Source organism: Anser brachyrhynchus, assembly GCF_964034855.1.
Source record: "Anser brachyrhynchus genome assembly, chromosome: 6".
NCBI classification, from domain to species: Eukaryota; Metazoa; Chordata; class Aves; order Anseriformes; family Anatidae; genus Anser; species Anser brachyrhynchus.
In genome coordinates, this window is record NC_137700.1 from 40,927,065 (window position 1) to 41,054,787 (window position 127,723).

At 39.3% G+C, this 127,723-nt stretch overlaps 1 protein-coding gene across 1 annotated transcript; it reads right to left on the reverse strand.

Annotated features, from left to right (window-relative positions):
• Positions 1-8,571: 8,571 nt before the first annotated feature.
• On the reverse strand, positions 8,572-83,755 carry CPXM2 (carboxypeptidase X, M14 family member 2). Its single transcript, XM_080598681.1, has 13 exons — positions 83,037-83,755; positions 58,354-58,463; positions 53,538-53,677; positions 39,776-39,860; positions 39,084-39,234; positions 31,655-31,743; positions 26,260-26,383; positions 24,685-24,881; positions 23,647-23,826; positions 22,467-22,764; positions 18,923-19,062; positions 17,878-17,977; positions 8,572-12,361 (listed from the first exon to the last, which is right to left on the reverse strand). Exons 1-13 carry the CDS (start codon positions 83,362-83,364, stop codon positions 12,108-12,110), a joined length of 2,196 nt encoding a protein of 731 aa, XP_080454807.1. The 5' UTR covers positions 83,365-83,755; the 3' UTR covers positions 8,572-12,107.
• Positions 83,756-127,723: the final 43,968 nt, after the last annotated feature.

A 127,723-nucleotide genomic window follows, 5' to 3' on the forward strand; every position in this document is an offset into this window, starting at 1 on the left:
AATGTAAAAGGTTAAAGAGGCAGGGAAAATATGCCTATGCATTCTTTAATATTTATATACTTATATATTTATATCACATACAAATATGTACGTGTTTTATAAATGTATTTCTCCAGAAGGTTCTAAAAATGCAATAAAACCTATTATCTGATAAAAAAGTCTATTTTTATAAAAAAAATATAATATTTTAAAAGTATATTTATTTTCACTTTTCCTATGTCAACAGAACCTAACAAATATTGCTGCCAGCAAATATTGAATATATAGAGACAGCGAAACCATCATCTTGGAAGAAGTTGTGATTACTTTAGATTGTTTGCTCCTCTAGTGTCTGGCCAATTTGCCCAGACTTTCTCCAGGGACTGAGGCATATTGTTGTCCATGGTAGAAGCGAGCAGTTAGTCGATGAGATTTTGAAGATGTTGCCTGTGTCTTTCTAATTTTACTTTCTCTTCGTCTGTACCCCGAGTTGCATGCGTGTTCCAAAATCCCCAATTTTGAGGATTTTCCTGGAGAGAGTTAGGCGTTCAGCATGGCCCACATGACTCCCCAGTCTCACGCTCCTTGTGCTGATCATCCTCAGCACTCATGAGCCTGCACAGTAAACCTGCAACGTCCTTTTCAGTTCTGCTTTAAGATCAAGACTTTGAGTACATGGTCCCAGGCTGTCTTACAATGCGTTTTCTCCTCCTCCTTTCCATCTCAGCTCCAACTGGCCCATGCTACGACCTGCAGATGGGCTGATGAGATACTGCTTGTTATTCTGTATATTTTTCTTCTTTCAATAGATGCAGGTGCACACACTGCTGAAGCGGTTTCCCCAGGAGCCTGCAGCTCTTAATCATCCTATTAAAATGATTGTGTATTTGCCATAATCTTCACATTAAAATTATCTGCTTTGCATACACAGAGCTGTTCAAATTATTTGTTGTGAACAGCTGATTGAATTGAGTTCTGTTTGCTGTTTACAAATCATCCCCTGCTAGTTCTCAGTTTTATGGAGATGTTGAGTCACCAGAACTTAACATACTTCACGTATCTGTGGCTTGGGGGGCACAAGCACTGTTCCTCACAGTGAGTTGATCTTGGCACCCGGTTTCTGAAATGTGGTGGGGCACCTTCCACATTTCTTTGCATATATTTAGCATCTATCCTGGTGCCATTCCTGGGGTTCAGTAGGGTATCTGAGATTTCCTAATCCTGACTGCATGCTTGAGACAGGAAGAACTGAGTCTCCCTAAAGCAGCAACATAACAGAAGTAGCCTTGGTGACACCTTGGCAGCAGCAGCCTCCATGGATAGGGTTAAGCCATCAAAATAGATATATGTGCTGCCTTCTGCTTCTGTGGAACCTGCACATTTTTGTCTTTCCACACTGCTTTTCAGCCTTCTGTTCCAACCGGCTGATGTGCATAAAACAAGGGAGCTTCCAGGCAGCTGTTAATGTCAGTTGATGTAATTGCTAGCTTTAAATATCTTGCTTACCCAGACACAGTGGGTAGATGTGAAAGCGCAGCTCCTGCCTCAGAGCAAGAGGAAGAAGATGACAGCCTCAGATATCTTCTGGTACTTCTTCAGAATCCATGATTTAAAAAAAAAATAAAAATGCTAGCTACCACAGTGACCATGAAGACCTCTCCTGCTCTATTGTTTGTTTTTAAATTGTTTAACATGTTTTTATATTGAGGTTCAAGAACCCTGAGGTTTTTTTGCCTTGCAGAAAGAAATGTGCATGCATATGGGATATCTCAAGGGCTTTATAAAGTTTAGGAAGACTTCTCCTATTTAGGAATGGTGCAAGTGAACTTCTAATCAGGAAATACAATACTATTTTAGAGTTAGTTTCATAGCTTTTGCAAAATGCATTTGTTTATGACATGCAGATATGTGCTTTATTAAAGCAAATTTAGCTTTCATACATTTGAAGATTTTGATGTTGTTCCATAGACAAAGGCAGTGAGCAGAAAAACTACCAAACACTGCAGTGAATACTGCTGCAACCACCCCCTCCCCTTCCACTTTGTATTCACAAAAAAACACCTTGATAAAGACAAGCACTGGTGATGTTCCTTGGTTTGTTTGTACATGAAGTACTGTTTGCCTGAACACAGGAAGAATGAAAAAAACAAGGAAACATTCTCCTTGCTCCCAAATATCTTTTCTCTCACCTCCTCTCCCTTTGGGATGTTTTGCACAAGCATGCTGCCAGCGTGTTTCTTTCAGGCTTTTTCTTGGTTTATTTCTTGGCCCCTTACACTGTTTCTCTCCCAGTCATCCATACCACCCCAAATCAGTAACCAGATTTTGGGAGAGGGCTGGCTGATGGATGCAGGTACAGCTGAATTTTGAGGAGTTTCTGGAAAATCCATAATAAATGTACAGTGTTGGATGTGCCAGTTACCCACATCAGTCCCCACATTTCCTTACAGTGCCATCTACTTCTATTGGGACCCCATGGCTGGTCTCCATTTCTCCCTCTTGCAGCAGTACAGCATCACAAAACCTTCTTTCACCAAAACCTGGTGATTTTCAGCAGTGACTTGGACTATGGGTCTGTCTCTGGGAGGCTAATGCTTCTTGCTTAAAATATTGAGGTTACAGCTTAGAGAGGGCAGAAAAGAGAGACGGGGCAAAGGAGGAAAGGTACTGTCGGTTAATTAAAGAGATTATTAAAGTGATTTCCTGGGTCCAGAAAATGCACTTATAAGCTCAATGTTAATGGTGATCATAGAACTCCTATAAGAAAAGTAGTCTTAGGAAGCAGCAAGTGAAAAACAAAATATCTTCACAATAGTATCAAGTCACTGTCTTCAAATTTTTATTCTGGCTCGTGTGAAGTCATGAGTTTAGCTTAAAAATGATTAAATTAAGGAGAAAATATAACTGAGGACATTGCTATTTGGCTATGGCTTCTCCAGATGCTTGTAACCATCTGATATGGGGCTTTCCTTTACAACTCTGAAGGCTAGAAATTTCTTCTAACAAAAGAAAATCTGAGCTTCTTCATGGAGATCTCCAGCATAACTACAAGAGTTGGCAGCATTTTATCAGAACTCAAATTACAAGTTATTTTTTAGTAGTGTGTTTACAGCAGCACCCACGACGTGCTGGACCTTTTACAAACATTCAAGCAGCAATGGGTCACAAATTCTTGTGCAGAAAATCATCGTAGTTTCACAGCAGGAATCAGATAAAAAATAACTCTTGGTGAGCCATGACGCTGTTTTTAAATGATTGATAAGGAAGTCTACCAAATGCAGTGACAAAGTGTCTGGGCAATTTTATCCTGATGTCAGTAGATTTGGTTTGGCTTCAACAGCTAAGCATTTGTTCTTGTTACCTCCCTAAAACCTCTTTATAACCTGACTAAAATAAATATCTGGCAAAGATATTATATATTTCAAGATAGCATTTTCACGTGCAGAATTCACATGAGACATTGGGGTTTTCTTTAGCAGTTTTTTTTCCCTCACTTTTTTTGGAGGGTTGGAGGGATATTGAAACAGTTATATTCCTTTTCTAGTTCTTAGGCTACAGCTTGATCACTGAAACAAATTCAATGACATATAATCAGGAAAGCTGATAAATACTACAGACTCCTACACTCTGCTCTGATTGTTACTATAATAAGGCTACATCTGTACAGTTTGGTTTTCCTAACGTCAAACAATTGGCAGCTCCGTAGCACTGATGGCCCCTGAGGGCTGCCTGTTCTCGTAATTGCTTCTGTCTAGTAAGCATGGGAAGTGTACACTATATGCCCACACAGCAGCATATAAACACACACACACTTGTATTGTCATGGGTCATAACGACTCATTTCTACTCTATCGTCTTTAGCATCCTTATTTGCTCCTTCCTCCCCCTCCAGACTATATTTTATCCCTAATAATACACATTTATTTTATTTTAATTTGTGAATGGATCATTTCAGCATCATCAACAGTTCTATAACATCTTTCTAGAAACTCAGCACCTCTCCCCAGATTCTCTGATGTGGGACTGTGGTAATTCAGAGCTGTGCCTGTGCCTGGTATGGGCCAAAAACTCTGGAAAACAAGAGGTGAGTGGAGTCCCGGCTTGGCTTATTTCACATGTGCTCAACTGGCTGTCCATCTTCCCGCCATTATAAGAATATTACACCATTTTCTCTTTCACAACAAATAAGAATTTCATGTCAAATGATTAACTCATTGATAGAATGCTTCCTTGACCATCTGATTTTCTAGCCTGAGCTTTTACCAACTCTCTTCCAGTTCCCTTGGTGTGAAAAGCACCCCTACTTCCCCTCCTACCAGATCTGAAAATTCAGAGTCATTTTCTGTTATTTGAAAAATTGCAGTTATCAATGTTCAGGGAGAAATGATTTATGAACATCTGCTTCTGAACTCTCTGGTTTGGGCCAGAAATCTTGAAATGCCATCACTATGGCTGTTCTTTGTTGGACATCTCACTGAATGCTTCAAAAGAAAAAACTATTTGAAAAGTCAGGAAAAGGCAAGTTCAGGGAAGATTTTTTTCTGGACAAATAGGTGAAAAGAAGCTTTTGACTGTAATCTTCTTTCCCATGTTTTGGCTTTGCCCTGAAAATCTGTTCTCTCTCTCTCTCGTTTTTCTTTTTGCTGCTCTCATGCTTTTTCTGTTCTCATTACCCAAACATTAGACCTAAGAAGTTAACATGTTCCCTGCAGATTACAAAGATGAGAGTCTGTGAAGTTCTATTGATTTATACTTTGTGCAGATCTTGTCCACAGTATTTCTTTTCAACCAGTATTTTCAGAAGCGGGGAAAGGTTGCACTTCTTCATTGTCCCTGGAGTTTGTGCCAGTAAGCTACCAAACAAGTGGCCAGATGAAACTCCATTATTTTCAAGTGCTTATTACATTTGATTTTCAGTCCAACAGCAAATCATCCAGCAGTCAAAGAATTAATAATACATTTGAAGAGTGTGATAAGCTGAAAAGTACTCTCTGGAGACTCATACTGCTTTAAGAATAATAGATTTCTTCCGAAGCCAAGATGGAAATTCACTGATTAATTTTACAAACACTTTCATTAGTGAGAAACTGATTTTCTTATGTTGGATTTTCTCCAAATCATGTATGTTCTGCACATCACCTAATGCTGAAGGTGGCATAGCTATTGACAATACAGTGCCATCAGTATTTGAATTTAGAGTGGCTCAGACTCATTAAACTGGTCCCTGGTGACCTTTTTAGGGCAGGAGTGCTACAAACCATGCAATGAAACATAACTGCAAAAAGTCAATAAAACCATGTGCCAAATATCTCTCAAGAATACCTCAAGTTATAACATTTAAGCAACATAGTTTAGGATTTTAAAGTGGCATAGAAATAGAGGCAACAAATGATAGCAGAATATTTAGAATTAAACTAAATAAGTAGATTTAACAGTTTACACATAGTTTCTGGTGCAGCTGTTGACTTGATTGTCTTGGTCCTTCAACGCAACCAGAGGGGGGCTGAAATGTTGCTGGAAAGCATTATGTTATTAGAGCAACTCTAGATGTGATTCATTACCAAAAGTAGAAGAATAAACTTTTGCATTTGTGAAGATACAGGGTAGATTATAGACACAGAGCCTGTTTTCCCATTCACTTCCCCCTCCTTTCCACATTATACTATAAATCTCTCAGTTTTGTTTCTGAAGATCTGATCCAACCCTGAAGCCACCAGGTGCTGATCAGTGAGCTGGCTTAGAGCTATAGCATGCTTCTGGAAGACAACCAAAGTAATAACTAATGACTCAATTTGCCTTCAAATTAGAAGTCTCAGAAAACAGTAATAAGTAGGAATGTAGGAATGTGATTTTAAAGCCCTTACATTAAAAAAAATAAAAAAAAAATATCACAACAAACCACAAACAAAACACCTGAAGCCATGTAATCAGATTCAGGTCCTTGTGGTAAGAAATAGATCTCAAATTTAAATCCCTCTGGCCTATTCAAGTGAGATTATGCTGTCATTGATCCTTATTAACCTAGGTATTGAATTTCTGTCACATCTAAAACATGAAAAGTAATTCCATTTTTCATACCTTACTTGCTGACAATAAGGCTGGCTGAATTTTGTTAGATCTTTAAATGATGGTTTACCCTGAATGCTCTTTTCTGTTGCTCTTGGGAGAGTACTGAGTTAATAAGAATGACTGTGGTGTTGACATAAGTGGTGTATTGAATTCTAGACAGCAGCTGCTGCAAATTAAGTGAGAGTTAATGATTAGAATAATTAAAATATCAGGTGGTTGATGTAACTAAATATGATAATAGGTGGGAATTGTTGTTAACATTTTTCTCTAAACAACACCAGTATTTCAGAATACACCAAAGAGATTTGGAATGTAAATTAATTCGTTTTGGTATTAATATTGATAAATATTATTCAAAAATGCAGAGAAAAAATTTTGCTTGTTTATTTTGCTTGCAGAAAATAGTTTTTTTTTTCTTTTTTTTTTTTCTCATTCTCATGGAACAGCCCATTCTTTGTATATATTTTTAAATTGATGTTATCACAAGCCTAGCTGGGATCCTACTGTCTGGGCATTTAGCAAGCTGCCATGCTTGAAACTACATGCTGGCTCACTCCATTTATGTATTTCTTTAGATCTGGATATGTTCTCTTCCATATACCTTTTTCTGGCCTTGAAATTCACTCTGTGAACATTGAAGCTTTATCCTATGAGACACCATCTTTCAGATGCTATCAGCCTCAGTCTACATGGAACGTCACAGTTCCTCAGTGCAGAGCAAAGGGCAGGATGATTTGTTATTTAACCCACTGGAGACAAGTGATCATTTTGGTACAGAACTCAACTTTAAATACATCTATATTTTTTTCATAAAGTCTTACAGAAGTTATAAAACTCTGAATGAGCCTGGCTCATGAGGAGAGGTAAGTGCTTGAAAGGTCTCTGCAGACGAGTTTAGTAGGGAGAGTCAAGCCAAGAGGCCTGAGCAGAAAACTGCAGGGGATATTATTTAATCCAGCCTGTACAAACCACCAGACACAAAGGAGGTGAAGGTGGCTGTATAACCTCTTAGAGCCTGGCTCTCTGTATCTGATTATTAAAGGTGTTAGTATGAATGAAAAGGCAGATAGCATGGAAAAACACAGATATAAAGCACCTTTATATTCATTACCTGAGTTTTTGTTTTTTTTTCCCCCCACAGGCTTTCCAAAATCTTGTTCTTGGCATTTATTTTATTTTTTTTATTGATGTGTTATTTTCAGCTAGTAATGAGTTAAAATGGTGTACCAAAAATTATCCAATAAACACAGTCCCTCTGAAATTTATTAAAGGCATAAACCCATCCTTTTGCTGCCTAATGAGCAAGGAGCATATAATGAATGGAAGAACACTGTTTAAAATATTCAATATAGAGAAATAATCCAAATCTCCATTTAAAAAAAATAAAATAAAAAGGTAACTTGCCAGGGTAAGAAGACAGAGGAGCTACCTGTCTTGTAAATTGTCCTGCAAACCTGAATGTGGAGTTGGTGGATTTTTAAATCTTACCTAGACTTAATCTGGCAATATACACTGCACAATGATGACTACATCAGTGGAAGCTGGCAGACAATAGTTATTTACTGACTTACTGTTCCAGGCACAAGATTGCATTCACCATGATGGCTTCATTGACCATAAATTTTGCTGCTCAAAAATCTTATTAAAGTGTCACAGTGAAATACAAAAATGTCATCTCAAGCTAAATGACCTTTAAAAAGAAATTAAAGATTAGTAAGCACATCAGACTATGTATAAATGTGATTTAAGCTGGGAAAAATGAGGAAATACTAGAATAAAGATCTTAAACATCTACAAGTTAATCACCTGAAGCTTAAATACATTCATAGCCTTTTATTAAAGACTGGTTCGCCTATTATACCTATTTATGGAGAGGACTGAAAAAAGTGCTTGCCACTGTGATAGCACAGATAAGCACAGGCAAAATCGGTACTAAAATTACCCATGAAATCAACTGTAAAAAAGCACTGCCCCTCTCTCCATGTGTGCAACTACAGTAAGAAAGAGTAGTTGCTTATCCTGTGGTGTTCCCATGCCAGCCTAGCAGCATACCACAGCAGAAAGTGACATTGCCCCAATCTATACCATTGGCATAGGCTTGTACACTTCCTCATGCCAGGCTGGTGGCTGCAACCTGGCTGAACTCACATGGGTACACTACAAAGTTAAATGGTGAAGAGGGACTTCTGCCTCCAAACTTGGATATTTTACATACCAATGTTAAAGGTTAACTAATTAAAGGTGTTGGTGTGACACCACTTGTACCTCATTTCAAGTTAACCCATCTTTCTTCAGGTGTTTCTCAAAAAAGTCCAGCACCCACTATAGAATGATGAGAGGCAAGTAAATCTGGTTGTGTAACTGTCACTGATAGTTAAATCCACGCTTTGGGAAGATATCTTAAATTCGTTGAAAATAATGAGCTGAATTTGTAGGGAAAAAAACTCCACAACTATACATGGGTAAAGGAAGGGAAAGTATTTGGTAAGAGAAGTTGAAAATACACAACAGACTTAAAACATCCAATGAAACACTGTATTTCTTCATCAGCGTAGTCAATAACTTCATCTGCATTCAGTTTTATCAGTGTGTGTTACCCACACTGAGTTCAATGTCACAATACTCAGATAATCCTACCAGACTTCTGGTGCCAGCAGATTAAATTTGAGTTAGAGATTACCAAGATCCAGTACACTCATACTAACATGTGTAAGTAAATATTGTTTTAGTAGATACAGAAGTATTGGCTTCAGCATTCCCAAGCCGATTTGCAGATAATAAGATATGTCTTCTAGAGATTAGCATACTTGCAGTAACTAAAATTGATGAGAAAAACTGAGAGGTGGTTATAGAAATTATGGTAATTAAACAGATAAAAAGATGAATAACTAGATGGCATCACATGAGGACTCAAGGAGAAGCCAGCTCACTCTATATTTTGTGACTGTCAGCGCTCTGCATAGGAGCAGAAGACTGATGGCTGGTATTATCAAAGAGAGTGGAATACGTTCTGTTACAACCTTTTATTTGTTCAACCTTTACTGTGCGGGTGAGATTGTGGAGCTGAATTTCTTATTACTTGAAATAATTACATTTTTTTCCCTTTATATCAGGAATGATCAAAGCTCAGCAAAATCCTCATATATGTAACTGTTAAAATGAAACTGTAATTATAAAAGGAGCGTATGTATCCTTAAGATTTATTTCCTTTCTTTTCTTTAGGGTTGCAAATTTTTCTACAACAATAAAATGGAAGGAGATAAAAAGCACAGAATTTAGAATAAAATACTATTTTAAAGACGGGGAAAAAGTAAATAACCAGAAAATACTGGCATCTGAATTTATTGGTTTGTGGCATGGATATACATGGAGATTAAATAGCAGTACCATGTATTTAAAAAGAAAGAAAGAACATTTTAACTCCCAAGTGCATTACTATAGTAGCAAATAGGGCACACTTCATCTTGGTATTATTGCATTCAGGGCAGGCATAAGCATCTTATCTCAGCATGAGATATTCACATATCTGAAGTTACTAGTAAAATTCCTTTGAACTTGCGCGTTCAGTTTAAAGGTGCTGAACAATCACAAAATAATTGCAGTGATGACTATACTTGATGTCTATGAGGCCATTTATTTAGTAATGCCTGCACCAAAACAGAGTAAGGTCACCTGCATTAGTCATAGTTCTGCTACACTCAAGTACATGCAAGCACTAGTCACTGCCAGCAGTGAACACCAGGGCCACTGTCTTCAGCTTTTACGTTAGTGACATCTGCAGCTATCAGAATCCATTTAATTTTAGCTAACAGACATCAAATGCCTTCCCATGAAATCCACTTCTCACTACTGAATAAAAAATGTCTTGTTTGTTGAGATAACCTCATACCTGGGAACAGAGCATAGGGACGGTTAGGTTTGTAAAGCAAATCTCAGAACAGCCTGAAAAGTTATTACAAGGTAGAAAGAACTGACCTGCCAGGACTGACCGTCCAGCTAGTGGTTTCCACCTTCAATCTGAATATCAGTGAATTACATTTGCCTCCTCTTTTCCCTGTTTGTGTCTTTGTGCAAGCAACCCCCCAGCAAAATGATTGGGACTTCACAGGATTCAAGAAAGAAGCTACCTAAGGAACTTCATCAGTTCATAACAAAAAAATCAGGCATGCTGGCAAATTAGCAGGAAAATTTTTATGCTGTCACTACTCAAAAAAAAAAAACAAAAAAAAAAACCTGTTTCTCATCATTACCTGAAAATAGAATGATATCATTTGTCCTTTCTCAGATGCTAAAAAAAAAACTTCTTGACAACTTCGCTGTTAAGTTTGTAGCTCAAAATAAAAATATGGAACACAGAATGTTGTAAAGGTGGTAAATAGAGTGAAAAAAGTAAAATACAATTCAAAATGCTAATGTGATGATTGGATTATTTGTTTACCTCTATTATTTAATTTAAATGATGCTGACTGGGAGCTAGAGTTCGATAATTTCAATTATAGAAAATTGTGTGCACCCTGTTATTTTCTTTGTGCCTTTGCTGTCAAATACATTGCTGTAATTTAATGGAATTTGCAGAACAAACATAGGCTGGAATTGTCTATGAAATGTAATAATAGGACTATTTATTATGCAAGGGTTCATGATTATATTATTCATTCTGAAATCTTTTGCCTTTTGTGTTTACAAGATTCTTTGCTGACAAGAAAAAAGATTTAGTACAGATGGCAAGTAATATTTTTATAGTAAGTTTTCTATTTAGTTTATTTTTCCTGTTTTGAATGATAGCTGGGTGAATGTCTTTTCCAAGAATCATATCAAGATAGGCAAGAACTGTAATAGCAATTAAAAAGTTTTAAACAAACTCTATTTGGAAGTGTACATTGCAGCCTCACTACCATGCATATTAAAAATGTTTGTTTATCCACAGATTTTTGACTGGCTAAAAAGGTACAGCTGGCCCTTCTTTTGGGATAACTAAGGTCATGACATTGAAGCTAACAGAACAAAGTTGATTTTCACCAGCTGATGGTTTGATGAGTGTTTATTTAGTTCATTCTTTCCTAGATCTGATCTGCATCTTCACCAAACCTCGATCCTATCCTGCTGTACAACTTTGTTACTTAAAAGACAATAAAAAAGCACAAATCCAACTCTAAGAGTAGTGAGGCCAGAAAAGCAGCAGCTGTAATGGTAAGATGAGGAGACCATGTAGAGGAACATGAAATCTCTTGCCTGTTATGGAAGACAGGGACACAAGGCGTGCATGAGCACAAAAGGCACTTATAGGCAGGCCAGAATCAAGAAAAAAGATGCTGCCAGTGGATTTGTGAACTATATACATGCCCATGACCAAGCCTGCATCCATGACGAAAGCTTCATTTTGAGTCCTTCTCCTGGGTCAGAGGGGAGGTGCTATAGCACAGCGCTGCAGTGATCTTTATCAAGCAACCTTTTTGTTAGGTTTAGAAAACACACCCTTCTAAAGCAGAAGAGAAAACACTCTGGGCATTAAGTTCTGGAATCAGATTATGATGCTTGTCCAAAAGTCTCTTTCAGGGTAAGAGACTGAAATTTTAATGATGTTCAGCAGAAGCTGTGCCCTCTCAGCTTTCCTCCCATATGTGAATAAAATGTAAAGAGTGTCATAACTTTTTTTGAATTGCAAAAATATATCAATTTTATACTTTAGAAACACCATTTTTCATTTTTTTCATTCAAAACAACATTTCTCATTTACAAGTATCTCTCTTTTTTTTTTCCCTTTTCTATATTTAAAGAAAACAGATTTACAAGGGATTAAATAATCCACAGGCAAAAAAAAAAATCACTTCAGTTTAACTCAAAACATCTTTTTACATTCTTCCCGCCTCTCCCCCACACACTGGGGCTTATTTCTCTTCAACTCAAACTGAATTTTGTTTCCAATTTTTCTCCAAAACGACAAACCCACATCCAGCTCCCCTAACAGAAAGGCCTCGCGCAGGAAAATGCGTATGAAGAGATGGGCTACATAACTCTCACTACTGCTACAGCTGGGCTGATGGAGGCAGAGCCGAGGCCTATCTCCGCTGCCGCCACTGCCGAGCCCGCTGCCGGAGCCGCCGCAGGGACAGGCTGACCGGCTGCTTCCCAAACTTCCTCATAATTTCCTTGATCCTCGCCAGGTTGGTTTTGGAGATGGTGAAGTCGCACTGGGTGGCTCCCATGTCGTAGCCCACCTCGCAGGTCTTGGTGGCGCCGGTGTAGCCCTCCGCTTTCACGCTGACCACGTATTCCCCTGGGTTGAGAAGCCGCCAGTAATCCCCATCAGCTCCTGTTTGGTAAAGGGAAGGTTTTAGGACAAGGCTCCTTTCTTAAGCAGGGACCTACTTGCACCACACATGAGGTCCCGGCCAGACCACCTGTACACACATCGGTTAGTGCTGGGGCTATGTGAGAGTGTGTACCATATCGACTCTGAGATCTAAGCATCCCCTTCCATAAAATCTTACATTGAGCTTTATTATGCTAATTTTCCTACAAACTATAATTCATCAGGGTACTTCACCACTTGCTTACCTGTAAATGCATGAACAGAGTCACTGTAATCAACTAAATCACTTGTGCATAAAACATTGTATTTTAACACCTCATTGAATCAGGGCTTTCCTTTCAGTTCATCTTGGTTTACCCATATATACACTAGGATGGTTTTAGACTTTTTTTTAAATATTATTTTAACCAGAAAGTATACATCGCTGAGGACCAAAAACAATGAAACATCAATATCTGAAATTAATTTTTCAGCCAATCCTGGGAAAACCCACTGTGGACTGAAAGTGCATATTCAAATATGCAATTATATATATCTAAATAGAAATGCAACATCTTACATACAAAGAGTTTTTGTTTGTTTTTAGTACTAACATTTACTGACAGCCCTACTATCACTAGCCTTGGGTTGCTTGCAATGTAGTGTTGCAAAAACTAAAGACAATTTGTATGAAAATATTATATTTGGGAAAAAATCAGACTAGCTGGCTTCTGTTTGAAGAAAAATGATTTTAATTTAGGCCTTTGTAAAATAGAAAGTGTTTACAAGCAGCAAGCATTAGCAAAACAGCCATACCTACTATACCCTGATATTGCAGCCTTTGACTGCAAGCATGAAATTGTGTGCAAGCACACCTGATACTGTTAGTTCTTGCACACCACCTTGCTCAGGTGTTTCTTTCAGCCACTTCAGCCCTACTTGGTGATGGCCAAGGTCTAGATTTGCTCTTTCTCAAGACCTTAGGAATGGCACTCTTAGAAAGGATCCTTTGAGGAACACTTTATTTAGTTCTTCTCCTTTATTGTTGGGTCCGTTGACACCCTAACCAAAAGACAAAACTGAAAATTGCCCAATTTGTTCCTAGGGGCTCATTTTTAGCTGTAAATGCCCTTCAGCATGTGCCCTGGGTGTGCCTGGCCAGTGCTCACTGCCATGCTGCATTGGACCTTGCTGCAGCCCAGTAAAAGGAAGCACAATTTGGTTCCCACTGACGTTTGTTTCCATGGCCATGTCTCTATGGATGTTGCTACATGGCTAGTGAATGCTGCATGCCCCCAACTCGTGGCTGTGAATTCTTCCCTGCTCAGATGTTGGCTTTAGCCCCTGGGATTCAAAGCTGACCCATAATTTTTTGACACATTTAGCAGGCAGTTCATCACAACCCCGCACAAGGCCAAGAAAAAATCTGCAAGTTCACACGCCACAAGGAAACCATTACACATTCGGATATTAAGCTGTTAAGCACGATGTGTTTTACCTCCTTTTCATTCACAAGTAACTAGCCATTAGTGCCTCTGTCAGCTGTCATCACCCAGAATTTAATACCAGACTAAAAGGGTAGGGTTGTTTTTGTTTCATTTTTTTGAAAATTAGGTTAAATGATGCAGAAGGTAAAAAATAAATAAATACAAATCAGAGCAGATGGCAAGAGAAACAATTAAAAATACAGATACTTTTATCAAATACTAAGACTACTAAAATAACAGTCTCCAATGGGAGAAGGCTGAAGAAAGGCTATGTCCATATCCAATAGCTGGGTCTGGAATGAAATTTTCATGTCCATTCAGGTAAAATAAAAATGCAGCAAAAATATATATATATTAGAAATTAAATGTGTCAGACAACTCCAGAAACACTCTAGTTAAGAGGGGTACTCTTTGAGCCTGATAGGATCGATCAACCTTTTACAACTAAATGACTTTAACTAAATGTTATGAATTTAAATACATTATTAAAATTATCCTAATACTCTGTTATCTACAGAGGTCCCCAGGAAAACTAGTCATGGTGATGCATGCCCAATGCATACAATAACTAAAACTTAACTTTTCTCTACTGAACAGGCAGTCAGCAAGAAGAAAAAAAAATGGAGAATTATAACATTAGAAATATGCTTAGCTGAGACTAATGCTATTAAATATTAACTAAATGTTACTTCAAAATCTTTCAGTTTGGTTACATAATGTATGCTGAAAGCATATCAAGTTTACCAAAATATTCATAAATCTTTCTCTGAACACTGTGAAATTAAATTAATTATGCTTAATTGCAAAAATCATACAGAAATGTGCATCTGTCTTTGAATTCTGGTAAAGGCTCCAGTACAGAAATGCTTCACTAGAAGGGAACTGTACATTTCTTGATCAAGACATTAAATACTCCAGGTTTAGCATTGTCTTAATTGTTTGCTGCAAGCAGTCAGAGGCTGCCACAGGTTGGGTCGCTTCTCTTTCTGTGGGTGCATGCATGCGTACACACAGGCAGTGATGGGAGGTGTCACAAGAGAGACCCCCAGGCAATGGTGCTTTTGGAAGGTGGTCTTTTCTGTAATGACATTTGACTTGCTTGTTTCTCTCCTGGTAGTATATACAAACATTTAAAACACTAGAAACTCCACCTTCCAGTTACTTTTCATTGCAGCAATTATTGGAGCTGCCCAGTGGGTGCGGGAGGAGAGGCTCTGTACTATCATGAAAAGGTGCCACTGAGTTAATTTCTGTATCGAGAGGCTCTTTCCCTATCCTTGTACTTCCACCTGAGTGATCCAAACCTGAAATGCTGGCACAATTTTGAAAATGACAGAATATGCTCAAGTCTGCTTCCTACTCTGGTAACAGGGCACATTTGATCTACCCATCCAAAAAATGAATAAATTAAAAATGAGCTAAAGCACTGCAAAAACAAGCAGGTGATAGAAAACAAAATATAACCCTTTGCCAGGTACTTGGAAAAATACCACTGGAGTATGATCTGATACACCCAGAGGCCATAGTAAATCAGAAGCATTTTACAAATTCCTTTCCCTTTGTAATGGAAAGTCCACTGACCTCTGCTAGTGGGATCAAGAAGGCATCCCAAATAATTGCCTGCACTTGCAATGTGGGGAAAAAAGAGTGTCCAGTACATTTGTCCATCCAATCAAAGAACTCTTTTCTGAAGGTTATCTCATAGTGCATAGTCCACATCTAACTGTAACACCATGCAATCAGAGTGAAGCAATAATTGCATCTACATCAAAAGAAAATGGAATAATCTTCCATAAAGCTTACTCTCTAAATCAATAATTTCAATTAGCCTGTTAATATTATCAGTTTAGTGCCACCCGTATCCTTTTTCAATAAGATATATTGTACTTCCAAGAGAAAATAAAGGACTTTTTGTGCACTCTTTTTTTTTTGTCCACAGAAAAGAGCGGAGAAATTTTCTCAAACAAATATTATTAGGATACCTTTACATACAATTTTGTCTGCTGTACAGGGTAGCCAACCACATCAGTGTATCAAAGAAAAAGCAGGTACCTTACAGCCTAGATCACTTTAAACAACATTTAAATGAATAAAGATAGTGGCCACAATTCTTCTTCCATTTGGATTAATTTTTCATTTAAAACGTATAAATGAAAGACAAATGCTGACAATTTGCCTTCTTTCTCTAATGTTGTCATTTTAGCTTTTATTCTGCACCATAAATTCTGCAGTTTCAAGACCAACATATACATTGTTATCTGTGTAATATAAAAGAAGATAGAACTCCCTCTTTCCAATCTATAAAGTGATTCACAAACAGTGTCAAATTCAGTACTTCTCCTTAAGTAAACAAACAAAAATAATGAAACGATTACTTTTGCTTGTACCAAGAATTTCAGATTGACATTAGCCACAGAAGCTCAGCTCTACACCTCATCCAAACAGCTGTAAGCTTCCCAAGAGTTGCAAGCTGGGTTCTGGAACCTTGCACATTTATTACCATGCTACCAGGACTCATTTCCGTATGCTTGTCCATTGTTTTTAAACAGTTGATTTTTATTTAGTGTAACAATCCAGTATGCAGAGAGCTGGAGATTAATTTCCTCTTGCATTTGTTTGGTCTCAGGCAGAGTAATATGTTAATTCCATTACCAGAGCAATGCAACTTACCGTTTATGGCAGTTTTCCAAGATAGGGAAGACCAACTGATTACTTTCATTCCCACTATCATTTCCCACTGGTCCCATTTTGAAATATTTAAGGAAGAGTCATTATTGCCTAATTAAGTATCTGCCATCCAATGTTTTCTTTCACAACAGAGACATGGTAGCACTGAAGTAAAATTAATTCTAAACTAAGTTAGATATTCCAAGATTTATTATCTGCTCAGATAAAACATTGAAGAGTTGGAAGTCTCTTATCTAACGCTCGGTTATGCTCTATAACCTGGAATCAGCCAACATATCAATGTGGCATCCTGTACCTCGGCGGCAAGCAATCGGACAGACTCTTGCTAACAACAGGTCTTGCTTGGCCATCTCCTTTCTCATGCTCCTCTCCCTGCTCCAGACCCTCTGTGGTTTCTCTAACGACAGAGCTCACAAGCACAGTGATGACCATTTCATAAATGACTGTATAGGACCTACACAAACACAGCAGCCAATGGACACTATCCAGCCCCCAACCTGCCAACAACAGTTTTCGGGTATTACCATTAATCCTGTAGTTGCTGGTATCTATTTAAAGCAGTACTTTATTTAGAACCATGACTCCTTGCCAGGCCATTAAATAGGCCTGGAGTTTACTCTGAATATAAACATCTGTGTCTGGGTATAGACCAAGGCTGTACAAACAAGGCAACTATCCATTTGTCCATTTTTTTTTTTTTTTTAAATACATATAGAACAGTGATTCTCTGGGCTGCAATCCACCCATTCAAGTCCTTGTTTCAGCTGGGCCCCATCAGGTTATCTTTTATGACACTTTGCAGAAGGCTCTGCAACATGTAAAACTCCTCTTCCTGTAGCAGCTGTTCCTCCTCTGGACACAGCTCTGGACCACATCTCCAACACATTCCCACAACATAACAGCCAGAGAAGCACTCTGTGCAACGAGCTACTACTACAGCCTTGTTTAGCCGTGCTGCAATTACTCTGGGTTAGAGCTACATTACCTTTTCATGAGAAAAGGAAGAATGACTTCTCTTTTAACACAGCCTTACTCAGGCTATAGATTTTGGGCAGATACAAGGATATTTGCTCAATACTTCAAAAAAAGGTAGGAAGAAGAGGAACAAGTCCAAAAGGAAAGCCATAGTTCTGTTCTCGTCTATGCAGCTACGCCATGGAGAGAAAGAGCTCCCCAAATACCATCCCTTCTGCAATGCACTCCTTGGATTACATCTCTGCTGGTTTTACTCAGAAAAGACTTTAAGTTGTAATGAAGTTCTGTGTTTTTTTTTTTGTTTTGTTTTTGTTTTTAACCATAAAATCGTTCATTTCTACTGACTTTCTATTTTAAATCTATTTTTACTTTTATTATTATTATTACCTGTGCGAATATCATGGTTAACACCTTCTACTGAAATAATGGCATTTGGGATTCCCCTTCCATGTACATCTTTCACTATGCCTTTGATGCCCCGATGGACCTATTAGGAGAAATAAATAAATGAATATTACACAGCAATGAGCAGTACCATCATTAGGAAGATGCAGCAAATCATTAATTCCTCATGTGAATTACGTGCATCCTATTCTTGTTTTGGGGCTCATGCTTGTGAATCAATTTACAAATTCTTTTGGGATCCTAGAAACATCAAATTCAAGAAACAGATTAAAAAGCAGATAAAAAAGCAAAGGGTTTTTAGGTGCTCTTTCCTGGCAAGCTCTGCACACTTGCTAAATTTTAACGAGCTTTGTTATTTTGTCCTCTGAAATTAAGACAGTCTGTCTGAAATTATATGCCAGTGTTGCTTGCAGTTCAGCTTTCTTTCATAAATATCAATAATCATGCATTTTCTATCATTTGAAGTGTTAGTGAAACCTTAATTTGAAAAAGCCTATGAAGTTGAAGGGAAGATGTTATCCCAGTGAAATTGCAGGGGCTGTATGGCACAGACTTCACGTTATAGGGGCCATTTCTGTTTTTCACATAAGCATAGTTACAGCTGAAATATTTGCACAATGCAGACAGCTTCTCCTTCATGGGAATACAATGTGAGCGTGAAGCCTAAAAACTACATTTGACTTCCTAAAGCCACCTAGCAGCTTGAGTAGAAACTTCTGCCAGAGCAGGACAATAATTACAGCCAAGTGAGAAATACATCAGAAACCCCAGACTGCTTTGAAAACCTCATTGACAGCATTAGTACAGCATGAGGGGCAAGGGCTGGGAGATGCTGAAGGCAGCAGCAGGAGGCTCAGCTCCTGCTTTGCATCGCGGCAGCAGCACTGCTCCGCTGGGCCTCAGCCCCAACAAGGCTCAGCACAAATGGTCACAGCAACCTCAGGGAAAGCCAGAGCTGCTCCTTCAACTCTCTTTCAGTCGGAAAGGAGTCATCAAGTTACTCAGGAGTTCTTCTTCTATCAAATACCTGCTCCATAAAAACGATCAGGGATTCCCGGTTGTTCTCCCATTCTTCAGGCAACTCGCTCTCATGGGGATACTTGTCACAGCCCACGTAGATGGACAGCTCAAAGCAGTTTGTGTGCAGATAGCTGAAGTCATTTATGCCTGTCAGAAAGGGATAAAAAAGAAACAAAAAAAATTTTTTTTTTTAATCTATTAATCAGATCTGGTGATTTTATGCAAAGTAAACAACTTTTTCAAGCACAAACTGAGATTTTATCTAGCTGGCTTAGTCTGCAGATCTGGCAAGGAAAATCTTTTTTTCAGGAATGCCTTGTCTCCTGTAACAAAGCACCAGAGTAAGGGCAGAGTAAAGACAGCATCTCCTCTATATGCTTAAAACAGAGGACACGAGACCACAGTGTGACAGCTGGGGTCATTGGTCCACCCCAGCACTGCATCCCCAATTCCTTTGATGCAGAGAGCTGTGCCCTTCTGCCATCATAAAACTTAAAGGAATCAGATATTTAGCAGAAAACAGAATAAAATAAGATGTAAACTAATTCCAGATAAGGTTTCTAAGATACTGGTGAAGATTGGAGCACACCAGAAAGATGTTAGGAAAGTAGGTCTCTCCCTACAGTAAGAAGCTTGCATTTAATAATAAAAGATTATTCAAACAAATGTTTATTAATGACATTAGGTGTTGTTCTTTACAACACCAAAGATCAGCAGGAAATGCATTCATCAAGCGGTTTTGAGTGGAAAGAGTTAAAAAAAGAAGATAAAAAATCCTGTCCTGTCCAATTACCACAGAGCAGTAGCCAAGTATTTAACGAGCCCTCAGTGCCTTCTGGGTGCAGAGCAGGAGGATTATGTAATACAGATGTTACACTTTTCACATTTGTTGATGGAAAAAGCCTAAATATCAGACAGTGGCATATGCTACTCTGCATAACTGTGCTTCCCTTCCATTTGAGGAACAGTCACGGTTATTTTCCCCTCACATACTATATCGCACCCTGATTAGTCTATTGCGAGATGTTTTGCAACACACAGTAATTGATCAGTTTTAATACATTTATTTTAGAAAATGGCTTAATGTTGCCAAGAGCAATTTTCCATGTAGTGTCTGAACAGGCAAATCCAGCCTCAAAAACACTGGAAATAAAATATTCATATGTTCTGTGTCTTTGTGTAGTTCATCCACTGCAGAAATATTATAATGTCAAATTGCTGAAAAACTTGCATTCATTGCCGCCCAGAATACGTGCAGGAAATGGTATGGCTGGCTTTCAAAGGCACTGGGAGATGTGTGATATCTGTGGTGTACCAACTACTCTAGGGACTCTCTGGTGCTGAAAAGGAATCGGAAAAATCCCTTACAAATTTTTCCCATGGCATGAGCAGCGAAAGGTTTATGTGCATGGCCACTGCAAGGCCACGCAACACAGTGGGTGAGGAGAGAGAGGAAAGGCAGCTTCAAGGTCAGCAAAAGCACAGTGCAGCCCATTGCCAACAATATTCAGGTGTGTCACCTTGACATGAGACGTTAAGCAAGCAGCTCTTTGGAGAAGAAACTGTTATGCATTGAACTGAAGGGTAAATAAACAGAAAGTTGAGTGACCTACATAACTACATATATACAGTCATGGAAAAACAGAGGAAATGGAATGAAAAAGGTCCATGAGAAATTTGTGTACAAATCTGGGATCATATTTGAATAACCCTTTACATTGCAAGGTACTGTTGATTAACTGTCTGCTGTAAAATTTGTGTATATATATGTGTGCATGTGTAGGTATACGTGTAAACATTTATATATGCCATATTATATTTTGCCATACAAATCATTCTCTTCCATTTCTCTACGTAGAGAAGAGGTCTAAAACCATCCTTCAGGTTGAAGGGTGAGCTTGCATGGAAACATTGTGTGAGGTTTAGTCCAAGGTGTAAAGAACAAAGGTAAAAGCAATATCCAAGCATTTTTCTCAAAGACAGTCTTGGAAGTCTTATTATAATGGCATAAAGCAGGATGTACAATATAATGAGAAACATCCTAACTCAATAAAATAGAACAGATGAACCAAATCCAATATGCAATTGTTACTAAGAAATCAAGATACTACACACCATCTATATTGCACACCATTACCTAATGTAACTTAATGCAATATCTGTCAGTGACATGGCCAGTGCCATCTTTTCTGTATCGATTCACAATTATGTTTCTGTAGCACTTTGGAAAATTAAGCTCATAAATTAGATAATTAAGCAGTCAAGTTGGCATTAAGAATTTGGAGGGTTTTTTTGTTGTTCTTTTTAGAATTTGCAGAAATGCATAGAAATGTATCATTGGACACTGGCCTTATGATCCGAGCAGTTCAATCTTTCTTCCCCCCAAATTCACCCAGCACTTTTTAACCTCCTGAAAAAAATATTTGAAAAGTTAATTCTTGGCTCTAGTCCTCAATGGCTGGCCAGCATTAACTGTATGCAGGCCAATGTAAAAGATGTGTCCAAAACCTAGAAATGTTTGTGCAGTGAAACTACCTGCGAGTTACAAACGAGCCAGCTCCAACAAAAATGTGTCTGCACAGCTGCTTTCTTGCATCTGTTTGCCATTAGGGCTGCAGTGGCTCCTATTGTTATTCAAGTGGTGGCAGGTACACTGCTTACTTCTTAATTTCACAGAAAATGTTGTCACTTAGAAGCAGTTTTTGAGTAGAACTGTGATGATTCAGCAGAGTGCCTGTTCAGAGTCTGCTTGAGTGTACACCCATAGAGATAACTGTACCTGTCGGGGATAATAATGTGCCTTTAATTGGGCTTCCGTGGAAACTGATGCTCTGTCTGCATTACAGGACACAGCTTCCCCTTTGCACTCTTTGACAGGGAGACAGGCTTGGGCACACAGCAAATGAGGCAGTCTGTAATTTATTCTGTTAGCAAAAATGCCTGTGGAGCCCAGTCAAAGTTCAAGCACAAGTGGTCCAGGTCTTTTAAAAATAGGAGGGGTGCAAACAAGCAGTAGCTTTCTGTGGTATGTCTTTACAACTCAAATGAACGTCAATGGGGGCTGGTCTGCAAATGAATGCAGTTAGCAGAGGCTGAAATCACAGTTTTGCTGTCTGAGGGTTACCAAGGGGGCCCAGGCCCCTCTGGGAGTCTCTGCCTCGGCTCTGGCACTGGCTACCTCTGCTCTTTGGCAGCAGCTTTCTGATGACACCTTCTGAGAGGGCAAAAGGTTGACAGGTTCCCCCTGCTAAAGGGTTTGGGCTGCATTGTTGTTCCCCCAGCAAACCATATTGAATGTATGGAATCCATATATTGACATTTTGCACATGCACTTTTGGAAACCTGGGTAGTAAATGTAATGGCTATTGGGTATTAATGACATGGTCTCTGTCAATCCGCTGATACCTCATGACAGGCTTTCAGATGAGAAAATATTCCTCTTGGAGCACATTTCACCACCTTTACCTCTGCTACGTATAGCGGACAATGATGGAATTATCACGTTCAGCACGATAATGCCACAAGGGATAGCAGTTTCCACAGACACCTACTTCCAGCTACGGTATGCCATGACGCTCCATTAACTGTGCCGTCCTCCTTCTGGAAGTCCTCTGTGTGACACGCTCTCCTCCTCGCATCTGTCATCAGTCGGTGCGTGGAGGCGTAGGAGTACGCAAGCCAGCGAAAGACGTGGTCATCTGGGGTGGGTGTGTAGTCCTGGGTTTTCCACAGGGACCGCACCATGTCGTAGGGGTACGCCACCACCAGCTCTCCTCCCTGCAGATTGCCACCCAGCACAAAAGGAATTTTTTCCATCCATGCAATTATTGCTCGCGTCTCAACGGCCACCTGAGAGAAAGAGCTTTGTTTCAGCCTGTGAGTTTTGATAATCTTCTTTGAAAGGTAGACGGGGAGTTGCTTAACATGGAGTGAGTAGCCAGCACAAGACATGTGGCCAACAAGAAAAGCTTCTGTTAATTGTGGTGCCTGCCAGATTCATCTTCAATTCCAGTGACAATCTACAAAAACTAAAACAACCTTAATATTTTTAATTTGCACAGAAGGAACGATCTAGAGCAGCTACCCGGAAAGATGTCAGACCATGACACTGTGCCCACTGGCATCAGCTGAAACAAGTGTGCAAAACGAGGGATTTTAAGCATGGAAATAATTCTAAAGCCCTTAGAACTGTCACAGTTAAGTGCCTTCCTACAAAACAGGGGAAGCTCAGACACTATAAATAGTTGTTTAAAATGCCATGCAAAAATAAGTTAAATTTAAACATGGCTAGCATAAGCCACTGTGGTGCTTTTGCATTATGTTATTTTAAACAACAACAAGAAAAAAAAAGGGAGAAAACTTGATAGTGACTAAGAGCTCATCCATGCAGCAAAGACAGGGAGCAGTCTGGTTCACAGAGCTGGGCCCTGTTGTGCGTTTCCCTTTCTTTACTGCTTCATCCTCAAATTTGGCTGTCAAGTCCCCCAGGCTCTCAAAACAGCCCAGGGAAAAGATGATGCTCCAGGAAGCCCTTCCCTTCCCAAGCAGCCTCTGCATGGGACCTAATCATGCTTTTGAGGTGCAATTTTATTTCCACTGACTATCAAGAAAGCCTAGAGCAGGTATGCAACCTCACCTACAAGCTGCTCATGTCTTGAGAAGCATAAAGCTCAGTCTTTCAGCCTGCCCTGGGCTTTGTATTCCCCTCTCTCCAGAGCGAGCCTTACTTACAGTGGCATTTTCAGACAGGTACCAGTCAGGAATGGGAATGTGATGGTTTGGAACTTTTCTTTTGCTCTTCTTCTGATCTTCAGACTCCCAAAGCAAAGAGTTTAAATCAGGGAAATTATTGTTGATGTCAATGCCATCCTGAGTCCATCGTCCTAAAGACCAGCCCCCTAATTCTGAACCCTTAGGGGAAAAAAAAAAAAAAAAAAGGTCATTCAGAACATGACAACCTGTGGTCCCCCAGAAAAGAGTTTGGGGATGCAGCAAACATAATTCCATACAGAGAAATAGAAAGACAAATTAGTTCTTTAACCGATTTTTTCTTTTTCCTATTTCATGTGAAACCTTGAATGAGATAAAGCAGAAGCCAGGAAAAAATAAAAAATTATCAGGGATTAGACAAAATATTCTGTTTTGTTTTAAAGGTTTCTACTGAAGACTACTTTTCCCGAGTTGCACTAGAGATAACATATCCCTTCATGGCTGTGAGTGCAGCTTTTGTATTCTGGTCTGCAGCTATAGACTGCCCTGGAAGATTTTCCAGTGCATTTGAATAGAGCCCCTGAATTTTTTCCTTCTGCTGTCTGTCTTCTTCCAGACTGAATTATTACAACGCCTGACACACTGTGCACTTCTTAAAGGTGTACTATTAATTTTCAGCTGCAGAGAAACACAAATTTTCATAGGCTTAAGTTTGGTTTCCCATGAGAAACAGGCTGCATGAATTTTGTTTTCCATAATGGTGTTCCACTGATCTGTACACCTCAGAAATCTGTACACCTCAGCATGGTTTGTTCTGCCAGTCTTAGTGCCCCTCCTTTCCATATACTTCCTCATACTAGCCAACATCACATAAAAAAATTGTTTCATGCTTTTTCCCCAGGTAAGATGTTCCAGTGGTTTATTTTTGCTTGCATGATTTTGGTTTTATCTTTTAAGCTTATTTCTTCTGATTGCTTGTAAAATTTGATCCCTGGAACAAATAAGAATAAATTGCTTGTTTCATTAACCTAACTGAACTAAATAATTCCTCCATATTACCGCTTTGTATGCCTTGTCATATCCATCCGGGTTGACTGAGGGAAGAAGGTGAATTCTTGTATCCTCAATGAGGTGGACAATGCGTGGGTTCCCAGCAAGGTATTCCTGACACATGAACTGCATCAACAAAAGGATCAGCTCACGCCCAAGCACTTCGTTCCCATGAGCTCCTGCAATGTACCGAAATTCTGGTTCACCTGTCAAACACATAGGACAGAAGTGTAGTCAGAACAGCAAATCAAGGATCTACTTAAAACTCATTGATGTCAATCAGCAATTTTTCACTTAAGACAGGTTAGAGAAATGCCTTAACTGAACAAATGATAGGTGAAAATATATAAGAAAAAAATAATTACTTTCTGTACACTTTCTACAACAGGCTCATCAGTATCAGTAATGTCTAAAAGTCACTGTGTAAAAATCTCAACATCCATTTTCCACTAAAAACTAATTTTTAATTACCTGCAGAAAGCTGAAATTGCGAATGTAGATCTTAGACATTCTGATAGTGTAAAAATAACATGAAAAATACCTTGCTGGTAATTCATTTGGACAGATATTAAGGCTCTGAAAAGATAATCAGCCAGTAACATTATCTGATTGATCTCTGACTTCACACACTCCTTTTCCTTCACTAATCACAAAACAGGTTCACATGTATTTCTCAAGATTATACATTATATATTCTACAATACTTGCACTCAACTACAAAATGTCAGAAATTATTAGGAAAAGTACTAGCTATTCAAAAAAGCATAATTCAATTGTCCTTTGTAGGAATAATACTTGAAAACACCAAATACAACAGATCCAAAATGGACAACCTATGACTTGTGCCTGGGTCTACCCTCCCAGCTGCCTGGCCCAAGATGCAGTCTCTATCTCTACCCTCAGTAGCAGGGGGTGAGAGATTGAGGGACTAAGATCAGCCCCAAGTCTACTGACAGATGTCGTATGCTCAGCTCCGTACCCTACAGCAGAGAAGAGAGATGTCTTAGGAGCACGTTGCAGCACTCTTCCTCACATGGGGTGGGCACCTACTGAGGTATTCACAGGTATGGTAGAGCACAGTCACCTTTATACCAACAGCTGACCTAAACAGATCACAATGAGTTCTTTATTCATCTCCACAGAATGACTGAAGACTGAATGACTTTCTGTTCTGAAGGACTATATTACCGTAGGAAATTATACCCCACTACTCACCGGTGAAAGAACACTGTGAAAAATCTCACCTGTCTTTGCTTGCAATGCAAACACTCCCATATAAAAAGGCAAATTCCCATTCAAAACTAAATAAATCCCTAGCACTAAAATTCACTTTTTTTTTTTTAATTGTAAAGAATAAAAGTCATTATCATTAAAGAATTTGATCCCACATTCAAAATGCTTTCTATTTGTGCTCTACCTCCTCTTCCCAATTTAGAAATTCAGCACTGAAGTTCCTCCCACGTACATTTGAAGTTATTGCTGCCATGAATATAATTCCATCAGGGATAATTACTGCAGATACAGAGAATGAGGAAAAAAAAACCCTGACACCCTTCGACAGATTTAGTTTTACTAAATCCTAACCAACTTCGTGTTCTCCTGGGTTGTCAGAAATCTCAACAGCATACAGCTTTAGTCCTTGGTGGCTTTTTCCAATATTGTAAATTCTTGTGATATTCGGGCACATTTTATTCACCGTTTTCATCAACTGCCAAAAAAATGACATAGAGTTAGACAATGCATCATCAATAAATTGACTATTAATTATTTTATTCCAAATTGCTTTTTATCAGAAACTCTTCATTTTCTATTTTATTTCTTAGTTGTAAAAGCTTCATGTTTAATTTACAAATTATGGCTTTGCTATCACACAACACAATGTTTGTTCAGCTGGAACAAATTGAATACTGTCTGCTGAAACAGCAGAGTGTAGATGGGGTTCCAGATCTTTCTTACGCATTTCCAATATTATCACATAATTAACTAAAATGGGTAAGTCTAACAGGAGTAATAATAAAACAAAACAAAAATTCTCCTACATTACTCCTATACTATCAAGAGGTAATAAAACACATGTTCTCAAAACATTACATGCTGGGGGCTGATTAGACACCCCAACACTTCTTCCTAGATGCTCTGTGATCAATACAGCTAAATGACTCAAGATGACCCAGTGTGTTAATGGCATGGCAATGTGTATACATCACAGGTTCCCACAGACACACCGCTCAGTAAAGATTTCTCTCCCCTTCACCCTACATGGTGTTGACTTCATTCAAAATAAAGAATATCATCCATTTAAACAGCACTGTCCCAAAGAATTCTCATTACACCTTCCACCACCGAGACAGAAATCAAGCCCACCCCTGTATTACAATATGAAATTTCATAGGTGTAAAATCATTACTGTAGGCAGTGTTGTTGTGGCCAAAACAGCAAGATAGGTGTTATCTGAATGTCTCCTGTAAACACAGCACAATATACTCCAGGAAAAACTGTTATATCAGATTCCCCTGAATTGATATACCAGGTTTGAGCAAAAAATAATGGCAATACCGACAACCAGTCTGAAGGCATACCTATAGACAAAATCTATTCATCGTTTCTACAGATATTGCATGACATAATCAAAACATAATCAAATAGCTATACTGCTTAATAAAGTGCATAAGGAAGGTCATGGTAAGTGGTGTAGTTATGTTTAAATCAATGGAGGTACACAGATGTCATCCAGATAAGGATAACTGCTGTCTAAATCATCCCACAAACAAACAAAACCAATTTTCACTGTGACATTTCAAGTGAACATTAAAATTCACAAACAAGACTGAAAAGATGTGTTCTTACTAAGAAGTTATTGCAAGTAGCTTTAAATGACAAAATTTATCGGTTTTGATTTTTTTTTTTAATGGAAGGGATTAAAGAAAGAAATAAGGACTTTACCGTAAATTGGAACCCTAGGCACTATTAATTAGACAACGTTTCCGCAAACAAGGGTGAATATATTATTGAAGAAGGATTGCAGGAGGATAAAAAACCTCTGCTCAGTGTTAATATAGAGACAATACTGGATGATAACAAAGCAGATGATTTAAAAAATACATTAATTAGATGTGTCCAATTCCCATGCCACCATTTAGCAAATCAAACTGGAAACACAATTCACATTGGAAAGAACATCATTAGAATTCCTCTCATAAAAGACTTCACTTCTATTTATAATCATGCAAAGAGACCAAAGAGATTTTCAGGTTTGTTCATCTTGTACGTTAGTTTTATACATATGAGAAACAATTTCTTTTGTAAACTTAAGCTCAGCACTCATCTGAAAAATGTACCCAGATATTATCATCATCATTAATGTGCTGATATTATGAGTACCCGGCTATTTCCATGGATTTATTATTATTATTATTTGTTAATGTTTTGGGTGTCTGTAAATGGGTATACCTTCATTTGCTGTTCCAGCTAACACACATATAAGAATCAGAGGAAATTATTTTACATTTTCTAGCACAATGTTTAACAAGTCAAAACCCATTTTTTTGACAGACCACTTTAAATCTCCATGGTCAAGAGCTGCTGCACCTGAACCTGCTCACAATGAACCAAAAATACTATCAATGGATATGGAGCCATGGAGCTCTTAACAGGGCCTCACAGACCATCATTAATCTAAATGTTACTGTGTGTGAATTATTAGTAGTCATCCTGACAATAGGATGAAAAGGATCATTGTTGGACAAGATACCATCTTTTTCTCCACAGAGATAAATATATATATATATATATGTATTTTTTTTTTAATTTTGCCAATGAGTACAAATATTGAATTTAAAACTAGGTCTATTCCATAAGGCTAAAATCCTCTTCCTCTAATGTGTAAATAATGTAACTGTCTCAGCTCCGCGCACACCTCTCCTTACTCTTGAGACCAGGAAGCTTCCCTCCAGCTGATGCATTCCTGCATCCATGCAGCTCTCCAAGTTTGAAATAGGGAAGTTAAGCTTGTCCTTGCAGAGATCTCTGTGAAATCATTCCATAGTGCAGAAGCTTTTCTTATGTGCCTGGTACTACATAGGCATAGGATATCCACGGCATCGATTAAGGAAAGTGGTTAAGAATATGTTAAATTTCATTCCTAGCAAGAAAAATGCCTAGAACCAAGTTCAAAACACGTTATAATCAGTGAAAATATTTGTATTGGCCTCAGTAAACTCCTAACCATCTGTTTAATTTCAAACATGTGACTAATTTCCTAAGTTGAATGAAGAACTTTCCTGAATCAGGGCCTATGCAGTGGGCTTTATGTCAGCCCTTTTGTTGACAGTGCAGATATGGTAAGGTAGCTACGTGCTTATATACAAATACAAAATGGGAAACGAACATATTTTGTATTTGCTTTTCTCGTGCCCATTTCCTACAAGCAGCACAATAGGTCACCTAAAATGTCAGTGTTTTCACATATACAAACTGTCAAAGACAACTGAAGATAATAGTCCATCAGGGCTTTACTAACAACCAGCAGGATTGTAAAACATTTCCAGAGTTATGCTCACTGGTAGCTCTTATCGGACAGCTCCTGTTTGTTTGTCATTACCTATTATTTATCCTATTAGCACTTTGGAAAGACTGCAAGCATTCTTTGAAGCAGCCCTGCAAAACTGATGTCTGAAGGTCCAATCATTTAGTTTTGAATAAAAGATTTATTGATTGTAGGTCTGAGTGCTATCTAAACTTAGAGGAGGCAAAATGGCTCTCCTATCAATGACTTTCAGTTTAGGGCTATTTATCCTCTATGGAGATCTTTTGGCTATCTGAGTCCTGCAACAGAGCAAGTACAAAAAACTCTGCATTCTTTATTCTGCTTAGGGTCAAACCAGAAATTGCCTCCTCTTCGAGCTCAGAGTTAGAGACAGTCAATCTGGTCTTGCATGCAACCCAAGATGTTTCCTGGGTTTTGCCCTAGTCATCTAGATTTCATTGTTTCACCCTCAGATATGTTCATAAAGTAATATATAAAGCTCAAGTTAGAAGAACTTTCTGCATTATCATTGCATCACTTCCATAAAAAACTCTTGCCATGAAGACCAACATGACTTCAGGAGTGCTTGTAGTCTGACTTTTCCCAAAGGTAAGAATCATGTCCAGTTAACTAGATATAAAATAAGCGCTCTTATTTCCTAAGGCAGGTATGACAGGGGTTAGATATTTCATTCTGTTACAAAGACAAGGTTGAAGCTTCAGACCAGATTCAGATTCACCTTCTTCTGAAGTTCAAAGCTATTTTAGAATAGGTACTCCTAATACAGAAAAAATATATTAGTTTCAGATACTTTCACAGGATTCCCTCATACCTTCAATTTAATCAGGTGTTTCATTTTATTAGAAGGGATGGGTTTTCCATTCTTTCATACAACTGATTTGAGTATACACAGACAAAAGATGTACTCAAATGTCCATCTCAAACTATTTCCAGTGCTATTCATCAGCCATTTTAAAACCTTGCTATACAGTATAAGTACATGGTGTTTATACTTCTTGGACTACAAAATAATCCCTACTGCTGAGTATAGGATACAGTGAGTGTTCCTATTGACTGAAAGAAGATTCCTGAGGGCTCTTTTGAAAGAAAAATTTGGTACTATAAATTTCATCTTCCTAAACAGAGAGTTCTATTAAAATAACCTGACACTGAGAAAATTCCTCCCTCACACAAATACTTGACATATTGTAATGCAATGCTTCCAAAACATGGCCCAGGGAACACTCTCCTCCTCCTTCCTCAATATTTATGATAAATAACTTCAAAGAACAGTGCTTTTCTGAGATGATTGGCAGTGAAGCAGCTAATAAAACTGATAACAACACTGTGTTACCAAAAAAAAAAAATGGAGTTAACTCTGGAAATTGACAGTTACTGTTCTATTTTACACTCAGGAAAGAAATTATTAAGTTCTGCGGTTATCACTAAAAAGCAGTTTAGATGATATAAGACTTATTGCAACCCAGCCCACAATCTTCTGCCTACAAGCAGCAGAACCCGATTAGAATCCAATCAGTTCTAAATACACTGTTTCACCCACAGAAACACAGACTACAATGAGAACACGACAGGTCACAACTGACCAGCTCTTGACCACAGTTGAAAATTTTCTACTTATATGAAAAGTGGAAAAACATCCTGTTTTAAAGCTGCATTTTTTTCCAAAGATCTTTCTAACCTGACCAACCTGTCTTTCTGCAAAGAGAATCTAAAATACCCTTTACTTTATTGTTCTTGGCAGTAATTATGCCAATTGAGTTTCTACTTGTCTAATCTTTGTGCTAAGAAATATAGGCCATGAAATCTCTACTGAAATAAGTGTGTGACTCAGTACACAATTGCTCAATAAAAATGAACGGTGATTCATGCAGTATAAATATACTGAAAATTCAGCACACAGCAAATGATTCACACACTTCAAGTCCAAACACATTATCTTTATATTTGAAGAGAAAGCAGGCAGAAACATTTCCTTAGCGCAACCCACACCTATTTCTGTGGTGATATGAAGCAAGATTAAAAAAGCAACACCACCACAACAAAAACAAGAACAAAGATTGCTTATTTGAAGTTAAAGAAACAAGATTAACAGTGCTGGTAGATTTAAAATCATACCAACAGGATTTATTTTATTTTTTCCTCCTTAAGATTTCTGGTCAACAAAAGATTTCCAATGTAGAATTTCCAATTCCGGAAAAGAAAATTTTCCAATTTCCATTGGAGATTTTCACTATTCTGAACGCAGAATTTTACTCTTTATAATTTTTTGTAGTTATCCCAAACAGTTGAAAGATACAAGAATTCTGATGGCTAGGTCAAGGTCAAACTAGAAAGGAGAAATAACTAACATTCACCACTCAAATATACATTGAAGCAAAATAGTGGAACATATTTTGGAAATACCCTATTGTCAAGTAGGTAGACTCTACCTACCTGCCTCATTTCCTTGTAGTTGTGATGCTTGAAGTCAAGATTATCTGTGGTTGTCATTTCATTTCTTCTGTGGTAATAATTATTTGGGTCTAAGAAGAGAAATAAAAGAATTTTCATGTACTTTTTAGCCATTTCAGATATAAAGATTCTTAACAATAACATATGCATAGAACATGGAAATCTGAGTTCCACAGTTGTATACAGGATTTCAAAAGCAAAGCTCAAAGAAACAACACACTTGAAATAATTCTTGTTTCAGCACAAATCAATTCATATTGATTCAAACAGAAGCAAGGAGGCAACAGACATCAGCTTGCTAGACAGCTACTCTGCTAAACTTCAACAGAAAAGCAAAAGGGCATCCTCAGGCTACAGAGGAGGGCAAAAGACAGGCAAATCATGAGTCAGATGCAAGGTAAGAGTGGGAAAAAAAAATCACATCAGAGGAGAAAGCTCCATTAAATGTTTTGTGTCCACTTGATTAATTTTCTATTATGAAGAATGGGATTGCTTGATGAGTAGTTTCTGTCTACGCATCTCTTAGAGAGAGAAACTGCTGCACAAATTACATATTTCTAATTGTTTTCCTAAAAATGTTTATGGTAGTTTAAATTCCTTTTTACTTTACAATGAACACAATTGTTTCTGTATTGATATAATTTATAGTTCATATGTTTTGTAACATCAAAGGTGTATACATGGCTTGAACAAAAACAATTTTTTGTCCTTGACTTTTCAGGTGAGTGCTTTGGCCATTCACCTGGAAAAACAAAAACAAAATATAGGCTAAGACTGTCATTGCTTAGCTTTATATTTCCTGATATATGTTCCAGGTTAATTTATTATGATTTTAGAGATAAACAAAGCTTTTTGGAAAACAAAATAATTCCTTACTTTGTTCTATTCAGAATGTCTGGAAATCTGTGTAATTTTTTGTCAAATCAGTGGTTGTCAGGCTCGTATGATAAATCATTTTCCTTCCTACAGTCATCTTGATTTCATTTAAAATCATTGGAAAAGCCAAATATTAAAAGCTAAATATCATTCTATCTTGTTTCAAGATAGCCAAAAGACACCACCTCTAGAGAAAAGTATATTTTTCCTTTTTTTTTTTTTTAATAAAAATCAGTACCAACTAGCAGTTGTGATTTTGGGGAGGGGAAAGGGAGAGCATAAGTATTAGTAGGAGGAATAATGGTGTTTATTTCCTGCAACCACTAATGCTTCATGAAATTATGGAAAACTACCTAAAATACATTACAGCTTAACATATTTAAGTTTCATGTTTCTGATGTTAAAATGGCTAAACTCTCAAAACTCTTCTCCCCGTATAATTCTAAGTGGGTTTGTTCTGCATTTTTCTTATGTGTAAAGAAAGCAAAATTTGAAGTATTTTAGTTATTTATGAAATAAATAATATTAAGCTTTAACCTGGCCCATGTTGCCACATTTATTTTCCATTTCCATGAGTCTTTCCTTCTATTCAGAGTCTACAGCAGAAACACTAGAGGATCAATTGAATGCTGATCTACAAATAGGACTGAAAAAAGGCAAAAAAAAATCAACTTTTTTTTTCCATGTGCTCTGTCATTTCCAGTGAGAAAGTACTACATAGCAAACCAACAGGAAAATTATTTAAATTAGAGCCTAACCAGATGAGGAAACAAGATTCCTTTGCTTATGAAGACAAAGTTTTGAAGAATCAAGAGGGTGAAGTTTCAGGTAGTGCACCTGCACGTTTAAGTCTTCTTTCCAGCCTAACTGCATGCTAAATCATGCAAGTCCACCCACAACAACAATGCTGCTGTAACCCTGCAGATGACTCTTAAAGGTTAGCCCATGTTAATTCACAGAAATTATTTATTAACATATCCATGACTAAAAAACACAGCATTAAAACACCTCTTCTAGAAAGACACAATGTGTTTAATGCTGCATGGAATATCTTCTCTATTGTAAAAGTCTCTGTTGTAAAAATATAGAAAGAAACATCAAAAAATTGCCAGGACGTTGAAGGCTTTCTCTATCACCACAAGCCAAAGTATACAGCAGCTGATTTTTTCCTAATACTTTAATCCCATTCCTTCAAAGTCTGGCACTTTTTCCATACATCAAGAATTAATATCATGGGAATGACTGAATAGTGCAGAGTTGGTGAAAAGTCAAGAAATTGAAAAAAAACATACATTGAGAATGATTGCATCTCTAGACCTTCCTCAGAAAACTTGCACAATTTGACAGCTCCCTAGAGAGTTAACACTCATATTTTGCCAGGCTCTACTTTGAGTTGACTTGGATTACTGGATTTCTGCTGCAGCAGGAATACAGATCAGAAAGTTAGAGGCTAAAATGTAGAAATGCATAAAATCTCATGCACAGTTTCCTAGGCCCAACTTGGCAAAATTATATTTTGTAAAACAAAATAAAAGACCAAGAACCTCAAACCACAGAAGAATTTGAATTGAAATATGCTCATTTATTCATGACACCACCTCAGACAGCCTCTCTTTCTTCCAAGGAGGAAAGATTTTGCAAAACTGTGGCACTCCTGTTTATACAGAGGAATATATTAGTATTTTCTTCCACTAGTCTATCTTTCTATTACCAATAGAATTAATAAAGTTTACAGGTAAAGGTAGTTTGATTCTTTCACACCTTAATTCTTTGTAAATATGGGCAAGTAACTCAGAAGATTTCTCAATCTGCATTTCCATGAAAGCAAGAGGTCAGCTCAGAAATTCCCAACACCAAGTCCAGCATGTCAGCTCTGGGCCTTGCCCATAAATTTAACCCAGTACCAGAGCAGACTGACTCCTCAGCAGCTTGACACATAGATGGGATTTTCTGTTGTATTTTAGCTCTCCACAGCACCTCACAACTATATATTACATATAGTGTGAGGTATAGTCAAATACCTCAAAACTAATTCCAGTTAAACATATTGCATGATGACAATATGACAATATGCAAGGTAAAAAACAAACCCCTAACCTGTTGTAGATGTTTGTTAAAAGCTTTCTAGCATAATTTAATCTTTCTAATGAGATCCTACGTTTTTATTCTAATAATAAGGAAAACTGAGCACTGGCAATGCTCTAAAATAGTAAACATTTTAGAAATTAAATACAAAATATCCTTTTAAAGATGACCACTACAGACTGGGAGATATTACATACCTGTCATGATGAGTATGGAGAAACATAATACATTGGCCTTCCCCAGTAACATTATTTAATTTGGTCTCATTTTTATTCAGTCTTTGCTCAGAAAACTTAAAAGTTTTAAATTGTACAGGATTAAGTTTTATCTTTATAACTATAAAAGCAGAACACAAGGACAGACTGTCATTCTAAGCAAAACTTTACTCTCAAAAATAATGCACTAAGTTTAGCACTGCTAAATGAACAATCACTTATAACCAAAGAAAATTGAAGAGTATTACATAGTGAGCTCATGCCTAGACTTAACCAGGTAGCTTGGCAGAAAGAGGCAAGCAATGAAAATAGGACTGAATGATGCATCCACTGCAAAACACAGTACTCCGTTACAGAGTTAAAGTTGGTCTTTTATCTTGAGTTGAAAGTGATGGCATAATCATATCAGTGACAGTCTTCCATATAAGAATTATTAAAAATTAAATTTTATCACAAATTTATTCCATTAAAAGAATTGCCTATTGCCTTGAATACTCTACAGTATAAATAAATGCATGAAGAGTTCAGCTAATTTTCTCTCTCCTATCTTCTGGGTACTTTTGATAGTATGCATTTTCTTTTTGTTTTTTCTTAGGTTTGAAAAAGAGCAGGCAAGGAAAGTACATCCATCCCTCTGAGGCAATTCCAGTAGATTGTGTGTGTCAGTCTACATCTGCATAAACTCTACCGTCTTTGGAAACTGGAGAGAGAATTAAATGCGGGTGCTTTTGTCCACCTTTTTTCCCCAAGTAATGGCAGCACTGATCCTCCACTACAGGTAGGATTTGCTGGCATCTTTCCTCTGCAGCTAAATGCTTTTCCATTGGTGAAACAGCAAATCACTTCTGTTGCCTGAAAGATGGTACTGACAGAATTCAATAACACAGTTTTTGTTTTTGTACAGCTACTGTATTAGTCCAGAAAAGGCTGTTTGTCAAAACCAGCCTACAGTACAGCAAAAATGTATTATGAATAATATATAAGCTTTTCACTGATAAAAATGACAATCATTTCAGAAATACCGATTATCCAATCGGTAATATCTCTGTACAGATTGTATAAATAATGTTTTCTCACTTTTTGTCCAATGTTTGGGTTATGTAGCGCACACACCAGTTTTTATTAACACTGTCCTGCTACAGGAACAGGTCCTAGTTGGCTCTAACCACTTTCATGGCCTTCTGCCAATGCTAACAAGCTTTCCTAGAATATTAATATCTTATTCAGGTTTCTTTTTTGTCTGTTATTCCTTTCTTCCTTTCCCCCGTGAGCCTGATGGAAAGCTGATACACAGTACAGACTGAATGCAAACCATTTAATGTATTCAGGAATTAATAAAGACATAAAGCCTTACACTACAAGTTAAAAAGACATGAAGTGAGATTCAACCATGAAAGATTTCCAGAACTCTCTTTTCTTTACAACCCACTTTTTTTTTTTTCTTGATGTAGTCCCCTATGCAGTTTCTGCCCTTGCTGCCATTGCCCCAGGAGGGCACAGTGCACAGTAGCTCTAAAATCTGACCAAGCTGCTCTTCTTGACAACTTGTTTTCTTGCATGTCCACGTTCAGGTGCAGATCTGGTCACAAATATATCAGGTATTCAAGAAAACTAAGTATAGCATAACTTCTTTCATGGGTCATTGGGCTTTTGAAAGAATAGGGTTGTGAGAACTGATAAGAGTTCCACTCACTGGCTTTGTTGAATTTGATTTTGCCTAGTTTTGTGTGGGAAGCCTCTGTCAGAAAAGAAGATTTCTTCTGAAAACTGATTTCTAGTTGCACAATCAGTGCATGATCAAAGAAGGTGGACCCATGGCCAAACCTGCTGGTTATCTAACTGGAACCAAGTAAAGTGAGTCCTGTAAAGAGTGAGGAAGTTCAGTTATAGGGAACTGCAAAAAAATTACTCATGTCCTGCAGGAGGAAAGCATGCATGGAAAGGCCTCTGCAACCTGGGGAATTTTGTTTTGAGAGCTTTTAGTGTGATGAATAAAATGAGCTAGAAGAAAATATCCATCCTTTCTGAGCTAAAAAGATGGTTCAGCAGCTTATCAAAGCATATTATTTCTTTCAGTCCAATTACATTTTGAATAAACACACCCCCATTCCCGTTGTGTTTCTCAGTGAATGATTATGGTATTTTCTTTCAAGAATAAACTGAATCAGTCACTGCAGACAATTAACTCAATAAATGACTACCAGGAGGAAACACTGATGCTGTTTCCATGCTAATCCAAGATCGGTGATAAGCTGTAACAGTACTCATTTCAATGGTGAAGTGCAGATAAATCCAAATCTCAGTAACACCTCCACCACCAGTGGTGGCTGAAGGGTGACATGCTAATGCTGGAAAACAGAACTTGACCCTGTAAGATATATATCCAATAATAAAACTGCTGCATTTACAAAACAAACAACAACAACAAAAACTTAAAATATCTACATATTTTCTATTTCTTTAAGTACTGTTCTATGGAATTGAAAAGGATTATGAGAAATTCCCTACAAATTGCTCTTTACAATAGTTTGAGTGTCATCTCCATTATTCCCTGGAGACCCCAGTGCATGTTCTGCAGTAGAGTTATGGTGACAATGAAACTTTCTCTTTTCCTTCAGTCTTACGCCGTGTTATACAGAATAGAGCTGATTTACCCTCTGCAAACACACATGGAAATTTGGGGCAACTGGTTTCAGCTGTCCTACCAAAAGCTGAAAGAAAATGCTGGCTCTGGAATTGTTCCTCCAGGGTTAGAGGTATAAGTGGGAAACAAACAATGTGTGGAGGTAGAGTTTTCTAAACCCATGGTTAAAATAAGTCAGAATCCTACCAAAAAAGTGAATAGTCTCTTACACAAGATTCCACTGGTCATTGCCATTCAGGTCCAGGATGGATTTGTTACCCACAGAAAAGCAATTGCCTAATTGCTGCTAATTTGTCCTATTTCATTGTAAGAAACCAATTGATTTAGTTTTATGACAACAGTTGTTCCATACTTTTCTTCAGAGAATTACCCCTTCCATAACCCACACTGGTTTTGTTTTCCCATGAGTAATTAAACATCTAAAGGACAAAAATCAGGCTACCTCTGCTTGGTATGTGAAGACCCTACATCAACAGTGGAATTGGATGCAGCAAGTCTCTGAACAGCAGCAGGCACAGTTAAAGAAGTAATGATAGGATCTGGAAAGGGAGTTTTCTTTCTGGTTCTAGCATTTCTGAAAATATTATTCATAGCCCCCTGCAAAAAAAAGAGAGAGCTATCCCCAAGGTGCCAGAATTTAAGAGCAAAGAAAAAAGCAGACGAGATCTGGAACGAGTAGTGAACAACTTAAAAAAGGTTTGGACAAACAGTTCTACAAATATCTATGTACATACAGACACGTCAATGTGAATCCACCACGAGACTATTTATGACATGCTTAGCAGAAACATGGGTTCACCATAATTTGCTATACTGAATGCCTCTTTTTAAAGCGGCTTTGTATAAGTTTTTAATCTGTATACACTAACAAAGTCCTAATTGTCTTTTGCACTTATATAGTAAAAGAAACATGTAATGCTTAACATTTCTGCTAAACATCCTGTTGTGTTGTTTCAGCCTCTGTCAAGAACAAAACCATTTACCCTCATCTGAAACTTACCAGGAATCATGTTGGATTCAACAATACTTGAAATATGCTAGATTTTTTTTTTTTAATATATCCCCAATACCTCCCTCCCCTTCCCCCAAAATAAGCACTAGTTCAGTCATAGCTTTTGACTTCAAATTAATTCAAGGAAGTCCTATAGCTTTTGCAATGAAATTAAAAAAAGAAATAAAAAATAAAAGAAATCAGACGACATAATTATAATGGTTCTTTCTTGCCTTAAAAGCTTAAGACATCTGCAAGTGACTGTCTTGATATATAATTCTATTGCCTCTCTAGTACATGTGCACTCAGTAAGATTAATTGCACTGCACTTCAGCCCAAACAACAGAGAAAATCTTGTTAGATCATCCATGCCAACTTGTTCTTATTAATATAGCCACTTATATATACTATGCAGTTGCATTTGAAATGAGCTATCCTAATATTGCCCATGTGTCTGGACAGATATTTTTCATTTCTTTTTGCATAGTGCTGTCCATTAAAGAGAGATATTATACCAAGAGCAAAGACATCCAAAGGAAATAAAACTTCTGTGTCTTGGCACAGCCAGCCATGTCAACACCAACCGAGCGAGACTCTTACCTGGCAAAGGACACCCTAAGATTTCCAATCTCATACAGATGCTACCTTCTTCATACCAGGACCGAGGGTTTATACGGATGTAGCGTGCAACCAGTGGCACTGGCAGCATATTGAGAACTGGGATCTCCTTCTCACTATTTCCTTCAAAAATCTGTGTAGGCAACAAACATATGAAAACAGTTTGATTATTTCTTCAAAAAGGCTTTTTACACCTTTGGTAACAGAATCAGAAAAAGTCACCTGGTACAGCCCCAGGTCGATGGTGGCTCTGGCCAGAATTGCTCTTCAAAGAGCACAGTCCCTCTGTGCTCCTCAGAGAGGGGAAGAGGAGCCAGAGCTCTACACCCTCCCTCTAGTAATGGGCACCTCATGTACACGAGATGTCCCCAGGTAGCAAAGGACAGATGCTAACCCTTGTGCAGGACATGCAATTAGCGACATTTCTCATTCAGCTAAGACTACTACCAGGGTGCTATCCACGTCCATAGGCAGACTCATGCAGATTTGCCATACAGAATATTCTGAGTCCATCTTAGTATTATATGATGTGCTCTTAAAGTTACATCAGGCTGGTGGGACTACAGAGATATTGCCTTTTACCCTTTTACTTATTAATCTGGCAAGTCAAAATCCCAATAGGCAGCCCCCCTCCCCCCTCCCTTTTCACAAAACATCTGTTTTGTGGTACTCACCACATCTCCAGATTCATTTTTGACAGCAGTCCATGCATGACTGTCATTGCTCACCAGTACTCTGTAAGAAGTCACCCAGTTACTCCTTGAAAAAGACAAAGCAGCAAAGTTATTTTTTTCCATAGATAACAGTGACTGCAAATTGCATTGTAAAAAAGCTTGTAAGGTTGGAAACCCCACTTGGCACAGTCATACCCACACTTGGATTAAAAAAGTGACATGCAGATCTAGATTTAACAGATAATTAAGAAATGCTTAATTATTATTCTTAAAAAAAGAAAATAATATTCTAGGATTCCAGGATGTGAGGGAATACTGCTCTCCTTTCCTTTTCGGGATAAGCGGCTTATCTAGAACAGATATATTCACTCCAGCATTCAGAACTCTTATCCGTTCAGGCACAGAACACATTATTTCTGCTATTATCAGAGAAGACAGAAAAAAATAAAACCTCCCCAATGAGACGTCTGAATTTTAAGCAGCAATTTTTTCATTCACTTGTTTTCTATTTACAAGCTGGTTCCATTCCTTTGTACAAGCATTAGTCCTTCACCTGGCACCAATATTGAATAGTCCATAGCTTGTGAACCAGAGCCTGCAGCCATTCCCGGTTTTATTAGCAGTAGGTTGGAATGCAGACATAATTCTGCCTCTTCACAGCAGTCTAATTGATCACAGTACTTGTGCATTACTGCAATATAACAAGATCAGTCTTTAATAGTTTGATCTTTCTAGCGGTCTGTTTCTTGATTTACAGGAAAATCCCCTTTAATCTCAAAAGTAAAATCTTCATTCATACTAAGATAATACCTTGTCTGTATTCATCCAAAGAGGAGTTAGAGGAGAAATAAATGGCTGCTTCCCCTATTCTGAGTGGAGGTTAATCAATGTAGCTCATACATTGTCTAGGCATTTCCCATGGTAATGCGTATACTTCTATGGGGAAAGTAATAACCTGACTCTCCCACCATGAGTTTTTTTTCCTCCATAATAGCTAGTTTCAACAGGTAGTGGCTTGGAGGAGAGTCATGCCTCAGAGATATCTTTGTACTGTAAGGATAGTCCAGGATGTTTAAATCCAGTTTTCATGTATGCAGACTGGTCATCTGCAACCACCTGTCCTCTAGAGCATTCACTCTTGAAAGCAGGCTCTTAGCTAAGCTACATATTAAAGTTACTGAGAGTGAAACCTGAGTAAGGAAAGCTCTTGGGATTAGAAAGAACAGGGGCAATAGGAGAAGTTGTGAGAGAAACAACAGGTCGTATGGATCAGAGATACAGAAGGACCTGGAAGGACAAAACTTCTTGTTCTACCATACACATGCAACTATATGTACTTTTATTTCTTTTAAATAAGAAAAATATTAACAAGCTACTTATGAATGTTCACATATTGACTTAACTGTGCTTATGTTTAAGGGGGCAAATTAGCCTTCATGTGTTCTATAGAAAGTATGCAGACTTCCAGTGGATGTATAAGGGCGAATTCAGCAGCCACAGTATCAACACAACTTCACCCAGCTTTGTAAGAAAATACATTGATCCCCTAACTTCCTTTTGCAAAAAAAGAATGACCTTCAAATAACATTCAAGTCAAGGCATGGAAGCAGAAAATTTATAGCTTTAGATGTCCAACTCTTTCATTTTCTATCCCATTTGTATGAACAATTCATACTGAGGTCCAGACTTGAAATGACACAAAACTAAAGTGCTTAGTAGGATCTACTTCTGCATGCAATGTATTAGTACCCCGAAAAAGTGAAAAGGTAAATATGTGCTTTTGAAAGAACTGACTGAAATAATCCAACTGTTATACACTGGATCTGTACTTTGCAAACCTCTGACCATCCTTTTTAGATGAAAAGGTTTTGCACTTTACGTTATTTTAAATGGAAAATTATTGGCTACTGCTGTGCAGATTGAACTTTTATTGTACATAGCTTGTAATGAACACATTACTTCAATATTTGTTGAAAGACTTTAACAAGTTAGCAGCCCTTGAAAATACTTATTTTCTGCCTGTCAACAGAAGATCTCCTGGGGTAGAGGCTCCTCCTGAGGTAGCAGATCTGTGAAGTGCCATGCTGGCATCTCAAGTCTTTGTGGCTGTGAAAGAATATACAATAAGGCAGACAGTGATTCCAGTGCCCTACGCGAGTTCCCAGCAACTCTTGAAAAGAACTTTACTCTCTTCCCTCAACTTTGACAATAACATGGTAGTTGCACCAAAATATTTCACTTTCACTCACAAGCTGAAGGAAGGCAGATTTACATCTATCAAAGACAGAAAGGAAGAATTTCAGAAATGGCCAACATCAAACCTCCACGAAGAGAAAAAAAATTTTTCAATTGAAAAATAAAGCAAGCTTAAGAGCAAGACTAACAGGTTTAAACAGGTGAGGAGAAAGGGGTGTACATATTCAGTGCACAACAGAATTATGGACATTTTCAAAAATCAGGATAAACAAGCAAAGAGTCAATGTTACAAACCAGAAGACACCATTATTTCTGAATACAGAACAACAAAACAACCACACAACTAACTGCATAAGTAAAATCAGGACAAACAATGCATCCATATTCGTTACCTTACAGCTGAAAAAATATTCCAAGAGAATATCAAGACCACACAATAACAAGATAAAAATAGGCATTCTTTATAACTGAGAACTTTGTAAGAAAGTCACAGCACTTATACATTATTATTTTTTTTTTTTTAAAGAACCAGGTCAATTTACTGGCATAAGAAAATATGTTGTTGTTACACTAATGTTTCCCAGCTAGGACTTATTTACCATATTTTAATTTTCTCATTCCATACACTCACAAAAGTTCAAACTTCTCCTGAAGGAAAATGTATACTAATCAGTAGTACACATAATCCATCTTGAGTGATAACAAGTAACATGCTTTTCAGAGGCAGTCTGCCAATTAAAATACAAATGGGACTTCATCCAATCTTGTATGGCTGCATTATAGAACGACTACAGAGGGTCGTGGGAGGAGATAAATCAGTGTGATGTATTAGGTCACACACCACAGACTTAACTGGGCTTGCCTGTAAGGAATAAACATCCCTTTTGCATCTGTTGAGCTGTAGAATAAACAAGCCACAGGTGACCAGCTCCTTCTCCCACTGGCACTAAATAGCAAAAGTGCCTCTACAGGTTTAAGTTCCCCCTCCTTTTTTCCCCCTACATGTCATAAGGAAATAAAAAGCTTCTGCCACTTTTAAGGAGGTTGCTGTAAATTCGGTCTCCCCTCAAAAAAGGAGGTCTTCTGCCTTGAAATTGCATTCCTGGCTGAGTGTCTTTAAACCCCAGACACTTCTACAGATCCAGATCAGCAGAGCAATATTTACTTAAATCTTCCTGAAAGCTGCAGGTTTTCCATCCATGTGCAACAAGGGAGGGCTGATACTTCCAGGGAGCAGATCAATGCGTTGCACATGCTCGAATCAACAGCCAGCCTGTTTACAGCAAGCACAGTGCTTCCTGGAATTGAAGAGTTTAGTTCTTACAGGGTGTCTGGTTTGTTCACGTGTACACAGAAATGTAAAGCTTTCAGGGAAACCCATCACAAAGAAAAGCCTTGTGCCAGAAGTAGTACTGAGGAATGTCATCTGTGTTGTTTTGTTAGTGACAAAAAGATTCATCTCATTGGGTTCTGGAGTTGCAGACACCAATTTCTGCAGCACATCACACAGGAAACCCTTTTTGGGCCCCATCAACATTGAACAATAAAACCACCTAAGGAAACTTGAAAGATAAGTATAAAGTTTTACAATACTTAGGATGTCCCTACAGTTGTTATAGAGAAGCTCTTCTGAATTCAGTCTATAAAACTTCCCTGGACCTTACTATTATATTCCTGAGACAAAATACGCAGACTCTTGTTACGCAGTCAAGGAGACAGAACTCAGGGAAGAGACCTACACCAGCATTCAGAAAGGAAAAAATTAATTATCAAGGTTTTCTTGGTAGGAGGCTAGGCAATACAGAAGGTATAGGTTAACAGCATCTTTTCAAGCACCAAAAGTTACATCTAGTTCATCGCACTCTAGCACAAAGATGAGCTTAAGTGCTACCTACGTGATTTCCTCAGAATTTCATTTATGCTATAAAAAGATCACAAGATACAGATTTGACAGGAATCATTTGGATCCAGGTGTTTCCCATTAATAATCCTTTTTAAAAATTACGCCAGCCTCATCTCTCATAAGAGAAATTTAATTGAAAAATCTCTTTATCTTTAGCCAAGATTAATCAACTTGTTTCAAAGAAAGTAAATACAAAAATCAAAACAATTCCAATTCACTTACTGTAATGAAATTCTTAAAGTTATTTTCTATAATTAGTTGATTTTCATCTGTGATGCATTGTCATTAGATTATGCTCATTTAAACATTTTCAGTTCAGTTTCCCGTGATGTATGGAAGTGTCCAGCTTATCCATTTCCATCCAAAAAACGCAAGCTGAGGGAAGCTTAAGCAACTGGCCTATGGACAGAGGTGAAACCTGAATCAAAGCAGAGGCTTGAGAGCAGATCTCCTACAGCCTTTGCAGGTACTGAACTTAGGTAAGGACATCATGACAACAGAACATCTTTCTGCCTTACCTTCCTCAACATAATTCTCTTACTTCTTTATGTAAGAAACACTGATATCACAACGCAGCATAGCACACAGTGCTGAATGAGAAGCAGTGAAGAGATGCCAGGCAGTTTTGCTGCCTGACCTCCGGCAGGTGAGTACGTTAATTGAGACTTCTGACTATTTGGATATGGTTTTATTTCGTTTGAACAGGATCTGCTACATGCCTCTTTTAAGGCCAGGCTCCTCAAATATGGGAAGCTGAATAAGGAAAAAGTAAAATTATCTCAGGCTCTAAATATGCTTGTCCACATCACCAAATTGCCTCATGACTTAAGACAAATGAGGAAGGTTGGCAGGTGCCTGTCAGCAGAAGCTGGAGCCCACAGCAGCTGAGATGCTGGAGATGAGACTAGCAAGCACTGACAGAGTTCAGGCTAGCACCATCTACAGTGGACCTGGCTCCAGCTGACCATATTATTTTTGCTGCTGTCAGGATAACCTGATTTATCTGCATTATAAAACCCCAGAAATAATAGAAAATAGAAACAGACGGGCAAACAGATTTGTATCCTCCAATAATGTATAAACTGACATTCCAAAGTGGTTGAAACAGAAATCTCTATAGAAAAAAAAGTTAGGCAAATTTTAGATTAATCTCTAATGATGCAACAGAATCAGCATGCTGGCAATTAAATGACTTTCTGCTTGAAAAAGCAATCTGCAGTCTCTTGCAAATAAATATAAAACCATTAATATAATCTAATAACGTTCATGCAGATAACATTTTAAATCACCTACTACCCAACAGTTTCCAGAACAAACCAAGTCAAAAAATGCTCTGGCTAACCACAGGTAGCCCATCAAGTTTTACAAACTAATTAAAATAAATATGATTTAAGATATGGAGCTTGAATAGCAAGCAAGGGTGTTTTTTTAATAATTGAAATCTTTTAATATTTAATTTTTTAAATTGCTTCTAGCTGACTTAAATGAATATACTGCTGTGAAATCTGCTCTTCAGAGGCCTTGTGAAGAAAAGCTCAGGGCCAGAATTTCATTTGCTATGGATGAATTAAGCATGAATTTTTTCAAAAGCTCCCTTCTCAAGCAAGTAGGAACTGGGAACATTTCTCAATCAATGGTTGCTACTTACTGCTGAGTTTTTGAGATTTTTTTCCTCTGATTTTCTAACCTTCCTTGAAAATCCAGTTTCCTGTTGCTGTTTCATATTCGGACTGTAACAAAACCTGAGGGTCCCAGGCCTCTTGTGTGGGGTCAAAAACATCCTCTGCCCCTAAGATTTTACGGTCTTAACACCTACCATTCACAGGCCCCTCCTCACAAAGCGATCTGCATGCATTTGAAATCCTTCCTACACCAGACCTTCCCCTTTCATATCTTTTATACCTGCTAAACACAATCAAGGTGTTATTCCTTTTATTTTAAACCTTCCTTTGATATTTCACATTGTCCGTTTCTTTTTTTGCACCCACCACACCTTTTCATATTCGTTATATACTTGAGATAAATCCAAACTATACAGCCACTGCCACATCATGCATTTTTGTCTCCTGCTTGTGAACATTAAATTAATGGAAAATAAAAAGCTCTGACAGTAACCAGCAAATACTGCCATTTGTGTGCACAGCTGTGAGCATATTTAAAGCAGTGCTGAAAGGGCTCATGCCTACCAAGTGCACACAATACCACAACCAAGTGCAGCTCAGTGTGTGCAAAAGGGACACTGGTTTGGGAAGGATGCTCAGGTGGAAGGGAAAGCAGCAGCTGCCAGACAGCCATTCAGTAACCCCCCTGTGGTCACTCTCATTGCAATGAGTCATAATGCACGTTCAAAGATATAAAAATCAAAGCTGTGAATGATAAACACGTTTAAACAGTTGCCTGTATCCTATCTGGTGTATCCTTTTCCTAACTGCTTCAGCTCATTTGATTTAAAGCTTCCCAGTCTGGTTCTTTACATGGGAGTTAAGCTTTCCTTCATCTTCTGGACACCCCCAAGAGCCTCATTGCAGAGCAGGTTCTCTCCACGCAACATCGCCCTTTCCAAGAGCCGAGTGGTGGCTAACCAGCCAGGAGCACTCCTCGTGGGGATGGCAGTGACCCAGCCTCTGCACCGTGAGTCACAAAGTCCCCAGCAAAGCAGTCACAACTGGAGCACGAACACCGTGACAAATCATACCCACAGCAGAATGTCAGCAGTTCTGACATTCTTGTCAAGCAGAGTTGCAAAAGCATAAGTACATTTCTGGGTGCGCTTCTGCAGACCTTCACCCACGCAGGATCACTGGAGGTGGTCACAGAGCAGCTCCTAAACTTCAGGAGCAGACAGCGAGCATCTGTGAGAAGCACTGGGCTGTGTGCTGCACCTTGCACAGGGCACAAGGACCGAGGAGGAAAGTAAACCTAGCACAGGGAGCGAAGATAAGTAGATAGATGGAGAGCACTTGAGGCTGAAGATGCCAAAAGCTGACTGCCTGGGTACCACAACACAAAACCCAAGATATAGTTCCACCAAGCCAGAGTTAATGAAAAATATAGCTTATTAAGAAAGCCAGTGATAAACACCAGTATAGTAGGTAACTAATGACATTGATGTATCGAAGGAGCTTTTTTTTTTTTTTACACTGAATCCAGACTGTTGCATAACTCCCATCCTATATTTGATATGATTTCAGTGGATTTGGAGCAATTCACTCAGTGAGAGTGATTTCAGTGAGGCTGTAATAATCTCTGCAATCCTGTCACCCAGTCAGGGCAAATAACAGCTCACACTGATTTAATGCACCATAACTGCTCATGTCAGTACGCAGCAGCTGCTTTTTTTTTATTACAGGACTTGGATAAAACATTGAGACATTTTCACTGAATTTGCTGAAGTCTTTAATCAGAGTCTGTTTTAGCAACCTCTGCATGGTGACAACATTGCTTTGAAAGACAATGCCAACCATGGCTGCTGTTCTTGTGAACTGGACTGTATTTACAATTATCCCACGACGCTTTCAAAAGCAGCATTGTGCCTTTTTATCTTTTGCCCCTTCTTCCCATGTACAGTGCAAAATTGTTTTCTCAGATATCTGTAGCAACAACTTAAATACCAATGAGTATCCACTATGTTGACCCAAATGCTACTGTGGCTCCACTGGGATATCACTGCTTAATTCCTGATTATTGTAATACTAAAGACACTGATGTTACTTTCTCTCCATGAAGATAAAGTTACTATTTCTAAGACTATGACAGGCTGCTGAACTGGAAAGGAAGCAAGAAATTCTACCTTCCTGCAAGCAAGTTTATTAACTTGCAATCCTCTCATAATGACTGCCTATAAAAGTAAACCTCAGTTCTTGAGGAAATGTTAATGAATACAGAAGGTAGAAAGTGGGACAGCACATTTAGCTTGTGAGTAAAGAAAAAGCAGAATGGTGCACCACCCAAATTAGAAGTAAACTGTACTGACTTGAGTTTATCCTGTAGTATATATCTAGAAAGTACTGTTTGCTACAGACCTACAGTTCCCTATGGACAGTTTGTCAAAAGAGATACTGGGGATCATGGTGGGTTGCACTACATGTAGAACAACCTGAGAACATGCTATAGGAAACTGCAAATTATTCCCCTATCCAAAGATTTAGTACTTGTAGTTAGAAAGAATGTGATCAGACAAATAAATAAATTCTGCTGGATATTTGCTATCCTACATTGTATCACAAAGACAACAAACAAATGGCTCAGTAGGGTCACTGTAATGGTGTCTACACTACCTTGTAGTTAAAGTGTATCTCCAACAGCAATGAACAATAGTGGGCAGTTTAGAGGTGGGTCAGAACTATGATCCTGTGTCCAGATCAGGTCTCCCAGGATACGTCAGCCACCTGACAGCTCTAAAAAGCTGGCCAGGGTGGTTAAACAGAAGTTACAATATTGAGCAAGTGTGGTCCTAAATAAATTCAGGAAGCGTTAGAAAGAAATTTGTCCATTTAAGTGACTTTCTTATTCTACTGAAAAGTTGTTTCATACATTTTTACATCTTTACATACTAATAAGGACGAAGTTGTGCCCTGAAGAAATTATATAATGGATGAGGTCCATGGTCTGAGGTTCAAATCTTCATGCTTTGTGAGACTCATGTTTTACAGGAGCAACAGAATGGCATACCAGGTCTTCAGAAGAGGTATCAGATAAATTGTGTAAACTAGGAATCATCCCAGTCTTACAGCAAGGCACACAGACTAACCTCTACCCAAATCAGACTTGGAGATTTGTCACATCCCCATTTGTTTCCTTAAATTTAAAAAAAGTTTTTTTGTTGTTGTTGTTTTTCAAACCACTTTCAATATTTTCAGAAGACAAGTTCTTAAACTTATTTGGAAACAAGTATTTTGAATTTCACCTGCAAAATTCCAGAAATTTGCTTTAGAATTTGAGTATACTGCAGATGCTTTCACCCATAATTTTTCACATTGTCATTGTTATTTCATGACATGTAGTATTAGCACATAATTTAACATGTTTGAAAGATTAATTTTAATAAAATGCATCACAGATACTTCACAACTGAAATACTGCATCAAATTCTCTAATATCAAAACATCCTCTGCATTGAAACACTTTGAAGCATTATATTAAAGTACACATTGAGTCTATTTAGACTTTTCTCTTGATACAAGAGATTGTGTTATCAAGATTGTTTGGGTTGTGGGAAACATGTTTCTTCTGTTTTTTAGATTCTTGCCAAACTGCTAAGAGTGATTAATATTTTCTTTCCCTCTGTCAAAAGAGTACATATTTTAAACTATCACATCATTCTTCTAAACATGGCACAATTCCACAGTGATGCTTCCAGTGTCCCACTCAGTGTTGAACAGTTGTTTAAAGACACATAGTTCAAAAAAGTCAGAGATGTATTGGCAGAAATGGAGAATTATACACTATATTTCTCTCCCAAATATTCATCCGTAAACCCTCTGGTAGCCCAGCTCAATCTTATCTGCTGGCATTGTCAGTCTCTAAGAGGAGGACGTCCCAGGAATTTCTAAGAGATTACATCACTCACACAACTCCTCTGCAGGCAAACAAAGCAGTTCTGTAAAGAGATATCAATAACACCCTTCTATTAACTATGGGATATTCATAGTGAAACAGCATGGTAATGGCCAAAAGACACTGAACTCCAAATATACTCAGTTCATAGGAAGGAACTGATGTTCTGCTCAATTTCAAGGTGTTAGATCTTATTTATCCTGGCCCACACTAGTAACACTAGTTAGTTTCAGACATCATCAGTATAAAGTCAGAAAGGAGCCCTGTTTCTTGTAGCTGTTGCCCACTACCTCAGAAAAACAACATCTGCATATCTTCTGGAGAGTCTAGCCAGTGTTTGCTACTTACAATGTTAAAAGAGTGCTTTGCCATTTTGGGTTTCTCAAGAATGACTGAGGTGCCTGAATAGCTACAGCTATCGAGTCCACATGCTCGCTTTGACTGGTAAAAGGAAAGACTCCTCAAATTCAGGAGTTTTCATTCAAAGGCTGTTTCTGCTTATTACAGGAAGGAAAGAGAAAAGCAGAAAGATTTGCTTCCAAGTTACTGTCACGGAATTTGCAGCCACGCAGTTCAAGTACAGCATTTGACTTAGAAAAGTGTTTTTCTCTATAAAGGAAATGATTAAACAATTCAAATATTCATTACTAACCAAGCATGGTTTCCTTCTTTCCCTAGTCAGGTCACATGTGCTTTCAGGAGCTGCTTCCACACCTTGGCCTCTTCCTCCTCAGGGCTCTCATGTCTCAAGCTCAGGCCCAGGAACCCTGGGAAGGCAAGCGGAGCCACATCCCACAGGGGAAGGTGGACAATACAAAACAACTTTCCAAGTGAGACTGGGAGAGGAATAACTGAGGTGAAGCAGTGTCTGCCCGCGTAAAAATAGTGACAACCCCATGTATTTTTGTGTTCTTTGCATTATATCAAACATAACCTTTATTTCATCAATATCCTCCGAAGTTTTAAAGCCAAGAAGCAAGGTTGATGCAAAGAAACCATCACTCTTCAGGTGGAGTGGGCCATAAGCAAAGCCAGACAGCAGTTGCCAGAGCTTATATAAAAGTAGAGGGTTGTTCCCACCACCAGTAAACTAACTTTGGCTACAGCATCAGAAACGCCAGCAGAATCAAAGGCCATACTCCTAATTGCAGCCTTGCAATGAGAAGCAGTTACTTGCTGCAGCATTCAGATGGGTGTCCTCACCTCTCTTTCCTTCTCATTTTACACATCCTCATTAAGTCAGCAGCAGGAAGCTAAAGGGACCAGGAAAGGAATGAATCTGATCTAGGCAGAAGCTCAGAGAGGATTTTAAGTAAAAATTTCCATTTTGTTAAAATTTCCTTGTTCAATATGAAGAGAAAAAAATTGCTTTTCTAATTCTTTATCAGCATCACATAATAGCATTGGTGAACCTAAGACATATCCTAGCGCCTTGACTTTTATATAATGGTGGGAAAGACTCCAAGGCTTAAATAAAATCTTACCTTGGCTCCCAAGCTTGGCAGGTTTTTGCTTCTAATACAACACAGAAGAGAGGGCTGTTTTCTAGCTCTTCTACCTGAAATAAGCTTATTTTCCAATATATGTTTCTATTAGCTACAAATGCACTATATTCCTTTCACGTAACTTCATGAAGTTGGGAAGGTGCCTCAGGTAACATAATGGAATCTTTTTGTACAAACTCTATCATAAACACTCTTTTTTGATACCATCACAGCCAGTAGCTAAATGTAAGAGAAAAAAATGAATCTCCTTCATATCTAGTGCCCATTGTAGCAGAACAGCCACAGAAGAACTTGCCCACACCAATAGAAGTCCCACCAGCTTGCTTCTCCCTCAGCTGGCTTACAAAAGAAATTCACTGCATGCAGCCCTAAGAGTCACAAGTACCAAAGCTTTCAGCAGAGCCCCTGAATTCCACTCTAATACAAACTCTGCTCCACGCTCTCTAGGATCTCTACTGATGTCCATTTTCATTGTTCAGCTCCTGCCCACACCAGGGTTTCATGATTCTGCCTTTCCTCTCAGTTCCTTGACTGCTGGAGGAGTTGGGGAAGGAAATTACACCAAGATCATCTTTCAGATACAGCAGTAAAACTAATTCTGAACGCAGCCCGACATCACCCTGGGTACTACCCTCCCAAATGCTGAGAAACTGGAAACCCTAGGACAGCACTTTGGTCTGGATGAGGGCTCCACATATCAACCTAAACTCTATTGAAAATATGAATATCAATTTTGGTACCCCTATGAGTACCAAGTTATTTTTGAAATCTAATGTCTTATACACATAAGAAAAGAACATACGAACTAAACTGGTTTCATCTGTTTTATCTAGTGAAGGGAAGGAGAATGCGAGTTGGACTCCAAGGAAGCCACTCCCACAGCCAAAGCTAGGTCAGCAGAAACCAGGTTAGATGGAGGCCTCCATCTTGTCAGATCCTGACAAGAGAAGCCCTGTTTTCCAGGAAGCTAGTCCAGCTGAACCCATCTTTGCTCCTGCAAGGCAGAAGTGCATTTTTTCCCCTGCAAACCTGAGTAACAACCCCGGAGGAGCCTGGACCTGCTCTCCCAGCACCAACAGGAGCAACCACTCCTCCTGCCCACCAAATCTTCATGAAGGAGAGGGTGAAAACAAGAATGAAAAAAAACACACCACCTCCCTCCCAAACAAAAACAGACAGGCAGTGAATAACAACTATAAATAGAGCATCAAGTCCAGCTGTAAACTGACAATACAGCTGAACTGAAAATAGCAATACAATATGATGAAGCAGTGCAACAGTGGTGTTGATAGGAACAGCAATGTCAAGAGTATGAATATAGAAAAGACGACTTTTCTACAGTAATTATCTAACACAGAACAATGTGGAATAAATATAGAAACCCTATTGCCAAAAAGGCTCCCACACCAATGCTAAAAAATAAAATCAGAAAATTAAACTGCAGAAAATGTATTTTTTTCTTAACTGAAGTGAAATATATATATGATTTGCCTTTTACTATATGGCAAACCAATTTTCTTAATGCAAGAGCTGACCAGAACAGGTCTAATGCTATGCATCTCTTGCATACTTAGTCAAAAAGATCTTGCAGCATGAGCAGGGTTATAGGGTGATTTACTCACAATGTTGTTATAGGGTCATTTACTCACATAATGTTGTTAAACCCAACAAGAAGTTAATTGAAACTGAATTGAAGAAAATAAGCCTTCACCTTCAGTTCCTGTTTATGCCAGCTGATTGCTATATTCCTATACCAAGAATAATTTTCACCTCATTGACATTAGTTATATTATAGAGTAACCTGGGTACCTACAGTCAGAAGCAGATTACAAAGAAACGCACACAGCTCTGTGCAAAACATTTTTTTTCTACTGCAATACGTTCAGTAGATAACACGAAAAACAACCTGAAAGCTCACAAATGCTTTCAGCATTGGAAGCGGATGACACCATGGGAACAAACGTGTAAGACCCAGGCTACAAGTAGCTGGATTCCCCCTTCAGCAAGGGAACAAGAGAGCTGCCTTACTCATGGCAAGCACTTGTTCCTAAAACCTTCATAGCAAACAGGCTCAAATTGCATGGAGTCACCTGACCATCCATAAACTCAGCACTGCGCGATTGCTACAAAAATACTGCAGTCATCGTAAACACATTCTGCGGGTTTTGGTTATATTATAATTCCTCCTTAGAGCAAAAATGTAGGGATATAGAGAATTGTTTTTAACTGTTCATTTAAGAGTCATGTTTTAGAGTTTCACCAATTATTCCTTAGTATGATAAGCTAATCAAGCTAAATACTGGTGAAGAACTAGGAAGGTTAACACAAGCAAATTCAACAAGGTGAGTATAAAGGCATATAACCGGAGGGAATCATGTTGCTTCCTTTACCAGATGTGAATAATGACTACAGACATCTGCTACCTTTAAATTTGTGTTTTATGCCATACATAAACACTTTGCCTTTTAATGTTCCTCCATTCAGTACTTGACTTCATAAATCATCTTCACTCATTTATTTTCTTGAGAAAAGAAAACACCTCAACATGTACTCCTTGGTTTGAAAGCTCAGATCTCAGTGAGGAAAACCACAATGTACTTACGACCAGAGAGAATTCCTTCCTTGTGTGATGACTCCAGTGAATTTTGTTAGCCTTCGAGCATCTACTTCAATCCACTGAAATGGGTCATTTCTTCCTGCACACCAAGCACCATCATAAAAATCATTTTCGTTAACACCTGCCTGAAAAGAAGGCAAAACTGTCTTCATAAATCAGAACCAAGAAACAAAAGGTCTTTCACAGGAAAAAGGAAAGAAAACCTGAAGTCATCATTCATTTCATTTTCTCCTTTGGCTCCATTTTAAGACCCCTGAGACTGTCATTCTCCACAGCTACATGGAGAGACCAAAATATTTTCTTACTCAAAGGCAGGGAGAAAGAATTTTGCAAGTCCCTTCAAAAACTAAGAACCATTAAATATAAATTTAACTTAGAGAGCACAAACAGAACTTCAGTTCAGTCCACCTGTCTGTGCCTGTGGCATAACAGATCCTTTATCCAGAAGGAATTAGCCACATGGTCTTGAGAGTTATGAAATTCCTAAAGAAGAACAAAAAAAGCAGCAACAAAAAAACCAGCTCCACTCCATTTCAATAATGGTGAGTGAAGGAGCAACCTCTTTGTTCCACAGAAGAAGCAATGGAGCATGCAGGGCATATGAAAGCTGTAATACTGTTTTCCATCGGTTATCATTCTGAGAATTATTTCATTTTTCATCAGAGATTTTCAGGCCTTAGAGCAAATTAATGTCAAAGGTTAAGGATTCAGGAATGCCCAGTTCCCTGGGATATTCCAACTTGCATACCAATTTATACCCTAATTTGTGCTGGTAATAAACATCCCAAACACACCCCTTCTCAACATTTTCATAGAAGAAATAGCTGAAAGATATTTTGTGTATTCTAAACACACAAGAAACACTCAAAGAAACATGTCATCTGAGGTCTTCAGATATTTATCTTGTTGCTAAAGCCCAGGAAATGTTCTGCGCTAAGCTGGTTACTGTCAGAGAAAGCACAGAAGCTTCTCCATATGGTTCTCAGAGACTACACTTATTTTTGTTATATCATCTGTGTTTAACATGGATTTATCATTGCCATCCATGTAACTCCAAGAAAGGATACACTTAAATATTTCCCAAAGAGAAATGAAGAAAATGGAAAACTTTGTAAATTTTTATAGACACTTTAAGCTCTGTTGTACAGTTATTTTATATTGCAATTGAAATTACATTCATAGCTGGGTTACAGTGGCAGAGGCTGACAAATCTATCTCCATCTTTACATACAGTTTCTACCTAAATGGATGTTGGAGTAGTCTAATTTGCAAAAAGGGGATGCAGATGTCAACCTCTCTTCCCCTAGTCTGAGCCTGGTAGCATCTGAAGGAAGCAAGGCAAAACAGATTCAGTTCCTAAATTTTCTCACTTTCTCTGTATTCAAACCTGAGATAGGGCAGCTTCAAATGTATTAGTTTTCCTGCATTTTCCAAATTTACATGGAGCCACCTGATTTTATACTCAAATTCCAATATTTTAAATGTGAAGCTCACATACAGTGAGCACACTTCCACATACAGTGGAAGTGCAAGGTACAGAGAGGAACACTATTAACAGTGGAATATAAATTCTTCAAGGAGACATGAATAATGGGAAATGAGAATAAGTATAGTAACAGCCTTAGTTGTAACCTTTTTCAAGAAAATATTTCAAGGCATTTTAAAGTAAGATGGAATTTGAAGTAGTCTTAAGGTTTAAAATCAACACTTGCCAGGAAGCATTAAAATCTGCAGAGCACCTTGAACCAGCATCATGCTAATCCCTGATGAAATTCCACTAACTTCTGCAGAACAAAGGCCCATATCTCAGTGTTTCAGCTGGGAATCTTTGTCCTCAGACTGAGGTTGCTGTGCATTAATTAGCATGATGCTCATCAGGTCATAAACCTCTCCTCTGCATTACAGAGAGAAGGAAAGTGGAGAAAGAAGAGCTTATTTACAAAACAAACAAGCCAAAACAAAAAACAAGAACATCACAGCAACAAAAAACACTAAATTACATATTCATGTCTTTACTCTTTCAACTGGACTTAATTAAAATCTAAGCACATATTTAAATTGTAAGCATACCCTTTAGACTCTCCAGATTAGATTTACAATTATGTACATTTTAAGAAACCTTACCTTAAATTGGGCCAAATATTAAGCATTAAAAAAAATAAAAAAACAACACTTTGTTGCTTCTCCTTCCTGCACTTGTTTCCTGATGTCAGCTTCTCCAAAGCTAAAATAATATTTTCACTAGGTTAGAAAGAAGCAGGTGTCTGTGTGTAGCTATCACTAAGTAATACTTGAAATAGGATTTAATCAATGAGAAGTCATTATTAGAAATATTTCTAAAGGGAAATAATCCTAAGGAATTTGTGTTAAGTTTTCTCTTTTAGAACTGTAATTCTTTTTTCTTCCCCTCAAGGAAGAGGAAATTTTGAATTTGTCCTATAAACACTTCAAAATATTTTTGAGGTTATAAGGTTTTTATAGCAATCAAATATGTAGTTTAAATTTCTGTTAAATTTAGTTGGAAACCTTTCATTCCTGAAAGATGAGAACAATTATCATCAAATATTAATCAAAGAATATAGATCAAGCTACCTTGTCTCAGTGAGATGTTTACTTGAATTTATAAATCATGCATTAAATTAACAAAGTGAATGAATTCAAGTTATGACAACTTAAAAAAAAAAAGCTTTGCATTTTTAACGCTTCTTCTTAAATAGGAGAGTGAAGAAGCTAATGGAAAAAACAGGCAAACAACCAAATACCACACACAAAAAACAAAACACAAGAATACCCCCACGATCTTTCTAAACAAAGATCTCAGACCAAAGAACGAAGGGTAAAAACCGTATTTAAACTGGTACTGGATTGAAGGTCCTTTAGCCCAATGCCCTGCAGCTCTGCAGGGAGGGCACAAAGCTGTAGCAGCACAGAGGTGGAGGCCTTTTTCTGCACAATAAACGAACAAAAAACCTCTGCCAGTGAACAGGCAGAAGCATTGTTCTAACCAGCAGGTGAACTTAGAAGATAAATACAGCCACAAGATCCTGGAAGACACCAAAAGAAGGAAACCCAGCCTGAGCCAAGCCTCTCGTAGTTTCGGGAAGGAACAACTGACTGCTGCCTTGCTCCTGCTCGCTTCCCAGCAGGAGACTGTTCCTTCAGCTCCTACTGGAGGCTCCAGACAATAGGAAGAGCAGCACCCAGAGGTAAAATGCTCTTCTCTGTTTTCTTTAAAGTGGTGTTATTGATGACAATGGGACACTGGGCTCCCAATCTGAAGCAGTATGGTCATTCTTGTACTTAAACTGGACTTTAGTGTTACCATGGAAAATGAGAACCCACAGCCAACAAAGGATTCATGATGCAAATATGCATCACAGTCCTTGATATATATAATTGATTTTATATCACTATATAGACATTGTAATAAAATAATTAAACATTCCTATAGGATCAATCTGAATATCATCTATATATCTTTGTGTGTTCATTAGTGTTTTCCTTCCTTTTTTCTAACAGGAAACATGAAGTGAAAAAACAGAATACTTTACTCAGCTCTCAACAGGAATTCAACCCAAAGCCTGCAGGTGAGACCTCGCACGCACCCAACCTGCCATACCTACACGTTGGCTTGGAAAGGAAGAGCTCCTTCCTGCTCCGTGCTGCCTACAGGCCCATGCCGCTCACCTCATGCTGCCTCCACTGCTTCTGTAGTTGCAAATCACCTTACTGAGCATGCTGACAAAAATTAATCCATGAAAACATGCAAGGGGAGGTGAAGAAACTTTCTTCCCCTGGAGAAATTCACAGAACTATTTCTGCAAAAGCACTGCAAGAAGCTGAAGGAAAGGCAAGCCCTTGCAGAGAGGAATTTTATCCAAGAGTGGTGCTACCTCCCAGCAGCTGCCCACCGTTACCCTGCAGTGGGCAGCAGGTGAAATTACACCGCTCATTAGAGCTCATCCTTCTCAGTCTCACTCTTACTTCATTAGCAGACAATTCCCTTTAGCTGGAGAAAAATATCTACTGAAGGGTCTAATAATAAAAGGTAACTAACAAATGAAATAATCTTTAGGCATTTTTATTGCTGACTTGGTGCTAGTATCCTCTTTATGAGTTTGAACTTTAAATGTGCTTTCTCGTGCAAAAGCACCGTTTTTACATCAGAAAGGATTTTAATTCAGAAAGTAGCACTGCTAAAGTTGAAAACATAAACACAAGAAGTAGGAAAATAGAATTTGGTCCTACAAAGCACCTAAGCACATCTTTAATGCTAAATAAAAGCAGCTAAACAATTCTGAAGCTAGTAGCTTATGAATTGCAGATTTTTTTTTTTGCAGCATAATCATTGCTTTTGAAAAGCTGCCTTGGGGCAAGTGCTTCACTTAGAACTACACACTTTCAATTAACTGCTGTCATTAACTACAGGGAAATGACAAAAAAAAAAAAAAAAAAAAGTAAAAAAGTAACACAGGTGCATTGCTGAGGACCTGGGGTGATTTTCTGCAGCTGGGAGGGGAGTAGCTCTGGGCTGCTGCCACCTCTGCTTACACATTGAGGTCTGTGTGGGTTTGTACCCTCACCACACAAAGTTTGGAGCATTTTGTAACCCAGGAAACAAGCCCCAGAACTTTAAGGGTTATCTATCAACCTTATTCACTGCTCTAATTCTAGCATTTCCCCTTCATTTGAATTACATGAGCTGACAAAGTAGTCAGAACCAATAACCATCCGTTGGCTCTCTTTATACAGCCATACAACCTGAAGCCGTTCTCCCACTTAGGAGCAAAATTGATGTTACCTGAATATTAAGCCTTCCTCTGTGGGCCCCAAGGCCATATCGCTTTGCTGTAGAGGCATGGAGCTGGAAGTCAGTAATTTTTAAAGTCTCTAGACCAAGTGGAGGACAATCTACAAAACAAAAGATTTATAAAAAAATATTATTTTTTTTTAAAAAGCAAACTGTAAGCAAGTATTCCAAGTTTCTTGATCTCACTTGTGCCAAACTGGCCAGGGCTCTCAACAAGCACAGCATCAGTGAAGTCGATGAGAAATGGCAGCTCTCATAAAATCAATGAAGCAATGCCGATTTACACCAGTTGAGGATCTGGCTTTTTGTGGTTCTCAAAAAGTTATTGTTGCTTGCTATATGTTTTTGTTTTTCACAGATATGCAGAGTAATTCCTGTCAAGTGCCTCTCAGTATAAAATGCCTGTAAAATGGCCTTTTATTTTTCTGTCTTTTGGCATTTTCTTTTTCATCTCTTGTTTTGATTTTCCCCCTGTACTCATTCCAAGCTACTGTATGAAGTTATGGTTCTAATTAAAATCTATTCTGGAAACTTCAATCACAGTCACTCACATTGCACAACAGCATCTGTTACAGAGGGCTGGGAGGCTGGACTGCTGAACTCTGCAGAGGTAATAACTGAGCACTGTCCAGGTTTCAGCTGGGATAGAGTTAATCTTCCTCCTAGTAGCTGGCATTGGATTTAGGATGAGAGTAATGCTGATAGCACACCAGTGTTGTAGTTTCAGATCGGTGCTTGCACAGAGCCAAGGACTTTTCTGCTTCTCCTGCTGCCCTGCCAGTGAGGAGGCTGGAGGTCCACCAGGAGCTGGGTGGGGACACAGCCAGGACAGCTGGCCCAGGCTGGCTAAAGGGACATCCGATACCATGTGGTGTCATGCTGAACAATAAATATGGGAAAATTGACTGGGGTGGGGGCTACTGCTTGGGGGTGGGATGGGCATCAGTCAGTGGGTGGTGAGCTGTTGCACTGTGCATCACGTGTTTTGTATATTCCTTTATCATAATAATTATTATTATTTTCCCTTTCATTTCTGCCCTATTAAACTGTCTTTATCTCAACCCACAAGCTTTTACCATTTTTTCCCCCCCAGGTTTCTCCCCCACCCCACTGGGTAGGCTGAGGCAGTGAATGAGCATCTGTGTGGTGCTTAGCTGCCTGCCAGGTTAAAGCACAACAAGCACAAAGAGGGCAATTCTGAAACAAAGGGACATCTCTCTAAGCTCCAAACTTCACAAAGCTTTGAAGATTGAGAAGCAGATGCCATTACTTTAACAGTGAGCAAGTTACAGCCTGAAGCTCTGGCTTTTGAAGACAAGACATTGGAAAGAGCCTACTTCATTATTATCATAAAAAACATTGTGGTCTAAGATGAGTCCAGGCACCAGTGTTTGAGTCCCTCACAGTCCTCAGTCCTGGAAATAATATGGCGGGGTTAGGAAGATGCACCCTCAGTGTTTCAGAGAAGGTGAACAAAACCACAGAGAAGCAGTTGGGGAGCATATAAATGGTACAACAGAGCACAGCTTAGAGATCCCAAAGTCAGCACCAACTGGGATTGGAAAGTCTATGTAGGGCAGAGGCAGAAACTGTGCCACACTTACTATTTAGCTGTGTCTGACTCTCACATGTAGTTTTTTATTGCTGTGCACAAACTGACAAAATATATATGAGATATCCTATGCTCCTCGTCAGCTCATAACAACATAAAATCCCTCAGGAAAAATATTACATTCTCTTCATTTGTGCTAGTTCTTTGCTTATCCTTAGAAAAGTTCTTACAGAAATCCAGGGCCAAAGTTTTATGTCTTTATCAGAGGCAGTAAAGAAAAATGCTAAGTATTAATGTATTTTCTGAAGTACCAACTGTGATCTTAGTATTACACAAGAGACAAAATGTAGACAGTTCCTCATTCTGAAGAGCTTTCAATCTAATTATCCAAAACAGAGAAGAGACAGTATTTATAAGGAAATCCAGAGGACAGAGCAGCTCAGAGGATTTTTGTTTCATTGGCAGATTGTTTTAATTGCATTTCCTTACAGAGTGCTTCATCTTTCATTGCACTCTGACTGGAAGAAGTCTCGGGCTCTGACAGATCTCCACCAGCAGTAGATTACTTAGCTGAGAACTGCTTTTCCTCCTTTAACAAGTTCAGTCCTCAAGGCAGGTTTGGAAATCAATCTCACGGGGTAATCCCAAATAGTCTTTTCCATTTCAGTGTCTTTTTGTCTGCAAACACACACTAAGTGCTCAGGCACTCAACCACTATGGAGAAGTATCAAAAGCAAGATGCTTTGTCATACTCAGTTCATAAAAGATCATTTAGCTCTATGTTTATACCACACCTAACTCAAGGCTAGGAGGACAATATTTAGGTACTGCTAGAAGTCAATAAAGTAGAAAATTTCCCACAAAGCGAATAGCAAAGGATCCAATGAAGCTTGGCCTCTTCCAGATTGCGTTTCACAGCCCAGTTCTCTGTTATCAAATATCTCCCTATCGCTCATAACCACACAGCCCCGTTTTCCTCAGCAGGGGTATTAGCACAATTGCCATCTTCCATAAAAAGACCTATTTTCATGAAACCCATAGGAAACTTGCTATTTTTGAGCCTGGCAGCTGCCTGCCAGAGCTGGCTGGAGTTACCCAGCCCACTCAGACGTTCCTGGAGTGACGTGCACTTGCCAGTGTACGTACAAAGAACCGGATTTGGTTTTATTCAGCAGACTGAAATGTTCCTAATTTATTATGAAACTGCAGTATTCTGGGATTGCCTGTGGATTTCAAGCAATGTTTCTTAAACTGCAGGATGGGCTATTTACAGGCTGCAAAAAACCTGCCTGCATATATTTGTGTGTATTATCTCCATTTCTAGAGAAACTGAAGCCCAATAATAGTTTATATGGATCAAGAATGTTCATATGGATCTCAGTTAAACATGTCTGACTGCTCATTATTTTTTAAGGATAAGTTATTTGTGTTGTCTGTGAATGCCTCAGATTAACTGGCCAATATTCCAAAATGCTCAATTTAAGAGGAGTTATCAATGGAAACAAGACTGGCTCTAAGACCTGGCAGGAGCTATCTATGGTACACAATATAGATACTTTTGATAAAAATTATGTAATGTGTTGTTAACAATACACTGTCCTTTCTTCATGTTGTCAAGCTTTACAATATATCAGGTGAAATCATTAGGATATTTACCACCTATTCAATAATATCGAGGAATTTATTTTTTACTGTTTTTCATGTAAATTAGTAGGAGAGCACCTAATGTGCTTTCTCAGGAAGTGAATTAGACTTTAAGCTGTCACTTCACTAATTTACCAAATCACTTAAGGGTTGGGTTTTTTGTGTGTGTGAGATTTCTTTTTTTAAACTTGGTAAGAAAAATGAAGGATTTTGCTCTAGCACTTGACTGAAAATTAATGAAAAAAATATGAGGACGTATGAGGAGCAGCTGAGGGAACTGGGGCTATTTAGTCTGGAGAAAAGGAGGCTCAGGAGGAAACCTCATTTGTCTCTGAAAGGAGGTTGCAGCAAGGAGGATGCTAGTATCTCGTCTCAGATGACAATCGATAGGACTTGAGGCAACAGCTTCGAGTTGTGCCAGGAGAGGCTTAGATTGAATATGAGGAAGAATTTCTTCATGGAAAAGAGTGGTTAGGTGTGGGAACGGGCATTGAATTGGTGAAGTAGCCATCCCTGGAGGTATTTAAGAGACCTGCAGATGTGATGTTTTGAGACATGGACTTGTAATGTTAGTGGTGGAAATGATGATCTTAAGGGTGTTTTCCAACTAAAATGATTCCATGATTTTATGTTTCCCTTCTCTGTTGGCCCCTCTTTCTCCAGTGACTATACCAGTGACAACCAGGAACAGAGCAGCAGGATAAAAGACCATTGACTTTTGGGTATTGCCATCTCTGCAGCTCTGCACAGGGATGATATTTTTGAAGTGATCAAGCCCATTCTTTTCAGTAGCATTGATGTATGGAATTTGTGCTGTCTTCAACAAGATCTTTGATTTTGCTTTTAAGTGAAATTTTGTTCTCTATTTATAGTCATAATATTTGATTGTTAAGACTTTAGAAATTTTTTTTTTCACATGCATATGAATTCCATCATCAATAAAGAGAAAAAACTAGAAGCATCATTGACCTGTAATGTACAGACATGGAGAGGGCAAAGTTTTCAGTATGACTTTATCCGATTAACCCCAAGTTACTCACTATAATATAATATGATCCATCTAAAGTTGCCATTTCCCTAAAGAAAAAAAATAATCCTGAATCATGTTGTGAATTTCAGTTTATCTATTCTACTTTGTTGTCCATGACGTCCCCCTCCCACATACACACACACTTTCTTAATGCTACTAGAGATAACTAGGACAATCTAATTATTTTTAAGAAATATACAGGAAAAGAAACTGATTTATGGCATTCATAAATACTGTACTTTTAAAATTATTGCTTTAATATATTCTATGTAATTTTAAGAGATCTTCCATATAAAAATGAAAACTACCACACAGTTGATATGACTGTCTTATTGCTGTTTTAGAAGATATACACAGAAGACACAGAAATGAGGTAGCATGGATAAGCGGTGCGGCTTACCTTATAGATTCAACTTGAAATTACCTAATTATTTTCATTTCTTTAACTGGTTGAAAAAGGAATTATTATAAAATACAGAAAATTCATCTGTGGCTTTGAAAGACACTTAAATCCACATACTATTTACATAAAACCTTAGTAACAAACTCCCACAACACATTTATGTTTTACAGTGACATAAAATCAAGCATTAATACTGCAGGTTTGGGGAAGAATCCGAGGTATGGGCATTTGTCTTTTTCTGGCCTGTATCCAACCATGATTTCATTTGCAATTTTCAACCACGAGTAGGTATTCACTTTAGAAAAAAAGTCATTAACAAGAAAGATGTCTGGATCAAATTAATTAATTCCAAGACCTAAAAAGAGACAGGGCATGGATACAGATTTAATAACATTTGCATCTTGAAAAAGGGCTATATCTACATGTCCATGATTTTCAATTTTGCTTCTGCTAGCCAGATGGAAGTTTGTACCCCAGCTAAGGGCAGCAAGACATTTCTGATTGACAGTTAGCCATCACCTGTCCCTTGAAGTCAGGAGGGGGAAACCCTTAACAAATACCTCAGACCCCACCTCACCTCTTGGAATCTGAACCTTCCAGTTACAATTTAGGGCTTACCTATAAAAAGAGGACTACCTGAAGAAGCTACTGAGCTCCCTTCTCCAGCCAGCACCAACTCAGGTTGCAATTTCAATTTGTCTCTGTACAGATCTATTAGCCCAGATTTGAAAGTAGTTTTGGCCTCATGATGGCATGCCCTAATGCTGCAACATCTTCCACCAAAACTCTTATCAAAAACAAACAAACAAAAACAACTCTGCAGAGCCAGCTTGTTTGTCTTTATACATGCAGTGTAATTATAGTTGTTCGGCTGCAACATTTACTGTTCTTTATGGTAAAACTATTAGCAGGCATTCTTAAAAACACAAATTAATGTCATAAATAAAAGATATATGTATGAACAGGGCAAGAAAAACACTCCTGTTCATCTTTATTGCCCAAATTGTTCATTTATTTTATTTTTTGTATCTAAATAAAGATTGTCAGGTAAGCACAGATTGTCTTTATAGCTCTTGTATCTAATAAGGATGCATTTAGTAAATCATTCTGTATTGTCCTTTTGGAGACAAAGTAGAGAAATGATTGTTTTATTTAAAGAAAATTTTCCATCAATTTAAGTACTTGTTCAGTTCTTCAAATGGCAAGAAAACAGAAGCAACATGTTTTCTTTTTACTTATTTTTTAGGAGCCATACCTATAATCCTTTTCAATCCCTACAAGTCTGTGCTTGTCTAACTCATCACACTCAGATCTGGAAATGGAGAAATATCATCCTTGTGCAGTGTGACAGTCTCCCTAACATTTGGAGACAGAGTGTACTCAATTTATTTTTTATGATTCCAAATGTGTTTTAGCTCTAGGAGCTTTCTCATTTTAAAATATGTAAGAGCCCCCTTGCACTTGCAAACATTTGTCTGGGGAGAAAGGATGTTACACTATCCAGATACAGCAGTTCAGAGAAGACAGGAGGAAGTCAAGGCAGCACTGATGATGAGTTGACACAGAGTTTTCTCTATGCAAATAATTTTTTAGAGCCAGGATATTTTGTCGTTGCTGTTAATATCTCTGTCTTTGCACTTGAGACTTGAGCCAGCACCAGCAAAGTCAATGGAAGCACTCCCGTTGACTCAAGTGGAAGTTGGATCAGGTTTTCACCTCATCAACCTCCCAGCATAACTGATTTCTTTAAGCTTTTCATTTCCATCAAAACATACACTACCAGTGTGATCTCCAGTAATGCAGCAGAGCCCAAGTTCTCTCTGCAGTCAGCAGCAACAATGGACAAATGAACTATCTTTTAAAATGACGTTGGTCAGTCGAGAAGGTCAAAAGCCCATGTTGTATATCTTGGCCCTCATGTGACCAGAGTTTGCCCATGTGAGGAGATAATAATGACCAGCAGGCACCCACCAAACAGAGAAAGTCTGTCACTGCTTGGAAGGAAAGCAGTATGGTGCCAGTGTGATGTGCTTTAGGATGCTATTTCTATTTCAAATTAGCAACCTATTGCTATAATCAAAACCAGTTTCTTATTTCTGCACACACATTTGACTATTAGATTTGAATACTGTCTTGTCCCTGCTCCAGAGACCTTGTTCTCTGGGGACCCAACACGTATCCTTGCTAACACAGCATGCTCAGGCATCTCATGGCAAAGTCACATCTCATAAGGCAGATGTACTTTTAACTTCTGATTCCCTATTTCTTTTTCTGGGCCATCCTAAAGTAGGAGCAGAATTTAGGCTTCATTTAAGCAAAACACTTAAACACTATTAAAGAAGAAACTGATAATCTGTGAAGCTACTGATATAGGTACGATAAGCACACAAACATATATTTGAGGGGATGAAGACTTTAACACTTATATTATTCACACTATTTTGACCTAAATCTTAGATCTTTATAGTCTTAGACAAAACTTCTTAATGAAGTCAATATAATAAATTTTAACCTATCATCTAACTTTAGAGTTTTCCTATGAAACATGTGGTTGATAATTCATTCCAATAGTGGAAACTTAATGGAAACTCTGGCAGTCTAACACCTGTGTCTCAAATAATACTTAGGTCACAGATATGCCAAGTATTTTAAAAATGTAATGTACCTGAAAGGTGAAATAACAGTAAAAGCACATTTCTGCTGGCCTGCTACTTGCTGAAAATATCTTTTGATTGCTTTACTGTCACAGACAGCCTTTGTGGGGGCTGAATTAAACAGAACAATGTTTTTCTTTTTCTAAAAAAATTTTTATATTTACAGTCTTAAGCCATTTGTAGGGGGAACATGGTTTAGCTAAATTTTGCTGTTTTGAAGATGTGATTGGGGAAGTGTGAAATTTTCACAGATGTTCATGAGTCACACTCTATACTTGGTATGCCCCAGCTTTTCCCTGGAAACAGCTCCATGGATTTCAGTCTGAGCAGTTTTCTGACTTTGTTCACATACAAAATATTGCTAGCAATGCATGCTAGTTTGTTTTCTGGTCTGAATTCAGACCCCTAGCCCCCATGTGCCCCAGATTAACTGCAGCAGTATAGGCAGATGAAGGTTCTTCAAGAAACACATTTTGCTTTTATTTGCTTTTTGTTATAAACCCATTCCCAGGGCACTAAAAGAATAAAATGAGCAATGTACACTTACAACAAATCCCCTATATATAAGCTAAAATACTGAATTATAGTCCCAGATCAAAGATCAGTTAAAGGATTAAATAGATGCCAACTTTTATATCCTAAGATGACATTAACTATGTTAGCCGTGTTCTAATATTGCATCAAAGCTGTATATTTTTCTAGCACAATCAGAAAACACTGCACAGGAGTTTAAGATGTCAGTGACTTATATGAGAAGGTGAGGGCAGTATTTATCACAGCACTGCAACATACACTTCCCTTTGTGGTTGCTGTTGAAGATTAAAACAAAAACAAAAACAAAAACGACTTTTGGATAGAAGCCACAAAACCCAGGTCAGAGTCAAAGCCTCATTAACCCAGGAGGAGCATTTTGAAGGGCTCTAGGTGAAGGCAAAGCCTCGGTGAGGTTCCCACAAATATGACCCATCTGATATCTCGAAGCTACTTTTGATGATCAAATATCCTGCTTCTTTGTAACCATCTTCTCCAGGGGCTTCAAAGCCACCAAAGTTATGTCCTCACCGTACCTGATACCAGTGACACACAGAGCCTTTCCATGACACAAAGACACTACTTCTTTCGTGCTTCTTTTTTGACACCTAAATGCTGAACTGATGGCAGGACTGGACACAGCAGACACCTGAAAGGCTGCAGGGTGCCAACTCTATGCAAGAGTAAAAGCGTTTCTTCTCATGTTTTTGAGGTTCAGGGAAAATTCAGCAGTTAAATTCAAATAAATGATAAACTGAGGATTATCTTGATTATTTATGTCAGATCTGACATGAAATCAAACATTTTTGGTATTCAGAAAGTACACTTTTTTATTACTCTTCACAGTTTTGCTCCCTCACACATTCAGATTGTGGCTGGTTCTAGATGCAACAAAAGAGCACATTTAAGACGGAAGAGTTTCTGTTATTCTTGGCACAGCTAGAGGCAGGAATTTCCAGAAAGCCTGTTCTCTGGGAGTTTTCTGGCCAAGCTTTCAGACTCAGGAGGCTCAGCTAAACTCCAGACACGATATAACCTTCTTGGAGCTGCCTGTTGCTGCATACAGTCTACCTAGGAGGTGATGTGATTTATGACATGGGCAGTACGGGAGCTGTATCCTCCAAGCACAGAGCCAGTGTGACTGAGCAAAAGAAGCATGTCCCAGTTTTCCTCCTGGAACTGGATCTTGCTGCCTATGCTGCTTCTGCTAGGGGTGAAGAAGCAACCATGCCTGTAAGTGCCTGGAGTGCCTCCTCCTCCAGATGGTATGGAAATACTGCCCATAGCTCTTGCATTTCTGAAACTGGGCCTGTCTCCCTTTCCCCTCTCTTTTCTTCCCTCTAGTAGAAGAAAAAGGTGGAGGAAAGAGGGGTTTTTAGGTAGGCACCCTGGAGTTTCTGCTGTGCTTGCCCATGGGAACACCACCTACACTGACCTGACTTGGGTGGGAATCAAACAGCTTCGTGTTCCAAACCCTGTCATAGCAAGAGGCCCTAACAAAAAGAAATGATGTGATAACAAGCTGTATTCAGTGTGGACCATCACTGTATTTAGGTGTTAAGTCTTGCTGTAGACATAGCCCCAGGAAAGGTTTCCAGTTGCTCATAATACAAGGTACCCTCTCATTTGTATCCAAAGCTGACAAGTCCTCCACTTTCTCTACAAAAGAATATGTGTATTTATTCACCCTGAAAAAGAAATATTTTTCCCTTTAATAGCAGAAAAAAAAATACGGTTTGAAAAATAACATATCAGTTCTTAACGTTTGATTATAAGCTTTGAGTAATACTGACTTATGTGCTATTTATTTTAAAATGTCTCCTCTGATGTTTTTCTGAAGCATGGGATGAAGACTTCCTGTAATTCCAGCTAAAGCCACAAAACTGAGTACAGACATCAAAAATGAGAACGACTCTTTTCTTTCCAGATCCAAACAAATAGACTTAGCCAAACAATGGAGGAAAAAAACAAAACAAAACAAAAAAAAACAGTCAGACTGCTTGCAGACTGGCTGGGTATAGGACTAAAATTACCATTAAAATGCATATCTATCCAATATGCTCATGCCAGAAATAGCTTAAAATATCAAATCACTGAGGTATACTGCAAGACCAAAGATTTTACAATAAGAACTTAATTGCTATTAAAAATAAACACTGAAACTTGGAATACCATTAACAAGTATAAAATCAAGACAGAAAATAGCTACTATCTTAAGATAGTACCATGGCCCAAAAAATGAGACACCTTTAAAGTGCTAAAATTTAACCACCTTAACAATTCAATTTGAGTGCATTTTACCAAAAATAGTACAACTGCATACAAACAGTTGTATGAGTATAAAAATATCTTATGATACAATCAATTTCCTCTCCGTCCTGTGAAAGCTGCAGTAGTAACTCTATTCAGAATCTAATACACCCATAGCTCAGTATAGCACATTCACTAGGCAGATGTACGGAGTAACGGCTTAGTCAGGACACTCCTTAAACATACATAAACTAGCAAATTGCCTAAACTTTGGGTCCTGGAAATACGGATCTTCCAAGGATTCTGTGAGCTGTAAGGATTTAGGGGCAGAGCCACCAGTTCTGGATCAAAGCAAGGATCCCAGGCTCCCCACCACAAGGATCAGAATTACACACCTTAGGCTATAGTAGACCTAGTGGTGAAGTAGATATGAATAGCTTCAGTCATTACCTACAAACTCATAACTTCACTGAAATAAATGGCACCACTATATTATCACCCAGTTTTCACTTTCTGTCTTCCTAGCACAGACACGAAGCACACACACATACAGTAAAACAAAACAAAACAAAACAAAAAAGAAAGATTGTAAAAGAGTTCTCATTTGTACTGCTGAACCATTAAATTTTATCGCCGCTGCTTCTGTTGCCTCCATTCCCGAGTACTAAATTTACAGCTGAGAAACTGAAATCAGCTACTTATCAGTCAGCACTACATAATGCCTTTATACTTTTAATCAAGTTTAAGTCCTAGCATAGACCAAACTGTATTTGTTTTACTTTCCTAAAAGGTGGGAAACATGCTGAATGTGATATTGAAACAGATACATTAGCTTCCTCTGATGAAGCAGTCCAAAGCTTAAGACAAGCAAATAAGTGAAGATAGAATCACTTTGCTATTCCCTGTTGGGTTCCACAGTAGGCTGTTTCCTACCGGTTTAGCTCTCAGACTTAGCTGTTGGTGGTAGCCAGCAAACTTCAGAGCCAGCACAAGTATGAGCTATGCCTTTAGGCAGCAGATAGTCATTAGTCATCTTAGCTGTAAGTTGAAATGTCATCTTTCATTTTTTTCACGATTAAAACTAAAAATATGCGTTTACCAACAGAATGTAGGATAGAAATAATCTGTGTCTGCAGTGATACCTAGGTGAACAGTGTAGGACCATCTTTCTTAGAGTCATTCCCCCCCTCTGCTGATCTGTGAAAAATTAGTCCTTGACATTTTTAAATCTTCCCAAAGGGTATGTGGCTAATCAGAAGTGGCATTAAAATCTGCCTCCCTGTGCGTAGACGAGCACACAGTTGCAAACACGCCTCCATGAACACAGCAAGAAGACCCTGGAAGGTGGGCTGGCCACTTCAGCAGAGCAAACCATCGCACCCCAGCACCAAACTGTGCTTACAGCAACCCCTGGCACTTGTCTCTCTTCCTATGGCAGCAGTAGCAGAGCTGCCCACCACGAGGAAGCATCGGCGAGCGGTGGGAATGCTGCTCGGGGCACAGGGTTTGTTTGTGAGTTGTCACCCCGTGCAGGCTGGTCTCAGCTGCAGCCTATGCCTCCTCCAGGTTGCACATCTGGGCTAAATACTTGACCTATATAGAGAGCCTGTGACAGGAAATACCTAAAATCTATCCAACTTGGTTTTAAAACCTTTTATACAGTGTAAGTCTCGGTTTTATGGAGACCTGGTGTGTCTGCTGTAGCAGTGAGTTTAGACATTTAAATGTTTTTTTCTAAAATCACATCTGTTGTTACTATTTTATATGAAATAATAAGATGAATGAATAAAAACAAACACTCCTCATGAAGCACAGAAGTCCCCGTAGTGCCTGGAGCTGTTGCTCAGACAATGATTTCAGAAGGAAGTTGTGTGGTTACAATTAACCCGATTTCAAACCGTGTGCTCCTTCCCAACCCTTAAAACAGAATGTTTGTATTTCCTTGAGCACAGTAAAAGAAAAAAATAAGTTTAGTTGGCTTTTTTGCTCTTCATTTAATTATTCTTTTTGATGTACTCTTTTTTTTTTCACAGTTGATCCAAGCTCAGCTCTAATATTGTACTAAAAAGTCAGAAGTAGCTGATACATTTAAAATCCTGAACAGTGGAAACTGTTTTAGTAAGAGGATGAAAAATTGGCCAAGGGCACACAGAAAATAACTGGAGGTTCTTTGGATATACCCAGAAGTCCTAAAAGGCAAAAGATTTAGGAACTCATATAACAAAGCTCTCTTCCTTTCTTTAGAGCACTCTAAGTCCAAGCTGTTGCACCCTTGAGAAGCACCCTGAAAGCAGACTCTTTAAGGGTTCAAAACTGTAGGAAGTAAAAAGTCAAGAAACAATTAGATCTCAAAGATTTGAGGAAATCAACCCCAGACCTGGATTGAAATGTGACTACTCACATTAAAAAGTGAAAGAAAAAGAAAGTAAGAAAGTAAGCAAGCAAGAAAGGAAGGAAGAAAAATGAAGGAAGGACAGAATGACAGAAGTAAAGACGGAAGGATGGAAGGACAGAAGGACGGAAGGATGGAAGGACGGAAGGAAGGAAAGAAGGAAGGAGTTACTTGGGTGCAGGAGGGGTGCAGGAGAGAACAGGTCCAAGGATGGTGTTTGGGCTCACTGTGGGACACAAACTCCAGGGCAGCACAAGAATCCCTCTTGAAAATGGGCCACCGATGCAGAGATCTAAGCACAGAGCCCAGCTCCCACAGGCAATTAATTATTCCCTAAAGTAATTTCAGAAAAAAAAAAAAAAGACTTTTACGGAGCTCAGAAAACACACAAGCACCCTGCAGTCAGGCTCTCCCTTTCCCACGTTTCACCAGCTCTCTTTCTCATGAGCTTTTGCTTCTGTTCCCAAAGGATTTTAGTTTTCAGATGGCTTTTTAGCTTTCAGATGTCCACTGTGAAGATGGCACCGTGCACATATGATAGCCCATACATTTTACCTCCCCATCTCTACCTGCCCTTGAACTAGTCATGGGAGAGCCAGTTTAGGGAACTTACAAAAAGTAAATAAATAAATGCCTCAAGCCCAATCAAGCACTAGAATTCTGTGGTTTTAGAAATTCCATTAATATCTGCTGCATCTTGAGTGCTCAGCATTTTCACTAGCTTGCTGCCTGCAGAAAGAGAAATGCTAAAAATACCATGAGAAAGACATGGCACTCAATATTTCTCAACTGATTGGAGGGAAGGACTGGAGGTTCAGCAGGGAAGCTCTTGCAAAACTCCAGCTCCATGCTAGAGAGCAAAAGATCTGAAACAGTTCAGGCAAGGTTCAGACAAACATCTCAAAGGGTGGGCACCTCTCCAACCCAAATGACTGCGTGTCCAGAGGTCCTTCCTCCTCATTCCAGCTTCCTATGAAGCCTCCTTGAAATGTTGCACAGCCCACAAAAAGATTCCCCAAAATTCATTCTTTCTAAACATCTTTCATGATTTGTTTAACAACTCAGCCTTGGTCCAGCAAAGGCTCATAATCACAAGCTAAACATATGGCACATAGGACTCACTGATGGGAAGCTAAGTGTGTCAGAAGTTTCAAATGACATCAAATGTGAGCTTTTAGTGAGTTTAAAATTGAATGCATGCATGAATGTATGGTTCTTTAAGGCCCAGAGATCCACACCAAAGGCTTACCACTTACCATCCTGTGGATCCAATGAGGACTCCTCAGAAATGCGTTCAAATAAACCCAAATATATGCTACCTGCCCAGTGGGGTTTGACATCCTTTACCTGGAGAACAGTCCTGTACTAGCAATAAATAGCCTGTGGTATTGCTAAGAGAGTCTTTGCCTCTGCTGTAAAGCTTGAATGTGCTAACATGAAAAGTTCAGGCCATAATCCAGGATTTTTCACTAATTCAGCCACTGCCATAGAGAACCCATCTTCCCAGCCACCCACAGGAGCTGGAATTATTCAGAGGGCATAGGTATTCTGCACTTGGAAAGAAGGGGAAGAGAGAAAGCTTCGAGGCAAGCTTCCCTGAGCATAACAAAATGTTTTTCAACTTGTTAATTGGGATGAAAAAATCTGGTTCAGGATTAATGACTAGAAATATGGAACAGTTTTGCAGAGGAATAGTTCTGTGCTATTTTCTCTCTATGCTTTCAAAGACCTCAGTGGCATTTTAGCTGCATAACTCCCATACTAGCATTTTTTAATTGTATTTTGAGAAGTATCCCATTCTAGTTCTCTTGTACGAGTGTATGGTCTCTCTCTCAGTCATTGCCATTTGACTAGCATTTCAAGCATTAAAAAGCCAAAGTACATATTTGCTCTTTGCATATTATTAGCAACATCAGACAATTCAGATGTGTCTGCAATATTTTGTATTCCATATATTACTAGCATTTGTCATGATTTGGATTATTTAGAAAGTAGATCCACAAGAATTTTTCCCTTCTTTTCATTTAATAGTTTAAAATAACATTGAATGCCTTCAGTTGCTGGATGAGAGCTTTGTTCTTTGTTCATTGTGGACTTGAACTATTGCTTGCAAAAAGACATCATCCTTTTTTCTCTATAGAAGTGTTTTCAGATCCTAAGCAACAAGCATTTAATTTTGCAGGAAAAAAAATGGATCTAGAATATATTAGCCCTCATATTTTTTTTTTCTTTTTCAATAAAGAATTCAGTCATTCAGGCAGAGAACAGATGCTAAACCTTGTGATTACAGTGACCAGATACCTCATTCCTCCTGTGCAGCAAGTTTGGCAGCTGAGGAATTTATCTCAGCCTAATTTTCTACTCTGAGCCTTGTGCATCCCACCCATCTATAGATCTCTGCAGTGCCTGGGCTCACTGTGGAAGCATTCACAAAGGCCTTTGGAAGAAGACTCACAGCTTTCTGCTTTCTGTATATGATCCCTCAGTCATCTGTTCCTCTATAAGATGGAAGAAATATTTTTGGGGCCCATTTTTGTCACTTACACGTATCTAATGAAATATCCAATGCAAAGGAACTGGACCAGATGTGAGACAGTCTTCAGAGGATTCTGGAAAAGAATTGGACTGCAGTCCTCTGCTGGGATCCAAAAGCATCCAAAGGAGTCTAAGGGCAATGTATCTGTCAGAATAGCTGTAAGGAATTTTTCTCTTCATCTTGGGATATGCTCTGGGCCCTGGCTATGGCTGGCCTTGACTATACATCCCTTCTTTTCATCAGCCCTGTCTCACCATAGGAGAAGCCTTCTTTTCTGGGCTGTTCAAAATGCACTGAGAACTGGGGCTTGTCCCCATACTGTTGGGTCACCTACATCCAGGAGTATATCTAAGTCCAGATTTACTCTGGGAAATTCCATATGTATCGTCTGTATATAACCCACATATATTTTTGGTAGGGTTCTCAATGGAATTCTTGCTTGGAATTTAAAGTGTGCAAAGAGAATGTGGATTAAATACTTGGTGAGATAAGATTGGCTCTGTCCTTTGGGGTAGGGTACTTGCCATCTATCTTGTGATGGCAAATATCATTCTAACTGTTTCTGAAATATTTTTTGTAACTTCTCAGTACATAAGCAATTAAGAGGAAAAATAGAAAATTGATGTTGTCAAAGGCTGAAGTTTTAAGTTCTACTTTTACATGTAGGCTTTTGGCTGAAATTGAAATTTATGCCCTAGGTCAGTAAAAATCTTTGGGAGGTCTGAAATCTGGTCCCATGTTCAGATGTCCTGTCATGCACATGGGACAAACTCATTACACTATTGAAAACTATTTTGGGGAAAAAGCAATATTATGTATATTAAAGCCAATTAGGGCATTAGGGTTGGTAGTAATGGTGGTGGTAGGGACTGCTTACATCCAGATTTGAAATCAACTATTCTAAGAAACTTTGAACTCTTCCCTTCCTTTGACAGATGTTATATGAGCACCCTGACAGTAGAGCAGAGCCATAAACCTGTCACCATCAGATACAGTCTCTCTGAAGAGGAGAAGGAAAAAATACTCTAATTTCTGGGAAAGAATGAGAGACAGAGTTCTCAGTTGCTTCCACTGCAAACACCATGTTTCCCAGCACATCGTGATGACTAATGCACTCAGGCAGTTTACAGTAAACCTCATATGTGTTAGAAGGAGGAGACACTTGGCCTCACTTTACACTCTCTTGTCAAACAGAACTTCCTTTGAAATGGGATCATGAAGGCTGATTTACTCTCTGAAGATCTTATAAGGAAATAGAGAGAAGGCAAATCTGGGGACAAAAGAGATCAGAACTCTTGGGCCCCTCTATAGGCCAAAGAAAACTCTGTAAGTCAAACTGGGACTTTTGGGCTTCCCCTTCAGGTTCCCTTCAGTACCCAGACAGAAGGATCAGTCTTGTAGAGGCAACAAGAAGGGAAATGCCAAGAAAGGTACTGCATTTGTGACACTTGGGAGTGTGAAGAAGAAATAATCTACAGGAAGCACTCAAACAACGTAACCCAAGAAAGCAAATCAGATTTAGGAAACTATTAGTCATTGTCTGGATGAGGTATTGAGGACCAAAAGAAAAAAAGAACAAGCTGAATAGAGCACTCTGGTGCTTAAGTTGCAGCTGAGTCCCCTTTTAGATGCACAAATCTCCAATGAATTACTATTTTGCCTTTAAGACAACTAGAAAATTTGTACACGCAGCATAGTTTCCTTTTAGGTACCTGCAATTCACCTTTGGGACATATCCAGTGTCTCCTTCTGAATAGTCAAGATCTGTCCACTGTGTCCACTATTAAATAAATAAATGAAAATATTCAGATACACTATTCACCTTGGATATTAAATTTTCCATGCCAGTAACTAGAAACTTCAGAGTAGATAAGATCTGTAGTAGAAAGAAATAAAAAGAAGTGTATGCTGCCAGTACATGAACTATGTTTAACTTATGTATAAAATAACAGTTATTACATTCCTTGTTTGGACTGTTTGATTCAGCAGCACATTTGCAAATTCAGCATCCTGCTAATATCTGTGTGAAACCAGAGCAGCAGAGCTATATTATTTACTGAATAACAGAACTGTACACTTACAGTATTTTCATACGGTAAATAACTGCAATTAAACAGAAGATTAAGCCTTTGGTTGCTTTCACTACTAAATCAGATATTCAACTTCACCTGTGATTAATAGTTACTGGAAGTCACTATGGTCTGCTGAAGCTTTTCAGCTTTTGTCTGATCTTCTTCAATATCAAATCCCAGTGGACACTCTGAGACTCAGCCCCACACATACCATACAGAGCAGGTTTGAAGCTCTGTTTTGTGTCAGAACAGGGAATCATTCACTTTTTCTGATATATTAGTAGTATTTCATATAAGTTTTACAAGACATTCTTGTAAAATATATTTTACAGTGCATTGAGCCAGATTCCCATTTATAAGACAGCTGCTTGAAACACCACTCCAGAATCAGAAAGTCACACTAAAGCCTCATTTTATTAAGAAACAATGACGTAGTTCACTGTGGAAATAAAGAATAAACCCCTCATCTTTACTTGTCTCCATTTAACCTGTAATAACATGGTACAAATCCTTGCTTGCCAATATCGGTATGTTACCCAGCAGAAAGGAACTATTTGATGTCCATAAGAGGACTCAGATATCTATCAACAGACTCTCTAGAATATCCTTTTTACAGAATATCCTTTTTAATTTAATTCAAACAGGGCTAGAGAGATCATTAACTAAACCCAAGTATTCCAAAGATGCTTTAAATGATCCTCACATACTTCTCTGATGTCTTCATAGGCACTCTGACTCTCAGAGTCACCATCTGGCATCTTTTCATTCCCCCTCTTGTTTTTCTCACCTTTTTTTTTACTGCCATTTTTAGCTATGGGTAAAAAAGAGAAACAGTTTCTCTTTTACACCTGTCAAGTTGATTTAGCACTGCCTGTTGACTGCATGGAGAATAAAATGCCTTGCTCATCTCTGGTTGGGCTCCAGCCCTTCCTGCACACAGCAGACACCCAGAGTATCCTGTTATTCCCCAAAATGGGTCTATAAAACCACAAGGCAACAGAATCATAAATGCTCCTTTTGCTGTACTACAAGGAAATTAGAAATGTATTTACTTTTGAAGTAACGAGTCAACATTGCAGTGTATTTTACTAATAGTAATATGTAAAACTAATAAAAAAGTTACTAACACCTCTTGAAGAAAACGGAAAGCCAGAGAAAGGTTTTCAGAGAGGCTGGTTAAGCTCCTGAAAGAGATAGCTGAGGTGTTCAGTGATCAGCATCCTCCATGGCTTAGGAAATGAAGTCCCCATCAACAAAGTTATCAGAGAGCAGTGGTGTTAGATGTCCATGGTCATGGTGACATCTAAAGACCCTTAATCCACTGTCCCTGTGCTTTATTCTTGTCAGGGCATGGACAGTGTGTTCAAGAAGTTTACAGAGAAGTAGCTTCTGCATCAGAGACGTAAATGCACAGATATGATGGCTATGATCAACCTTGAAAGAAATCCCTTCCAAAGAGACTCCAATGCCCTCTTTGATTCATGGCTTATTAAATTAAGAAGGACCAAACCATACATTAAGGTAGTTCCCAGGGACAGAAAGATTAAAGGCAATTGCCTGCTCCTAGCATAACTGATCGTTACTATCACCTCTGTTTTCTCTTGGGGAATGTTTGTTTGAGATGAGAAAATGCTGTGGGAGTGTTTTGCATGTGTAATCACTTGATTTTAAATTTCAGCTCCATCACAGTTTTGCTTGTTTCCGTTTTCCACAGGTAACCAGCAATGAGCGTTGAGGGCACATACTTGTATATTTGTTTCAAAAAGCCCTACTTTCTAAGACAGGCAGTACCACAAGACATAACCTCACCAGAGGCCTGACAAGAAGGCCAGATTTATTCAGATTTATTGCATACTTTGCATAATAATGTGGTAGTGCGTGTCCCCCCTCCCTTTTGATAATATAATCACAAGCAGCTATTTTGTGTGAATATGACAATCAAATTTCATCCCTGTATCCAGACAATAAATCTTTCAGAAGTCTGCTTTTTACATAGACAATGAATTGGGCAAGGCTCAAAAAAATCCCTGGAAGAAAAGGCTCATATTTTAAAAATTCAAGAAATTGCTTCTTCTGCACCATATCTTCAACTTCCAGTACTTCATCTTTTTGATAGATTCTAAGTTCACGTAGCTGATAGAAGTCTTCCTGCCAAACCCAAAAGAAATAATTGAGATTTGATTGTGAACCATCAGAATGACCTCTCTAACCAGCTCACTGAACAGAGAATAACATTAGAAAACAAGAATGAGTTCAACTAATGATTGACTCAGAATATGCTGGTATTTCAGGGACAGGTCTAGGCTCAGATTCATATTATTAAAATCTATTCAGTGAAATCATCCCTTCTTTAAAAAGGTATTTTTCTCACCTTAAAAATTAGTTTGAATTCAGAAAAGCTTGCTAGGAGAATTATCATAGAATATGGTGTTCTCTAGCATAATCAAGTGCATTTATTCTAAATTTTTTCTCATGTTATATTATTCATTGAAGCCATAGCTAATCAAAAAGGGTTGGCCGATTTTGAAAGCATTGCCCATTATTTATTCTTAGTCATCCTTTTTCCTCTTTTGTTGTGACATTCTTTAAAGGATGGGCTCTTAAACAGAATGGTTGTGTTATGGTTTATTATTCTACTTATTTGTAGAAATGCTGAGGAGAAAATAGAAGCTGGTAGATGAAAGAAAGCTCATTAAAAGCCAGATGTTTTCATCTTCACTTGTCACATCTGGCAATTAGGACATGATACAGGTCGTATTAAAATTCATGGGAGATATTCCAAAGAGCATGTAGGGCCAAGGAGTTCATTCATAGAAGGTGCCAGTATAAGAAGTTTAAGCAAAAGTTTTAAAATTACAATCTACATCCTAGGTCACAGGAGTGCTCCAGTTTCTCTGGACTTCTCGGGAATGGAAGCCAGGCTGAAGACAGGATACCAGTGGGTTAGATAACAGCAACACCGATAATATTCTTGGTTGCTATATAGGTCATTTACAACTCAATAGCAATTACTTATATATCAGCCTCTGTATGCAGTCATGCCCAAACTTCATTTTACCTTCTGATTCAGTTCTCTAACCCCAAAGCCTGTTTCATGGCCCCTCTGAATTGCTGTATTACTAGCCGCTGCCCCATCTCCCTTCACACCGACCCCTCTAAGCTCCCTGATGCATCACCTAAAGCTGCTGCTGGCACAGCTCTCTGCCAGACCCTCACCAGCCTCCCGCCCCATCTGGCTTTCAGCCCTTGCATTCCACAAAAATGCTTCTTGCCAATCTTTCTAATGACTTCTTCCTAGCTGGAGCTCTGAGACATTACCCCCTCTTCAACGTGCCAGCAAAGTTCAACATACTGGATTTCAAACGCCTTCAGAAAACTGACTTTGATGACTCCCTTTGCTCCTAGCCTTCCTCCCAGCTCTCTAGGTATGCATCCAGCATGCCTGCCCATTTTCAATCTCCTCCCTATCTGCTCCCTTTCCATCTTTTCTCTAGCTAACCCCAGCTGATTTTGGCAAGCAATGTTGATTCACAGGCTACCTTTTCCTTCTGCATCTCCTTCTGTTCTAGCTGGAAACCTAGCATACAAACTAGACTAAAACCCAAACACAGCTCCTTTATTTTCCAGTGGCAGTCAGAATTATGGTGACAGAACAAGAACCACTATAACGTGTAATTTTGTAAGTCAGATTTGTTTCCCAGAGAGAACTTTTGCTAATGTTTGGTAAGTTCCACCTTTCTCTACTTTCCACAAACCTGATAGTCTCAGATTAAAAAAAACTGTGTAGATGGCCCTTTGGAAAGAATGGTATCATGTTAGACATGAAAGGCAATATAGAATAGAGTATCTTTTGCATCGCCTTTTTGAAGCTATTTCATAGCTATGCTGAAAAACAGCAAAAGTATAAAAGAATGTATAATTACAGATATAATTGTGGCACATTCAGGCACAATAGGAATGCAGGTTTAACCGTGACCCTGAGCAATAGGCAATATTAAGCAGTGTTCATGGGCACCTCAGCCCATAAACCTCTCTCAGGTGAGTTTTGGCCTCTAGGCAGACAAAGCCCCAAACCATCTGTGGGGGTCTGCCACACAGGTGGTAGCTGAGGCAGCATTTATTAAACTCCATTAAAGAACTCATAAAAGAAAAACACTGATGTTAATGAGACTCTTTCCACTGATTTGAATGGGCTTTGGATCAAGGCCTAAATAAGCTAGGATGGAATTAGAAAAGGGAAATTTGTATATACAGAAACCCGTCAATCTGACTGTTTACCTTCCAATGATGACTTAGTACCATTTCATTTATAGGTCATTTAAAGGGCAAGAAGGCAGGCTGATATTTTTTTGCTGTTATCTGAATCAAATATTTGCAAATATTGATTCCAACAATACTTTTTCAAACATATACATATATTGCAACCCCACTGACATCAATAGTATTTCTTCCTGCAATTATATTTCACAGACTGAAAACATTTATATTCTCACCACCTTTAGTAATTAGCTTAAATAAATTGAGCCCGTGTCATCTGTTATGTGCTGCATCCTTCAGACTGCTAAGTTTGATTTCAGCTTTGATTCAAAGCTAGAAGTGATCAGTACCAGCTGCTCAGCCAAAGGGCAGATCACATTTTCCCGGTCCTCCGCCTTCTTCATCCCAGCTCTGAGCCAGCCTATTGTTTGTTACAACTAATTAATCCCACATGCCCCAGCTTCCAGTGAGCCTCACAAAAAGCAGATTTTTGTATTTACTGCATGTCCAGTAAATTATTTCCAGTTCTGAATACATGTATAAGTACATGGATGTATACACATGTGTACAACACGCACACAGCCAGACTTGTCTTTATTGTTCATGGCTGTTTGGTAACCACCATTGTTGTCCTCCCAATTGGCCAAATGTGAGAAATTATAATTATGTATTATTATTTAGGCACCTCTGTGCAGGGCCAGATGTTCAGCTATTCATTTCAAACCCAATGACATGGCACTAGGCTTTGGTGTCACTGCACTGCACTGTACTGCTGGGACCTGGATGTCTTCTCCGTGCCCTTGCTAGACTGCTGCCTGTTGCCATTGGCTGCCTTTGGGAGAAGGAAAAGGAGAGATTTCAGATGTTATAGCCAGAATTTTTATCACTGTATCTAGTTAAAATTGCCTGACACTTCCTTTTAAATGACTCCTGTTTTCAGTTATTTGCATCTTCAACAAATGGTAGCCATTCTGTTTTCTGGGTGTCTGCCCTAGGGTTTTTTATGGCTATTTCCGTTAATATAGTTCAACTTCTCCCGAGGGAACACATTGCATTTTACCATATTAAAGTAGACCTAACAACCACCTTACTGAGTAGGTGTCAAGCTTCCACGTGCTGGAGCAAGGAGCAAAGCTTTGGTGGAGGAAATCAGTTTGTGTTACCTCTGGCTAACCTCACAAATCTCAAAGGCTTTAAAACCTCTTACTGCAGGTGGTTGGTGGAAGCTTGGAAGCTGGTAGCTGTGTCAAAAGAGTACATGCCTGCTGTGAAAGCAGCAAAGGAGCTCTTTCCAGCTGCTTTTGGTTGAGCATCATAAGTTTCACCCATGCTTCCCTTGGCCTTGTGCTTGGCCACACTGAGGAAGACGAGGGGACTGAGGAGGAGCGCACCAGGCTGAACACAGAAATAAAAGAGTCAGGTAGGGTGGAAATCAAGAAGCAGTAAATCAGAAATTAAAATGAATCTTGTACAAGTCAATTGGTTGGCACACAATGGAGTATGTTTGGGGGAGAGTTTAAGGAAGAGTTTTGCTTGTTTGTTTGTTTTTCTTATCTAATTCCATAATTTCCTATGTAGAAAAGGAATGTGATTCTACTTGAAAAATCAAACATTTTTAGGAAATGCCTGTAAGACCTCAGTTTGGTCTCCCAGCATAGTTGGAATTTTGTGCTGCATATGCACAGTGCATAAAACAAACCAGGCTGGGAAGGGAAGAGTGCTGTGTAATGAAGGAGGTCGACATCAGTACAGCTGCTGCTTCCTCTGCACCTGCAAGGTGCTCAGCACACCAGATGGGGAACAAGAACGATGCCTGTCTGCCAAGATAAATGAACATTGCCCTCCCAGACTAGAAGTCATTCCCCTTGCTGTGCTTCTGTGCTTTCTGGAGCATGTGTGAAATCATGGTGCCAGGGAAATTGGGAAAAAAAAGCCAACCAAAAAAGGTGAAAGCAGAGCTGAACTGCACAACACCCCACTACAGGTGGGAATCCTGTGTTGCATCTACCACTTTGAATAAGAAAAAGCCTGGGACCTAATGAGGTAACTTAAAAACCCGTGGTTAGATAACAAATGAGGCAGTACTTGAGACCTGGAAACTGTTGCATACTTCTGGCCCCGATGGATCTTGCTCTTGTCTGTGGTTTCTGCCTTGATTTACACTGGCAATCCAAACTGGCTGCCCCACAAAGGGTTTTCAAGATTTCAGAAATGGTATTTCCTTACCACTGTTTATTATTATAACAGCTAAGAACTTTTCTAATCAAAGACTAATTGATTTCTATCAGTGTTAACCTTAAATTGAAAATTCTGTGTTTGCTATTGGCTAGATGTAAATGGAAAAAAAATTAATGTCCCTATACAACCCTTGATACTCTGTTTTGCTGCATTGCACACAGTAACGTCTCTGGGTTGCACACTTTGTGCCCTGTACTCTGGTTGTTATCATTAAAAGTTTCCTTCTGAAGTACAGAGGAGTTCTTTTTTAAGTGAGTGTCATTTGGCCCCTAACTGTACAACTCTGAAGTTGATCTCATGGGCTAAATTCAGTTCTGAGTGTCCCAAACCTACCAGAAGTAACTACTATACATGCAGAAAACACAGGAATAAACCTTTCCTTCAGGGTGGTGCAACTAGCTCTTAATGGGAACAACTGGATTGTAATTGCTAACCAAGTTTCTGCAAATTTTAATAATATTTGCATATTTTTATTCAATCATATGCAGAAAACAGAAAATAAAAAGTGATTTTTTTTTTTATAAGGAATTTTTGTTGTAGCTTAACTTCTTTATTTTACAGGCCAATAATTACACTGAGTTTGCTATGGCTCAGTCTCTTACAGTAAAGATCTTTGTCTACATATCTTCCTCTGGAGGGTTTTAAAGTGAAATCTCAAATGAAATTCACATTTGTAAGTACAATCAATTCAGAAGCCTCTCTTACACTAAAATTACCAGGGACAAAGTAAGGTGTTAGCATTTACAACCCGCTTGTACTTCAGAATCTGTCTCCCTTCATTTGTTGTTAGAACTGCAAATTTAACAACAATCCAGCTGTCAAGTGTAATTAAGCAGGAAAAGTCCATACACTAGCTACAGTGCAGCATAATTAGTACGTTAGCACTCCTAAACCTCTTTACTTGATGAGGAAGGGGTTAAAAAGCCTGTAAAAGTTCTGAAGACTTGTTCTGCAGGATATTAAAAATTAATGTGTTGTCATCATCATCACCACGAACACAGTTACTGTTATTACTACCAAGACTCCCATTAACTGGATATTCATTAATGTTAAAAGTCACAGTCAGCATGAGATTCAGCAGACTCCAAGCTCTGGAGGAGGACGTGGAAAGTTACCTGGTGGAGTTTCAAGAATGGATTTTCCTTTTTTGCTGCTTTTCTTCGGTTTTAACTGTTTCTTGCTCGGTTTGAACCCTGGGTGCTCCTCTGGCTGTGCAGCACGGATAGTTCCCTCCTCTCCAGGTTGCTCCGTGAAAGGAAAATACTCTTCTCCGGGGTACGGAAAGGAGTAATAATGATCCCTGTTGCTAATCTCCTGCAGATAATAATCCTGATCGTCCATGGGTACAGCCCGGGACAGATCCCCCAGCAATAGGAGCCCAAAGGCGCAGAGAGCGAGGCAGAGCTGAGGCGAACATGAGCTTTCCTTGCCAAGGGCGATCATTAGTGTTTGCTTTCTCTTCTGCAAGCCCCTGAACTTTATTCGGGAAGAAGGGGAAGCAGAAAGCCCTGGCAGGGGGATAAGGGAGCCCGTCTGCGGAAAGTGCCTCTGCTCTGGGCTAGTTTGCAGAAGTTGCGAGGCGTGCAGCGGGACAGAGGGCTGCGGAGGGAGGGGGCAGGAGCGGGATGCATGTGATCGCTGGGCTTACCAGCCAGACAGACGGACAAGCGCACGCGAGGAAGGCAGGGCGCTCGCTCTGCCGGTGCCTGGCAGGTGTGATCTCCAGCACAACTCTCTTGCTGCTTTTCCTTCCGTTGTTGTCGCTTTCTTCCAAAAACACTGCTAGGAGGCAGATCTGGCTAAATCCCCTAAGAGTTTCTTTAGTCTTCCCACATGCAGCCGATCCAAGTGAGCGTTTAGTCAGAGAAAAGTAGAATTGGCAGCATGCCTTCGCCTCCCAGCCTGCGTGTAAAAGTGTTTCCCTCCCCTGGGAGATGCTGTGCAGGATGGGGGTGGGCACACACAGCCCTGGGCGAACCTGCCTGCTCTGACACTCGGCATGCACACGTACGTGTGATCAGTCAGTGTCAAAGAGTCCTCATGCCATGTGTGATGTATTATAAATCTTTTTGTTATATTTTTTCTTTTTAACTTTTACAACAGTAGCATCCCTCTCCAGCACTGATCTCAGCTTCCCTGGTTGCCCCAAACAATATAACTAAATACACAACATGCACCAGTTTCTCATAGGCTTCTCCTAGGACATAGGGGTGCTCACTGGACATGGCCCAACTGAACATCAGGAAGCCCTTTTTCTCTCTTTTTGGAAAGATCCTGACTTTTGTTCTCTCTGAAACATCTTCCAAGCAGATTAGGTTGCACTGTGCTAGCAGCAGCACACGTGCAACCCAGTGTCGTTAATGGAATCAATTTGTCTGGGGATAAAGTCTTGTCTTTCATCTTCTTCTTACCTCCAAAATAACCTTCAGCGCTGAAGGAAATGTGCAGCCATTGGCCCACATGAAATATGAATCCTCACTCCTGTGCTGAAAATACCAGCTTATATTTTCATCATGTATATTGAATTTCTTGACATTGTCCAATCACCTAGGAGAAAGTATTACATCTGTTACTCTGCTCTTCATTCTGCCTTTGCAATCACATTTTGTGTGTGTTTCTCATAACTTTAATAACATAATAAGCACAATTTCACATCTCAGTACCTATATCTTTTGGAATATTTGGTTTCCAGACTGTGGGTGATCCGGTCCCCTGTACTTAAGTATTGTCTTTGCTTTCTTGATCACTATTCCAAAAGCAATTTAGTGAACACATTCTGTCTATGGTCCTCCTTTTTGCTGACACACACACAAAAAAAAAAAAAGAAATTGTTTTCACCATTGATTTTATTTTCAGTCCGATAGTTTATATTTTACATGTTTTAAAAACTCAGAACTATAAATTTCTCTTTTTTTGAAGATAGGGATTTTCATTTTCCAAAACTAGAATTAAAGGTGTTTTGCTTTTCCACTGCTTTACTGAATTATAATTGAAAAAAAGGCAGTTAATGTTAAAAATTAAGCTTTTCAGATAGTTTTATCTGCAATAGAAGGCTTTGTGACATTTGGCGCAGTTCGTGCAGTGACTGGGGGAAATGTGGGAGCTCAGACACACCAAGCACAGTGTGTGAAATAGGCTGCTTGTCCTCTGTATTCAGTGGCAGGCTGAATATCCTGGATATCCCAATTTAGCAATTTCACAGATGTTCGTACTTTGTTTTCCCTTTCCAAACTATTCGGTCCTCTTTCTTCATCCCAACTTCCAAGGACAGAGCACGAGGTATGGAAGATGTACATACTTTTGTTACTGTTTGCAGCACAGACACTCTTTTGCAAATACTGTGGACATTTTCATGTCTACAGAAGTCATCACAGAGTTGAATTTTCCATGTCATCATTAATGACCTACATTTTTGGTAACTAAAGAAGCCCTAGCTGCAAATTCTTAAAGTCATTGCAGTGATCGAAAGTGTTCCATAGAAACAGAAGAGGATTTACATTTCCAAGCAAAACAAAGTATTTTCATGCAAGGTAGAATCATGTGTACGTTAATTAAAGACTGAGGAATGTGATTTGGGGGAATTTTGTATTATTTACTTTCATCAATTCTATAAATGCATATTTCAATAATATATGCATGTAAAGACCATGTATATTCTTTTGTACACAACAGCTGCTCTATAAAATAGTATCTTCTTGTAAAGAGTCAACTTTATTTTAATTCATCCTACTTATATTAGTTATGTTATTTTTTTTATACTATACTATATATTATGTATATTATATATTACATGTTATATATTAAATAGTATATATTTATCATATATTAAAGCAATGTGTCGCATATGATTTGGACCTCTTTACTAGATAACCATGTATTATGTCTGCATATAAGTAGATGCATGACTATAGCTACTTCTAGTACAGCAGGAAAAATCTTCTCCAATACTAGCCATATACCATCAACAATACCATTTGTTTGATACATGCAAAAGCTTATATTTAAGTGACACAAATATCACCCAAATGTTACCTAGATCACCCATCAAAATACCTTTTTATTTGTGTACCCAGCAGCTGATTGCTGTATGTTCACGTTGTCGTGAGGTGATGGTGGTATTTGCTGGAGATGAAGACTCAGCTGGAGCATTCATTTGCACACAGCTTCCTAAGAATGTCACCATTCCATGATTATGTGAAATGTGGCTCAAGTGACAGTAGTGTCTGTGTGTTTTCCTCTCACCCCTAATAATTTCTGAATTCTCTGGCAAATTACATGCAAGTTCATCAAAGCAATGAAGGTCTCAACAAAGTTTCTATACGTCGTGGCTATCTGAGAGTCCCTGCAAGGGCCTCCTCACAAATGATCTGTGGTGAGAGGCCACAGCACGAGCTTGCACATTGCAGGAAACAGGAGAAACCATGCCCAAATATGCCTCTAGGGACATTCAAACCAGAAGAGAACCTTGGTTAGGAATTCATGGTCAGCCATGAGGACACATCCAGAAGGATAAATTGAGAGATTCAAGGAGCTGCAGGTTTGCTTGCACACCTCCATTTCTGCAAGTAACAGTGTTGCAGAACTTCAGGATAGGCCCCAACCACTCCTCACCTCTCAGAGCCACCACAGATAACTCTATCCCTTCTCTCCATGTGTCCATACCTTCCTTCTCTCGACAGCAGTCACTGACTCCTAGCCGCCCAGAGAGACTTACTCACCCAAACATGTCTATATCTACCAACACCTATTTCTACGTCCCTGCCCACGTCTGCACCTAGCTTGCCTACATTTCTTTCTCTTGAACTTTAGTACTTTCTGCTAGTTTGTATTTCTTACAACTTGGTCAGAATGCACAGAGGGAGCACTCCTAAGAAATGGCTGTTATTCCTGTGGATTTCTGTCTGCAAGCATTGCTGTTCCTGGTGGACCCACCTCTGCTTTCAGGGTATGCATGTGGCCAGCCAGCTGCAACCATGGCAAAGCCTGTCTGTGGGCAGAATTTAGGTCTTCCTAAGTATAAGAAGTCTTTACCCTCTTTTTCTCTCAGTCAGCATCCTAGCAATATACAACTTACAGGAAGGGAGATGTTTTTTCTTCTTAGAGTAGCATGGGAGTATTAACCTCATTGAAGTCTCATTAGTTGAACTGAGAGATGTTCTTGACATGAGAAGGGCTGCTCCTTATTTTTGCCTGTAAAGTATCACAAAAGCTTTTAAAAACTTGCAGTTGATGTGAAAGGAGATAAAGCAAACTAATATTTCTGTAGAACGACTGTAGCTAGCCATATCCTCCCTCCTGGAACAATGCCCATGACAATGTAGATGTCATTCTACATAAATTTTTGTTCCGCTGAAGTGAAATACTGCATGCTGTTATCAGGAAATTAGCAGGGGTTTCCCCCCCTGTTCCCGAGAATCATTTATTTGCAAGATTATGGTTTACCCTCCAAGCCGAGTTAACATTTTTCAAGCTGTGTTCTTTGAGCTAGCTTCGTCAACAGCCCTGGAAAAAGACACTTCCAGTTCCCCCTCGCCCCAGCTGCAGGCAAAAAGCAGCACCCTTTCCCACCTTTCCTGTCCCTTGAGATTTATTTTTTTTTCCCAGCTCTTACTTCAGATTGAAATTATATGGCTTTGATGGAACTACTAGTTAAAGTCTCGGATAACTGGGCTCCATCACGCTCTCCAGCCCCTGCAGCCTTGTTTTTCCCTGCCCAGATGTCAACAACCCTACCTTCCAGGAGTTCTGATTCAGGAATGCATTTTTACTGAAGACAGGTAGGGTTGTATGTGTAAGCACTGTCCTGCTTCAAGATCTTCCTTTTTATTTACACAATGCACAATCACACATTTCTTACTTAATTCTACTTCAAATTGGTCAGTGACTCCTGCAACTTCTCTTTTTGAATGTGTGCATCATTTTTTAATCAGAGAAAAGCTTAGTGGTGGGAAGGAAAAGATGAAGAAATAGGCATCCCTCTCATTCCCATTCCTCGGTAACTTTCTGAGGTAGCACATAAGGTTTCTATATGTCTTGGCAACAAAACAACACTAAAAATAACTTTTCTTCTGAACACCAGAAAAGTTTTTCTCCCTTTGTACTTTAGATCTGTAGTAAATCACAGAGAACAGAGCGGAGCAAGAAAATAGAATTAGTTTTTAAGCAGTCTTTTTTTTTTTTCTTCATAAATCATTTTACTCCTGCTGTCAACAAGGTCAAAACATATCAGAGGAAATGGAAACATAAAACTAACACTGGGAAACACGAAGTAAACTGCATTTAACATTTATATGTCACTTAAGTGCTGGTTCTTATATATGTAACTGAGAAGAATTTCAGCTAGCTGCTTTTCTGCAGCATACCTGTGTTTACTGCATGCACCCATGTGATACCCAGGCTCTTAAAAGCCTATTTGCACTTGTTTGCAAGTGTCACTCTTCCTCCACGAGCTGACTGGATACAAACCCAAGCTCTGATAGGGAGACGTTTAATTCGTTGTTAAGAGAGGTTTGACCTAAAGGGGAATATGATTATATTACCAGGTGAGGGATGCCAAAAATGTGTGGGATCTCAACTTTTGTCTTCTGAACACATAAAATAATGACAAAAAATATGAGTGAGTCTGAAGAACAGTCACTTGTGCTCCCTTCCTTTGTGAGCAGGCTGGTATTCCTTTTTGAAAATAGATTTTAAAATAAACACATGACATCAATGAAAGCAATTATTTCCTTTAGAAATTGCTTATTTTAACTGGTTAGAAATGCAGCATACATTCTGCCTGGGGAAATTAGCCCAGTGTATTGTCTTTAACTTTTCTGGTAAGAACAACATGACCTTCAGATAATCATTCAGCATATTGCCTTTGTGTTTCTCTCTGAAGAAGGAGCTCAGATTGCCATGGAAACAAAAGTTCCTTGTTCTCTTATACTTCCCTGTGCTATGATATCATTTTTGCTGTATGAACCCTTTCCTTAGCAAGAAATGGAACCGTGGGATTTTCATGTTTTGAGCATCCCAAAGTCATCTTAGGTGATGGCTCAGTTCACGGCAGAAATGCTTTGAATGTGGATCAGAGGCTTCACACATCATCCTTATTATTTAAGGATACTTAGATCAGACAAATTTGCTTCAGTCCATTTGTGCTGGAGAAGTGAAAAATCTCTGCATACTCTTTTCCGGAGTTTTCTTTTCCCTTCCATGCTGAACAGATGAGAAGAAGAAGCATTTTGAGAAAGACAACATTAACCCATGACATAAACAAAGCCAAAAAGAATTTCTGGTATTTTTGCAAAGAATGCAATAGTTCGTTTTTTTATGATGGGAACTACATTTCTTCATGCCCCAGAATGCCTGTAGATTTAATGTTGACAACACATTGCCCTGGCATTTGGCAGTCACTGCTGGATCAGAGCCAGTAGGATTATCACCAGAAAGGGGACTGAAGAAGCTGCCACGCGATTCAAAGGTCTGTAATGCTAGCAGTACAGAAAGAAGAACCAATATTTTTTTTTCCCCTAATATTATTTTCCTTTGGCTGATTAATCAGCATTTGAAAGACTGGGGATCTGCATTAGTCAATAGTTGAAAGTAGAGTTTTTTGCATCAATGAAGATAGAGCAAATTTTATGTGTCTTTCATTTTAACTGTAAGGCCAAGCTAGCATTAGGGCTGCAGAGATGACTGGGTGACAGTGGTTTTATGGAATAGTTGGAGAAAATGGGAAGAAATGCCCCAGCTTTGCAGGCAGACAGGCTGTGGGTGATGTGCGGCAGGAGCGGCCTTTTTGCTTTACTTGTACAAAAGCAGCCACTTCCAGCAAATTCCCATGGACATCACCTACGTGCCAACATCTGAATTTCAAAAAGTAATGACTCTCACATTTCTGTCTGGTATTTCCTGGACCAAAATTGCTGTACATGTGCCATGTGGAGTGTGAGCAGTATGTTTAACACATCCCAGGCAGCAGCAGGGAAATGCAATGCGGAGATTGATGAAACTCAGAAGCCTTTTTTTTTTTTTTCCCTTTTTCCCCCCCCCCTAGAATTTGTTCAATATCCACAGCCTAAGTGTAGCCTGAGAAGTCACAGACAGAAATCTGGTGGGACTGAAGATGACACATAAATGTAGCAGTCTTTGCCATGCCAAATGCAGTAGAGCGGGCAAATGTGACACAAGAAAGCAGCCATCAAAATTATTATATTTAAGAGCTTTTTAAAGACAATAGCAAGGAGTGATTCCTTTCAGATTAAAGTAGTATTCATGGCTGTGATTCATTTGGACTAATAAATAAATAATGCGATACTTCCATAATAACTATGTCCCTGCATAGTTTATATCCAAATCTGTACAGACTCAACATTAATTTAGACACTTCATTATTTACAGCTAATGTATTTGTTTGAAGGTCAGAAGAACTGATTTTTTTAATTGTCATAATCACGTTTTTGACAAAATGCTGGAAATACCTTCCATAATGCATTTACTTATTAAAACAGCGAAAATGCAAGAATTTATGGGAAAGATAAGTTCCAAAATGAGTCTTCACTTGTCATGCAGTAGGCATCAAAGATTCATGTCAGACTTACATTACTCGATATGACAGTATAGATTCACAGCTGTGTAATAAACTCGTTTGAACCTGACTTATAGCTGTTAAAAAAGTACTTGTGCCAGCCTGTTGGATAAAGCTAGTCAAAAGGTGGAGAGAGAGGCTCTGAAAATACAGTGAAGCTTTAAGGCTGTGCAGATGTTTACTAATATGTGGAATAATGTAAATTACCTCAAATCACAAGTGCCCGACTATGAGAAATGTATGAATGTATTTCTCCAAAACAGTCCTGGGCACTGCCAAGGAAGCAAAATAGTGAAAAGGTCAGGGGTCTGATACAGTAATCATTGATGCCTTGCATTTTTTTAATCTGAGTATTTTGGTTCCTAAAATCACAGAACAATTTAGGTTGAAAGGGATCTTTGGGAGATCAGCTTCCCCCTTTTTTGTCCCCTCTGAATATTTAGACTAAGATTTCCAAGAAGGGGTTTATTTCTCACAATATGCTTGTACAGTCCCACCTATTAATGGAATCATCACTATTAGAGATGTTCTTGACTTCAGTTGAGTTACATCATTCATTTGGAAATACTGAAATGTAGCCAAATACACCCCACAGTGTAGTTCAGATTAGCTTTGCTTCCTTCATACTGGGTATGGCAAACACAGCTCAAGTAAAATACCTCAGCTTCGCTTGAGGCCAGATAAGCTTGTCAGCTGAACAGATAATAATTTCCAGAAGCATCCATCAGGATTTAACAGCTTATGTCATAAAAAAATGATAATAAAAACAATAATAATATTTTTAAAGGAAATCACTGGTGAATAAAGTCAAGAACTACCGTGTCCTTTGCAGCAGTATCCAGACAAGTGAGTTTCCTATTTCTTGGTTACTGCTATATCTAGATTGATAACCAAACTGGCACAAAGCAATTTCTGCATTCTCCTGGGGTTTTTAGAGATGCAGCTATTGCCTATGACCTTCTCTTCCTCTCCCATCCGTGTTTCCTGCACATTTGCCTTGTGATGAACCCCCTTTTCCTCAGCCGTAATATTTTTTGGCATTGACCACAGTGGATCGGGGAAAGGCAGAGCCCAGAGGGTGGCAGAGCAGGTACCACGATGTTTCTCCAGGTGCCAAAACATTATTTAACTAAGCAGGCTTCCCTAGCTTTCAACGTTGCTTCCAAATTTGAACACAAACTTTTCTGCCAAGACTTGCATTCACTCTTGAGTTTGTGTTCTGCTTCATTGCTCTTGTCTGCTTCTTGGGGCTCCATTTCAGGAGAAAACTGAGAGGATTTGCAGAAATTTTGAAATGAGATATTAGACCTCTGGACCAAACCAGCAGCAAGGCTGGAAGCCCTGGGAAAGGGACCTGGACATTTTCTGAGCCTTGGGGATGGCTTATTATTTAAATAGGTGTAACACTGCACCATGATTATCTTTCCTGCTTAGTTTCACAGGTGGTTTGAAGTGATACTAAATGTGATCCTTTTTCTGAATATAAACAAGCATTTTCAAACCCATTCATCATCCAGGTTTCATTCACTTCGGACGAAATCCCAGCAGAAACTCACCAGAGGCTTCCGATCATTTACAGAGAATATTACCGAAGGCTTCTTTGCCAGCAAATGAGGAAAAATGAACACTTAGCTTCTTTCTCTCCAGAGAACTCTGTCATGCACTCAGATATTTTGATTATTTAATGCTGAGTGACAGCTCTATGTTTCAAGGGTACTTTGTATTTTAACTGAGGTTACAGTCATATAAGGTCATGATTTTTCATAAACGGTAGAAGTCACTTGCAAACACTCATCTGAAAACTGTGATTTTACCAAAAATGTCACACCCTTCCTATGCATTATTTTATCTCTGACAAATTCAAGCTGCCTAGGGTGTTACAGAAGCATCATTAGTCCTTCTTTACACCCCGAAGCCCCACAGAAGGTAATTTTTGTAGTAGGGTATTTGGAAATGCCTGTCCCATTGTGTTGCACTTTCACCAAGCTGTCTGTCCACTGGTCTTCCCAAAATCCATCCATCTGCAGTGCCGTCATCTCTTGTGGTGTTTGAGTCCCCGATGGATTTCATTTCAACTCAACATTAAAGTCAAAATGGCAAAAAAATATCCACTCACATAGCATGAAAATTGGCTGAATAGTGAAAAGACAGCCAAACCAGTAACTCGAGAAGAAAATTGCTCTGCGAATTTAATGATTTTCTGTTATGTTTAGCTAGCTGTTATACCAACATACAGACAGCTTCAGACCAATGCAAGCACATGAATCCTCTTGCCAAGATGGCAATTAGGGGGCGTGGAAGAGAGCCAAGGGTATTCGCTCTGGATGAGGGAGCAGGAGACATGAAGAAAAGCTGGACTGGCTGTGATGAGCAATCATATGCATCAAGTCATTACAGAGGGACACAGGAAGGAGGTCCAGAGGAAATCACGCTCGGTTTCCTTCCTGCCTGCACGCAATGCCGGTACCTCCAGTCCCTCCAGGACGCTTGCTGCAAGCTCAGCATTTCTTCTTGCTTCTCCACCAGCCCTCCTTGTCCCAAAGGCTGCAATGACCTTCCAGTCCTGCTGCCCCTTGGCCAAATTAGCAAATGGCAGGGGGGAGCACATCACCAAATGGTGGGGAGTTTTATACGTACATTTGTTTTAAGTCATGGATATTCATCCTAAGCACAGAGGAAGAAAGAAACTTCACTCACTATGTTTGTCCTACCAATGAAGTTGCCATATGTGGAACTCAGGTTGCTGCTAAGAATTTCTGGGCTTTCTCACAGCTATGAGTATGCACAGTGATTAGTTTCATCAACTAATGTGAATACAGTCTTCGGCAGCAGATAGTATTCCCTGAATTTTTATGATGAGCTGAGCTGTCAGCCACTTCTTTTATTAATCCCAGAATTACAGTGATTCTGGCTCGTGATTTAGCAGGTGCTTTGAGCCCTTGGTGAGTCCAGTTTGCACAGGAATGTTCTGCCTCGTCCTGAGCCACCTGGCAGGGCCCTGAGCCACGGGAATTAGGAGAGGGCTCTGGTAGACATGACCGGTCTGCTCAGCCATGGTCATCTCCCCTGCATGTCTGTACACCTCCTCGCACGTTCAGCAATTTACTGCAGGGCAGCATTAGTTAGTCAGGAGGCTCAGGAATCCACTCAGACAAACTAAGCGTTCCCCAGCATCATATTTTCCAGTGTGAAATGCCTCATGTCATTAACCTTCCTATATGCACATGTATCTGTTGTGTCCAGTGAACAGCAGTGAACTGCTGTTGAACAAGCCGAGGGCCAGCACGGCAGGGAAGATGGATGCAACGTGCCTAGGAAGTTTTGTTGTGCTGCCGCAGATATATCTTCACCTTGGTAGTGGAAAATCAGCTTCAAAAGTCAGGGTCAGCTGGAGGATCACTTATAGCTACTTTGTAAATGGTTCCCATCTAGCTGTGATCCATCATACATACCAGACTAATGGATTACAGTGCAGCAACTTTAGCTTCACCCTCTTTTATCTTGGAAAATCTGGGTAACAGTATTAAGCACACTTTTCCATAAATAATTTATGTGAGGAGGCCAACCTTGTAATTGCAATGGAAAATATTTGTTTCGTGTTATTTCACCCAATCATGTGTAAATTCCTCCTGCCTACTTGTCTAGGGCTGTCGTGAAAGAAAAAAATTCTTATAAGGCAATGTTGAAAATGCCCTGGAAAACACCAGAAGCTTAAAACAAAAACAGTAGGATGGAGAAAGGCAAAGCAAGACACACCACATTCCAGACAGACAGCCCAATTCCATGGACATTCATTAACCTGGGAAAAAATCCCTTGCAATTTCTAAGATTATTGGAAGTGTGGTGGTGGTGGTGGGTTTTGGTTTTAATCTTTCTAGCATTAAATACTTCACCCTCGCTCCTCTGCTGCAGCCACCCAGGGGTGAGCCCCGTGCAAAGGCTGGGATGCAGCCCTCAGCCCCATCCCGCCCGTGACCTGCCTCATGCAGGCTTCGCTCCCAGCCCCAGCTCACAACAATTCCCTTTCTGAAAGCCCTAATGAGATGGTGTTTACAGAGCCCTGCTTGTGCGTGTCAGCAGCGGTGGGAGCCCCACGGCTGGCCGTGCCGTGCAGCCAGCTCAGGCCAAAAAGCCTTTATCCAGGCCAGGCAATTAATAGTCCCCTGCATTCTGCCTCAGCTCCCCATCAGGCAGCCCGCTTATTTTGTCGCTTGGTCCTTAATGACATCATTTCATATAACTCCTTACTCTTTACAGTGTTGGTGTTTTCACCACCTTGATTTTTTCAAATAGCCGGTTTTGCTAAGAAAACAGCCAGAGGGTGCAAGCAGGTTTTATTACCAGCCCAACAGCAATCTGTTGAGGTAACACTGTCTTTACAGGCGGATCTTTCTGCTTGGCCTGCCAGTCTCTTTCATTTCTGTGTCAGAAAGTAGATGTCTGTGCTATAAAGAAAGGTTCACAATGGGATAGTTGTGATTCTGGACTCTTCAGAGTGGACTGTAATTGTGCTTCTACAAATAAAAAATCAAAAGCTATTCATCCCAGAGAATCAGCAGTGCATACTCGTGTTTAAAGATATAAGCAACAGTACCGCACTCTTTCAAGATCAGATTTAGGACCTGAGAGAGAGGAAAACTTTTTTCTTTACATTTCTCCCTCTCCCCCAAGCACTGAGGCCCTTCTTGCATATTTTCTCTCTGTCCGGTTTCTTTGTACAGGCAGCCACCCACGTTCCAGCCACGAGCACGGAAAGCTGAGGAGTAGCAGAGCCGAGATTTACCTTCAGTTCTTCAATGTTCTGTCAACCTGACCATGCTGCTCCAGCTTTCTGTGACTCACTTTCTCCATTTATTCTTCTCTGGAAAAACTCTCGTGCAGCTGATAAGAGCTGCAAGTTTAATTCTCTTGTACTTACATGTGCTTGTGTATATTGAACACACACGTTCAATAGGACTGCATAACTTTGTTTGGAAATTCGTGCAGGGAAGATTCATTAATAGGTTGACTGTGAACAGTGCTCCACCATCCTACCAAGGGGGAGGCAGGATGATGGAAAAGCCTTGGCGTCTATTTAAAAAGTGTTACTTGGTTGCAGTCAGTTCTCCAAACTATTTCTTAAAGAACCTACAGACCTACAGCTTGTAAGCTACCAGTTTTACAATCGAGCTGTTTGTAAAAGGGACTGTAAGAGTCTCTCTCCTGTGAGTTAGACTTTTAAGGTCTCATCTCAAAGCAGATGTCCTGGCTAAAAAGGTGATAAAGCATAATCATGTGTTTTCTTTGCCACAAAAGGAAAAAACAAGAGGTGATATATGAATTATATTAACAATTTCTTCCTACAAATGACACTTTCCAAAGCAAATCAGGCAAAGCTGATTTTTTAATAGTTTTTACTGAAATTAAAATATTTCCCTAATAGGGAAATTTAGCATGAAATTTTTTGAGTAACACTCAACATACAATGGTCTGTGTATAGCAATTATATTATGTATATATATATAATTTATAGAAATGTATAGAATTAGTTGGTACCTTTATAAGGATGCTATAAAGCTGTTAAAATGTAGTGTTATTTAATTTTATAATGGTGGTTGTATTTCAGATATGTGCAAATTTATAATTGTAATGTATGTTGTATGCAACTATATACAATTAGATAACACAAGCTATTAGTAAACAATTCTGTGCTAAATAGTATGGGTGAAGCTGGGTACACAGGTAGACTGTGCTTGCTAGCACAACACATTAGAGCTGCCGTAAAACAGGCTGTTTGACCTCAAAATCAGGATGGGGTGGATACAAGAAAGGGATGGGAAAGGAAAACTTAGGAGTTTTCAAGAGAGCTTCATAGTTCCAGAATTCAAGATTAATATAAGAAGAGGGCCACATTTGTATAAATTGAACTTCTCAGAAGCAGTTGGCTCTCTCAGCGCTGATTTCTTAGAGGTACCTGTCATAAATCACTCTCACTTTAGACTTGAGATAGATGGCTGGTGCTGTCCCCAGCATCAGCAAGAGGTGCTGCACTGAGAGCCTGATGGATACCACGGTGTGCCTTTGGTATGCTGGGCCAGCTCTGTGGCTGGGCATCGAGCAGGTTGTCCTGCTTTACAGGTACTGCTAATGAGGGCTTCAAAATGGGGTCAGGGATTTTTATTTATTTATTTACTTATTTTTGTTCAGAAAAACATGGAGCTGATAATGACATGCAACTCCTCCTTTTTCCAGACTTATCATTAATTTCAGCTAATTCTGAAGAATAAGCTCATGATCTGGAAGGTAAAAATTGTTATAATTCTTGCTTCTGAATCATGTTGATTCCTGTCCTAAAAATAACCCCTCCTGCCCAGACCTGCCTGAGTCCCCGGCTGCCCCCAGCCTGGATGCTGTGACAAGTCCAGGACTGACAGGTTCATTTAAACAGTAAATGGGATTCTGGGGGTAGAGTGTGCTATGAACAGTCGCTGCCAGGTGTTTCAGACCACATCACTATTCCTGACTATTTCCAGAGCAATTAACATGACAGTTTAAGGTCTGTATTGGCAAACACACTCGGTTTCCATCATTTCCCTCATGTTGCTGGAATGGTGAGTTCTGATAATTTTTTTTTTCCCTTCTCTTCTATTGGTATGTTATTGTGTAAAACCCTCTGGTCTCTGGGGATTCACCATGTGGCCCTCAATGGCATGGAGCTCTCCAGGTGCATGAGCTTTGCTGATTTCCCTGGGGTTCCATGGGCCACGATGAACAGAGCTGCAAAGAAAAGTAGCTGCAGTGCAAGATCAGGCCAAAAATCTGTTTCAAAACTAGAACAGAAGCTATGGCAGTTCACACTACATAATAAGCCATCGCAATAAAAATTAAATAAATATTTATCTGGGGAGGGAAGGGGGTGAGCTACTTATCACGTGCCTCCCCAGATAACTTCTGTTGTCTGTTAACGAGTCAGTTCAGGTTATGGCCTGTTCCTCACCCAGAGCATCAGCAATCTGTATTTCATAAAAATAAGAATGTGGGAAAGGAAGTCAGTAGTAACTTTAAATCTCTACATACTCCGAGTTCTCTGTCAAAATCAAAGGAGTGTGTCCAAAAAGAACAAAAACTATTGGAGGCAACATTCTCACAGTGTGGATATAAAAGCCTAATTAATTAACAAAGCAGGCTAATTAGAGGATCAAACTGGGATTTGATAACAATATCCAGAGCACTAATAAAATTAATCATGTGTACACAATTAACACGCTGTGAAGATTTGGGCCAATAATTTGTAACTTTGGGGTATCCTTTGACTGTCAAGCAAAGGTGAGGAAGATCTTGTGACCAGGCCATTGAACGGATAGGCTCTTGGGCATTAATTAATGCAGGAGACACTATAAGGTAAGATCCACAGACATCTGGAGTGCCAGTGACTGAGCCAGGGTCAGCTCATACAGCTCGAGGGACCCTATTTATTTTCAGCTTCTTGAACATTTCCTTGAAATTATCTCATATGTGATGGATGTATTTAAATGAGATTGTACATAAATGCCCATTATAATTAATAATGAAAGCAGCTGCGAGAGCCGCACAGGTTCATTTACCCGGCCTCCAGCACAGCTCATGCTGGGTCCCATCAGCACTGCCACAGCTCTGCACACCGGGCACGCTGGCTTAAACTGCTCATACAAGCGATGAACTGGTGAAAATCTGGTGCAGAGAAAATTAGTATTTCATCCTGACAGCCTAGGTTTTCTGGAGTAGATGATCTAGTCCTGGCTTCCATGGAGTGATTTTAGTCTGTGCCGTCACAAGGAAGAAAACCTGTCCATAACGATGTGTCTGCAGCCACCACTGTGGCAGCCTGCGTGCCCTGTCCTCTCTTCCTTTCTCTTCCTTTCTCTTCCTTTTTCTTCCTTGATGTCCCCTTATGCTTGCGGTGGGTAGAAGAACATAACATGCTGTGACCTATCTTCTGCTGGTCAGAAAGGGTCCTCACTCCTTCCACGCAAGCTGCAGTGCGTCTGCTCTACACAGCACGTTCATCCTGCAGATGCAAGGGAGAGCCCAGAGGGGACCCAGCTCTGTGTCGGGATGAAGGGAGAAGCAGCCAAATAAAAATAACTCTCACAACTAACATTCAAAGGACATAAACCTGGCGTTTCGACAAGCCAACTGCTTTCACTTTGCAGAGACAGAGCTTTTTTTAAAGGTCTACTTCCATACCTCTAATGAGAGCCATATTTTTAGGAGAGCCATGAAAATAAATTGCATTTGTAGAAAACTTCAGTCTTTGGACCATTGCTAGCCTTGACTGTGTTTGCAGGCACTATCATCTTGCCTTATAAAAATGTTTCTTCTACGCTGGATGAAGTGGTTGTGCCACGAGACATAGTCCAAAACAAGACTGCAGACAGGCGCCTTCCCTATAAGACTGACCAGTGTCACACATCCCTCTTTACTTGTGGTTGCCTAGCTCACACCAAAGACAAGGTCTAACTTGAGCCATTTTTCTATATGTTGTTTTGAAGAATAACTATCTGAAGGTGAAATCTGAGACTTAAAAACTTGAGAGAGGGAGAAAGTATTTTTTTAACTTCACCACAATCGAGATGCCAATGTTTGCAATGCCAACCCACAAAAACTGTTGGCAATTTTAGAAACATTTCAGAACAGAACTGCAAGAAGGATGCCAGCATAAGAAATACTGCCTTTGAAAAACTAAAAAATTCTGGTTTTCTACACTATGCAATAGAACACTTGGCTGTGGGCTAAAAGTCCCCTGGGTGGAAGTAGGTTTCCAACAGCAGAGGGCTCTTTTGGCTCAGCAAATGCCAGAATTATCAGCTCTAGTAGCTGAAACCGACTGATAAATAAAAATCAGAACAGGAATGAGCTGCAAATTTTTAATGGCAAGGCTAAACTTTATTGGAACTTAACTGGTGACAGATGTAATAGAGAATTTAGAATGTCTTCAAAAGTTATGAATTTGGGTGCAGAAATAATCTAAAAAATCTCTTTCTAGTCTGTACCATGTGGTAGGTCAAACTGGGTAACCATAAAAATCCCTCCCAAATTTACATTTTCTCATTCCTCTCTGGAAAATGTCATGACCTGAGGATGTGAGAGTAACATGATTCTAATTTTTAGGATTTATATGTTGGTATTCTAGAAATTTGTTTTGATTGAAATGTTGTCCACAGATTTTTCACATTTGGTTGGGTTTTAGCTATGCAAGTTTACCGGTTTGATATGTTTACAAAGTATTTGGAAATCCCATCTGAGGCTTGGATATAAGATTTGGAAATAAATCAGTGTAAAGTAGTTGAAATTTCTAGCTTACTGTTCTTGGTCACTGGAAAATGATACTTTTTTCCTATACGGACATGAAGTTGACATTACAGATCTGTAATATAGTAATCTAGTCATGTATCTTTTAGTCCTGAGGCCACTTTGTGCACTCAGGATCTTGGAAGATTAGAGCAGAAATGAGCAGATGTGCATGTAAATACAGAGAGTTTATACGCTTGTCATAACTGAGTTCATCATGATCTGAACCAAATGACTGGCACAGATATGACTTCTATATTATTAAGTACACTTTTTCTTCTCTAAGCAGTAAAAGCATTAAAATGTTCTGATATATGTTCCATCTAAACAATAAAAAGTATCCCTACTTAACAGGAGACTCCACAATACTTTAGGATCAAAACTTGGTATTAATGGCTGATGCTCAATGTCATTACAGGAAGTTTCTTACTATAAATCAGATGACATATATTTGGTGCCTAATCCTTATCGATGAATTGTGATTTTTTTTTCTCAGTTCTGAATTTCTCACTAATACTTCTGGTAGAAAACTACCATATCTCTCAGTAGTGTGCAGCAATTGTGATTAATCTCTGCTTAACCTGAGTCTGCCAATTGGCGGTTCACTTAACTCAGCATTGTGCCTAAATACACCAAAATGATCTGATCATGTATACAACCCAGATGGGGTCTCTTCATGGGATATATGGAATATGTGAATGGAAACTAAATACAGGCAACTCTTTGAAACTCATAAATAAATACCATATGTCAAACCTTCTCACATGCCCTTGTGTAAATTGTTGTTTTGTTTGCACTATGTAAGCAGATGTTGTTATATAAAATATCTCCCATGCTGAGAGCTGTTACTAGAGGCTGCAAAGAGCACATGCCATTAGCAAAAAAAACAGTGTTCTCGGTGTTTTTTTCTTTTTTTTTTTTCTTTCTATGTGCAACAGTTTATAATGCATTATCTCTTACTCAGATTGATTTACACACGCCTGAAAGAAGAACCAAGCTCTATTTATGCAACACCCAGTGCCAGCATTTCCATTAGCCTTGAAGACTGCTCGTTCTCCTCTTCCTTAGAGGTAATGTGACCTTTTAGCTCCCAGCCATTGGGCTGAGGCCCATGCAGAAAGCTGTTCCCTTGCAAGAGCAAGAGCAAGTGAACTGCTGTCCCTCTCTCCCAAAATACCCTGCCCAGGCAACACGGTGCAAACGCTTGTCTCCACAGATGAACAAGTTATTGGCCTTAAGTTGGGACACAAACTTTGCTACTGATCCATTCAATGTATATTCTTGAGCTCATTTTTTTCTGTTTTCACACAAAGAAATAACATCAGGAAAAATGAAAATCTTCCATTTCAGGGCATTTTACCACAGATGACCTGACTCCACAATTTACACATTCATGATGTACTGCAGAGCTGCTGCCTCTGTGCCACGTCCACATCCTCAGCTGCTGAGCCAGGAGGTGGCTGGAGGTCTTCAGCCTTCCCAGGACAAAGCAGCAGCTTTCAGGTCCAGAGCTGGTCACTTTGCAGTTGACTTGAATGGTGATTCTTCCCCTTCTATTTCTGAAGGCCTCTTTCATAAACAATAAAAGGTAGGGGGGAAAAATAATAGATATATATATGGATGTCTGTGTATATTTCTGCCATTCCAATATGAGGAACTTTTCAGAGCTAATGCTCCTTTTGGAAACATGCAGTTTTTCACACAGAAAAGGATCTGAGACAGGACCTGTGCATATGATCTCCTTCAAATCATTGATTTTTCAGAGCTTGCACTCCATAGAAAAGGAACTTACGGATTAAAGGCAAAGAGCTCACTGACTTTGGTGGGTGCTTGGAGGGGTGAGAACCAAAGGGACCAATTGTCCCTCTAAGAGCAAAAGGCAGGTCAAGCCATGTTTCTGAGTCTGTGTAAAAAAGGAAAGACTTTCTTCACATAATGAATAGAGTATCTCACAACAATATCCTGCTTTGATTTGAGCAGCTACCTTGATCACTGCTTGCTGCAAAGTCTTTGTGCTGCCACTCACACGTGGAGATGTTTTAAGCAATTAGAAGAAAGCGAGATGAGAGCTGTTCTGCCACGTTCCTTTGGAGTTCATTGAAATGGCCCTTGTACAATGCAACCGACCACCTACTGCTAGGAAATTTGATCAGAATACAACATTACAGTGAAAAATTAACCTCCTAAGGAGCAAGCTCAGTTTTGTTAGGCTGAACAATGTGTTAAGAATATCTCTGAGCATATGGCTTCCCTATGATCCCCATTTAAAAACAATCTGAACTGATTGATGAGAGAAATTAAAGGGTACATCTAAACATTTCCTACAGCTGTTGAAAGAGAAAATTATTTATTTAAATTTTCCCTATAGGAATATAAGACTCAAATCTCTACAAGGCTTCCAGCTATACCAGCATGTTTTTCAACATTATAGGGGCATAAGGCCTGGGTAATGCTTATCTTACAAATGTTGCTTTTAACCCCCCACCAGCTTCACTCATGTCTTTTGCCATCAGACAGCAGAGTCTGTCTCCAGAAAGGAAATCAGAATGTATTTCAAATTAGCAATGTGTTACTATTTTTATTACTTCTATACATATCTCTAAGCCCATAACAAGTATTTCTGGATACAGAAGCAGATCAAATCATAGTCACTCCTTCAGCAAGCGGAAGTTTTCATCTCTTTGTATTTGAATAGTTTTGATGTTCTACAACAATGAAATGTTCAAATTTGTTTTTACTGGTGGCATTTATGCAGGTACCTGGTACCAGCAGATTCCAAGAGACTTCCAGCCTATGGATTCTGCATGAACCAAGATGTTCTGGGTCCACAGCTAGTAAAAAAAGCACCATCATCATAGCAGAGCTGGCAAAAACCTTGTAACATGCTATAGAAATGTCTTAGAGAAAAGGGATTGCTGGGCAGACAGATATACAAATGATCTTTTAGATCAACTTTGTGTGAATTTCCAGAGACCAGTAGGTATTTGTATGTCTTAATGTATGTATTTTCTCATCATCTTCTCAGCAGAAAAGCAGAAAACAGGAGAGACGTGCAAAGGTAGCGGCTCATTGGTTCTCTGTCAGTTTACTTTACCTACAGAACGATAAAATATCTTCACATGGGAGTTGTAATTAAGGGAAATGTTTCTGCTCAGCTCAAGACACCAGAATCAAAATTAAGTCTTGAATGATTCTATGATTCTAATGATGATAGTGTCTCCAAAATGCTTTGTTGTTTCTTCAGGACAAACTAAGAAAAAAACCAAAGGCCTTCTTGCAAAATCATCTGATAATATAAGTTGTGTAAGTAATATTTTACTAAAAGCTCAGGGGTGACTTATTCATTTGATTCTTGACCCGTGGTGCAAGCAGAATAATACATTCTCTCTGGTTATTCCAGATTAACCCTGGAAGAAAAGGCATCAAATGAGCTCAGGTCTAAGAATCTGTTGTGTCTGGAAGGTGAGATAATTGCTGCTGATGATGAGCTGACCTCAATTTCAGTATTTCAATATGCAGTCTGCTCAGGCTGGAGATACAGCCCTGCCCATCTTGTGCTTCTTAAAATCTGTATTCATCCGTACAGCAGTACCAACGCAATAGGTTCCATGTCTGAAGGTCCCCATGCCAAAAATTTTAACTGTCCTTTTGTGGTGTTTTCTTACATCTGATAGTCAGTATTGAGTCAGTGTTTGCTTCTCTGGTAATGAACATCACACTGAGGTCTTTTCATCTTTATAAATATGGGGAAGTTAGTCTTTTAGGGAAAATTCCAGAAGTGCTCCAGAACATAGGAATGCATCAAATTTACATTTCTGATGGTGAAGAAGGCTCTTTGCCCAGTACAGATCACCACTTTTGGTGTTTTAGTAAGAAAAAAAACTTGGGAAGAGTAGAAAACCCGTAATAGCCTACCATCAACAGTAGCTATAAAAATATCTGTTACAGGTTTCCATAAGGTAAACAGTGACAGTTCAGTGAATCTCTGAGCACCTGGCTGAGGTATCACTAGAGCTGCTGAAGATCTTTATGGCACCGAACTGCAGCATAAAAGATCACAACTTGTCCCACAAAATATAAAATAAATAAATTAATGAATAAATAAATAGAAGCCTGTGTTTTTAAACTGGAAAATATGTTGCATTGCTTCAATCACATCCTGTCCTAGCAATGTCCCTGCTGCTATAAATTCATCAGGATTGGTATCCTGATTTCCTGATTAATATCAGGAAAATATGAAATCATAACATGCATTCTAGCATGCAATGTAAGCAGCACTATTTCTATCAAGGTGCCTTTTTTGATGGCTTGTTCTGATGATAAATCTGCTTACACGTAATTGATTGTAAGTAGAGCTGACTTGAATCGTTCATGCTGTCTGAGTGATTAAAATTCTCCAGATGGATCCTCAAAATACAAAGGTCATATAATTAGTCTCCCCTTAAGTGAGAAATTCTTTCTTCAGGGTCCATATGTAAAATATAGTGTAGCATGTAATACACACATCTCTGCATAGGTCAGTTTGGAGTGTCCTTATCACATAACACTTCTCAGGTTCAGAGAATTGTCCCAGCTTAATGACAGACACTTTGCACTTACTACTGCACAGAACTGTTGTATTTTCCCATCTTGTTCATGAGTGCCCTATGAGTAGCAAAGACTTTTATTATGAAATTGTTAAATAAGAAGATTAATGTTTTATGCAAGGTTTTTAATCTCAATTTGTCAATTCCTCTAAATCTCTGCTACACTGCCATGAAGAATCTTTGTTTCATTTGTTTTGGTTTGTATTAACTACAAATGCATCTGCAACAACAACAAAAAAAGTCTTTAAAAAAAGTCAGATCTTTTTTCCTAATTTTAAGTCATGGAAACAAACACTTCTAAAACTTTTAAAATAATCTAGAACAACCTAATGGCTATGTTTTTCCAAAAGCTTTCATTTCGATTATGGTACCAGATGTTGAATATAGGTTTAGATCCAAACCACGAGTCTCCTCCTGTGTTTTCTTGCAATAATTGCCTCTGATGTAAATAAAGATGGCTGGATTTTTTTTCACACATAGGACAGGTACAAGTCTTCAAAATAAAACTTACAAGAAACTTGTCCAGCAAATCTTGAGTCTTTTAAGTAGCAATGTATTTCCATTCCGATCAGGAGTCCAATTTTATTCAGTGTTTCCTGAGTTGCAAAAGAGCTCATAAATATTTAATCTACAAAACTTCAGGCAGAACTTTGTAACAATATGTGCTGCAATGTACATACAGATGAATTGATTGCAAAATAACAGCTTCACCTTTTGAGGTCTCACAGAAGACATGGAGTGAGGAACTCTCCACTTCGTTCTGTATGAACACTGTCATCCACCTCATTTTGTTACCGTATTACTTCTCACTACTGTTTCCTTCTTGACCTTGCTACCTGGCAAGTGACTCTTGCACACCAAATCACTGTGCCTTCAAGTTTCTCCCTAGATGTTTTGGTTTTGGTTTTGGTTTTGTTTAATTCTAACTCTACTGCTTTTTTATTATTGTTCTGATTTTAATTCAATTCTAAATATAGTTACTTACCATGGTTTGGGTTGTATGTCTTTTTTTTTGGATATTGAAGAATACCAATGGCAGACCTACAGAAGTGGTTATGCTCTGGCTTTGGACTCCTTCAGGCAATTTTGGCTGCATGGATCAGGGCTCTGACCATAGCCAAACTGGGATTTGTTTCTCCAGGAAGTTTCCATTAGGAACTGAATTCCTTTAAATAATTACCTCTTTTTACAGATCTCCGGTTTTATAGCATGACTAATTCAATCTCACTTAAATGCTGACAACCCTGATTGAGCAGTGGGGTTGGACCAGATGATCTCTGGAGGTCTCTTCCAGCCTCAGTTACTCTGTGATTCTGTAATATTCTGTTCCTTAAAACCATCATATGGTTTTAAAAGTTCATACATTTTTTCCAAGGTTGTTCTGTTAATAATTTGTTTATACGGAGTTTCTCTCCCTCTCCCCTGACCCCCCCCCCCCCCCCGACTTATATTCATCGTCTCCTATAGCTTCCATCTTTTGTTTCTCCTTTTCCCTTATTGTTATCTTGGTGAAGGAGGAAGACTTGTGAGGCTTTATTTAAGACTTTATGACTAAACTGCATCTAGATTTGTTTGTCCTGGATATGCTCAGACATCAAGGTCACCTTTCTAAATGTTGTTCAGTGTGGATTATAAACAAACTACAGAGTTAAAGAAATCTGAACTTTTAGTCATTGTATTTAACAAAATGCACATCTCTATACATTTTAAAATCATTTACAATGCTGCTGATGCTTAAAAAGTACCCTAAGGTTATATAAATTCATTAAAATGCAAATCAAAGAAAGAAAATTCTGTCAGATTAATCCTTGAGAACTCATCTCCAGTATTTTATCACAGATAAACCTGCATATCATCTAATGGAGGCACATCTAGATAAGCTGCACATCAAATGAGGCACATCTAGAAAGCCGAAAAGCTTGGGGAAAGCAATAACTGAAGAGCTTGAAAAGTGAAAGGTAAAGTTCTAATTTTTAAAGAAAAATCTAATAATTCTCTTAAGCTTTAAAAATGTATATAACTATGTGCAAGCTTCAAATAATTGATATTCCTTCCTAAAAAATACATAAAGCTTGTCTTAAAATAGAAATAAGAAGCCTGTGATGGTCAGTGAACAGTAAAATATAAGGGACTTTTTTTTTTAAGCTAAATATTTTGTTTTAGCTTAAATTCTTGCCACATTGACCTGTGAGATAGTTTATATGCAGCTAAAGTAAACAGAATTGGCCGGATGAAGAGGATATCATAAAACAATCCATGATGGACACTTATGGAAGAATACATCTTCAGAAAGAGCTCCACAGTTGGCCAACCCACAGGAAAACTAGGACATTTACAGTAAATCTCCAGTCCTGAATAGTCATTCTCATAAAGAGCCTCTTCTGCAAGAATGCAAGGGAAGGGATGGGGTCCTCTTCAGCCTTCGTTAATGAGCAAGAAGCTCATCTAGGTGTCCCTAGGGAACAGCTGTCTTCTCTCCTTCCAGATGTAAAACTGAAATTGTCCAGACAATAGTTGTCACCTCAGATAATTCCCCAACACTTCAGGTGCACTCGAAGCGAAGCTCCTGTGCCAGATCTGTTCCTTCAAGGCTGAGGGGTGATCCGTCTGCTTTCTCACTTGGGTGGGCAGATTTGGGTTTCCCCCTTCTACAGCCTGGAAGATGTAGTTTTGCACATACACCAGGGAAGGCTGGAAACCTGGCACATACAGTAGTACCTCTGCTGGCCCAGGGAAGCAAGGTAAATACTGTTTTCAGCCAGTTGCCTGCACTAAATAAACCCTGTGCTGCCTTTGAAATATGCTCATAAATTTAAATCAATACTGAGCCTGGAGTCTCCACTCCTTGATAAGAGCACATTTTTCATGTTGCAAGCATATTGCTGAAACTCTAGAGGCTGAATCCTTGTCTGCCAGCCAACATCTGGGATATCATTTTTTAAGGCAAACATTCTGGGTCATTATAAACTGCACTAATCTCCCTTGTTGAAATTTGCATTTCTAAACCAAAGAGGGATCATGATGCATTTGTCCTGTCACATACTATGGCATTTAACCAGGAGGTTAATTCATTGATTGACTTACCGCTTCTCTTCAGCTTGCTTTGCTACTAATCTTCCATACAAATGGGGTTAGGGATATAATGTAGGTTTACCAGCACAAACAAAGCATACAGCCACCTCTCTAGGATACAAAGCATTGGAAATTCAAGGGATAAGAAGAAAAGAGCATGGTTGAAGAATTAATTAGATGAACAGTAATTTCCACATCTCAAATATGGTAAAAATTAGGAAGAATACATGGAAAAAAATGAAAGTTTCTCCTTCCAGCATCCAGAACTGTGCACAAAGGCAGAGAGGAAGGGGAAGAGAGCAATGTCCCCCCTATTAATCTGCATCCATGAGCAGCACTGGCTGCAAAGCACAGGCTTCCCCTTCTTGCAGTGTCTGAAATGGAACCCAATAGGTAGATTGGGTTGATAGCTGTCCTGCCACCCTAGAAGAAGCTCGTGGTAATTTGAAAACCCCCAAAGGACACTGGCAGCACCCACAGGGTGGCTGTCACGGCTGAGCCATCTCCTGACAGTGGCACTGTGATAGCTGTAATGACAGAGATCTGGAAAAGGTGACTTAAAACACCCAAAACATATGGACTAATAGAAACAAACTCCAATCTAACAAGGCTTCCAGGGAAAAAATAAATAAAATAAAATAATAAAATAAAATAAAATAATAAAATAAAATAAAATAAAATAAAATAAAATAAATAAAAATAAAATAAAATAAAATAAAATAAAATAAAATAAAATAAAATAAAATAAAATAAAATAAAATAAAATAAAATAAAATAAAATAAAATAAAATAAAAACCAGAAAAGACAGGTTTGTTTCTAGCTCAGTTTCTCTGCCCACTGATCCTCCTGCACCAGCACAGAGCAATCCTACCCACAGGGAGCTGTGAAAACCCAGCACCTCACCACATCAATCCCTCAACGCTGCTGTTACGGTTTCAGAGCAATTTCTACCCTGCAGGTAGATCCTGTTAGTCTGTCTATCAGTGCAGCCACCTTCTGATTATTGAAAGTATCATGAGCTCACCAACTTGGAGACCTAGCGGGCCCCAGGGACCATCTAGCATCAGCCGGTGTGAAATAAAATAGCAACCTCTGTCAAAGTGGCGTAGGTTTTGCAGTGTGCAGGAAATCTCCCTTCGTAGCTACTGCCAGCCTTGTGCTGCTGTGGTTGTCGTCATCAGCCACCTTAGTTTTTGCCCGCTGTCTTTATTCCTCCTTCCTCATGATTTGTGAAAATTCCCCAGGTTTCCAAGGTGCAATTTTCATTCCTGCTCAGCTGATGAGCAATAGAGAGCAACACCAAAACTATTGGCAGCTGGGGGAAATGTGGGACTGCAGCAGCATCCCACTATGCCACACCACGTCCCACCTCTCCCACCCTGCAGGACAGGACAGGGATTCAGCTAAGACCAGATGGTTTTACCACTCACAGCAATTCTCAGACTTGTGGCATGTTCACTTGTGACCCCGAAGTGTAATGAAGCAGGGTCTCCCATCACACATCCAAGTGCACGAGCATCATGGAGATGGCAATGATGGAGAGGGAGGCCATGTGTGCTGGCATCATTTATGCTCTTTGATGTTTGATGTGGCTGGGGAGAAAGACTGTGATCTTGCCAAGCCATGTGGCATGAAAGTGTAAGCACGTGAGGCAATAAGCATTTCTGTTGGTGAATAAGGATTAGATGAAGGATTTTTGCCCCTCTGCTTCCAGTATCTTCTCTCTCCCATCTTCCTGTTAAAATGCTTTAACTATGGAATTCACAAAATCTTTCCAACAGGTGGGAATTTTCCAAAATAAGGGGATAATAAGTAAATCTCAGGTTCAGACACAAAGGAAAGAATAGTTGATTGAGGATGTTTTCAAACTGCCAGGTTCGAACAGAAATCTCCTGCTGTCTCTGGCACTGAAAATCATCTTAGTACATGGCGGCAAAAACTGCTGTTGAAAATGGCTTAGCAAGACGCCACCTTCAATCTGCTATCTGCAAAACATTCAGTCTTTTTGAAAAATAAATAAATAAATATATAAAGCCAGGAGCATGCTTTGAATGCCAACTGATGAAAAAAAGTCCTGGCCAACTTAGTCATTTTGCTGTATGGGTGAAAAAATGTCTAGTTTTAATGTTTTCAATTAGGTCATTGTCTCCTAATCTGGGTTACCTGTCCCAATTGCTGTGAGCCTTTTTTTTTTTTTTTTTAACGTCAAAATAAAGTTCTTTTTGCCTGACTGTACCTTATACTGTAACAAAAGTGCTTTAGTGGTATGATAAACTGGCAGAATGCAGTCCCAGGCTGTATACCATGCAGCCCATGGCACACAGTTGTCTTTTTGAAGGTTGAGCCAATCTTAAAGAAAGAGAGAAAGCTGCTGAAATATTTTGATGGAAACATCCACTTACTAGCAAAAATCACATCTTAACTGGGAACAACAAAAAAGAAAAAAAAAAAGATTATTCAAACAACTCTATTTTCAGCTGAACAGAACGTATCTAAGACTCCTTTAACAATTATGGAATTTTGATAGAGTTGTAAAAAGCTAACATTCACTGACTCTAATTATTTTTTTGAAAATTTCCAGAAAAGTATTGTGGAACAAAACGTATTCCCCTTAGTGTAGAAGGAGAGTAATCCAGTGAGTTATCATGGATGGACTATCACGGTCACCTTCCCCGAGAAATATTTATTCAGTATTTGGCTGCTTTTCATTCTTTGTCTGACTTCAGTCTCACGCAAGCAAAATACAGAGCTGTTTGGGACTTGGACAAGTAAAATAAATGCAAGACTATTTCCTGATCTGCTCTAGCTAGAAATGAAATATATTGTTCTCAACTTTTTATTAGTGTGTCTGGACAATTTTGACTTTTTGGAAAAATACCAAACCAGAAGTATTCAAACTGTTGCCAAGATAGAACAGGGTAATCGAAGCTGAGTTGTCCTATTTACTGTTCTTTTTGAGGAACTGGACGTCTCTGGCTGATTAACCCTCTTTATCATCACCACTGAGTGGTAAACAGCAGGTCTGAAATGTATATGGCATCTCACAGAGCAGGTGAATTTAAATATTAAGGGTAGGGAGACAAAATATCTCAAGTCCCAAGAAAAATTCACTAGTATATTTGTGACATATTTAGAGTTCTCAGAAATGTTAGGTACATTTTGTGTGCAAATATCAGTGAATTCAAACACTGTTGGTGTGGATCCAGCAATAGAAAGAATAAATAACACCCCCAGGAGACACCCAAAAGAACCAAAATTAATAGAAACCTTTCTTTCCTTAAGGAACTCTGTTCCAATTTTAGAAACTAAAACCATTGTGGCTTCCTCACACAATATATCCAAGGAATCCAGAAACTTCATACGTCAGAAAATGTATTTTTTTTTCCCTCATATTCTCAGGGTAAGGATTACCCTAGATCTGTTTGTTGTACGTTCTGCTATACAGACTGATCTCTTGTGATTTCCTGGTAAATATGTTTTCTGAAACAAAAAGCTTTTTATTTAAACAAACTGTGATATGACTTTCAACAACTGACAAAACAAAACAGTGAACATATTCAGTAGTATGTAGGAGTGGGTTTGGGGGCTTCTGTTTACATGAAATAATTGCTTGAGGCAATGAATCAAGTCTCTGGCATCTACTTTCGTCAGGACCTTACAAATTCTTTTTCTTTGTATAATAATATTTATTCTCAAAGCACCCCCAACTACAGCCTTAAAATGTCAGTGTGATAAATACATTTCCCTTAAAAGTTGCAACAATACTTCCTTTTTTTCCCATACCATGAAGCTGTGGTTTCTGCTTCAGATTCCTTTCCTTAATTTTCCTCCTACGCTCATTTTTCTCCAGTGTAACTTGCATGAGGTTTTTCTTCATATCTATCAACATGAACAAATGCATACTCAGAGAAAGAAGTATTATTCAAAAATTTTTGCAAATCTAAAGGCTGTGTTGTTTATTATATTTAAATAAGAACAGATTTTTCCAAATTTCCAACCAAGTCTTGGTAATCACCCATGGTATATCAATAAAATATGTTTTACTGTTTGCAGTCATCATATGCTTTCCAGAAGTTGTTCCAGTAACAAGAGCACATCCAAATACATTCTTTAAGTGAAATAAAGAAAAACAAGCAAGATCAGCCCAGCAAAGACTTCAGCGGCACTCATCAATCTATACAGCTTTGACTATCTTGCTGAGGAAATGCATACTTGGCCTTTGTGAAGTTTTCTTGGGAAGAGTTCATGGTGGTGCCCACAGAGCTGAACTTTTGTGGAGCAGAGGTGATGACCTACCCCAAAGCCTTCCTTCATTTGGACCCCACGCCCATTGTCATGTGGTCCCTGGCAGAAGAAGCTGTCTGCCGAAGAATAAGTCCGTGATTTCACTCAGCACCAAGCTCATGTGTCACCCAGGATGCAGGATCTGTGACAGTTTGGTGTCTGACATCTCATTTACCATTTCCCCATGCTGTAACTGCTGTGTAGCGCACGATACACATCAAGCACATTGGACATGGTGTGCATATGGTACTGCTGCAGTAAGTAGAACATCTCATTGACTTAACTTGGATAGGGCTTTCATTTTAAAAGAAGAAAAATGACTCAATTTTTCAGATTAACAGGAAAAAAAAAAAGAAAAAAAAAGAAAAAAAAAAAAAGCTCTTTGCTAATAAAAAAACTAGAGGAATGGATGCCACGTTGACTCCAGGCAATCTAAGCAAAGTCATTATATTACAATCAAGAAAATATATTCAGGTTTATAAATGGCTAACCTTATGTTATTATTATTATTATTATTACTGAAGGAAAGAGAAAATTAAAAAGAAGAAAAGATCCCATTATATTTCTTAATGTTCTAATGAGTCTTGAGTCAAAGTTTTTTCTTCTCAGGTTAGAACATTAACAAAAGGGTAATTTTCTAGTTGGCTGTGTGTCAGGAATATAGTTTTTATCCTACTTTTTAAAACAATTAACAGTTACAAGACTGTGATAATGTCATGTGCAGTAACTATCACAGGAATTTCCAGAGGCAATATCTTGAAAAGTCCATGGTTCTTTTTAACTAACTTAGATTGAGACAGGCAAGAACTTGTATATTGAAAACTCAGGAGCTTGTGGGTATAGTCCTTGTCCTGAACAATAAAAAAAATCTCAAATTTGCAGACATTTGTGATTTTGTGGTGATTTCAATGAACTATTTCTCAGTAATAAGGACTATAGAGCACTGTCAGGTATCATGGAGAATGATATCAGACATTAAAAGTATTTTTCATTGGAAAACAGACTTCAGATTGTAGAGCTGAATTTTCCTTTTTGTTTGTTTGTTTCATTTATATGAAGCAGTAGCTTATTGCTCAAGTAATACCATTGAAATCAGTGGCATTGGTCCTACATTCAACAGGAACACAAACTTTAATGCCTGCTCTTGTTTTCAGATTGATCTGCACAGAGGTGAGATCCACAGAAGACCATTTTGAATAAGGTCTTGGCAAAAGGTTCAACCATGATGCATGGCAAAGAGACAAGAGATTTCAGAATGATGTGTTGAAATGCAATTTCTTACACTCTTGTTTTTATTTGTTTGTTTAATTTTTGATCTCCTCCTGTAAGTTTTATATCAAATTTTGAAAGTTTTAACCAAACTTATGACTTTGTGCTTTTGTGTTCTAAAGCCAGGGTTTAGTGATGTATGTGCTATGTCATCCAGAAGCATATATGGAAATGTGTATGGTGAGATTATAAGTAGCAGTACAAAACAAAAACAAACAAAAAAATAGAATTTGTATGGAAAATAGTGTCAAAAGGAGGGGAAGGTGGAACAAAACATTGCGATAAATAAAGAAGAGTGGGAGGAAAGAGGAAGAGAAGGGAAAGAGCACAATAAGCTATGTGTTGTTTTTTTTTAAGACATGGAAGCATTTCCAAGCCTTGATCTCCAGATGACATAAAACTGTGCATGTACACTGATATCACTTCAGCAATGCCAATTTAGATAACCAAGTATTCTGCTCTCAGACTCTCAGCAAGTCACTCCTCAGCTCCTGCATCCTTCAGGAAACTGCCTCAGGGCACTAGCAAAGGAGCTGTGACAGCAACATGAGGTGATGAAAGGTAACATTTGGGTTTTAATGGTTTTAAGCTCCCTGGATGGTGCTTCATTTTGATCGTCTGAGGGTCTGAGAAGTTAATGTAAGAGTCTGCGGAAAACGTAGCCTATAATTTCAGGACAATGCACTACAGTCACTTTTGCAGCCTGGAGAAAATTGCCTCGTTGCAAGATCCAACCACAACAAAGGGAATTTTTCCTCAATGAAATCAGCTAGTGTTGGAAAATATCCATCCTCCACTGAAATCCACACTTTCTGAGAGGTGAAGAGCTTGTTCCACATGGAGTGGGACACAAAGTGTGAAGAAAAACCAACTGCAGGACCCCTCCTGGTCTCCATGGCAGACCCTGAGCAGCAGGAAAGTTGTTTGATTTGTCTATTTGTTCCATTTCTTCTTTTAGTGGTGTCCAAGACAATGTGATGGCAACTGGAAATGTGCCTGTGTCTTCCCCATACACTTCACTTCACCTGGACAGCTAGTACACGAGGACTGTTTTACAAAATTTTTACCCGTTTCCTTCTAGACTGTCAGTATCAGCTTCATTCTGCTTCTTTAAACTTAACAAGTGAAGTGAAGTGAAGTGAAGTGAAGTGAAAAATTTGTTCTTGGAATCACGAGCCAAAATAATATCATATTTTATAAAGACCGTTACACTCTATCAAAATGATAGCATTATGTAACTAGGCAAGCAATAGCTCTTTAATAGAAACCATAATAAATATATTAAATGAATTCATGCTGTGCTAATTGGTTCAAGGCCTGCTTTGTTTTCTCATGTAGGCAGTTCCTCCTTGTGTAAGTCACCATAGATTTGGTATTTCCTAACAGTCTCAGGTGTTAGGAAAAGAACGCATTTTTATTTATATAGTGTTTGTCATGGCAAAAGCATAGAAAGCCATTGTTTTAAGGTCAAAAGCATAAACAAAATCTCTTGTCACAACAGATGAATGCAAATTCTTGACTTTTGAAAAACACGAGTTCCCAACACTATGGGAACACTACTCGTAGAGCACCCAACTCACCTGCAGCACTAACAGGGTCCATGCACTCACTTGCAATCCCTTGCAGGCTTTCAGTGTTTGCCTTGACCCTGGCAGAGGGCTGGAGATCAGCCAGCTGCCCGAGAGCAACGTGCGCCCAGCACTTGAGCCAGCACATGGAGAACAACACCACGCACGCCGTGCAGCTGCTGAAAGATGTTATTACGAGTCGGCTGGTAATGAATATTTTCCTTAGAGGCCCACCAGCTAAACTTATTTAGTGTGCAAGAGTCTCAACTTTCCCTTAAAAAGTTAGTTTCTAGCCCACATGGCTGGGAAGGCAAACATAAAAATGAAATAGGAAACCTGTGGATCAAAACGCAAGCCTCAGAAAAAGCCCAAATGTTTTATTTTAATTAATCTCACATTTCATGGGATTGGATTCGCATTTTTCAACACATGGGATTAGCAGCAGTGCACATGCAATATATGGTATTTATTCTTTTAATCAAACCTGAATTAACCAAAAGTATAGGATTTCTTGTGTGACTGATTTATTTTTATTTTTCTGAAATCTTGTTTTCTTGCATGGGTGTGAGACACACCATGGCCCAAGAGCAGAGATCTCCGGAGCGATCACTAAAACTGATGTCTTTCTGAGGTCTGAAGCAGTATTTTTGCCAAATGAGATGTCCGGCTGAAACACATCTCTTGTGAAAGTTAAAATACCTTCCTGGATTTTCACATACAAACCTGGATGTGGTACATGATAGTAAAGACTGCTAGGAGCAGGGGATTAGTAAGAGACAACAGCCTTCTACTTGACAGCATTAATAAAATGCAGTAATTTGAATGGATAAATGAAATCAATCTAGAATCAACAGTCCCAAAAAATGTTTCAAAGTCATTTTTTAATTTGGACCTGTGTGCAGTGCACTTAGAAACAAAGAAATAATTCACATTTGTTTTATCTATTTAAAATTCTAGATGGATTCTCTTTCACAAGCAATGGATTAAAGTGGATTTCCTAGCAACCACTTAGCGTGTAGATACTGTACAATAAATTGTCTTTGTAAATAAAAGTGCAAGTCTCTTATTAATGGTAACATACAAAAAAAAAAAAGAACAGATGCAGAACATGTCTTTTTCTTAGCTGAAAAGGCACAACACTCAATAGATGGAAAAAAAAAATATATATATATTCTTAACAGCAAAAGTTGAATCTATAATTATCTCAAGGTGCAGGATGTGCACAGACCTATTGCTGTTGTGGTCTGACATCTGAAAAACATTTGTTTGGTATAATAAATACGTGTAATTCCTACTACTACAATGAGAATGATAAGCATAATTATAACGATGAAAACAATATTTGGAAATGATATCAAACAGTTCTCAAACACAATTAAGATAAAAACTTGGTTGGTTTTAAAACCTGATAATTCAGAGTTGAACACAAACAAGCCCAAATCTAAATGGGGCAATATTAACCTGAAAAAGTTGCTTCCTTGTAAAAAGAAAACTAAACCTGTCTGTAATTTTTACAAAGACAGAAACAGTGACAAATTTATCCAAACGGTGAAATTTGAGTAGAAACACATCTCTTTGTTTGAAAGTTTTCCCGATTCTGAGGTCAGTTTCATAAACATTATTAGTTCATTTTTAGCTTTAGCACAATGGTTTATATAGCAGTTATCTGTGGTAGTTAGCTAGTATAACAGTTTGAAGCCAAAAAAAGGGTATCTTAAAAACAAACAGAGGAATGAAGTTTAAATTTAGTAGACAAAATGTCAGAAATAAGCATAAAGGAAATGATGAAAAATGAAATTCCAGTGAGACTCCGGCAAATATTATCTTCAAGTTGAGCAATTCAGCAAAACAGTTTGAAAATGTTTGGACAGTTATTCTCTCAAACAGACGTTTTTAGTACTTTGAGAAAGGAAAGGATTATTTTAGAGGCTGAAAACATAGATCGGTATTTAGGATTGTGGTATGAGATTTACTAGAGAAGAGTACCATTATAATAAATTTGCCATTAAAATTATGCTGTGCACTGTCCATTAAAGGGAAGTGATATTGGGCATATTGATATAACACCTTCTGTCTTCCAGAAGTTTACAATAGGAATTGCTTTTATAAGAGAAGAGCTTTCCCCCCCCAATCCCCCACCCCACCCCCACACCCCCACACCCCCAAAAAAAAGCAGTTCAATTCGTTCATTTTTAATCTACCATTAAAAAAAGAAAAGGGATGCAGAGTTGAAAGGCTTTACTTAACCCCATCTTTCAGCCCTAAGGTGCTGAGTCCTTCAGTCTTTTATTGCCTGTTTCTGTCTCCTTATCCTCCAGCCAATGTTCTACCAGGTAGACCTTCTCCAGGTCCAACTCTCAGCCAGGAGAAAGGCTGAAATGCTCCACACTTTTCACATGAAAACCTTTTTTACTCTCTGTCAGATCTGATAGCTGCTTAGGTCTCCGCTCATAGGAAACTCATTTCTTTATCCCGCCTGGGACATCTTAGAAATCCCAAGTATCCTCCTTGGTACCTAAATGTCTTTGAAAATCTTATTCAAATATATAGATTTTATATATTTATATATATATATATATATATATTTTAACACATGTATGAGTAACACTCCATCCACTATGGCTACATAAAACAGTCTTCTGCAAAGTGACTAGAGACTCTGGGTGGCCACCAGGCATCTTCAGGGAAAAGTTAAAACATCAGCCTTTCTATTGCAACAGGTACAGCTTTCAGCCTGTGACCAGCCTGTGTATCACATAGCCCTTTTTTGGCTTCCAGACTTCTGCCAGAGACCCACCGTACCACCAAAAGTGTGGTGACTGATGCTCAAACCCTGAACCAAGAAGGATCCACTTCCAGTTGGAAAATGCCATTCATTGTCCATCTCTTAGCACAGGAACAAGCCGCAAGCATGCATTTGGCAGCCACCCTCGGTTTTAAGAAGGGCTCTTGTAAGGGAGGTGAGGTCAATTTTTACCAGATGGTTTTATCTATTTATGTCTCAGCAGCCCTTGCTCAGCTGTATTTATATTTATTGCAGAGGCTCTGCTTGTGGTTCAGGGATTGCACCAGAGGTGCGCTGGAGCATTGTAATCAGTGCTGACCGTTCTGCTTGTTGAACAAATGACAACTGGCAGCCTTTGCAGTATTTCCATTTCGTAAGCATTTACTGCAGTGTCTCTCTGTGATGAAACACGTCAGCTCCCAACAGCATAGGACCACCTGGAGTGCATTAACATCAGAGTGATTTAACATCCTAATCAGATGTATTTCAAATAGCAAGCGGGATTTGGAGGGAACAGGACATGGAAATCACACAGGCTGTTCAAGCAAGCACACTTCCAAGCAGTGGTCCAGTTTTCAGCACTCCGTAACTTCCAGGATCACCGAGTAGCTGAGTGGGTAACAGAATATCAGGGGCTCTGAATATTGCCAGGAACTGTAGTACTGTTGCAGCGAGAGCAACTGTACCTGTTAAATATTACGAGACCAAAAACAAAGAGGGGAGCAGCCTCTCTCCACTAGATGTTAGCAGTGGATTACCCAATGAATTAAGGATCTCGTTCTTTTAAAACAAAGATATTTTCTTCCAAAACTGGCAATGATCTTCTGATCAGGATCACTGCCTGCCAAGGAAAATATGGCTAGATGATACCCCAAACCCATACTGAAACAGCACTGTGATTAAAAAGCCTCAGAAGCTAGGAAATGCCATTATCAGCCCATGTGTGTGTGCAGAGGCTGTGGGATACCTAGGCAGGGCTGCCTCTACCACTCCATGTTAACACAACTGGTGCTGCAAGGCCTTGCTTCTTCACTAGCATCCCTAGCTGTGAATGCAGACAAAATAAACAGCAGAGACAATAATCTGAGCTATTACAGGATGTCCAGGAAGGATAGAATTAATAAGAATTAATTCAGCATTTTCACAGAATCATAGAATCATTAAGGTTGGAAAAGACCTCTGAGATCATCTCGTCCAGCCATTTTAAAAGACAATGGAGTACCTTGGGAACACCAGCCCAAAGATTTAATTTTTTTCTTAAAGACTTGAAACACATTTTGTAGTTTTTGAAAATGATTTTCTGTATAGGCAAATTGAAAAACAAACAAACAAGCAAAGAGCACAAATAGTAATTACTGCTTTGTTTTATTTTTCATATTAAGGAAAGACATGTTATTTTCACCAGGGAAGCAAATGATAAGTACAAAGAGATCACATTTTCTTTTAATGTTAGTGTTATGACCGATAATAACTGTTACTTTAAAAACCTTTGAGAATGTCCTTATGGCAATTAAAAAGTGTTGTAAAAGAAGAAACATTCTTTTCACTAGTTTTCTTTCAGACAAAGCTGGAAGGGACTGCAGGGGGCACCAAGTCTAGTTCTGTGTAATGCCAGGGAGCCATACAAATGGCTTGGAAGTGTCAGTTCAAAAGGGTCTCTAAAACCCCATCTGAGTTGACCCACACCCCACAGATTATAGCACCTATCCCATCAACACTTCAGGACCTCAACTCAAAGGTCACGTTATAAAGTACCCCTGGAAGAGAGAAGGAAAGATATAGGAAAGTCCTTGTGCCCTAGTTCCCTACAAGAGCAACAGTAATGCTGTTGCATAAAACTCCCAAATGTAAATATAATTTTCATTTTATTTTAAGTAAGTTCCTGTGCTTTTCTTTCTTCCTTTATATTTTTCACTTGATGTACAATTTCTTATATTCCAGTCTTTTCTCATTTACACTTCTGGAAAAGCTTTGTTTATAAAACGCCAAGATCCCAAGGCCATATAAAATTTTGATCAGATGTGTTCTCACAGGGCTAAGGAGGACTCAACATTTCACCTGAAAGTGCCTCTCCGATTAAAACCAGGCCACGTCAGTCAGCCGACGCACAGCTGAGACAGCAGCAGATGCTTTCTGCTCGGCCTTGCTGGCTCAGAAGAACAGGATTCTGCTCCAGACGTGGCCCAGTATCTCCCCCCTCAAAAACGGCCCCCATTAGATGTGTTGGATGCACATTTTGTTTGCTCAGGGCCTGCTCAGCTGCGACCTTCTCCCAGCACATGGTGGGACCAGCACCAGGGAGACACCTCCCACAGCTGGGACTTCCTGCTCCTGCAAAGCACTAGGCCCTACAGGCCGACACATTGGGCTTCGTGCCATCCTGACCCTGAACATCGGCAGGGATTAAAGAAAAGGGCTTTTTACAAAAAAAAAAGTACACAGAGGAGGCCCAGACTAGAGCTTTGGAGAGCTTCCCAGGGAGCTTCTGTTGGCCTCTCCATAGATGACTTTGGCAAGGCCTCACCTTCTCCGGCTCTCCTTGTGCGACCATCCCATATAACTTGTAGTGCAGATTTGGGGTTTATCCCCAGGAAGGATGCACATGCTAATGGGAAGCAATGCAGCAACACAACCTCTCACCCAACACACGACTTGTGCATATATAACATCCAGGTTGATGATAATGGGGGAACACCATAGATCCTGCTCCAAGTCCTTAGAAAACCACCCTCCGGCTCTGCCTGCTGCATTTTGCCAACCTGCACTCATAAGGGAGCTAAGTGGATTTTATTCCTTTCACTAGATTTCCAGTAGAATTATTTCCTGAGCCATAATTACAGGGGTAAGGAGATGCATCCCCACAAAGCACATCCCAGTGTGCACAAATCTATGAGAGGGCAGGAGCAGGCTCTGCAGATCCCAGCGCTTTGCCACTGCTTGTATCTATAGGGGCAGCACATAGATGCATTTCCCTTTTACTTGTTTTATTGTGACTGGATTACACCTTTTCATTTTTCATTGCAAAGTCTGCAATGTTATTTTGTGTGGTCTTTATTTCCAGAGTGGAGTTCAAGCAGTTGCAGTTGAAATGGTCTTGTGATTCTGACTGAATTTTTGTTTAATCCCTAGCCAGTAAGAAATCTTTTGAAGTAACAAAGCTATGCCTCTCCGTGGGTTGATCTGGACAGACAATAATCAGAGAGAGACAGCAGGCAAATGTACTTTGGAGCAGAAATCACAGGTTTGATGCTAGATCCCTGACAGCTCCGGGTAGATACTCTCCTCAGGTTTTGGCTTTAGTTTTGCATACTTTCCCCTTGCTCCAAGGAGAGGAGCAACAGTGTGAGGACCTCACCCATTAAGCCCTTCAGTCCCCCCTGCTGCTGGCCTAAGACCAAGTGACACAACCCTTGCTGCAGCGTCCGCCTTGCTCCTGCTGAGCAGCCCTGCTGGTCTTCCACTGCACAGAGCCCTGCTCCATGGCATGGCCGCAGCTTGCAGGACAGCCCCACAACCAAGCTCCGGGCTGGGACCACCAGAGAAAAAAATCAGCTCATGGTTATGCTGTGGAGTTCATCTGTGGTGCGTGCAGAGAGGGAAAAAAAAACAGCTTGAGGTGCGTAAGTCCAGGCTGTGGCTGTGCGGTGGCAGCTGACATGGTCGTGATCCAGGGTGGGATTAACCAGTGACATGCTGCTGCCACTTGAAAGAGTACCTTGAAACCTAGCTGACCATTACATGGCTGCCATAAAACATGCAGCATAACAACCAAGAAAAAATGCACAGAAAAGACTGAGGCAGAGGAGCAGCCTGAAATTGGTGCCTCTTCTGTCATCTCCATCTCCCTCAGAGGAATGCAGTGCCCATCACACAGAAGGATGCAAGGTGGTTCTTAGGCTGCCTTGCACACCTCAAGAAGGTGAAGAGTTCCCACATACAAACCAGATTGCTTCAATGCAGAGGAGAAGCACAGTGCTTCAGCTCCACAAACAATACACAGTGGTGGTACAACCTGAAAACATCTTTTCCCAACTATATTCAATAAATGATAAATACAAGATAGTAGACACTGGAAATAGGTGTTGCTGCCACTTACAGTCCTATTCAAATTGACTTTGGAGCATGTGAAATGATTTCCAAACTTCAGTGAACATAACTACATGTACATCTAAGTATCCTCTTGTGACTTATTCGGAGAAGATATTTTTCTTGTCTGGGCTTGTATCTCAATGTATACACTTTCCATATTCTAAACATGGAATAAATTTGAAAAATTATAATTCAAAGGGAAAATATTTATACTTTAGCATTCATCCTGCTGTGTCAGATTGAAGGAGAAGATTTTGGCATAAAAATGTGCTGTCAGGTAGCAATTCCAGGTCACCATCCAGGTGTCCAGCTTGGCTGTCCTGCAGCTGTGCTGGTGCTGTCACAAGTGTTCACTCTCTCCTTTGGTCCCAGTAATCATGATATGTATTTAAAGACAATTTACACTTTATTTAGGAGACATTCATTATGCTGAAGATTTCTTCAGGCGGCATCTACGATTTTGTGTACCAGCTTAACGTGCAAACCTGAGCTTGAGTTGTGTTACATCTGCACATTAAAACTGGGCTAGTGTAACAAAGCATCGAGGACAACCAGGAACCAGCTCAGCTTATTCTGGGACTTGTGTGAGCTGCAGAGCAGAAAATCTGCAACATGTGTCTAGAAATCAGTTGCTCTGGGGAAAAGTAGGACAAATGTGTTAGGAGGACCAGGCCTGAATGGCTAAATAAAAATGTGGTGCAAATAGAACAGACTAGCAATATACTATGAAGTCCTGTGGTAATTTTTTTTTTTTCCTTAAGCATATGGTAGATATCATAACATCATGTCAATCAGCAGACCTCCTAAAATGCTACGTAACCTGATTTTCAAAGCTCCTACATCTATGTTAATATGTCACAGAGAGAACTCGAAGTGCTGTACTGGTAACTGATGCTGTTAATCACAGCACTGCCTATACTATGTAGAAGCCTGGCACTTAGTATTTGCTATGGAAACTGTTTCACAGCTTTGCACTCTTTATTGCTCTCTGGTCTTCTGAACTATTAATATAGAAAATCACCTTTTTTTTTTCTTTTCTTTTTCTTTTTTTTTTTTTTTTCCAGAGCCCCAGTGAGATGGCAGACATCTATTTTTGAAAGGCAGTGTCAATCTGTTTTAACTGTGTGCAAGCTGTAATGACAGAAAATGATTTAAAAATAAATAAATAAATAAAAATCCAATATTTTCTTGGTTCTTGGCTTTAGAAACCATCAGCTTTTTGCTGCCTTCACAAAGCTTTGTAAAAAACTCTGTGTATTTAAAAATATCAGGATATTAATCAATTAGGTTCCTCATATTCCCCTTTGCCTTGTTTTTTTAAAGTAAGTGGTCAAGCAAGTAACAGGCTGGTACTTTGCAGCAGGCGAATTCCTCGCTATGTCTGTACACAGGTCCTGCCAAATTCTCCATGTCTGTCCTTTGTCCTTCCCATCTGGAGTTACGTGTGGTCTCCTGCACATCCACAGGCAGACACAGTCATTAAAATTGTCTGCATCTCAGGTAGGTGCATTAGCTGTAAGACCATCTTCCTTTAGGTTTGGTGACTACAACCCGGAGCTGGGTATTTTATTACCTGGAGCCAATCCTTGGTGCAGTATAGAATTCATGAAAGTAAAGAAAATGTAAACAGTGAGGGTCATGCAACCCTTCAAAAACATGATCCTAAGAGCAAGAACAGATTTTAAGCACCCACAGGTGAGTGCACTTCAAATTTTAAATAATTAATGTGTAAAATTTCTTAGATCCTTTTCACGAGAGCAGTGACCAGCAAATATTTCTCACTATTCAGCTCCCCTTACAGTCAAGGGACCAAATCGTGCTGGCACCAGCCCCAGTTTCTCCACCACCCCCTTGGGACTGCCCTTGGAGCCTTTCATTTCTCACTATCCCGAATCCTCCAGCACTTCAGTTCCTGGACTTCACAGTACTAAAATGCCCAATTCCCTGTCCCTGCCAGGAGTTTAACAGCAGCAAAGGCTGCCTCCTGCGGTGCCAGACACCTACGGCTTCTGCCTCCTGAGGTTTTATCATGCTCATGCTAGTAGATGTAGCGTAGTCTAAGTGCTTTGAACCTTCTGGCCTCAAAAGCTTAGGATTTTGATTGCTTGCCGAATTGTTCTGTCTCAAATACCTGTGTTAGCTCATGCTGCGCTGCCTCAGACCCCCTAGCCTTTAATTACACAGCAACACGTACCCACTGGCATGTTCACTGAATAATATAAACTTCTGTAACACACAGAGGAGAATGGAAAACTATTGAAAATCAGCTTAATGTAAATGTAGATATTCAGTACTTTCCAAATACAGTTTATAAAAAGCTCAGCCACAGATACAAGAACAGGTCTGCTCTGCAGCACCACCTGCTGCAAAGAAATATGCTTGGTTTGCCATCGACCTCGAGAAACGTAACTGTTGAATCAAGCCACACATCACGCTCCTGTGGATTTGGGTTGGGAAAAAATGTTATAGGATTCACCTTGGGCCAGCTGATGCAGCACTGCTACACAGGGATTCAAGGATTGGCTCGTGTGTGCCTGTTTAAGAGGTGTTACTTAAATGTAACCCCTTAAAAAGGTGGTTTTTTTCAGTCTAAGAAACTTTTTCCATGTTTTGGTAGTACTGCTGTGGCAGAAGATATTTCAGCTCCCCTCAGTTTGGTAATATTAATGTAAGGCAACAAAGCATTTTAAAAATATTTTTAAATGATTCAATAAATACTGAACTGACAGTTTAGCATGCAACTACCACAAAAGTATTTTTTAGTGGTGAAGAATTTTTCTTCTGTCTTTTTCCTGATATATTATCCTGTAGGGTATGTAAATAATGCACCAGAATAATAAATTCACAGAAACTGGGCTGAGGTTTGCCCATCACAATAAGAAAGAGGATTTTTCTTTATTACCTTTAAAATCCTAATCGGTCGTGTTGAGCTCTGAGAAGGGATTTGTGTTCGGCAGCTTGGATCAGAGCGACCTGGAAGATGTGCTGGGTACCCCAGTGCTGGTCGGCTCCCGCAGAAGGGTGAAAGGAGGTTGCAATGCCAATGCCACGATACAAACAGCATCAGTGGCATGCTCAGTTAATACACTCCAGGGTGTAAATGGCCCAGCTGTGCAATTTTTTTTTTTTCCTAATTCTCCAGGTGCTCTTTGTGTTATGCTGAGTTACAGAGCTCTGTTACTGCGAGTTATGTTGCGTTATGCACGCATTTGTGTTGTGTGGCGCTGAGAGCCGCTTTCCCTCGGTGCAATCGTGGGGAAAATCTCCGCTAAACCCTCTCTGCAGGCTGTGAGCTGTCCCAGGCACGCCGGCTGAATTTCCAACTATGCCCTGCCCTCTTGCGGTGTCCTGCCGGCCTCACCGCTCCTTGCTGCTCCCACAGCCCCCCAAAATAAGTGCCGGGGAACCCCCCCCCCCCCGAGCCCCATCCGCAGGGATGCTGTGGGTGCAGAGCTGTACTGCTGTGAGCCTTAGTGAAACAGTCAGGGAAAAATTACAGAAAAAAAAAAAAATCTCATAGTGCCAGCACTTTCCTCTTCTTAGCTATAAATGCAACATTTAGCCCTTCTTTCAGATTTTTAACCCGGTCATATAACTCCTGTTTTTATGTTAGCCCGTTCCCTGCAATAATCTAGTTTTATTCCCCTTAATGTAGTTTGCTCCTTCCCAAGCATTAATGCAGTGAGTGACTGTTGTACGAGGCAGACAGAGGCAGGTGAGAGCCTTTCTGCAGATCCCATCCCACCCCTCCTTACCTTGAGATGAAATCTCCCAGTACCACACGAAACAAAAAGCCCAGTCCGTGGTGAGCTCAGCTGATACCTTTCCAGCTAAGGCAACATGGTTTCCCCAAGTTATATCATTATTTTCTTGTCCTAAGCCTTTTCAGCTGATCAAAAAATCAATCCTTTCTTTCCATCTGACAGCTGCGTGTCTCTCCTCTTTCTGCTTATTTCTCTGTCCAATTTCTTCTATTTTTTGGCTACCTTGCTTGGTTTTATTTTCTTCAGTGCAATTTTGCCCAATCGATTTCTCTCACCACTCCAGGATTTCATTTGACTCAACTGCAGGACCCCTTTCCTATGGCTCCCCCCTCCTCTACCTTCCTGCAGCTGTTGTGTCGCATCCTTTGGTCCTTGGTTCAAAAACTGGGGGAAAAGACCCATTTTGGTTGGCTAAGCTGTGAGCATCGCTGATGAATGAGGCCTTGCTACACATGATACAGACAGCCTTTGGCCTCTGGGAAATGTAAAATATTTGATAATTGGGATGCACTGGTCTTAGCTTCATCAAAAGCTCAAGCTCACATTATTTGCAAGTCATCTGTGGTTTAGGCCCCTGTAGCCTGAAATAAAGAAAATTTTAGGAGCTACTCTCAGGATGGGTTTGTCCTTCTACTGCAGTACTCGGAGTGCAAGCACAACTTTCTCTTTGCTCATTCCCATTCATTATTAAAGTAGAGGAAGAGATCATTTTCTAAGTGTGTGAGCTATAGCCAGATGGAGGAAATAACTGCGAATTAGTCTGCACTCCCTTTAAATAGTGAATGGCCGTGCTTAATAATAGCTGGCCTGCGTTTTCCTTGGGGAAGATGCTACTTGCAATGCCACCACTGCCATGCAATGAGTTGTTACCCCAGCAACTGCTACTTCAGTGACTAAATGTCAATTTTAAAGCTCTCAGTTATATTTTCAGCATTCTTCCTCTAGATCATGCACGTCAGATGGACCTACCTGGGGAGCAGGAGGGGCTGGGGACCCCAGCTGTTCCCGTGGTCCCTCTGCCCCAGTGAGAGCATCCTAGTGCTAGGCAATGCCCCAGCCCCAGAGGCACTAACCCAGCTCACTGCCCTGTGCAGGCAGTTTTTTCACTCAGTGTGTGGATGCTCAGAAGCTAGGAGGGTGAGAGACAGGAAGCGTTTCCTTCCTGTGAAATGCGATATGTTGATTACTGTTTGTGCCTCTTTAAAACATTATTTTCTGTTAATTGGGGCTTAGTGTGTACACAGCAGGGCTCTAATTTTCAATGGCAGATTTCAGCCTGGAACTCCATTAAGCCCCTGCCACTCTGGCAATCATTTTAAGGGCCTTTCAGTTGATGGAGGCAGCACAGAGAGCAGGCAGTTTCCACGGGAGCTGTGACTTAAAAGCAGGGGTCCCTAGCATGACGCTGCCAAAGTCTCTCAAGCCTCTGCTGCTGCTGACATCATTCCCTTTATAGAGGCCGTGCCAGAGAGCTGGTCCAGAGAGAAGTGTGGATCAAAGTGTGTAGCAGTACCTCTGTAAGCCAGGATTCCCAGGACAGCAGTCTGGCAACTGTATTAACGGCAACGATATGCATTTATTAATACCTAGAAGCACTGCTACAATAACTGCAGCCAGCAAATCTGGGCATTTGATGCCCTGTAGACGTATGAAAAGAACTGGATTTATTTTTTTTTAACCTGCCTTTTCTTTTTTCAATTAAAAAAAAAAATGGAAAAAAAAAAAAAACAACACGCGTTTCAAACGCACAACATATTGCACACGTTGGCCTCAAGATGGTACTGCAACACAAGCCTTTCTGTTAGAAAACTACAGCTGCTCAGACGAGCATGATTGGGTTTGCCTGTGGCAGGGCTATCTATTGGGAGATATCTATTACCTTTGTGCTCCACATTTGTGCCTCGTCTATAACAAAAGAGCGTTGGTTGGAAGATGGATTAATTTCTTAGCAGAAAGTTGTATTCAGAAGGGTGACAACCTCGCTGCTTCTCTTCAGTTTGTTTGGCTGAAGCATACAAGCTGTGCACTGGGCTCAGGAGATAACAGCGTATCATTTTCTTTGTAAATCAGTGCCTGTTTTTCTTAGCAGGAGAGCCTTTGTTTTCACAGCGCGTCTTCCAGCCAGCCAACGTGCTTGGCCCGAGCGTGCAAGGTCTTACAGAAAGCACATTTCGCATTCTTCTGCAGTAGCAGCAAGAACATTTGGAAACGACCCTTTCCTCAGTGCCTTTGGGCTCAGGAAAGCTGCATCCTCGCCTGATTACTTTAGTTCAGCAGAGATAAGAGTAAATAGGGAATGAAGCACACATTTTCTGAGCTCTGTGCAAAGAGCCACTGCTACACTTTGGCAAACATGAAAACATATTGTCTTGATAGTAAGTCCAATTTCTCGGCAAATTACTGCTCTTGGGATGTAGGACAAGTCAGGGCTACAGTGCATAACAATAATATCATATTCTTTCACGTCTAGAACTGTCAACAGGAAGGTAAAGACACTGGAAAA

Bases quoted from the DNA above. Each gene is read 5' to 3' on its own strand.
- CPXM2 (XM_080598681.1), bottom strand. From the start codon at position 83,364: ATGATCGCCCTTGGCAAGGAAAGCTCATGTTCGCCTCAGCTCTGCCTC. The intron at 39,861-53,537 runs GTAAGTACATTG...GTCTTTTTCAAG, and splicing joins GGAAGGAATTCTCTCTGGTC to GAGTAACTGGGTGACTTCTT. The intron at 23,827-24,684 runs GTAATATGGAGG...TTTTCCCCTAAG, and splicing joins ATGACAAGGCATACAAAGCG to GGTTCAGAATTAGGGGGCTG.